We start from the raw sequence: 113557 nt of genomic DNA on the forward strand, positions 1-113557 counted from the left end.
TTTCCATATATATTCTCATGAACATTTTCTTTCTATGGAGAAAAAAAATCATCTGTTGAATATGCTCCACACCGTTAACAAAGGATACCTCAGCAGAGTGAAGGAGGTAGATACAGGATCATTTCATTTTCCACATAAGCATGTCTTTTGCTCAGCTTCTATCAATTACAAACATATATTAGTTTTGTGATTTAAGAAAGTAATTGTGATAAATTTGTGAAAAAAATAAAAACGTTATAATAATCTAATCTCAGTAATTTATTTTGTGTAAGTCTACTGGACTGGAAAGCAATTTGCACTAAGTAATATAAATAATGTAGTATAAAAAACAAGGAGATCCTGCCATTTGCCACAACATGGATGGATCTGGAGATCATTATACTAAATGAAATAAGCCAGACACAGAAAGACAAATATTGCACATTCCCACTTATGTGTCAAATATTTTTAAAAGGTCAAATATATATAGAGAGACAAGACAATAGTGATTACAAGGGTTAGGGTGGGAGAAGGAAATGGGGAGATGTATACATCAAAGATACAAAGCGCAAACATGTAGGATGAACAAAACAAAAGATCTAACATACAATATGAGGACTATAGTAAATAATAGTATATTGTATTCGAAATTTTTACTAAATGTGTAGATTACAGCTGTTCTTGCCACAAGGAGGAAAATAGGAAACTCTGTGAGATGATGGATATGTTAATCTGTTCCACTATAGTAACCATTTTACTATATATATGTATGTATCTTATAACATCATGTTGTGCATCTTACAATTTACAATATAATTAATTTTTCAAAAGGAATTCATACTTAATTGTGAGATTTCTTTTAAAGAGGAAATTTCACATTGTATTTACAATATGATTGGTCCCCCTTATTGTTAATACTCCCGTGTGAATAAGTACATGTTATAAATCAAATGTGTTTAAAAGGATATAACCCAAAATACAAAATATCGACACACGCACACACATGCGCTGATATACCGTTTCTCAGAGACACACTGATGGCTTTCTCTTTATTTGAGACAGGGGTGGAACTTCCTGCCAGGATCTCAGAGAGCCAGGCAGCAATAGATTAAGCAGGAAGGGCTGCCTGTGCCATTCAAGCCTCCAGCATGCCCTGTTTGGTGGGTCAGGCCAGAGGCCCCTTGCTCTCCAAATCCTTAGAGAGCCTCCTCCCTGACATTCGGAGATGTAGTTCTGGCTTTGACCAGCAGGTGGCAATTATCTCAATATTCCACCTCTGCTGCAATGGAAAAGTAACAATTTTTGCAAAGAGAGAAAAAGACAATATAAAATGAATAGTACTAAATATATTAGAAAATTCATGTGCAGAGAAAAAAATTGAATGTGTATTGCTGTTTTATTTTTTGATAATGACTTCCAAAGCTGGGTCTCTCGCAATTATTCTTTCATTCTGTACATATTTTTGTGGGGGGGTGGGCACTGCCAACTCAAGTCCATTTGTCCATCCCACTCTTTTCTCTGAAGCCCAGACTCTCATTTTCAACTTACTGCAGGACATATTCATTTGGAGAAAGACGACTGCAATTTGTTTCTACATGTGTGGAGTGAGTGTGTGTTTCTCTAATGTTAAACTGAAGAGTAAATAGGCAGGATAACTCATTAAATAATAAAAAGAAATGGCACAAATATCTTTTCCTCTCCCAAACTCCAAAGGAGAGCATATGCTAAAAAAACACCAAAGCTCACAAGTTACATAAATATGTTTACATTGCATGTTTTGTGCGTATATTTTCAAATAATCCTTAATTTATTCATGCCATTCATTTTACATCAAAATCCCCCCATTGAAGGAATGAAGAACTCTGGAACTAACATTTCCAATATCAGTTAAGGGAGTGGCATGTTCCAGACCCTTTCTTTTTATTGTTTTTAACTTTTATTTTTGGTTCAGGGGTACACGTGTAGGTTTCTTATACAGGTAAATTGCATGTCACTGTGGTTTGGTGTACAGATTATTTCATCATCCAGATAATAAGCATAGTACCCTGTATTAGTCCATTTTCACACTGCTATAAAGAACTTCTCTGAGACTGTGTAATTTATAAAGGAAAGAGGTTTAATTGACTCACAGTTACACATGGCTGGTGAAGAGGGCCTCAGGAAACTTAAAATCATGGTGGAAGGTGAAGGAGAAGCAAGTACCTTCGTCACAAGGTGGCAGGAAAAGATAGAACGTGAAGAAGAAATTTCCAAACACTTATAAAACCATCAGATCTCGTGAGAACTCACTCACTATCATGAGAACAGCATGGGGGAAACCACCCCCATGATCCAATCACCTCCCACCAGGTTCCTCCCTCAACACATGGGGATTACAATTCAAGATGAGATTTGGGTGGGGACACAGAGCCAAACCATATCATACCCGATAGGTAGTATTTTGATCCTCACCCTCTCCACACCCTGTGACCTCAAGTAGGACCTGGTGTCTGTTGTTCCTTTCTTTCTATCCGTATGTACTCGATGTATAGATCCCATTTATAAGTGAGAACATGTGGTATTTGGTTTTCTGTTCCTGCATTAGTTTGCTTAGGATAATGAACTCCAGCCCCATCCATGTTGCTGCAAAATACATGATCTCATTCTTTATGGTTGTGTAGTATTCCATGGTGTATATGTACCACATTTTCTTTATCCAATCTACCATTGATGCGCATTTAAGTTGATTCCATGTCTTTGCTACTTTGAATAGTGCTTTGCGATTGTGCATATGTCTTTATGGTAAAACGATTTATAGTCCTTTGGGTGTATACCCAATAATGGAATTGCTGGGTCAGATGCTCATTCCATTTTAAGTTCTTTGAGAAATCGCCAAGATTTCTACAGTGGCTGAATTAATTTACATTTCCACTAGCAGTGTTCGAGCTCATTTTTCTCTACAACCCTGCCAGTACTTGTTATTTTTTGACTTTTTAATAATAGTCGTTCTGACTGGTGTGTTACGGTATCTCATTGTGGTTTTGACTTGCATTTCTCTAATGATCAATGATGTTGAACTTTTTTTCATATGCTTGTTGGCTGTGGGTATGTCTTCTTTGGAAAAGTGCTTGTTCATTTTACTATATGTCCTTTGCCAATTTTTGAATGGGGTTATTTGGTTTTTGCTTGCTGATTTAAGTTCTCTATAGATTCTGCATATTAGTTCTTTATGAGATGCATAGTTTACAACTATTTTCTCCCATTCTGTGAGTTGTCTGTTTACTCTGTTGATAGTTTATTTTGCTGTGCAGAAGCTCTTTAATCAGGTCCCATTTGTCAGTGTTTGTTTTTGTTGAAATTGCTTTTGGCATCTTCATCATGAAATATTTTCCAGGACCTATGTCCACATTGGTATTTCCTAGGCCACCTTCCAGGGCTTTTATAGTTTTAGGTTTTACATTTAAGCCTTTAATCTATTTTGAGTTGATTTTTCTATATGGGGTAAAAGGAGGGTCCAGTTTCAGTCTTCTGTGTATGGCTAGCCAGTTATCTCAGCATCATTTATTTAATAGGGAGTTCTTTCCCTATTATTTGTTTTTGTCAATTTTGTTGAAGATCAGATGGTTATTGGTGTGTGGCATTATTTCTAGGCTCTAGATTCTGTTCCGTTGGTCTATGTGTCTGTTCTTGTACTAGCACCATGCTGTTTCGGTTACTATAGTTTTGTAGTATAGTTTGAAGTCAGGTAATGTGATGTTTCCAGCTTTGTTATTTTTCCTGAGGATTGCCTTGGCTATTCAGGCTCTTTTATGGTTCTATTTGAATTTTAAAATAGTTTTTGTTTCTAATTCTGTGATGAACGGCATCAGTAGCTTGATAGGAATAGCATTGAACCTGCAAATTTCTTAGGGCAGTATGGACATTTTAACAATATTGATTCTTCCTCTCCATGAGCATGGAATGTTTTTCCACTTATTTGTGTCATCTCTGAATTATTTGAGGAGCATTTTGTAATTCTCATTATAAAGATGTTTCATCTACCTGGTTAGCTGTATTCTAGGTATTTTGTTCTTTTTTTGGCTATTCTGAATGGGATTGTGTTCTTGATTTGGCTCTCAGTTTGGATGTTATTAGTATATAGAAATGCTACTGAATGCTACTGATTCCTGCATGCCCTTAAGGAAACAACTGGCTGGAGCTGAGTAGCAGCTTCTTTATCCCCAGTCACTGTGGTTCCTGTCACTTCCTATCCCCACACATACACAGAATATTAGTTTTTATTGTACTATTATTGCTGTTGTTTTTCTTACAGTAAAAAGTAAAATATTTGTTGTTAAAAGAGTAGATTTTAAACATTCTGACTAAAAATAAACGATAAATAGGTGAGGTGATGGCTATGTTAATTCATTTGATTTCAACATTCCACAATCTGTGTGTATCTATCTATCTAGCTACCTATCTATCTATGTATCTCAAAGCATCACATTGTACCTAATAAATAATACAATTATTACTTCTCTATTCAAAATACAATTTTATTTATTTATTGTTTTAGAGACGGGGTCTCACTATGTTGCCCAGGGTAGTCTCAAACTCCTGGGATCAAGGAATTCTCCCACTTCAGCCTCCTGAAGTAAGATGGGACAATAGGCACATGCCATTGTGCCCGGCTAAAAAATAAAATTTGTGAAAAGTGGTGAAGAAAAGACTAAGACTACTGTTCATTTCCGTAAAACTGGAGAGAGGGTACTAACTTGTGTTAGCAAAAGTTCTTGTTATTTTTGTATAGCCCTGCTTATATTATCTACATTATCAACTTGACCCCATAGGCTTTTGAGTTTGGCTTTCCTGGAGTTAAAAGTTTTCTACGTCACATCCCTGATGTGCCACATAGACTTTCTGAGGTGAATATGATAATCAAGCACATTTTTCCATTTTTAAACTAATAAAGGAAATTCGTATTTGAAAAAACTTTTAAATACCACATTAGAAAAATGTTTGATGGGATAGAATGAACTTTTGTTTGCCATATTTAGTGCTGTCATATTTTCTTGTGTGACCTCCAGCTGGCAGGTCACAATGGGGTATTCAAAGATAATACATCTTGGATAAATTCAGTTCTGTGCCAAGTTATCTCTGGCCATGATATTTTCCTCTGACCCAGTGAGTGATGGTGGGGACAGCATTTCAATTGAATCGGCTCACATTAGACATAGATATTTGTCTGAACAGTCTTTGCCTGTTTACAGAATGGTATGCTTTATGCCTTTGTAAGAATTGTGTCACAAATACTCAACATAACCCTAAGTGCCTAAAAGCCTAGAGAATGAATTTAATGGATTTGGATTTCCAGTAACAGAAGCAACTCCTGCTGCCTTCTGCATTTTTAATATTTATGTGTAACCGTAGAAAACCATTACCTGGTAAATACCCTCTCTCAAAGGTTCAAGTATTTTATTTGTCCATATTCCCTGATGGTCTCTTTGCTCCCAGGCAGCCATTTGGTAATACCATAAAAACAGGTTTGTTTATTTATTTGTCTATTTGTTTTAATCAATTTTTCACAGGTAAAATCAGCTTTGTTTAAAAATGAACACACGGCCTGCAATTCCACTCCTAGGTCTTTACATAAGAGAATTGAAAACAGGTGTTCAAGCAAAAACTTGTACATGAATATTTACAGCAACATTATAAATAGTAGCCGAAAGATGGAAACAATCCAGTGCCCATCAATTGATAAATGTACAAGTGAATGGTGGTACATCTATACAATGGAATATTATTCAGCCATAAAAAATTACTGGCACATACCTTAAAAACATTATGCTAACTAAAATAAGTCAGATGCAAAAGGTCACATACTGTATGATTCCATTTGTATGACACATCCAGAATAAGCATAGCCATAGAGACAGAAAGGACATTAGCTGCTGTTTAGGGTTGATGACACCTACTGATAAACAAAGTTAAAATTTAGAAACATTTTCTTTCCTTGCGTGTGTGTGTATATATACACACACGCACACACACACACACACACACAAAATGTATATGTTGATTTATAATTTATATAACTGAATTAATACCATAATATAGATAGAGGAAAAGGAAAATACAAAACAATTACTTGTTTTGGGCAGAAAATTTACATTAATTTTATAACCAGGTAAAGTAAACACAATAATATTTTTGAAAACGCAGGATAAGCCTGTTTGTGAAGCAAACCAAAAAAATAACATGTTAGAAACGTGTTCCATTACTTGGAAAATATGCTGTTTTGTGAAAAAGGCATGTTGCAAAGAGATGTTATGATAAGATTACATTTTCCTTTGAAAATATATCTCTATATATTTATTATATGTTCATACCTGACACATACGTATGTGTGTATACACACACGTGCAAAGTTATTTCAGCTGAGAGTGTAGCTGAAGGGAACATGCTATGGTTTAAGACACTGTATGCTATGGAGGAAAGTCAATTCCAATAATTTGTTATAAGAGCCCACATATTTCGAATTAAGGCATTCTGGTAAGAACATGATTTATTTAAATTAATGTTTCACTTTTCTAAATATATAGATCTACACATGAAACCTTTTTTGCCTATGGTAACTAAGGAATTCATCCCTATTTGCATTCTCCATTTCGACTGAGGTAGACATCCCTCACTTTCACAATTAAATTGCATTCAACCTCTTCAGGCAAGAAAGTCAATGGCTCATTCTTTTCATAATTAAAGGCAGACTACATGTTTTACTTCCAGTAATGGCAAAGTAAGTCACATTGAACCAAACCTCCCATAGCTAGCAATTATAAACCCTGGGAAACAACTTAAATAACTATCTAAAAGCACTTGAGGACACTAGAACTTATTCCTTATATCTAACTGTGTGTTTGTACCCTTTAACCAATGGTATTCCATTGTGCATATATGCCACATTTTGTTTATCCATTCGTCAGCTGATGGGCACTTAAGTTGATTCCCTATCTTGGCTATTGTGAATAGTGCTGCAATAAACATAGGGGTGCAGGTGTCCCTTTGATATACCAATTTCCTTTCCTTTGGATAAATGCCCAGTAGTGTGATTGCTGGATCATATGGTAGTTCTATGTTTCGTTGTTTGAGAAACCTCCATACTCTTCTGATAGCACAGTAGGCTGACTATAGTTAACAATTTATTGTATATTTCAAAATAGCTAGAAGATTTGAAATACTCCCAACACAGAGAAATTATAAATGTTCAAGGCAATGGATATTTTAAATGCCCTAATTAGATCATTACACATTATACGTACGTACCAAAATATCACATGTACCCCATAAATGTGTGTAATCATTATGTGTCAATAAAGCTTTTTTTAAAAACAATTTCCCATTAGTACCTATTTGTCTCCTTACAATATTTATGAGATTATCATAGTACATGTTTTTATATCATGGTTTGCTTAGAGTACTGTATGATGTATACATTTTGATACCTTAATAATGACATTTGTGCGTTCTTGTTGCTTCATGCTAAGATTTAGTGGTGCTTATTTTCTGTAACTGTGTCACAGAATAATTAACATTTATTGTTCATTATTTTAAAGCACTTGAGAAAGATTGAAAGCAAGCAGAAGATTGGAGAGAAGTTGACATTTGGACGAGGAAATGTTTCTGGGCGCCTGCTTTTATGGCTTTTTGCCTGGTTACATGCGGAGTGGCTAAAACTCAGATAAATCTGTAGTCCCTGACCGGGGACCCATGCCTTCCTGCCCAGGAGCCTGTCTGCCTCCTGCTGCCGTTCATGTTGCCCAGGCTGTAGGTGCCAAGGGGCACCCTGCGGGCCAGCACTGAGCTGCCCTCAGCCACCCCTTGACTTCCCTCCTATGCTCGTCGGTGCCCAAAGTCTGGGCTGCCAGTCCCATGGACCAGAGCGGGACCAGACTTGGGCTGGGGTCGGGCTGCCAGTCCTTCGGACTGGAGTGGGAACTTGTGGTGCCCTTTCTGGGCCCGCCCATGGCCACCCATGGAGCAATTGGCATGCACTTCCTCCCCTCCGAGGCCCATAAAAGCCCTGGGATAAGCCAGAGCTGAGCAGACGTTGGGACGACCAGCTGCGGAGAGGAGCAACCCACTCTAGGGCCTCCTCTCTGCTGAGAGCTGCAGAGATGATGAAGAGACAATGGGGAGATGATGGGATGACCTGCCTGCAGAGAGGAGCCACCCACTCTCTAGGGCCTCCTCTCTGCTGAGAGCTGTGCAGATGATGGGATGACCAGCTGCAGAGAGGAGCTACCCTCTCTGCTGATAGCTGAACACTTGTCGGGTTGACTTGCCTAGCAGAGAGAAGCTACCCTCCATGCTAGCAGCTGAACAGTCATTGAGACACCCTGGGTGCAGAAAGGAGCTGCCCCCTTCGGGTATCCTCTGAGCTGTTCTATTGCTCAATAACGCTCCTCTTCGTCTTGCCCACCCTCCACTTGTCTGCATACCTTATTCTTCCTGGGCACAGGATAAGAACTCAGGACCCACTGAATGAGGCTAAAGGATCTGTAACACAAACAGGGCTGAGGCATGCCCCTTGCTCATCATGTTGCAGGCGAAGAGAAGGAAAGAAGAGCTGCGGCCGTTTGGGAGCCCAGACTGAGGAGCTCACTGAGCCAGGGCTGTGACTCTGTCTTTGAGGCACTGCAGTTCCTGGCGTCTCCAAGCTTCAAGGCACCACAGCGTTCCCTGGTGCCAACTGTGGAAGCCGTGGCGCACCTGGTCAAGTGGCAGCCCAGTGGAGAGCTGGCACCCATGCTGGCACCTGGAGCTCCCCACCCGCTGCAGCAGCCGGCATTTCTGACTGTGCAGTGGTTGGACAACACACTTGCTCACACACCCCTCGCTGCTCCGTGCAGTCTCCCATGGCAGGCGTGTGATCCAGGCCAGTAGCATGAGCTGAGCGCAGCCTGCCAGGTCGAGTGGGTGGAATGAGCCCAGTGGGCCCAAGAAAAACTCAAGCAAAGGTGCCACAGGCCACAGAGGTTTCCGGCCAGAAAAGTGACACCCCAAAGATCCCGTAAAAGTGTGAACATCATAGAGTGTACTTGCACAAAACTAGATGGTATAGCCTACTACACACCTAGGCTATATGCTATAGCCTATTCCTCCTAGGCTACAAACCTGTACAGCATGTTACTGTACTGAATACTTTAAGCAATGGTAACACAATGCTAAGTATTTGTGTATCTAAACATAGAAGAGGTTCAATAAAAATATGGTATAAAAGATACAAAATAGTCACCTGTATAGGGCAGCTCTATGATAATCTGATAGAACTACTGTCATATATGTGGTCCATCGTTAACTGAAACATTGTGGAGAGAGAGAGAGAGAGAGAGAGAGAGGAGAGAGAGAGGAGAGAGAGAGAGAGAGAGAGAAGCAGTAATGCTCATTGTTAACAAGAAACCCCAAACAACACACTTAGGTTCATTGATTGTCTTCGCAGATAACAGAGCAGAAAAATAATGGTACTCTGTGTAATTATAGGTTTTGAGTTCCTGGACATTAATTTACAAGTTTATTTCTCTAGGGAAAGTTGCTTAACTTCCCATAACCCCTGTACCCTGATCTGAATAATATCAACAATGAACAGTAACTTGAATAGCTGTAAGAATTCAATTAGATAAATTACCTGTGGATTAAAATCCTTGTGCAAACGTCAGTAATCTTTTTCAGGCCACCTTCCAGAGAGAGCAACAACTCCATTTTCATGTAAGCCTTGCTTAACACCTCAGGGACCAGCTCAACCATGTGGCTCCTACACCCAGGTTTCTGGCACAAGGTTTTTATTCCTATACTGAATATCATGTTGAGGGAGTACCCATGTGGATACAATTCTAGGACAGCTTAAAACAATCACTCCTTAAGCTTTGGAAGCCCATCATCTGAAAGGGAGGCTAACGGGGGTATTGTGAGGCGGGCAAGAGAGAGAAGCCCATTCCTGCTCATGACTTGATGTGTGACCCTGAAAAAGTATAGTGTTCTGTGGGTCTATCCTTGATCATCTGTAAAATGGGAATGTTACCTTCCTCAGAGAGCTCTGGTGGGGAAAAAAGGAGAAACCCTATAGAAATGCCTGGCACATTGTAAGACTTGGAAAAACATTAATACTGCCCATTTCACTTCCTCCCATAAGAGAGATGTCTTTCAAATAAACTATAGAGCGTATCTATCTTAGAGAACACCTGGAAATAATAGCCAGAAAAGAGAAATATACAGATATTTACCTAATGTATGAGTTTTGGGTGTCATTTCCGTGTCTTGGGAAAAGCAAGGAATTTTAAGAAGGAGAAGAAAATAATTTGCTTTTATTTCAGGTGATTTCCAATCTTCTTATTTCCTTTCTAGTTTGATACCAGAGGAGCATTTCCCACCAAGTCTTTAAAAAAGAGCATAAATGAGAATAAAGCAATATTGGCACCCATGGTGAACCAGAGGACCTTGGGTGAGTCCCTCGTCCTGTGCTGGCCTCAGCTCTAACGGAGAAGAAGACGCAATACAGAAACAGTGGTTGTGGGCGTGGAGTTTGTAGAGTGAGATACATGTGGATTTGTCCTTTAGCTGAGAGGCACTTAATCTCGAGGAAGCAATTTCTCTCTCCGGAGTTCACCTTTCTTCTTGGGCTATATGGGAATTGGGATGGTACTTGTCCCTTAAAGATGACATGAGGATTAAATGGATCACTGCATTGAAAGCAAGCAGAGCAATGATATATTAGTCCATTTTCACATTGCTATAAAGAACTACGCGAGACTGGGCAATTTATAAAGAAAAGAGGTTTAATCGACTCACAGTTCTGTAGGCTGTACAGGATGCACGGCTGGGGAGGCCTCAGAAAACTTACAATTATAGCAGAAGGCAAAGGGGCAGTAAGGCACAACTTACATAGTGGCAGGAGGGAGACAGAGAGAGAGAGAGAGAGAGAGAGAGAGGAAAGTGCCACACTTTTAAACCATCAGATCTTATGAGAACTCACTATCACAAGAACAGCAAGGGGGAAATCTGCTACCTTGATTCAATCACCTCCCACCAGGCCCCTTCCCTGAAACTTGGGGATTATAATTTAACATGAGATTTGTGTGGGGGGACACAGAGACAAACCATATCAAATGCCCAGCATCTTCTAGTGATGAATACGCATTTGCATCATTCATCGTATTTATTGTTACTCCTCCCAACCATCCAAAAGGAGAGTCGTGTGAATGGGGTTTGCATTGCCAGGCAATGTAATTGTTCTGTGGTGCTGCACCTTCATCTTTGTTGGGAACAAACTGGTTGACATACAGTTTAAAGGGGGACTGTAAAAAGCTCAGGAGCAGTCTCAGATATGTAACATTATTTAGTATAAGACAGATTTGGCATTTCCAATCCGTGCATTCAGATGCATGGTTCTAGAAATGAGACAGGTGCATGTATATACGGTTTGATAGAAATTGAAGTTCAATACTTTCCCCATAGCAAATTATTTAATATTAATTAAAACATCAACAAAACAATACAGCATAAAACTGCGTATATATCACAGTTCTATGAAATGTCAATGCAGTACATTTGCACGTGGGCAAGCAAACAAAAAATAAGGGAATGAAGTTCAGGAAAATGTTAACAGTTCTTTTTCCAGCGATGATGGGATCGTTGGTTATTGATATTTTCATCTCTATAATTAACTGTATTTTAATCATTTGGTAAAATGAGTATATGTTTATGGTAGAATAAACCTTCAGCTTCTAAAATTTTTGTTACTAATCCAACATATCAAATATGCAAAATGTTATAGAGAGCTATAAAATGAACACTTGTGTATCCACTAACCAGGTTAAGCAATAAACTTGACGAATGTTTGAGCCCATCCCCTCATTTCACTTGTCCTTCCTTTACTCCTCAGATGTAACTCATAACCAGAACGTGGTGTTTATATTCCCCATAAATTGTTTCATAATTTTATCGTGAGTAAAAGCATTCTTAAAGTATTATATATATGTTGTATGCATATATTTTCATACTGTAGGTGTCTTTATTCTCCTTATAATCATGATCTGAAATGACGTTTTTCATACGAATATATGGTCTGATTCTTATAGGTCTAGGGTATTTATTTTCATGGTTATAGAATATTCCAATATAAGAATGAGCCACAATGTATTTTTTTGGACTAATGGTAATGAACATTTTTGTTTTTCCTACAGCTTTGCTCTCACAGACAATGCTGAAGGTACCACGATTACAGATGAGGCCATGTACGGACATGCCAGATATTCTCTAGTTTCTTGCTACTCAAAGTGTGATCCATGAAATAGTAGCTTCAGCATTACCTGGTATATTAGGGATCTACCAAGAAACAGAACCAACAAGGGGTGTGTGTGTGTGTGTGTGTGTGTCTCGTTTGTGTGTGTGTGTGTGCACTTTTTTAGAAATTGGCTCCCATGAACGTGGAGCCTGGAAAGCATGCAGGGAAGGCTGGCAGGCTGGAGACCCAATGAAGAGCTGCAGTTCAAGTCTGAAGGCATTTTGCTGGCAGAATTCCCTCTTCCTCAAGGCAGGTAAATCTTTTTACTCCTGAAGGCCTTCAACTGATTGGATAAGGCCAACCCACATTGTGCAGGGTAATCTGCTTTACTCAAAGTCTACAGATCTAAATGGCAATCTCATCTAAAAATACCTTCACAGAAGGTATTTTTAGAATAATGGAAGGCATTTGGAATAATGTTGGACCAAATATCTAGGTTCGTGCTCTTGGATGTGGCCATTGAAGGGGAGAAGGGTTCATATCCAACCACTGGCTTTCTCCAGCACAGGGGTAACAGGAGGGTGGGATCATAAGGAGTGCTGCATGGAGGGGAATTCTGAGATCATTAATGGAATGATGCCATTAAGGCCTCATGGGCAGACAACTAGGATGAATGGAATCCATGTTTGCAAAGATCAGCAGCAGTTATGCAGTAGGGCTGAGGGCAGGAGCTATAGGCAGGAACCCCGGGGTAAGGGAATCAGTTGGAGGCAAGTTCTGGGACAAACTATTAGGAGTGCAGACTAATACACAGGAGCCAGAGGTATTCTGAGGGAAGGCACAAAATTTACTTGGAGATGAGGGATAGAAAAGGGCATCATCGAGGCCACTCACCCTGGTGTTCCTGCAGTTGCTTCTGGACTCCTTCCACATGGAGGTTCCTGTGCTCTGATGAAGACAGGGAGGGGTCCACCACCCGCCCACACCAGCAACCTTTGTAAGAAGTGCAACTTTGCTGGGTGACTGTAATCCCAGCTACTCTTGAGGCTGAGGCTGAAGGACTGCTTGAGCCCAGGAGTTTGCACCCAGGAGTTAAGAGTCCAGCCTGGGCAACATAATGAGACCCCAACTCTAAAAAAAAGTACACCCTGTTGGAGGTGTCTATAAACTTGATGCCATCATATGCAATGGGCAGGAAAACAAGTGACATATGGGAAATAATGCCTCTTCTCAGGGATGAGCCCTTATGAATTCCACAGCCCCAGCCTCCCTGCCACCCTATCCCTAAGGAGAGTGTGCCAAGGCCCAAGGAAAAGAACAGAGCAGTTGTGGATGGACTCTCCTGGCTGTGGCTGCCGTATGCTCCTTTCTGTCCTAATCAAAGTTTCCCCTCCACACTCCACACAATTAGCACATAAATGAACAATGTCAAGAATAAAAGAAAGTCATCACTGCAGATCTACATAAAATTATAGCATGATGACATGCATAGCTTTATGTTAATGACTTTGTTAACTAAAATGAAACGGATATTAAACTGCATCTGCATTATGATTTCTCTTATATAAAAAGTGTGCATATATATTTATGTGCACATATATATTTATTCAATTATTTATGACTGAATTGTTCTCAATGATTCTAAAAAATGGCTATGTCAATTTACATGCTCGGAAGCAATGTATGCGAGTACTCTTGTCTCCTCCCTCCAACTTCAGAAATAATCTTGGGAAGCATACACTTTGCCTCACCATTTAAACTTCCAAGATTGTCTCCTAATGGACCATTTGCAGATGATGATGATGATGATGTGTGTGTGTGTGTGTGTGTGTGTGTGTGTGTGTGTGTGTGTGTGTAGAGGTAGAGCGCACGAGAGATGAGAGAGTGAGTTCAGGTGTCAGAGTTACCATGTGCTGGGAGGATACGACCACAGGAAATCATGGGAATTGGCAGGAGGATGAGTGACTGGAAGACCAGGACGTCAGAGCTGGCTAGGGAAGGAGGTCCAGGCTGTGGAAGCCTGATGATGTAGAGAGAGGAAGCAGAGGGGCCATGTGATGGGTTCCATGGTTCCTGTCCACAAAGGAGCCCTGGTAGCTCTGAGAGCCTGAGCTGAATAGACACTGTGGTTGATGGGTAACATGTGAGGCCATCTCTAGTCCCCACGATGAGGCTGAGAAGCACACATTGTAGTCTCTGCTCCCTGGGTGAGAGGACCAAGGCTTAGAGAGGTACAGGAGCTTGTCTTCGACTATTGAGGCACTACAGGGAAGAACAAGGTTGGCATATTCTTTTTGTAATGGCAACTATCCCCTTAGTTCCTAGTTTTATGAAATCCACACTCCAACATATGGATCCCTAATGTACATGTACATAAAGAACTGAAAAGTGGCAAGTGGTAGGAAGGTGGCAAGTGGTAGGAAGTAACGTATGCCAAACACGAAAGTGGAGGCATAATTTGTAAACTGGTGGTACTTCTCCTATGTCACCATTTATAGGACTGTGACTTGAAAACGTCACACTGCTATTATTTTAATTTCAAAAAGTATGCCAGCTGATTGTCTAACGTGCAAGCATCACAGGAGTGTGGACAATAAATTGTGCAAACGTTTCGTTCAACTCTTGCCTGCAATTAGGAACTGCTAAATGCCAGTTGTTGAGAACTGACCGTAAGGTGAGATTCTGTGCTACCGCTGTTTGTTTAGAAGTGAAAATAAATGGCTGATCCCCTTCAAGAACATGGACATGGAGCACCCGGTGTCAGCTCTCTGAGGAGTGTGCCGGGTAGATGGGCTGAGTATCCCCCTCCCCCGCCACCCCCCACCGCAGGTGCTACCCTGAGACGACTCCTCGAAAAGTGCACCTTTGGGAAAGGGAGGGGTCGGGACGGTGGATGGAAGCCCCTGGTGTGCCAAGGTAACATGCCTGCTTCTGTGGGCCTCCAGGTCGAGCATCTGACAGAGTCCCACTGTCTCTCAAGGCCAGTCTCTGGAAGGAGCGTGTGTCCTTTCTCATGAGGATTTACTGACAAAATTACCTATGAAGGCAAGCCAGATTCATGTGTCTGCTAAGGCCAGCCAGGGATGAACAGGGATGCAGTGCTTTCAGTCCTGGTCCTGCTGGCTCACGGCTGGGGCAGGGGAAGAGCAATCCAGGGCACACAATGTACAACGTGTAACGTCACTCTTTATTATGAAAATAAAATGGTGATCATGAGTGGGGCGAATACACAGAGCAACTGGCTCTTTGGGTGGTTATGTCACGTGGCCTGCAAGTTAACGTTGGCTTCCTGGTCAGCCAGGCCTTAGGCTGGTGAAAAGAGGAAACAAAGAGGATGTGAACGAAGACAAAGAAGACATCGGAGGGCTCCTTTTAGGAGATTTGCTTGAAGGCCTCCGCGGGGATCTTGCCCTCGGTCTAGAGAAAGTAAAGAAAAGGAGTTGGGATGTTAGTAGAGCCAGGTGCACTGGGTTCCATCCCCACACTACCTGGCCTCCATCTTCTTGGCCCTCCTGACGACCCAGAGACAGCTGTCTTTTACCCACTTGATTCCCAGACCTCACCTGGAGCATAGTGAAGGCCTGGCCAGCTCTAGTGTAGTTCCACTCATTGTCCTGAAGGCACCTGGGGTGGGAGAAGAACAGGTGCTCTCCATTACTAGCCCAGGACAGACACGCTGACTATGCAATGCCACCCTTAATCTATGCTACCTTTTTGCTGGGTCACATGTACCAATATGAGCACTATCGTAACAATGAAAAAAGGCCTAGGGAAAACCAAAACGCCCATCCCTGACATTAATGCCCACTAGAATTCAAATCAGAAACATAGGGGTATTCAAATGAACAAGGGAGCCTAATACATATTGATAAAGAAAGATGTTCAAGAAATAACAAGTGGAAATTCAATAATATGTTTCTTTTCTATTGAGATATAATGCACATACTGTAGCAGTCACCATTTTAAGGTGTACAATTCAGTGCTTTTAAGTCTATTCACAAGATTGTGCAACCATCACACCTATCTAATTCCAAACTGTTTTTATCACCTCAAAAAGAAACTCCTTAACTGTTAGAGATCACTCCCTGTTCTCCCTCTTCCCCAGATCTTGGCAACCACTACTCTGCTTTCGGTCTCTACGGATCTGGCTATTCTGAACACTTCGTATGAATGGAATCATATAATTATGTGGCTTTTTGTGACTGGGTGCTCCCACTTAGCACATAATGTTTTCAGGGTTCATCCACGTCATAGCATATATCACAACTACATCCTTTTTTGTGGATGAATAATATTCTAATAATATTCCACCGTATGGATGTACCACATTATCCATTCATCAGCTGAAGGTCAATCCATGTGTTTCCATTTTTTGACTATTTGGAATAATGCCACTACGGAAATTCATGTGCAAGTTGTTGAATGGGCATATATTTTCATTTCTTTTGGTATACACTTAGGAGTGGGATTACTGGATCATGTGGTAACTCCATGTTTAAGATTTTGAGGAACTGCCAAAATCTTTTTGCCAGCAACTGCTCCACTTTATGTTCCCAGTAGTAATACATGAGATTTCCAATTTCTCTGCATTCTCACCGACATTTGTCATGTTTCCTTTTATGGACTAAAGCTATCGTAGTGGGTATGAAGTGGTAACTCACTGTGGTTTCGATATGCGTTTCCCTAATGACTAACGATGTTGAGAAGATTTTCACGTGCTTCTTGGTCATTTGCATATCTCCTTTGGAGAAACATCTATTCAAATCATTTCCCCATTTTTTAATTTGGTGGCTTGTCTGTTTGTTCTTGAGTTGTAAGGGTTCTTCTTGTCGGCGATGTGATTTGCAAATATTTTCCCTTGTTCCCATCAGTCGGTTTTCCGCTTTCTTGATAGTGTCTGCTGATGCACAAAAGCTTTTAATTTAGATGAAGTCCAATTTACCTATTTTTTCTTTGGTTGCTTGTGCTTTTGGTTTCATATGTAAGAAATGGTTGCCTAATTCAAGGTAATGAAGATGTACACTTACAGTGTTTTACAGTTCTGGCTCTTATTTTAGGTCATTGATCCATTTTCTGCCAGTGTTTGCACGTGATGTGAGTTAGGGGTCAAAATTAATTGTTTTGCAAGTGGATATCCACTTCTCCCAGCACCATTTGTTAAGAAGACTATTTTTTTTTCTCCATTGGATTTTTTCAGCACCCTGAATGATAATCAACTGGACATAAATACGTGAGATTATCTGTGGACTCTCAATTATATTCCATTGATTCCCATGTCTGTTCCTATGTCGGTACCATACAGTCTTGATTAATGTAGTTTCGTAGCAAGTTCTGAAATCGGGAAGTGTGAGTCTTCTAACGTTGTTCTTCTCTTTCAAGATGGTTTTGGCTGTTTGGGGTCCACTGCATTTCCACATGAATTTTGGGATTACCTTGTCAATTTCTGCAAAGAAGTCAGTTGGGATTCTGTCAGGGACTGCAATGAATCTGTAGATTGTTCTGGGTGGTACTGCCATCGTAATGATATTAAGTCTTCCAATCTATGAACGTGGGATGCCTTTCCACGTATTTAGGTCTTCTTTAATTTTTTTCAGCAATGTTTTGCAGATTTCAGAGTATAAGATTTGCGCTTCTTCTCTTAAATTTGTTCCTACATACTTTCTTCTTTTCGATGCTACTGTAGATGGACTTATTTTCTTAATTTCATTTTTTTGGATTGTCCATTGCAACTACATAGAAGTACAAATGATTTTTGTATATTGTATCTTTCAACCTTGCTGACCTGGTTTATCAGTAGTTTGTTGTGGTTGATTCTTTCAGATTTTACAAATGGAAGGTAATGTCATTTGGGCATTATGCCATTTAAAAAAATATTTACATATACCAGTATAAAAGTATGATACCTTTTTCATGGACCCACTTTTTTTGGAAGCAAAATACCCAGATAGTTATTTTTCCAAATTGCATGTGAGTTTCCATTACTCATTCCTCTGATGTCCCAACGGCCCCCATCCCCATGTACTCCCAGCACTCACTTCTGAGACCACTCCAGTTTCATCCCAGACTGGGCAGAGAAAGCCTGCACCATTTCCTGCTGCTCCTGGGAGAGGGAGGGCTCAGAGCTGGAGGAGAGTGTGGACACTGGGATGGAGAAGGCACTCTGAGTCTCTTGGGGGCTGGCATCCCTCACAAACAGCTCGTCATTCACGATGCACAGACTGGAGGAAAGAAAAATGCACCCTCAAACTGGACAAGTAGATAACTCCACACCCCCAACAACAGGATCCTTCTTAACCACTGCCACTCAGCAACCAAATTCCTTCCATATCCCTAACTGTGCCTGCCTCCCAGATTTTTTGGCTGGTACCCTCTAACCCTCCCACAGAGTCCACCTTTGGAGGGACTGTCTACCAGCTTCACTAGATTTTTAGATCCAACCCCAACGCATTTACCCTGTACAACAGCCCAAGGAAGTGGATAGTCTTATTCCAATTTTCAGAAAAAGGCACTGAATCACAGAGTGGTCGAATAAGTTGATCAAGGTCACACAGTTTGTGAGTGTTGGAGTGAGGAACAGAATCTGTATTCTGACTCCAGGGCCCACACTCTTAAACACTAGGCTAGACTGCTCCTTGGATCTTCCTGTCGGCCTTCCACAATATTGAGAACACCCGGAGGACTGCACCCACCACATTTCCACAACACTGGCCCCAAGCTTAGATGGGTGCTCCCACCCACAACACAGCACTAACCTGGAACTGCTGCCAGGGGTAGCAATGAAGGTCCGGGTGAAGGCGAGAACAGAACCCTGAGACTGTCCTTCCACTTCAAAGACAACAAACACCACCACCTTAGAGTTGCACAGGCTTTAACATGCTCACACGGTGATCCCCAGTCAGAGTATTGCTTGACACTCACACAGAAGCGGGGGAGGGGGCAGACCAGGACAATTGTTCACTTGGAGTCAGGCGGATGTGGCAGGAATGGGGAGGGCAGCAACAGGAACAATCCGCTCCCAGTGACAGGGCCCCTATCATGTGTGGGGCCTTGTGAAAACCACAAGTTCACTTAATTCCTATTTCACAGTAGCCCAAGAGATAGATTATTAGCCCCATTTTGCAAATGAGGAAACTGAAGGGTTAAGTAACCAGCACAAGTTCACAGAGTAAGGACCTGGGATGAGAGCTGTCAAACTCCACAGTCTGTGTCCTTAACGCACGCCTGAGCTGTGCAGGGCAGACGGGCATGGACCTAGGTCAGACCAGGGTGGTTTGAAGGCAGAGTGGGGGTGGGAAAACACGGAAGAAAGAAGAGGAAGGAAAGGAAAGGAACGAAAGCAGGGAAGCTGGGGGAGTTCTGAGAGGGAGCCCAGCCAGGGGGAGGGAGCAGTGGGGGATCTGGGGAGGGGACTATACAGACACTCACCTTCCTTGAAAACCCCATTGACAGAAAAGCAGAGCATCCTCTCCTGAAAAGGAAGCGCTCAGGTGCTCAGGATCCTCCTTAACCTCCTACCCACCTCTGGCTCTCTGGGCCTGCCCAAGGGAGGAAGCAGGTGCTCACCGTCTGGCACCACACGTCCACCAGGATGGAGCTGAGGTCATGCTGAGTTTTGGGCAACGCACTGAGGGAGTCCACAATGTCACGTTTTGTGCGCCTCAGCAGTTCCCCCTTCAGGTCTGTAGAGGAGAAGAGAAGCAAGGAATGGCAGGGTGGGCGGGGCAGGGCGGGGGCGCTACCACATCCTGGTCCTTGGCCCCTGTGATTGTTCCCATCACACCCCCTTACCTTGCCCACCCTTCCCCATCACACACTTACAGGGGTTCTTGAGTGTTTTCATATTCCTGCTATCCTTGAAGTACTTGCACAAGCTGTTCCTAGGAGAAAAAGAGGAGCAGGAGTGGGTGGTCCGGCCAGTGTGGGCATTTCCAGGAGTTGGCCTGTGTCTGCTGGGGAGACACACAGCCCCAGAGCAGGCTCTGAGCCGTGATACTCACGGGACTGAGTCCTTGGGGTCGAAGGGAACAGCCAAGGAGAAGCAGGCCTCATCGTGGTAAGCACCGAGGAGACCCTGTCGATCTCCAGAGTCATAGATTGAGTAATACCTGTGGGGAAGCAGTGAGGATAGGCTATCTCTGTGGCCTGGGCCCCAGATGAGACTTGAAAACTCCCAGGCTGCACGGGTGGCCCAGCCTGTCTCAGCCCTCCCCTTCCTCATGGTCCCAGGGATACTCACTGCTGCAGGAATTGCAGGACTAAATGCTTTAGGGTCTCAGACCCAGTAAAGTTTTCCTGAAATCAAAAGACAATTTGGATCTATGCGGTGGACAAAGCCTCCCTTACAGCAACCCAAATCTTGCTTGGTCCTTCTTCCTCACCTTGCAGGGTTTCATTGTCTCAGAGCTGTCAATGTCAACAATCACTGGTGCGGGTAACTCTCGGCCGTCCTGGAGAAGGAAAGAGGAAGTCAGCAGTGGAGACCAAGGAGGTGGAGCTGGATGATCGATAAGATGAACATGCCCAGGGAGACAAGCATCAGAGGCTAGGTGGGAAATGGCCCTGGAAATTCCAGTGGGTGGCTTTCTCATGGGGTGCTGGACATCTCTACTATCACATGCAAATGTGTGGGGGGGGGGGGTGGCGGCGGGGGGACACATTTTCCAGGGAGAATATTCTTGTCTTTTTCAGGAATCCATGCCTGTAAAATGGATGAGGGTCTGATACAAGCATGTAATCTAGGCAAGACCCAAAGGACTTGAGGGCAGGCATGGAGGTCCTTTTCTTGAGTAAGAGGAGACAATGATGACGGTATTATAGATACTTACCAGGCGTAACAACTTGGGGAAACAATCCCGGATGGCACTGTCCAAAACCAAAAATTGAATGAAGTGACTGACAGTTCAGGGTTGCACAGTCTCTCTCCCACTCCCTCTCACACTCCTCCCTCTCCTTCCTCCTGGTTAGCTTCCATCTAGACTGTCCTGACTCCCTTTTCTCCAGTGCCACAAGAAGCAGCATTGGGAGCCCAGGCTGCAGGGCTTTCTTCCTCTCCCTCCCTCCCCTTTGCCCAAGTCACCATGGAAGGCTCTGCAGGGAGCAGGAAATGGGGTGGGAGCCCAGGGCTCTGCCACCTCACTGGCTGTCCATCAACCTGCCTGACCAGGCCCTGGCCAAGACCAGGTCAGCCCTTAGGGATGGCCCAGGATGCTGGGACACGGAGGTGAGTGAGGCCGGACTCAGGAGGCAGGAAGCGGAAGGCAGAGGGGACGACAACAGAAATGGGGTGAAGGTAGGGGAGGGACGGATGGGTGAGACATAGGAGAGGAGAGACAAGGGAGAAACAGGATGCAATGCAAAGGGAAGGGAAAGACTCTCTACTGCGGAGGTGGAGTTCAGGGAGGAGAAGAGGAGAAAAGGGCTCCCCTGCTGCAGCCCTTTCCCTCACTGCTCCCTGGCTGGCCCTGGGGACCGAGGCAGGAAAGGAAAACATGCGCCTGTTGGGCTGGGGCCCACTGGATGCAGCTGGAGCCTTCCTCACCTGTGTGAGCTCAGTCTGAGCTGGGCATGGGAAACAGAGCAGCCACGGGGACAGGAGACCTTCTCCCGGGAGGAGTGAAGAGTCAGGCCCCAGCTCAGCATGGGGTTCAGAGTCTGGGGACCCCCTCTCCAGACCACTGTATTCTCTTCTGATGGTCCCTGACTCCTGTGCCCCTCTGTGCTGACGCCTTGACCGAGGAATGCTACCCATCTCGGGCTACCCAGGGCTCCTCTGAGGGCCCAGGCAGGACGATGTGAGGTGGAGAAGGAGGGAAGGTGGGGCAGTGCCCTGAGAGGCCTGTCCTTCTGTCTTCTCAACCTCCTCTGCCCTCTGCCTTCCACTCCTGCCTCAGGAACGTGGCCCGCTTCTGGCCCCTTGACGCAGGAAACCCAGGTTTCTCCCCAAGGAGGGCCCAGCTCCTGGCATTGGGCCAGAGGAAGAGATGGCATGACAGCAGCCACCCGGGGCCCCAGCCCTCAGTATGGGGCAGGGAAGCCCCCATGCCAGCCCAGGACAGGTGGGGGGACCTTTTTGGAGCAAGAGAAGGAGAACCCCTCTCGGGACAGGGGAGGGAAGCCCCATCTCAGCATGGAGGCAGGAAGGCCTGTCTCAGCATGAAGCCCCGGACTAAAGGACTCTTCTCGGTCCAGGGCACCAGCATCTGAATACTGCTGGTCCTGGGGAGGTGGGGGAGCCCCACTTCCTGGAGCACACTCACAGAGGGCACACTGGAGGAGGCTTGGTGGAGACAGGCGGGAAACACACCCCAGAGCAGGTGAAAAGGGGACCATGTCAGAGGAAGGAAAGGAGACCTCTAAGCACAGATGAGTGAGTGACAGAGAGAGAGGAGAGAGAGAGAGAGAGAGAGAGAGTAGGAAGGGAGGTCTGTGGTCCTCCCAGAGGACCAAGGCTGCTTCTTCCTGCAGAAGGGCACCTTCAGACACAGCTCAGTCACCCAGGGAGCAAAGGTGCCCAGGAAGGGTGCCAGGGGTTGCCACTGACCTTACATAGGCGGACTGGTCCGAGAAGGTGCTGCACAACGGGTTCCCTTCTAGCCATAGCTCTTCGAGCTTCAGCCCTTTCACCTTGCCCAACTCCCACGCCGACTCCAGCTAAGAAAGATGGGGAGGAAACTGGAGAAGGAGGGCCAGGGAAAGAGAGACACCCAGGACCCTGGGCCCTGAATTCCCCCGGCCCTCATAGTCACCCACAGGTGCCACTGCCTGGCTGTTGCCATTATCCTGATGTGTCCTGCCCTCCACCCAAAGTTGATCTGGCTCCCCCTTCTCACCTTATTTTTGGAGAGATTCAGGATCTTGACTTTGGGAGCCTTCTCTGTAATGTCAGAAAGGCCATCCAGCTGGTACAGTTTGTTGTTGCACAAGTTCAAAGACAACAGCTTTGGGTCAAGAAGAGTTAGAGTGGCGGCTACTATCTTGGGCCTCAGAGACAAATCTGCCCTCCACCTTATCCCTTCCACCCCTCTAACTAAATACCAGCACTGAGCCTAAGGCTTCACCTCAGGGAAATTTCTTTCAATGATCTTCAGGGTGGCAGCCATGCAGTTTCTTCGATTCAGGATTATATCAATGTCACGGCCCATCAAGTCTTGAAGAAGCCAAGAGAAGGGAATCAGAAGGCTGGGAGGGCCCTGGCTGGACCAGAGCCAGCCCCAACCCCTCTGTAAATTGCCATTCCTAAGTCTCCCTCCCAGGCAGACCTCTCTGCCCCCGCTTGTCTTAGAATTGCTGCTGTCAGCCTTACCTGGGTCAAAGCGGAGATTCTGGAGATCAAGAGCTTGCTGGGAGACATTGTACCGTTTGTTCATGGTCAGCTGCAGAGATAGAGATGAAGACAGAGGCTCTGGGGCTCTGGTGATGGTGGTGGTGGTGGTGATGGTGGTGGTGGTGGTGGTGGTGGTGGTGGTGGTGGTGGTGGTGGTGACAGGGAAAGAGGGGGCCAGGGGAAGAAGAGGTGGGTCCAGGAAGCAGGCATACAATGATCCTTGAGTCTGTATTACCTTTAGCATCTCCATTTGGCCTGGCTTCAACTTATTCTTCACAGAGTAGGGCGCAGTAGAATGATTGACAAATATACATATCTGCAGGAAGGCAGGGTGGTAAGTACCAGGACCTCTAATCCCAAAGAGGATGACCAGCCCCCTGGCCTGTCCTCCTGCCCAGAGACTAAGTACAGGGCATGCCCTCGGCACACACCTTTTGGTTCTCGTCATCACAAATCTTATAACTGACATCCTTCAATGCAGAGGCAGCGCTAGCATCCTGGACAAAGAAGCATGCCCGATTTTGGACGTAGTGGAACTACAGGGAGTGAAGGCAAGAGCAACAGCGTCAGAGGCCAATGGCCCCTGCTGAGCCAGGCCTCTCCCCGTCCCCCATGCCCACTCATCTGGCTTCACCATCCTCTCTTACATCAACCGGAGTGAAGGGGTCACCGCAATGGCTCTGGATTGAATTTATTAGCCATGCCTTGTCATACTTTATCCCGTAAGGAATCTAAGGGTAAAAAGAAGAAATAGGAGGGAAGGGAGAGACAACGTGGAACTAAGGATGGAGAACAGAACCAACCAGCTGGGTTTTTTTTTTCTTTCTTTCCAACCTTCTACTTAGCTTAGATTTCTAAAGAAAGGACCGCTGACATGATTTCTTATTTTTGTGCCAAATATAGATGCCCTAAACTCCCTTTCCCCCCATTCCGAAGCTCTCCTCCAAATAATCAACTTAGGGTGTTTTAAGTGGTCTTCCTTCTGTCAGGTTCCAGAATAGTCTACCTAATGCAGACCCCACCAAGATACTCACTGTGACCTTAAACCAGTTCCTTGTGTATCCATCCTGTGTGTTCTGACTCATTTTTCTCTCCGGAGGTTTTCTATTTCTCCACGTGGTAATACGGATTTCGTCTTCACTATGCCAGTTCGTTCTTCTTTGGCATCGGATGCTATAAGGAGTGCTGTGGGGAAGAGGAGAGAAGGCGGGTATCCATTAAATCTAAGAAAGTCTTCTATACATGCTCCACTCACTGACGCCAGGGCTACAATTAGGATTGCTCAGCCACTATTCCACTTCCAGCATTCGTCAGTTCTCTAATGAGAGAAGAAAAGGAAGGCCACAGAGAATGAAAGGGTTGCACAGTCCCGGGGGCTGCTACGTGCAAACCAGGCTGCCTGGTCACTTACTGTCTTAGTTGTTGGTCCTTGTGGACATCCCTCATCTCCACGCTTCCATCATTCTCCTGGCAGTGTGAAGGCGGGCGCTCATACCCACCATGTTCATAATGACAGTTCCTCTTGTCAAAATTATCCCGGAAAGAACTCCCACCTTTCTTTCTTCCTTGAAAAGTGCTACCATGGTCATGGCATTCTGCAACGGAGAACAAAAAGACAAGTTTGAGACACATCAATGGTCCACTTACCACGTACCACGTCGTGAGCTAACTCCATGGTAGGGCTAGCAAAGTGCCAACCCGCCACATAAGCCCCAGAAAACAAACTCCTCTGCCTGTCCAGATACAAGAGCCTTATCTCACAGGTGGCACAATCAGGGTAGGAATCTTGGGAGAGGAAGCAACTGTGTTGAACCTCCTAAGAAATGGAGCAGGAATTATAAAGAACAGAGGTGCGCGTGTCCATGGGTTAGACTAGACACCAGCCACACACCTGGAAGGGGTCCTAATCTTGCCTTCTCTCAGGCTTCTCTAATCTAACAACCACACCAACACCTGGGAGACAAGCTCTCTCGCACCTCCCAAATCCAATCCCCAAATGCATTCTGTGAACAATCAGCAAGCTATACTTCTTTGCCAGTGCAGTACAAGCTTTAATGACAGGTGGGTCCGATGTAACAGCTTCCCAAGCTGCCCTCCTGCCTCCAGCCTTGCCCTCAAAAATACTCAGTTTGAAATACCCAGAGCAAGCTTTCTTTTTGCCCAGCCCGAAATGCTTTCAGCCCAAGAGACAACTCTTCCTAAGCAAGTGACAGAATTACTGGAAAGAAAATCAGCAGATACTGAAAACCACTGCAGTAACAGGATCTAAATGACATAAATAAAACACCGTACCCAACACACTGTACCCAACAACAAAAACAGAGCATGTATGTTTTTCCCCCCTCTACTGTCTTGCAGCATTCACGAAGGTAGACCATCTCCTGGACCATCCAACAGACCTCGACCAATTTCAAAATGTACACCTTGTCTCAGGGCACTCTTATGAATAAAATTTCGGTCACTGCTGACCTCTCTGCAATATACTGATTATGGCCAGGCCTCAGATGAACTTCTGTAGGGGGCATCATTGCTTTCACTGTGTGTGACCCGCTGTCAGGACAGTCCTGCTCCTCTCGACTGCTGGGACTTTCCCTGTGTGCCATTAGAAGTGAAATTAAATGTGGGCAGAGCATCTGACCTAGACATTCCTGATGCTTGGTCCCTACAACTTGGAAGTGGGGCTGGAGTGCTCTCTTTCTCTCACACTCTACATCCAACCGATCAGGATGGATGTATCTTCTCTTGGCTCTACCTTTAAAATATATCCAGAGTCTGGCCACTTCTCACCCCCTCCATTGCTACCTACCCTGGCCAGGTCACCAACATCTGTCTCCTGGATTATGCTGCCTTCCAAGTTGTCCTTCTGCTTTTGCCCTTGACTCCCCTACCATCGATTTTCAACACAGGAGGCAGAGTGATTTTTTAAGGCATAAGTCAAATCTTGTCATTCCTTTACTCAAAATCGTTTAACCGCGGTTTGGAGCCCATCAGTATGTTAAAAAGTTATGAGTCCATAACAATACTCAACAACAGCAACAACAACAACAAAGACCCCTATTGGTGACATTTGGAGGATGTCCAGAAACCAACTCATTTTCATGAAAGTCCATAAATGAAAGGGAAAAAAATCAAAGATTAAAGTGAGGGTTAAGGGCACACGGTCAATATATGGAGCACAGGAAGAGTCAGAGTCATTTTTGAGAACACACATTACTTCAGAAATAACGTCACTGAGGGGAAGAAGGTGTAAAAGTGTAAGCTAGCCAACAGCTACAGCTACAGCCTCAGGCAAGGCCTTGTGTTGGAAGAGAGCACATGTGATAAAAAGCCACAGAGGGACCGGACAGAGAGAGATGCCGAAGACAAAACACACACAGGCGTACATCCACTTGCTGAACTCTGGCATCTCAGCACAATCCCTGTCTCGCAGTTGTGCTGCCAGAATTACGGGCGATCTCAAGAGTATTATAAAGCAGCTAGTACTTCTCACCCAGACCGCCTGGGTTTCCCCTCAAGTCCCACCATGTACTGGCTGATCCCCCCACACAGACATAGTGGTGAGTAACCTTTATGACATCACGTGTGTTCCTACTGGTACTTCCTGTGTTAGTTTGGAATTCTGCCTACATCACTGCCATGCCACTGAGTGCATGGCATCAGCATCCCTGCTACGGCAGGGAAAGAACGGGATAAGAAGAAAACCAACCCTTGCCCAGTGGCAACCAACATCTGCTCAGTGTTGGGCAGACTCACTAGGTTTCTCTTGACCTCCTCACAGAAATCCCATGAGAATTCTATCCACAGTCCCTTTTCAGATCATGAATATTGGGTTCACAGATGTCGGGTACATTTCCCAGCCAGGTAAGTGGCAGAACAGGAATTATGTCCTCACGTATATTGGTCTGCCTCTATACCCTGAGTGCTCCTCCAGAGACTGCACTGGTTCTCCCTTAAATGGCAAGCTTTCAGGTCTCATCGACAGATTTTTTTGTAAGCAGGCCGGGATGATGTTTTGTGCTAGTCACTCCTGTTGGGGTGGGAACCAGGTGTCTTGGATAAGGTGGAGATCTCTGTCTTGGACCAGATGGGTGTAATCTGTTTGGGCCATGGGTTTTCAGATTAGGAGTCACTTTGGGCTGGTAGTGTCTGGCATAGAATAAGGGCCTAATTAATATTTGTTAAATGAATGCATTGTTTGGGATCATCGACAAAACCACTTTTGAGAATACATCCATCTGAACCATTTCTACCGACCTCTATTTATATTTATTCCAGAGCTATTCGGGCTGCAGAACTATTTCATAACCTGACTGCAAAACTAGAACAAATTAATCTTTTCTTCTGCAACATTAATATTTTTCCATTAATGTATCCTTAGAAATAGAACTGAGTACCTCCCTGCAGACTGTGGCTAGAACTGCAGCTTTGAAGATCTCAGAGAAGGAGGCTTTTGCAAATAGTGCTGACAGAAATGAGGAGAGGCGTTCCCTGAATCCAGCAGATAGAGCTTTCTGGACATCTGGTCTCTGTAGGAAGAATGTTCTGGACCTACAGGCATGTTGTGTTCACTCAGCCTTGTGACAGACAGGAAGCATCATCCCTGTCTCAGAGAAAGGGAAGAATGTGTGGTCTGTGTGTCCGTGTTGCCCATGCGAGCAAGTATTAGTGTTTCGTATTACATGCTTCCACAATTAGGTTACAGATACATGTACTCCAAATCATGTTGGTAAACACATTGCCACACAACACTGGATCACACTGCACATTTCTTTTCATGTGTTATGTATTATATATGGCCAAATTTTGTTTCTTGTTCAGAATATGCTTTTTAGTGCTTTTTTTCTTTTCTACCTCTCGGTGTTTTAATATTTGAACTGATAGTTTTAAAATAAGAAAGTAAGAGAGTTCCCTGTACACAAAAGTAATGGAACAATATCCACAGGTTGACCAGGGTTACAGAGTACCCCCAGCAGGGGTGGCCAAAAAACCCAGTGGAACACAGCCAGGGCTTCGAAGTGGGCTTAAGATTTTGAGTCCCTGCTCTACAGTTTCCCAGGAGAAGCACATGAGTACTTTTAAGCATAAAGTGATATTTTCGTAAGGATTTTCAATGATATTTACACCAATATACACTTCCACTAACCGTGTGTGAGTCTAATTTTCTGCAATATGCCTAACCATTCAGAAGTCATTCTTACACTTTGATCCAGACATTTCACTTTTCGAATTTATTACATAAATCACTCTCTGTCTAAATATATACATATAATTATACGGCTGTGCTTTACAGGTTCTTTGGGACAGAAGGATGACGGGACCAGAGAGTGGCTGATATTGTCAAAGGGAGAAGTAGAAATGACTGCCCTTGCAATGAAGTCGACATGGCAAGGAAGGGGCACGAGTACCTGACATACAGGGTGAAAAGGCCAAGGGATGGATGTGTGGGTCAGAAAGAAGAGGGTGAGTACAGAGAAGACAAAGAAACACACATTGAAAACGCCTCCAGGGAACTGAATTCATCCTGGTGATATGCTCCCCTCTGAAAACCCTCCTTCCTTCCTGTCCATGTACATCTTGTCTGTCCCTGTTACTTCACTTCAAGTTGAACACCAGAGAAACAGTTCCCACACAGTCCGAAAAAAGGAGAGATGGTATAGGGCAACACTGTGCAATGATGAGTCTCTTGGACAGAAGGCTGGAGTCGGGACATTGGTTCCAGAAACCACACCCATCATTGCCCAGCAGACTTTGAGTGGGCCCTGTCGTACTGCTCATTTCAGCCTTGACACAGAGTCGCACATTATTGGTTATGGGCCTAGGATTTGTGGTCAGATCCATCAGGATTTCAATCCTGGTGCTAAATTCTATGATCCAAGGCAACTAAGTGACCTCGCTGTGACTCAAGTTCTTTTTGCTTGTTTTCCCCCTAACTCAAAGATAGTAACAGTTTCTACCTCATGGGCTACTGTAAAAATTAAGTGAGTTAACACATGGAAACACGTGAAAAGCACCTGGAGAAATGCCCGTGACCTAACAAGCACTATAAATAAGTTGTCTATTACTATGTCGAGAACGTAGTACAACATCTGGCGTTTATTGAGGGAGAAATACGTGTTAGTTGCATTCGTTGTTATTAGTCCTCCTGGAAATGACAAGGAAAAGAGATGAGTGAGTGGCATCTGGTTGCCATGTCAGCTATTAATGTATCTTACAAAGCGGCAGTAGTAAAACAGGGCAGCCCCGGCTCCAGTGGGGAATCATCTGACATATGGGTTCAGGGAACCAAAATAGAAAGCTCAGAGCATGAAACAGGTTATGCGGAAGGATTCAGTAGGGAGCTTAAGTTCCCGTTTCCGATCTTTCAGGAAAAAAAAAAATGTATTATTATGCAAGAAATGTTTCAGGTTTAAGTGGCAGACTATAAGCAACAAGGTAGAATACTCGTCACACCACGTGATACAAAGGGAAAGAAAAACAAAGTCAGGTTATAAAACTGTATATTACAGTATGATTCCTCAGAAGAAAATATTAATGAGAAGTTATGTTTTCATTTGTAAATATAAACACAAACAAGTCAGGGTAAAGGGACACGTGAGAATGTCAACCATGTGTAGAAGTAGGTGGCTGGAATGCAGAATGGTTATACTTTCACACCTACGCTTTATACTTGTATAAGAGGATGTTTATGGCCGGGTCAGGGTTTTGTCAAGTGCTTGGGGAGAAGCACTTTTCCTATCGACCCATATACAGCATAATGGAAACCGTTTATTACTGACAATCAAGTGTGAATATCTTCTCTCTGATTAATAAGCTAACCTCACTTCTGACGACTCATTCAACTTCTCCTGATCCCAGGTTCCTTACATGTAAAAATCAGAGATTAGGGCTAGCTACCACCTCAATCAAGATATAGAACATATAACACAACCCAAAAGGTTTCCAGTCGATCTCCTCTTCATCCCTTGGCTCCGTGCAAACATTGATATACTTTCCGTTACTATATATTCATCTTCCTGTTCTAGGATTTCACACAAATGGACTTGTACATGCTGCACCCCTTTGGGTCTGGCTTCTTTAACTCGGCATAATGTTTCTGAGACCCATCCATGTTCTTGACTTTTCCTTGCTGAGTAAAAGCCCCTTGATGGATATACCATAATTTGTTCACCTTTGATGTTGTTTTAATGAAGTTTCAGGAGGAAGTGAAAGGAGATCCTTGCCTTCAAAAAGCCATCTTTCTTGGGCAGTCTTCTATTCTTTCATAATAGACACAATTTCATCCTTTATCACTCCTTTGTCTCTCTGGGGAAATATTATCTTAATGTCTGTTTCAGCCTCTTCCATTCTTTCTGTTCCCTCAGTGCCAATTATTGGATTTGTTGAGTTTGTGCCATCCCTTCCTTGCTGATCCTGGGTTGTGGATGTCTTCTGCAGAGGAAGCTCCACTGCTGAATCAGCCCTGGGCTCACAGACACTTAGCTTTAATCCATACCTTGCTCTGGCCTTGCCGGCAGTTTAGCTTCAAGCTGGACACAACCTGTGGTGGCCCCGGCTTTACCACTGTGTTTTCCCATTTCCTTTCTCTTTGAAAAAGACAATCTTCTCGATGTCTTCCATGGGAATCTTTATTTCATATTTTCCAGCGTAACTATGTATTTATTATTACTGTAATATTATCATTCTGAAACCACAGTTATAAAATTTTAAAATTAAATATTGTAAAAGGCTTGCATTCTTATGATTTAAATTGTTCAAGCAGTTCTCAACCATGATTACACATTAGAGCCACTTGGGGACACTGAAACAATTCACTAGCACCAGGACACACCCAAAACAATCAAAGCAGAACCGTGGTTAGATCCAGGCAACCACATTTTTTAAACTCTCCATGTGAATTGCAGTGTGCAACCAAGGTTGAAAACAACTGTGTTAAAGCCTCAGTTTTTGGCTTATGCTTGCCAGAGGATCCTAGCAATAGCTGCCTCCTCATTTTGCTGACTTCCCACTCAGCACTGTTTTGGGGACCCAGTGAGTCTATTAGCTTAGAGGTCAGCAACTTATTAGCTTAGAGGTCAGCAACTATGCCCTGTGGGCCAAATCTACCCCAGATCCCCATTTCCTTCAAGGTCTTTTGCTTGCAACCAATTTTGCTGCCAAGTACTCTGTTAATCAAGGTCCCAACTTGCCTATGCCAGAATTCACTCTAGCTCTTTTATACAAACAAGATATCTCTAATAAAATATATTACATAGCTTACAAAAACTCTGTGAGGGCCAGAAAAGCAGGCCTGGATGCTGCACAGCCAGGAGAAGTCCACCCACGTGATGGAACTGCTACAGCTGAAATACCACTGCTGCCTGCCCGTTAATTGACATGCATGACAGAGACTGAATTCTAGAAACTCTGCAATGGCTGCCGCATGAAAACTGGAGACCTCCCTCATCACAGGTAGTCCACCCCACATATGGCTCCCATGTTATTCAGTTCCACCTCTGAGTCTCATGTTGGCACATACGTTTGATGCGATAAATATCCCATTTGGGACCCTAACTGCAAGGGACTCTGGTAAATTGTATGCGTGTGAGAGTGTATTTGTGTGTGTGTGTGTGTGTGAGAGAGAGAGAGAGAGAGCGAGAGAGAGAGAGAAAGAGAGTGTGTGCGCACATGCGTGGGGTCATGTGCATGTGTGTTTCCTTTCATGTTCCAACTTTCTAGTCTCTACAGTACAGGAAAGCATATAAGAATGTTTAAGAGTGCTGGAATAGTTGCCAAGTAAGCAGATTCATCGTATATTTCACAAGACATGTTTTCTGTTGTAAATGGTATATTTACAATAATGATGGTATTTTCTTTGTTACAATGGTTTGTGTATGTTCGTCTTATATCCAACAAACTTGTTAATCTCCATTATTATTTTTAATTTTCTGTAGCTTCTCTTGAGTTTCATATGAAGATAGTCACGTTGACAGCTTTTTCACTTTTATACACGTATTAATTTATGTATGTAGGCATGCATGTATCACAGCTTACCGCACTGCCTAGTATGACATATGGCTTACTGCACTAGACTCAGTATGACATTGAACAGAATTCGTCATACCAGTCATCTTTATCCCTTTTCTGATTGTAAGGAGAATACTTCTAATGTTTTACTATTAAGGGTGGTGTCTGATGGGGTCTGTTGTTTTGATACCCATTGTCAGTTTAAAGAGATAGCTTTCTATATTACCGATCTGCTGAGAATTATTGGTATTGTTGTTGTTCAATCCCGGTTGGTTAATTTATTGCATACTTTTTTTTTAACTGGATCTTTTGTGGTATTTGTCCTGTCCTCCTCCCTTTATTCAGCTAATGTGTTAGATTACATTATGGATCTCTTAAAATGTTAAACTCAGCTTGCATGCTTGGGATTAAACACAACCTCGTCATGCTGTATTATCTGCTTTACCCATTGTTGGGTTTAGTTTGCTATTAATTGATTTATATTATTTGCGTTTATGTAACTAATTCGGGTTGGCTAGTAATTTTGCCTTTGCATGTATTCCTTGTCAACAATACATTGAATAAACCAAGGTTTTCTATTCCTTCAGTTTGGAAAGTTATATATATTTTCCCCCTGGAATTCATCTATTTAATCTAAATTTTCAAATTTTCACATCCTTTTCATAATGTGATCTTTTTCAATCTTTTCTGTCACTGTAAGTGTGACACTATCTTCATTCCAAAAGTGGCTGACCCGCACCACCTCGCTAATTTTCTCTGCCCATGTGGCCAGAGATTTTATCATTATCCTGCGCTTCTGAAACACTGACATCTAGCAATTTTGTTCAACTCTCTCACATGGTGTTTTCACTTTCATCAAGGTAGGCTCTATTTTTTTTTATCATTTTTCCTCAACATAGTGGTAAGACATGGGGATTATTCCACATTAAGTAAATGATCAATGAAAAGTCCTTTCATCTACCACCTGGTTTTATTTTTATAATTGAATACAATGGATATTCAAATATCCAATACATTCCCTCATTTGGAAAAGTCCTCTGGCTTATCAGTGCTGGTCTTTTTAACCAGTGCCATCGTGTCTATTCAATTAAACTATCAGATGATTAAGGAAGAGGGCATTGCATCATTGATGTAAAATAATTTTTACTATAAGCTTCCTTTAAGAGAAGAGCAGGCAGCGTAGAAAGAAGCAGAAAGGACATCGACTTTGAAATCACGCCTGGGTGGATTCAAATCCTGATTCTGTCACTTACGGCCGATGTGATGTTAGGCAAGTACTTAATCCCTCCCAGCTTTGATTCCTTCATGCAGTAGTCAGTGCTGCCATTTACCAAGTGTTTACATTCTCCCCTGTACCAGGCACCTGGTAGGACTGCCCGACCCGACTGCCTTCCTTGGGGCAGGTCCGTGCATGTGACTAGCTCTGGCCAATGGGTTGTGAGTGACGAGTGACACGGGTTATTTCTGGGTCAGAACCTTTGGTTGTTGGTTTGAGACCCTCTACGGCTCTCTCCCACTCTGACGCAGTGAGTAACCCTTTTCTAGATGGTGGCTGCTCCATTAGTTTGGGTCTCTGAGTCATTCCAATAAGAATGGCTCAGAACCCAACATCCACCATCCCGTGAAGGATATGCACCTGGCATAAACATGCAGCAGGAGTGAGAAATAAGTCACTGAGGTTTGGGGGTTGCCTATAAGCACAGCGTTACACTCAGCCTCTCCTGACTCATATATCTCATCTGTCAATTAAGATAACACCCTCTCAGGACTTTCCTGAGGGTTAAATGCAGTAACTTGCATGACAGCCGAGGTTATCACAGTGCTTGACATATGACAGGGGCTCAAACTATGGCAGCTGTAATTATTAAGTAATAATAAAATGGTTCTGAAGAAGTGTGGTTTTTTATTGTGTAAAATGAGCGGTACTGCATCTGCTTGTCCTGACAGGTAAGTTGTATCTTGTTTTCAAGAGTGGGGGCACTTTATTTGCTGCCACAGGTAAGGCTTCCTAATGACTTGCATTTATGCACATATTGTCTGCCACCACCATGGTATCAGACGCATGCTTGGCGGTATCTCTGAAGAGTAAAAAAGTACAAAGATTCAAGCAGGAGAGACTGACTGATGACATGAGATAAAATGAATTAAAGAGCAACAATCAATGTCTCAATGAGCAGACTAGATTACAACTATTATAAACCCACATTCCATTGTTCTGAGTAAACAAAGGCACAAGGTTTTAAAGTGTTAGAAGATGTAGTCTGAACAGGGTTTCCCCAAATATTTTCTGAAGAACACTGGTACCTCAAATGCTCTGTGGAAAAAAATGTTCCATTCCCATACAAGTTGGGGAAAGTAGCCCCCCCTTTGAGACTCGTGTTGTTTATTAGCATATCATCTAAAAAATTCCTACAGTATTCGTTTACCTTCAGTTCTGTATGTCCCACACTTCTTTAGAGTAGAGCACATTTTGTTGTTGCTTTGTCCTGACGCTACAGTCTCACAGAACGAACTTGGAAATGCTGAAATGAGAGAAAAATAGATTATTCAACCTACATGTAATATCAAATATCACAAGTGACAATATTCTCTAACCATCTGACAAGCAATATTTGAAACCCCGTAAGTTTAAGCACAATCTTGCTATTTGCTCAACTTCATTCACCCAATACCGCTTTCATGATGTACCAAATGTTATCACCCATGATTGTACCTTAAATCCATTCACTATACTTTTTTCCACAGGAAGAAAAGGAGAGAGTTTTCAGAAAGGAATCTAAGAAGCAATCATTAGAAAATCAGGGGTTGATGGGGGGAGAATCAGAAACAAAAGAGTGTGAAGCTATACTACTATAAGCTACTGAGAGATCCTAAGCGCACACACACACACAAAAAAAATGTCACCCACTCCCAAATGTACTTTTTAAAGCCAATGGAGTTCAAATAAAGTATAACAAGTAAATTCTGAATCTTCACATCATGACGACTTGGACACTTTTATTGAAATATCAAATTCTCTTTTTAAAAAAATTCCCGATTCCCCTCTCTGCCTTTCGCCCACCCCCCTGAGCCCATGTTTAGAAGGTTTAGTAGAAAAATAAATCATGGAAACAAAGAGAATCTTTACATAATCAAATAAGAGACAGAAATTAAGATTGGGTCTGGAATCGTCTATACAAACTGGGATCTAGGCAGTCTCGAGTGTCCTTAATAACAACATGGTCTGAGGAGGGGCAGAGGACAGAATCACCTGGCACAGACGGTGAATCGGGCAGAGTGACAGGCAAGGGTAGGGCTTTTAGTGTGGGGGCGGGAAGGGGGGGGATCCCATCAGGCTTCCACAGCCCTGCCCCTGAGAAACGACTTACGAGTTCATGAATCCCTGCCGCCCCACTACCAACCCTACCCCTATCCCCCAGCCCCACATTCTGCCCCAGTGCCTTCTCCTCCTTCACTTCACTCTCTACCAACAACAGCTCCTGTGAGTCCAGGATCAAGGCGGATGGCAGACATAGATGCATGGGTGCGCACGCACACACACACACACGCACGCACACACAGTTTCTCTGCCAGGTGTTCACAAGTTCGGCCACATTAGGAAAGTCCTCCGCTACCTCCACCCAAACCCCCCATACACCCCGACCCTCCCGCACCACCCACCCTCCCGCACCCCCCACCCTCCCGCACCCTCCACCCTCCCGCACCTCCCGCACCCCCCACCCTCCCACACCCCCCACACCCCCCACCTCCCCCACCCCCCACCCCACATCCCCACCCCCCCACCCCACATCCCCACCCCCCACCCCACATCCCCACCCCCCCACCCCACCCCACCCCACCCCCTCAGAGCCTCTGCTATTTGGAGATTGCTCAGCCACGCCTTAAAGCCCAATTCTCAGTAAACTTCTAGTACCGGCTGGTTCCACTCGTACCAGACTTCCTTCCAGCGCGTCAGGATATGAAAGTTGCCGGAAGGCTTCAGATCTGAGCCGAAGTCCAATAAAACTTCCGCCTGAGTCAGGGTGTGGAGCCGGAAGCACCTCTCTGACAGGATTCGGAGCACTCAATCTTCACGTGAATGGGAGGGTGCGGAATCTCACGTGACCATAAGAGCCACATGTACAACAGCCATTGGTTAGCTGCGGTGCTCACAGGACCGCAAAGGCTTTGCCTGCCACGAGATGACAGGAGCCACTTGGCTGCCCACACACGCATCTGCAGAGTTTGGCAGCTCACAATCTTCACGTGACAGAGAGGAATGAGCCTGACACTGTGGCCATGGGGAGGGGTGAGTGGGAGCAGTGGACATGACCATAGCATCCACATGACCCTAAACAGTAGGTCATCTATATGACTTCGAGAGCTGAGACTTCCACATGCTGGTAGCCAGTAATGGCCAGGTGAGGGAAGAATCCATGTGAGCAACAGGGTTCAGGAGTCCACCATACTGTAGTGACTGGAAGAGCTGGGCCCATCACATGACCATAGGAGCAACATGACAAGAGAGGCCACATGACCTCAAAGTTTTAGAGCCCTTGGTGCTGATATGACCAGTAGGGCCCTATCAGTAGGGCTCATAATTGTAGTGTTCACATGATGGTGGCATCCACGTGGCTTGCAGCCTTAGGATCCTGCAAGGCTCAAGTACCCAGGATAGGTGGGTGAGCTTGGGTCAACTTCCTGACAGTAGAATCCAACCACTGCAGAGTTCTCCTGATCTGCATGTTTCAGGAGACCGTTCTGTTCATGAGACCTGGAGCTCTGAGATTGCCCATATTACTGAGATGGTGGTACCTCCAGATAACCTCCCACAGCACACAGACTTGAGCTTTTGCTACCCTCACCTCACTTTTTTTTTTTTTTTTGAGACGGAGTTTTGCTCTTGTTGCCCAGGCTGGAGTACAATGGCATGATTTCGGCTCACTGCAACCTCCGCCTCCCGGTTCAAGCGATTCTCCTGCCTCAGCCTCCCAAGTAGCTGGGATTGCAGGCGCCCACCACCACGCCCAGCTAATTTTTGTATTTTTTTAGTAGAGACGGGGTTTCACCACGTTGGCCAGGCTGGTCTCGAACTCCTGACCTCAGGTGATCTGCCCGCCTTGGCCTCCCAAAGTGCTGGGATTACAGCATGAGCCACCGCTCCCGGCCCCCCATCCCTCTTTAATATATTTTATGTGTTTCATTTCTAACAACACGTGAAATTTAATACTTCACAATGAAGAAGGTCCTCACTAAAACCATAATCATAGACACTACTGCAAGAGCCTAAGCAGTCCGTACAGGTAAGCACTGTTTACTTAATTTCATACAGGGCCAAAGGAAATCAGGGCAAACCTAATGAATTTTAGTTGTTCATTTGAAAAAGAAAATGTGTATAGTGATTAGTATGTGCCACACACTCCAAAAGGTTACCGCATTTAAGAGTGCTAACTCTATGGAGTACCTACTCCATAGAGTATAACAGAATTTTACAGACGAGGAAATTGAAGCAGAGGCGTTAAATCACTTGCCTAAGAGGTCACAGACATTGCAGGTGGCAAACCGGCTGTCTCCCCCAGGCAGTATGGTGCTAGACTGTTCTGACCACCCCCGGGTTTTCCAAAGGAAATTAATTTTAGTTCAGCCTTATTAATTCACACAAACTGGAAGCCAGACCCAGTTACTGAAGAGTTGAGGTCTTGGATGTTCTCTTTGAAATACCAACTAAGAAATTTCAAGTACTATCAGTAATTAGCACCAGTCAATGCTGAATCTAATTAAGGACCTCAGGAGATTCATTTAAATGTATACATATAAACCTACCATTAATATATAAAATATGTATATATGAAAGTCAGTATAAAATGTTTGAGGTTAGCTGAAAACATTTCCTTCTTTAAAACAATTACTGAAAAGAGAAAGATTAGCACTTTTAAAACATCATACCTGGCTCTGGCCTGAACTGCAACAATTTTGTATGAGTGGAATCTGAATTATAATTAGATTTCACTGTATTTTTATTCTGCCTGTGTCTCCCCAGAAAGGATAGAGAAAAGAGAAGGAGAGTACACATTGCAGTTGTTGTTAATCGCAATTTCACGACCACCTGTTTTGCTGGTTTGTGTGGGAAACTGCAGCTTCACCTGCATGTCCAAAATAAATTTGGTGGAGTGGAGTCTTTCTGATTTGCTTGCAGAGGCAAACAATGCTATACAAGCATTGGGATTACTTTGCTAGGTTCCCGCACTGTGGCCTGGCTACATAAATAAGCAGAAGAAAACTCAACAGACCAAATTTTCCACCACAGTTAAAGTTGAATATACTAGTGAGGACAACAGGCTGTGTTAGTGGCTCTAAGGTTATCAAAGGAAGTCATGATATTTGGACGATATTGGGCGCGTTCACGGTGGTATGGCCGTAGACTGAAGTCATGATAATTGGAATGAAAGACTAGGAAGTGCCAATCAGTGGGTCTCGGATAATTCTGGAGAATTATTTATGGGACACATGTAAATAGAGGATATAAAATGGGGCTACATATTTATGAAAGAGCCTATTATGAAATTTCAAGTTGGATTTAGGAAGTATCTATACAAAGTCACAGGACGGAAGCCTACTTCAAGACCTGGTATCTGCCCTGGCCTCCGTTTCTATCATTACATACAGATGAACAGATCACCAGTAAAAGGCACAGCACAATTTTATCTAGCCCACCTATGCTCAACTGGAACTTACACGGTATTGATGATGGTCAAATTCTTTCACCAAAAGACAAATCCTAATTATAACTCTTACTTTAATTCACAGTTTGCTCCTGTCAGACCTGATACTCATATCATTCACTCTTTCTCTGAGATGATTATCAGGACTTTGTTAGGATTTTTTTTTTTTTTTAAGTTACACCAATGGAAGTCTGTCGGTGCTCTAATATGCACAAACAGTGGGGGAAGGTAACTCTGTGGACAAAGATTCATATGTCCGGGGTCCAGTTTAGGCACTGAATTTATTAGGCGCTGTGTTTACTGGGGTGAGGCAGGTTGATAAGCCATTTCTCTTGCGTGTGATACGGCAGGATTTAACGGGAACAACTTCTCCTTCTTTTACCTTTTCGTTCTGTGGTGGACATTTTGGGGATCCATGCTAGTGGCTTTAGGAGGAGTGGCTTTACCTAACACAGAAAAGAGAGAAAGGGGAGTACTGGAACTCCCCTTTCTAGAACTTACTTACTCAGAACTCCCCTAAGTATCAGAACGGTTGCGACGTTGTTAAATTAAACATAAATACTCTAACGCTTTTGGTTTGAACAGATACATACACCTGAACTAGGTATCCTATGTAAATTAACTTTCAGAAAGTAAAAATGACTGACCTAGCAACAGCATACAAGGGAAAGCATAAGATGGGACTCTATCATTACGGGCATTACATTCAAGACCTGTTTTTCTGTGTTCCTTCGTGAAATTCATTAACGTAGCTAGAAGTAACTTTATGTCAGTGCCGAGCAAGAGGAAAAAAAGAGAAGCAGTTGCAGATAGTGCTCCCTGGCAAATTGCTCAATATGCCAACCCCTCAATGCAAGGTAAAATTCAACAGCTCTAGGTAATAGGCTCACTCTTTGAGGACTACCACAACATACAAATACAAAATTATGTCTACAGGGAAAACTTCCTTCAGGCAAAGGATGGAGAGGAGTGAAAAGGTAGGGATTCCATAGAGGGTGTTTACTGAAGAGCAGTGCCATTTGTGAAGATGCAGCTCTCTGGTCCAAACCCCCTCCACTGTGAAGACCATTTAAAACAATGAGCAATTATGATTCAAAGATTTCTAATGTATTAAAAGTAGAGAATTTTAAATTTCCCAGATTGCTTCCTGTTATCTGCTCAAGGCCACTATATTTTGCAATTCAAGAAATAGTTCTAAATACTCTGTTGGAAAATACTGTCAGATAATTTTTAAAACATAGTCAGCCACATTGTTTTCTTTTTAGTGTATGCAGCATTTATACCTTGTTTCTTGTGATCAGCTTATCACTGATAAATTATTATCAGTGATTAGATCCTGTGAAAAAAGGCAAGATATATAATGTTTGTGTTTTCTTTTAATCCTTGGATTTAAAACATCACGTAGTTTATCAACAGTTATAGAATGACTCACTGGCTGGATTGCTCAACTGGCTAAGTCAATCAAGGAGTTAGCAAATAATGAACCAGTGAACACAATTAAGCTCATTTGACAGTGTAGATGCAGACTAAGGCAAAACATGAGCAATAACACATTACATATCTTGTCTATGTGATACTACAATGTCTTTATTAAGAGCTTCCATTTATATATTGATAATAATTTTCAAATCTGCATATTCGCAGATTGGGTGATTATCTTATTTTTAATTTTCTTTTCATATGCATATTTGGTATTGTTATGGAAACATATTCTTTTCAAAGCGTGAATAAATGTGTGCATTAGAGGAAAAGGTTGTTCTTTAATTTTGGTACATTATAGGAGTCTGACTCTCTTCTTTTTTCTCTCCTTGAGACGGACTCTCGCTCTGTTGCCCAGGCTGGAGTGCAGTGGTGCGATCTTGGCTCACTGCAGCCTCTGCCTCCCGGGTTCAAGTGATTCTCCTGCCTCAGCCTCCTGAGTAGCTGGGATTACAAGTGCGTGCCACCAAGCCCTAATTTTTTTGTATTTTTAGTAGAGATAGGGTTTCACCACGTTAGCCAGGATGGTCTCGATCTCCTGACCTCGTGATCAGCCCGCCTTGGCCTCCCAAAGTGTTGGGATTACAGGCGTGAGCCACCGCGCCTGGCTGAGTCTGACTTTCTTCTAAAGACCCAGGGCTTTTAAGGTTGTTCCATACTGAAATCTGAGGATCTTTGATATCTTTGTGAAGTCTGTGTCGCGTGTTTACAGAAAGACAAAACTTGACAGTAAATACGAAGAATTCAGTTACCTCTGGTCAAATAATCCTGACACAACATCATCTCAGGACAAGAGCGAATAGAAAACTTTGCCGACGAATCGAAAAAGAATGAAAATGGGATTTAAGCATCCCACAGTGGATGCCTGTTGAGGTTCTTCCAAAACATATACTGCACAGGGGAGAGCTCTCATGCTTTGTAACCGCCTATTCATGAATTCAGTATAGGTAGCTCCTGAATAAAATATCCGTCTTTGTTACCCGAAGAGTCACTCTATTAGGACACAAGAAGGACTTGAATATTGTGGTTACTATGCTCATAGCGGTATATATAATTTGAGTCTGTACCTGCAGGTGACATTTTTGTTTACCTACACAATATACATTCCTCACCTTCCTGGCTGGGCTCAGGCCTCCATCAGTGTATCTCCTCCCAGTAGAGTCATGTGCTTGAGGATATATGGCCACTTTCTTAGCTCCAAGAGTGGGCCCAGAATTAGTCTAATCTAATCCAATAATCCAATGCCCAATTCAGCAGTGGTTGGGTCAAGATTTAGCCTGGATGTTTACATCTTTCAGTTACTGGCTCAGTTAACCATGAAACTCACTCTGCCTCTGAACTCTCAGTTATATAAGCAAGTGTCTTTACCTATTGGATAAGCCAGCGAGACTTGCACTTTCTGTTAGTTGTAGTTTAAATATCCCTGACCAATACACATTCAATTTTATGGCCATCCTGGGCATCTTACAAAGATGGCTTTCTAAAATAAAACCAACGTATTGGTCTTTTGGTCAAAGATTTTTATGTCTCATTCAGAGTTTCTACACCTAATCTTGTCACAGTCCTGGGTGATTTCAATGTCCATGTAGAAAACCAGTCTGATTCCAAGCCTCATGGTCGCAAGACCTCTTATTTGACTGCCATGCTCAGGGGCACTCCCTGGATCTTGCTACTTCTTGGAACTGCCCCAACTCTAAAATAGTGCACTTTTATATTTTATTGTGGCAACCTTCTTGTAACTCTGAACATCGTGCTTTATATATTTCTTGGCTATGTTTTTGAGTGCATGTTAAGTTCAGACTTTTTAGCTCTTTGATAAATGTTCTATCATGACTACATGGTGGCCTTCTTTATTCCAAATAATTATTGTTGTCTTAACGTCTATTTTGTCTGATACTAATACAAAAGTAACAGTTTTAAATGGTTTTGACTTGTGACTGGTATTGTGGGTTTTTTTAATGGTTTTTTTTCCATCAGTTTATTTGCTTCATTTCTGTGACAGGCCGGAAGAGTTATGTTCATGATGCCCGATATTGAGATGACATTGCTATGAGAGACAAGAGAGCCAAGGTGAGAGAAGGAGCAATGAGCAGGCAAGTGTATGACATGCTGGGCTTTCATAATCCTGCAGCTTCTCAAGTTCAGAAGACTCTCTACAGGCAAAGAGGTTCTGGTGGATGGCAGGAAAGATCTGGGACAACTAAGCCCCAGGTAAGACTACACTAAGACTACTTTATTAATCAAGAGTGGTTTCACTGAGGAGAGACAGCGGCATTTTACTGCTGAGGATTTGGGACTGGAGCACAGTTAGACAGGAGGAATATGTTTTGGTGATCAATTGCACAGCATAGTGAGCAGAGTTAATAACAACGTATCATATATTTCAATATTGCTTTAAAAGTAGATTTTAGATATTCTTACCACAAAATGTGATAAGTAGGTGAGATGATGGATATATTAATTAGCTTGAGTTAGTCTTTCTAAATGTATACACTTATCAAAATACCACATTGTACCCCGTAAATACATACAATTTTGTCTAATTAAAAAATAAATAAAATTTAAAAACAAATGAAAGGAACACAGTGCTTGAAGTCCAAGTTTTTGCTATTACTAATAGAACCTCTCTTTTGCTTCATGATACTTGACCTTTCTTAGTTTCAGCTTTCTATTTAGCTATAGACAAAATTTTCCATCATGACCCTCAATTTGGCGTGAGAATTAAATGAAACTTAGATATAGCTCTGCATAGAATAAGGGCTAAGTGGTTTAGCACTGTGGGAGCAGCTGAGTGCCAAACGCTCCTCCTCCACCACCCTCTTTATTTAATCATCAGTCCCTGGGACACCGGCTGCCATGGCTATGCACATGAATACGCTTGAGGGTAAGGAGAATGCATGCTACGGCAGCAACTGTGGTACCCATGCCTGAAAAACAATGACTGTTAGGCAACTTGGTGCCATGCTTAAGTCTCCCTGGGGTGCTGGGGTCCTTCCTTCTTTTTTTTTTTTTTTGCATAACTCACAAGGACTCATCCCCAGGCCCATCTCAGGGATGCACAATCACAAATAATGTCCATATGGCTGCCCCAAGCAGCCACTGATGTTCACCAGGCTAGACACAGTGACCAAAGAGCTCTAGCTTGATCCTTGCTAAACAGGACTCAAGTGCTGTATTCGTTTCTTCAGGCTGCTATAACAAATTTCCATAAACGGGTGGCTTGAAACAACAGAATTTTAAACTCTCACATTTCTATTGGCCAAACGTTTGAAATCAAGGTGTCAGCAAGATTGGTACCTTGTGGTGAGGGTGGCAGTTAAAGAGAGAATCTGTACCACACATCTCTCTTAGCTTCTGGTGGTTGCTGGCAATCCTTGGCATTCCTTGGCTTGTGGCAGCTTAACCCTAATCTCTGCCTCGGTTGTCACATGGCATTCTCCCTGTGTGTCTGTCTCTTTGTCCCAATTTTCCTCTTCTTATAAAGATACCAGTCATTGGATTAGGGCACACCCTAGTCCAGTGTGACTTTATCGTCACTTGATTACATCTACAGAGACCTTACTTCCAATTAAAATCACCTTCACAGATTCCAGGTAGACATAAATTTGGGGTGGGGGGTGCACGCACTATTCAACCCAATAGAGTCTGCCCTCTGGCTCCCCAATATTTACATTCTTACCGTGAGTAAATTATATTCACCCCATCTCCAAATCCTCCAGATCTTCACCTGTTCCAGCATTAACCCTAAATCCAAAATCTCATCTAAAATTGTCAGGATCTTACCGAGTAGACTTTGGGCAAGGTCCACCCTGGGGCAATGCTCCTCTCTGTCTGCAGACCTATGAAGCTAGAAAACAAGTTATCTACTTCCAGAATACTACAGTGGGACGGACGTAGGTTAGACGTCCCCTTCACAAAAGGGAGAAGGTGGAAAGATTAAAGGGGTTGTCGCTCTGGGGCAGGTTCACAACCCAGCAGGAAAAAAGTCCATTAAGTTTCAGGCCGAGAGTAAACTTCCATGGCTCGATCTTCTGTCCCAAGGGCCCTTCAGGGAGGCAGCCCCAAACTTTAGGACCCTCCAGGGAGGCAGCCCCATCTTCCTGGCTTTCTGGGTCAGGGACTCAGTCCATCCAGCCCTCCAGGGTAATGACAATGCCATTTCTGGTCTGGTCTTCCATGTTTCTGCCTTCAGAGACATTCTTCTTTCATTTTTGTCCCATCTCTGGCCATTTCAGTCCAGGCTGGCAGCATTTCTGCTAGTATAAAACTCTCAAAATCCTTGCCATGTTTTTGCGGATGCCAAGGGGATCCACACAACTAGATATGTAGGCTCCGTGTGGGTCCTTCCTGGATTAACCTATCTGGTTTCCTGGCTTAGGGCCAAGGTGGTTGGTTGGGTCCACATGCCTAGCTAGTCTCATTAGCAAATGGCTGTTCAGCCACACCTTTGGCCCTGTTTCCATAGTGCACTATCTGGGTAGACTGTGAATTTTCCAAATCATCAAGCGTGCTTCCTTTTGGCTTAACAGTTCCTTCCTCAACTTATCTCTTTACTCTCACGTTTTACTATAAAGAGACAAGGCCACACCTTCCAGAGTTTGCATGGAAATCTCCTAGCTAAATATCCAAGTTCGTCGCTTACAAGACCTGCTTTCTACACAATTCATTCAAGTTTTCTGACACTCTATCACAAGGGTCACCTTTCCTCCAGTGCTCATTAACATGTGTCTAATTTCCATCTCAGACGGCATCATAAGCAGCTTGAATATTCATATTTCTAGCATCATTCTGTTCATAATGCTACACGTGTTCTCTAAGATGATAAGCACTTCCTCTACAACTCTTCTCACTTCCTTCTGGAGCTCTCACAAGAATCACCTTTAGCATTCATATTTCTACCAACGGTCTCTTCAAGGCAATCTAGGGTTTTCATATCATGTGCCTCAAGTCTTCCAGCCTCTAGTCATTACCCAATTACAAAGCCACTTCCATATTTTTAGGCATTTGTGACAGGAACAACCCACGTCTTAGCACTAAAATCTGCATTAGTTTCTTAGGGCTGCCATAACAAAATACCCAAACTGGGTGGCTAAAAGCAAGATAAATTTATTCTCACACAGTTCTGGGGGCTAGAAGTACAAAATCAAGATGTCAGGAGGGCCATGCTCCATCTGACGGAAGAAGCCTTTCTTAGCTCTCCTAGTTCCTGGTGGATGCTGGTACTCCTTGTCACTCCTTGGTTTGTAATGCCTTACTCCAGTCTCTGTCTCTGTCTCCACGCGACTCCCCTATGTGTCTGTGTCTCCTTGTCCAAATCTACCTCTATTTATAGGGACAGCAGTCATATTGGAGTTAGGGCCTACCCTGCCTGGTTCAATATGATCTCATCTTAATGTGACTGCGTCTGAAAAAAACACTATTTCCAAATACGGCCACATTTACAGGTTCAGGGTGGACAGGAATTTGGCGGGGGCCACTATATGACTCAGTAAATGCCTCAATTTTTAAAAACCATAGAAGAGTATCCTACTTTCCATTCATTTCAGTGCATTTCATTAACTAATTTTTTCAGGTTCTAGATCCATTATATTTCAGACATAATAAGACATTTGTCAGTAAAGTCAATGAGATTATTTTTAAAGTCTCTATCGTGAGGCTGGTAAAATTAGACACTGAAAGTTCAGAAAGGACAGTACGAGCAGTAAAAATTACAGTATATATAATTACAGATGCAAAACTTCTAAATTAATTATTACTAAACTTAACTAGTATATGTCTATTAAAAAAGCATTCGTTCCAGGAATGAAAGGGTAGTGGAACATTAGAGAATCTATCAATTTACTTCTGATTACTTCAGGAATACTGAGTGCAAATGCTTTTTATGCTCCCACCAGAAAACCCCTAATAATGAAGTGGAGGGGGGGCGGGGGGGTGCAAAGCGGGACAAAAAATCAGAAGGTACCAGACAACGACACCACACCAAGAAAAATATGTTAGCAAAATTTTATAAGCTAGAAAACAGACGTATAGGTCATAAGTCCTTAGAAGACCACAGAAACTAATCCAGCAAGAAACAAACTTCAGAACTCTGGTATTAGAGGTGATAAATATGGTCGAAGTCAGAGACTAGAAGATGTGGATACTTACCGGAGGATTCAAGGAAGGCATCATAGGAATGGCAATCAGCCCTACACTTTCCACCACCCTGAACAGCCAGGATTTCCACCCCAGGCTCAATGTGAACCCCAGTTTTCTTCACATCCTCATTCTTCTCTAGTAGACCCTGTAAGAGCCACTGTACCACATCCTACAACAGTTTATTTTTACGTTCTGTGGGTGTCGAGGTGGGAGTATATTGGTGAATGTTCCTTTTAACAATTAAACTGCCAAATAAGAACATAATGATCTAGACCTCCTCTCATATTCCCTTCTCAATGACTGAGAAGTGATCCATGTTGGGAGAATCTCAGGACTGGTGGGCAGCTGATCAAAGAAGCAGGACAGAGGTGCATAAACAGGGTAAGAGTGGAAAACACTAGGCACGTGCCAGAACCCACCCAATGTTTTTAAACAGCTAAACCACTCTAAAGAGGACTGGAGAACCTGCTGCATGTGCCTGTGGCAAGTTTGGATCTTCTCTCTTTTCTTCTTTTTCAGAATTGTTCCGTTTCTCTGAAGGTAAAGCCCATGTTTAACCACTCAACTTCTGCTGACATAATTTGCAATGACCACAGCTAACTTATTGAAGCAGAGTACTATTAGGGTGCCAAGAGCTACCTTTGCTCTTGCCCCGCTTGACAGTAGATGCTGAAATTCACCCCCCACCCCCAAACCAATGATAAATCTGATTACCAAAACATTCAATGCGCATTTGTAGACGTCTTCATGGGGACAAACGGGGGAGATTCAATGGCACGTGTCCCAGTGAAATGTCACCAAACAGTCTGCGTTAGACTATCTTGCCTCTCTTCCTCATACCCTCATGAGATGGATGGGCATCAGCTCCTGTTCTTCCTGAACAGTCTCATTCCCTTCAAATCTCTTTTCTCTGTGGAGCCATTTATCTCTGTGAGATTCTGATGACTGAATCCTCAGACTCATCACCCTGATCAGCACATCAAGGATCTTTATTCTTAACCCCCTTCTTTAGAATATAAAAGAGTTGTACATAATAATTGTTTTTCACTGTAACATTGATTTTTCTCACATCCTACTCAGAGCTTCCTACCGCAGGTCTTTGAGCCCAAGGTCCATAGTGTATCTTTTCAACAGACTTCTTTTTTTTTTTTTTAATCCTTTAAGTTTTAGGGTACATGTGCACAACGTGCAGGTTTGCTACATATGTATACATGTGCCATGTTGGTGTGCTGCACCCATTAACTCGTCATTTAACATTAGGTATATCTCCTAATGCTATCCCTCCCCCGTCCCCCCACCCCACACAACAGGGAGATACTTTTCTCTGCACTGTCTTTAAAGGTCACCCCTGGGTGCAGCTGTGTAGAGTCATATCCATGCTTGAAAGAAGAGCAAAAGAAAAGCAAAAAAATAAAAAGAAAAAATAATATGAGGCGAGAAAGCAATGAGGTATAAAAGAAAAGTACAATAGAGGCCGGGCATGGTAATCTCAGCACTTTGGGAGGCTGAGGCGGGCGGATCACGGGGTCAGGAGTTCGAGACCAGCCTGACCAATGTGGTGAAACTCCGTCTCTACTAAAAATACAAAAATTAGCCAGGCGTGGTGTCACGCGCAGGTAATCCCAGCTACTCAGGAAGCTGAGGCAGGAGAATCGCTTGAACCAGGGAGGCGGAGGTTGTAGTGAGCCAAGATGGCGCCACTGCACTCTAGCCTGGGCGACAGAGTGAGACTCTGTCTCAAAAAAAAAAAAAAACCAAACAAAACTAAATATATATATATATATGGAAAGAAAGAGAGAAAGAAAAGTACAATAGAGAGAATCAACAAAATCAACCAAACCAAAAGTTGGTTTCTGAAAAGACTGACGAAACAGCCAACGTTGGCAATACTGGTGAAGGGAGAAAGATGAAGAGCAGTGGACAGGAGGAGAGAGAGAGAGAACACAAAGGAACAATATTAAAAATTAACAAGCAGAATATGATTAGACATAAACAATAAACAAGATAATACCAAAAACAATTTCATACTGATATAAATTAATGCCTAGACAATGTAGAAATTTTGAAAGAGAAACATATCCTGCCTAAACTAACTATAGAAGAAATAGAAAACTTGACTAGACTTAACAACGATTAAAGAAATTACTGTGGACTACTCGAGGGGGCAGGGAGGGGATATGGGTTGAAAACCTATTTATTGGATACTATGCTCAAAACCTGGGTGATGGGATCCGCACCCCAAACCTCAGCATCACACAATATTCCCATGTAACAAACCTGTATGTGTAACCATTCTATCTAAAAATAAAAGTTGACATTAAAAAAAATAGATCTTTAGTTCAAAAAAAAAAAAAAAAACAACGTCAAGAAAACTACCAGGAACACGGGGAAAATTCCACTAAACATTCAAGGAGTAGATAATTCCAAGTTCATACAAACTTCACCAAAGACCAAGATAAAAGCTTACACTCCCAAGTATATTTTATGAGGATAATCTTGACTCTAAAATGAGATAAGTATAATAGGAGAAAGGAAATTTATAATTCAAGCTAAATGCTAAATTAAATACTGCAGACTTAAGTGACGCACAGAAATTATAATAAACCAGAACAAGTTTGGTGTATCACAGCAGTGTAAAAATGCCTTAACGTTAGAAAGGAATGTTAATGTAAATCATCCCATTAATGGAAAGAAACAAGATTGGGCTATCATTTTAATGGACAGGGTAAAATCATTTGATAAAATCCAGTGCCTGTTCACGGAACACACAAAAACAAACCAAAACACAATTCTTGCCAAACTGGGAAAAAACAGATGGAAAACACATATCTACAAAATAATCTGCACCAACAGCTGTGCACACTGGTGAAGATTTACATGGATTGTCCTTAAAAATCAAGAACAGGACAAGGTTGCTCAATATTGTCATTTCTGCTCAACAGTGGCGGTTCTAGCCAGTGCAATAAATAAAAGATATAATGATTGGAATTAAAAACACCCAAACGATCATATCTATATAGACAATATATTATTTACCTGTATGGAAAAACCTGAGATAATCTACAAACTCTCAGCATTAATTACAGCTAAGAAGAAAATCAACTGTATTCCTACAAACCAGCAACAACCACTTAGAGGAAAAACAACTCTTCAATGAACACCAATTATAACTGCCACAAAATAGTAAGGTACACGGAAATAAGTCTAACAAAGATGCTTCAGACTTTAAATGAGAAAATTATCAAATGTTATCGAGAGCTATTAGTTCCAAATTAGGCAGATATAAAGCATGCTCATGGAAGAATCCCTATGATAAAGATGACGGTTTTCTCCACTTAACCTGTATATTTGACGTGATTCCAATAAAAAATCCAACACAGCTTTCTACGGAACAATAGACTCTATGACTCTAGAATGCATACTGAAGGACCAAGGGCGCATAATATCCAAGATTATTAAAACAAAGTAGAGGGGATCAGAAGGGACATGGCTTACAAGATATCAAGTTTTAATAATTAAGATAGTTGAGATAGTTCACTTATATGACATCTAGGCCAATACAATTGATAGGATAGAGAGCCCATTAAATATAGGAAAACTTGGCATGAGAGGTTTGCCATTGAAGGTTAGCTGAAGAAAAGACAGGCTATTCAATATATAGTGCTGGATCCATTGGTTATACCCATTTTTTAGAGAGGAGATTGCTATCTCACTCCATACACAAATATAAATTCCAGAAATTAAAAAAAAAAGAAACCTTAGTGGAAAAAGAAGGAGGTGAAAGGTCTCTAAATGAAAAACAACAAAACACTGCTGAAAGAAATCATCAATGACAAAAACAAATGGAAACACATCCCATGCTCATGGATGGGTGGAATCAATATGGTGAAAATGACCATACTGCCCAAAGCGATCTACAAATTCAATGCAATTCCATTCAAAGTACCATGATCATTCTTCACAGAACTAGAAAAAATATATATCCTCAAATTCACGTGGAACCAAAAGAGAGCCCGCATAATCAACACAATACTAAGCAAAAAGAACAAATCAGGAGGCATCACATTACCCGGCTTCAAATTATACCACAAGGCTATAGTTACCAAAGCAGCATGGTACTGGCATAAAAACAGGTATGTAGACCAATGGAGCAGAATAAAGAACTCAGAAATGAAGCCAAATACTGACAGCCAACCGATCTTTGACAAAGCATACAAAAACATAAAGCGAGGAAAGGGCACCCTATTCAATAAACGGTGCTGGTAAAACTGGCAAGCCACATGCAGAAGAATGAAACTGGATCCTCATCTCTCACCTTATTACAAAAATCAACTCTCAAGATAGATCAAAGACTTAAATCTAAGACCTGAAACCACAAAAATTCTAGAAGATACCATCGAAAAACTCTTGCAGACATTGGCTTAGGTAATGAATTCATTCCTTTTTTTTTTTATACTTTAAGTTTCAGGGTACATGTGCACAACGTTCAGGTTCGTTACATATGTATACATGTGCCATGTTGGTGTGATGCACCCGTTAACTCGTCATTTAACATTAGGTATATCTCCTAATGCTATCCCTCCCCCGTCCCCCCACCCCACAACAGGCCCCGGTGTGTGATGTTCCCCTTCCTGTGTCCATGTGTTCTCATTGTTCAATTCCCACCTATGAGCGAGAACATGCGGTGTCTGGTTTTTTGTCCTTGCGATAGTTTGCTGAGAATGATGGTTTCCAGCTTCATCCATGTCCCTACAAAGGACATGAACTCATCCTTTTTTATGGCTGCATAGTATTCCATGGTGTATATGTGCCACATTTTCTTAATCCAGTCTATCATTGTTGGACGTTTGGGTTGGTTCCACGTCTTTGCTATTGTGAATAGTGCCGCAATAAACATACATGTGCATGTGTCTTTATAGCAGCATGATTTATAGTCCTTTGGGTATATACCCAGTAATGGGATGGCTGGGTCAAATGGTATTTCTAGTTCTAGATCCCTGAGGAATCGCCACACTGATTTCCACCATGGTTGAACTAGTTTACAGTCCCACCAACAGTGTAAAAGTGTTCCTATTTCTTCACATCCTCTCCAGCACCTGTTATTCCTGGCTTTTTAATGATTGCCATTCTAACTGGTGTGAGATGGTATCTCATTGTGGTTTTGATTTGCATTTCTCTGATGGCCAGTGATGATGAGCATTTTTTCATGTGTCTTTTGGCTGCATAAATGTCTTCTTTTGAGAAGTGTCTGTTCATATCTTTCGCCCACTTGTTGATGGGGTTGTTTTGGCCATACTGCCCAAGGTAATTTATAGATTCAACGCCATCCCCATCGAGCTACCAATGACTTTCTTCACAGAATTGGAAAAAACTACTTTAAAGTTCATATGGAACCACAAAAGAGCCCGCATTGCCAAGTCAATCCTAAGCCAAAAGAACAAAGCTGGAGGCATCAGGATACCTGACTTCAAACTATACTACAAGGCTACAGTAACCAAAACAGCATGGTACTGGTACCAAAACAGAGATATAGACCAACGGAACACAACAGAGCCCTCAGAAATAATGCCACATATCTACAACTATCTGATCTCTGACAGACCTGACAAAAACAAGAAATGGGGAAAGGATTCCCTATTTTGGAAATGGTGCTGGGAAAACTGGCTAGCCATATGTAGAAAGCTGAAACTGGATTCCTTCCTTACACCTTATACAAAAATTAATTCAAGATGGATTGAAGACTTAAATGTTAGACCTAAAACTATAAAAACCCTAGAAGAAAACCTAGGCAATACCATTCAGGACATAGGCATGGGCAAGGACTTCATGTCTAAAACACCAAAAGCAATGGCAACAAAAGCCAAAATTGACAAATGGGATCTAATTAAACTAAAGAGCTTCTGCACAGCAAAAGAAACTACCATCAGAGTGAACAGGCAACCTACAGAATGGGAGGAAATTTTTGCAATCTACTCATCTGACAAAGGGCTAATATCCAGAATCTACAATGAACTCAAACAAGTTTACAAGAACTCATTCCTACGAACTCAAAAGCAAATGCACCAAAAACAAAAATAAGCAAGTGGGACCTAATTAAACTAAAAAGCTTCTGCACGGCAAAGGAAATACTCAGAAGAGTAAACAGACAACCCACAGAGTGGGAGAAAACATTCACAAACCCTGCATCCAACAAAGGACTAATATCCAGAATCTACAAGAAACTCAATAAAAATCGGCAAGAAAAGAGAAAAATCCCATCCAAAAGTGGGCAAAGGACATGAATAGACAATTCTCAAAAAAAAAAAAAAAGAAAGAAAAAAAAGATATACAACCAGCCAACAAACATATGAAAAAAAATGCTCACCGTCACTAATTATCAGGGACATGCTCATTAAAACCACAATGAGATACCACCTTACTCCGGCAAGAATGGCCATAATTAAAAAGTCAAAAAATAATAGATGTTGGAGTGGATGTGGTGAAAAGGGAACACTTTTACACTGCTGGTGGGAATGCAAACTAGTACAACCATTCTGGAAAACGGTATGGAGATTCCTTAGAGAACTAAAAGTAAAACTACCATTCGATCCAGCAATCCCCCTACCGGGTATCTACCCAAAAGAAGACAAGTCATTATATCAAAAAGACTCAAGCACATGCATGTTTATAGCAGCATATTTCACAATTGCAAAAATATGGAAGCAACCTTATTGCCCATCAATCAACGAGTGGATAAAGAAGATGTGGCATATATACACCACAGAATACTACTCAGCCATAAAGTGGAACGAAATAATGGCCTCTGCAGCAACTTGGATGGAGCTGAAAGCCATTACTGTAAGTGAAGTAACTCAGGAATGGAAATCCTAATATCGTATGCGCTCACTTATAAGTGGGAGCTAACCTATGAGGGTGCAAAGGCATAGGAATGACATGATGGACTTAGGGGACTCGGAGGGAAAGGTGGAAAGAGGGTGAGGGATAAAAGAAGACTATCTATTGGGTACAGTGTACACTGCTCAGGTTACGGGTGCACCAAAATCTCAGGAATCACCACTGAAGAACTTATCCACGTAATCAAAATCCACCTGTATGCCCCCAAACTATTGAAATTTTAACAAATGTTAGAACAATTACGAGAGTGACTAAGTTTATGTCCTCAGAGCAGGAAAGACTTTTTCGCAAAATTAACCACAACCCATGAACACAGGACATCTTTCCACTTATTTATGTCTTCTTTAATTTCTTCAAGCAAAGTGTTGTAGTTCTCAAGGTAAATGTCTTGATTACGTCTACTCCTGAGTATTCTTTTCGTGCTATTGTAAATGTAATTATTTTCTTAATTATTCTTGGACTGTTGATTGTCAGTGTACACAAATGCAACTGGTTATGGTGTGTTGATTTTCTATCTTGCAACTTTGACAAATTCATTTATTAGCCCTAACAGCTTTTTTTGTGGAATCTCTAGGGTTTTCTACATAGAAGATCATGTCGTCTGTGACAGGGGATAACTTCTTCTTTTCCATCTTAGATGCCTTTTATTTCTTACTCTTGCCTAATTACTCTGTCTAGAGCTTTCAATAGTATGTTGAGTTAGAAGTGACAAAAGCAGGCATCCTTGTCCTGTTCCCGATCTTAGGGGAAAACCTTTCAGTCTTTTCCATTGAGTATGACGTTAGCTATAGGTATTTCCATATATGGTTTATGTCACGCTAAGGAAGTATCCTTCTCTTCCTAATCTGTTGAGGGTTTTTATTATAAAACCATGTTGGATTTTGTTAGGTGCTTTTTCTGCATCAGTTGACATGGTGATGCGGTCTTTTATCATCAGTCTGTTAATATAGTGCATGGATTTATTTTCATGTGTTGAATCATCTTTGCATTTCAGCAATTATTCCCATTCAGTCATGGGTGTGTAATCCTTTCAATATACTGCAAGGTTCTGCCTGCTAGCGTTTCATCTAGGATTCTGAACATTGGTATTCATAAGGGATATTGCTTTGTAGCTTTCTTGTTGTGGCTTTGGCAGACTTTGGTATCATGGTAACTAACATTGGCCTTATGGAATGAGTTAGGAAGTGTTCCCTCTTCTTCAATTTTTTGGAAGAGATTTAGAAGGAATGGTGGTAATTCTTCTTTAAATGTTTGGTAGAATTCACCAATGAAGTCATCTGGCCCGAGACTTGACTTTGTTGGAAGGTTTTGATTACTGATAATTCCTATTACTGATAACTCCTTACTATAACTAGTAAGGAGACTGTATCTCATAAGAGATATGTAGTCCTCAAGCAGTAGGCGATATATTCAAAGTTCTAAAAAAGGAGAAACCTGTCAAGCAGGAATTACATATCCAGCAAAACCATCCTTCAAAAATGAAGGGGAAAATTAACACATTCTCAGATTTAAAAATTACTGAAGGCTTTGGGGCAAAGATGGCTGACCAGATGCAGACAGGAAGAACTCCTCCCAATAAGAGACCCGATCATCAAGAAGACCGGCACATTCCAAACAGATCTTTGGAAAGAAGGCATTGAAAATGGATGGAGGAAGGACACAGACCCTGAGCTGAAAGGGGAGGAAGCTGGGAACCCTGCATCAGGTTGCTGAGGACCAGGACTCATTTTGGGGCCTGAGTGACTCCTGGGGAAGGGGCGAGTAAAACAAGCATAGAGTGGCTCATTCTCGCCATGGACCTCTGGAATCCAAGCTGCAGGAGACCCCATGACCCCCACAGACATTTGAGATTGCAGGGAGAATTGCCGGGAGAGCTGGCAGAGATAGAAATCTTGCCTGCATGGAGTCCAGAGGGTTTAGCATGGGAAAAGCTGCACTGAAGCATGGCCATGGGCACCCAACCCCAAGCCTCACCATACTCCTCTCTGTGGCTTTAGTGTTTGCTGGCTGCTGGACCTGGACGCAGCAGGGCAATCTTGGCCATGGGATAGGGTCAGTCTGATCTGAGTGTCCCGCTGTCTGCTGGCCTATCCCAGCGTCCCTGCCTGGCCACACCCACTTGCAGCGCAGCCTCAGCTTCCCAGATGAGGCATTTGCCAGCAGCCACCACCATAGCTCTTTCACTGGCAGACGCTGCCTAGCAGTTGGGGATCTTCTGCAGGTGGTCCCCTGCAGACAAGTGCACCCTCCCGCAGCCCTCCTCCACCGATGCACTCTCACCCATAGCCTTCCTGCACTGCTTCACTGGTGAGCCCATGCATTTGGGGGCCCTTGCTGCCCTACCGCTGCCCCACGGAAGTACTTTGGCCGGAACATCCCATCAGAGTGCTGTTGCCAGCGGAATGGGAACACCTCAGCCCCTCCAGAAGAGCAGGCAGTAAACCTTGAGAGTCCAGAAAAAAAAAACAAAAACAAACAAACAAAAAAAAACCGTGGACACGTCCCAGCCCCCAGGGGTAGAGCATGCAGCCCAGGAGCGCTGAGCTGTGTCTTGGTTCCCCAAAATCATCCAGAAATGAAGCCAATTGACTAAATTGACTTATACCACATCAAAACCTCAAGTTCATCAAAGAATGTAAAAGCAAAAAGGCCCATCCACAGGACAGCAACCTCAAACATTAAAGGAACGTCAGCCCACACAGATGAGGAAGAACCAGCCCAAGAACTCTGTTAATGCTAAAAGCCAGAGTGTCTTCTTGTCTCCAAATGGCCACACTAGCTCTGCAGTAATGGTTCTTAACCAGACCTATGTGGCTGAAATGATAGACATAAAATTTAGAATCTGGATGGCAACAAAGATCATTGAGATTCACGAGAAAGTTGACATGGCAGCCAAGGAATATAAGGAATCCAATAAAACAATACAAGAGGTGAAAGATTAAATGGCCATTTTAAGAAAGAACCAAACTGACCTGCTTGAGCTAAAAAACTCACTACAAGAATTTCATAATACAATCAGAAGTATTAACAGCAGGCTAGAACAACCTGAGGAAATAATCTCAGATCCTGATGTCCAGTTGTTTGAATCAGATCAATCAGACAAAAACAAGGAAAAAAAGGATTAACAAAAATGAACAAAACCTCCGAGAAATATGAGATTTTGTGAAGAGACCAAACCTATGACTCATTGGTGTCCCACAAAGAGAGGGAGAGAGCAAGCAACTTGGAAAACATATTTGAGGATATTGCCCACAGACATTTCCCCAACCTCGCTAGACAGGTAGAGAGGCAAATTCAGGAGAGTCAGATAACCCCAGTGAGATGCTACAGAAGATGACCATCCCCAAGATGCATAGTCATAAGATTCTCCAAGGTCAAGGTGAAAGGAAAACCACTAAAAGCAGCCAGAGAGAAGGGGCAGGTCACACACAAAGGGAACCCCATCAGGCTAACAGCAAACCTTTCAGCAGAACTCTTACAAGTCAGAAGAGATTGGGAGCCAATAGTCAGCATCCTTAAAGAAAAGAAATTCCAACTGGGAATTTCATATCTAACCAAACTAGGCTTCATAAGAAAAGCAGAAATAAAATCCTTTTCAGACAAGCAAATGCTAAGGGAACTCATTGCCCCCAGATCTGCATTACCAGAGGTCCTTAAGGGAGCGCTAAACATGGAAACAAAAGATCGTTGCCTGTCACCACAGAAACACACTTAAGTACACAGCCCACTGACACTACCAAGCAACTATATAATCACGTCTACATAACAACCAGCTAACGGCGCAGTGACAGGATCAAATCCTCACATATCAATATTAACCTTGAATGTAAATGGGCTAAACGCCCCACTTAAAAGGCAGAGAGTGGCAAGTTGGATAAAGAAGCAAGACCCAACTGCATGCTGTCTTTAAGAGACCCATCTCACATGCAATGACACCCATCATAGGCTCAAAGTAAAGGGATGGAGAAAGATCTATCAAGCAAATGGAAAACAGAAAAGAGCAGAGGTTGCTGTTCTTATTTCAGACGAAACAGACTTTAAACCCACAATGATCAGAAAGGACAAAGAAGGGCACTGCATAATGATAAAGGGTTCAATTCAACAAGAAGACTTAACTATCCTTAATATATATGCACCCAACACTGGAGCACGCAGATTCACAAAACAATCACTTAGAGACCTACAAAGAAACTTAAATAACCACACAATCATAGTGGGAGGCTTCAACACCCCACTGACAGTGCTAGATCACTGGGGCAGAAAACTAACAAAGATATTCGGGACATAAACTCAACACTTGACAGAATTGACCTAACAGATATCCACAGAACATCGCACGAAACAACAACACAATATACATTCTTCTCATCTGCACAGGGCACATACTCTAAGGACGACCACATGCTCAGCCATAAAGCAATTCTCAAAACATTCAGAAACAAACCCGGAATCATACCAGCCACACTCTCAGACCGCAGTGCAATAAAAATAGTCATCCGTAGCAGGAAGATCTCTCAGAGGCAAACAATTATATATAGATCTTTCAAAACCAATCAATTATATTATAAGGTCGACTACATGTTTGGCCGTAAAGCAATTCTCAAAAAATTCAAAAACAAACCTGAAATCATTACCAGCCACACTCTTGGACCACAGTGCAATGAAAATAGAGATTAATACCAAGAAGATGTCTCAAAACCAAACAATTGTATGGAAATTAAACAACCTGCTCCTGAATGACTTTTGAGTAAAGAGCAAAATTTGGGCAGAATTCAAAAAAATTCTTTGAAGCTATTGAAAACAAAGGTACAACATACCAGAATCTCTGGGGGCACAGCTAAAACAGTGTTAAGAGGAAAGTTTATGGTGCTAAGTGCCTACATGGAAAAAGTCAGACAGATCTCACATTAGCAATCCAACATCGCACCTAGAGGAACTAGAGAAACAAGAGCAAAGTGACCCCAGAGCTAGCAGAAGAAAAGAAATAACCAATATTAGAGCTGAACTGAAAGAAGTTGAGATGTGAACCACCCTACAAAAGGTCAAAGAAACCAAAGGAACCAAAGGTCCTTTGAAAAAATAAATAAGCTCGACAAACTGCTAGCTAGACAAACAAGGAAAAGAAAGAAAGAGAGAGAAGGCCCAAATAAACACCATCAGAAATGACAAAGGTGACATTACTGCGGACCCCACAGAAATGCAGCAACAACAACAAAAATCCTCAGCGACTATTATGAACACCTGTATGCACATAATCTAGAAAACCTAGAGGAAATCGATAAATTCCTGGGAGCATACAACCTCCCAAGATTGAACCAGGATGAAACTGAATCCCTGGACAGACCAATAACGAGTTTCAAACTTGAATCACTAATAAAAAAGACCTACCAACCAAAGGCCTGGACCAGACGGATTCACAGTCCAATTCTACCAGACACAGAAAGAAGAGCTGTAACCAGTCCCTAATGAAACTATTCCAAAAATTTGAGGAACTGGGACTCCTCTCTAACTCATTGTACGAGGCCAGCATCATTCTGATTCCCAAACCTGACGGAGACACAGTGAAAATACAACACTTCAGGCCAATATTCCTGATGAACCTAGATGCAAAAATCCTCACCAAAATACCAGCAAATTGATTCCAGCAGTACATCAAAAAACTAATCCATCGCGATCAAGTAGGCCCTACTCCTGGGATGCAAGGTCGGTTCAACATGTGCAAATCAATAAATGTGATTCATCACATAAACGCAACTAAAAACGAAAACCACATATCATCTCAATAGATGCAGAAGAGGTTTTCAACGAAATTCAACATCCCTTCATGTCAAAAACCCTCAACAAACTGGGCATCAGAGAAGCATACCTCAAAATAATAAGAGTCATCTAGGACAAACCCACAGCCAACATCCTACTCAAAGGCCAAAACCTGGAAGCATTCTCCCTGAGAACCAAAACATAGTCCTGAATTACCGACGCCACCCCTCCCCCACCCCTGGCCACAGCAGCGTGGTGTGGAGAGCATCTCTGGGTGCAGGGAGAGGGAGACCACAGCATTTGTGAAGCAATGACCTCAGTGCTATCCTGTTAGAGCAGAAAGGAAAACCGGACCAAACTCAGCTCATGCCCCCCCACAGAGGGAGCATTTAAAGCAGCCCTAGCCAGAGGGGAATCACTGATCCCAGTGATCAGAACTTGAGTTCCCACAAACCTCACCATGGCAGGCTACAGCACTCTGTGTCTCCAAGTAAATTTGAAAGGCAGACTAGGCCATAAGAACTGCAACTCTGGCCGGGCGTGGTGGCTCACAGCTGTAATCCCAGCACTCTGGGAGGCTGAGGCGGGCGGATCACGAGGTCAGGAGATCGAGACCATCCTGGCTAACACGGTGGAACCCCGTCTCTACTAAAAATACAAAAAAAAAAAAAAAAATTAGCCGGGCGTGGTGGCGGGCACCTGTAGTCCCAGCTACTCAGGAGGCTGAGGCAGGAGAATGGCGTGAACCCGGGAGGCGGAGCTTACAGTGAGCTGAGATTGCGCCACTGCACTCCAGCCTGGGCAACAGAGCGAGACTCCGTCTCAAAAAACAAACAAAAAAAAGAACTGCAACTCTTAGGTGAGTCCTGGTGTTGAATTAGGCCCAGAGACAGTGGACCAGGGGTCGGGGGAGGGGGGGTCACACAACATACTGAGATACCAGCTGGGGCAGCCAAGGGAGTGCTGGCATCACCCGTCCCCTAACCCCAGGCTGCACACCTTGTGGCTCCAAAGGAGACCCCTTCCTTCCACTTGAGGAGGGGAGAAAGAAAACAGTGGTGAAGACTGTGTCTTGCATCTGGGATACCAGCCCAGCCATAGCAAGATAGGGCACCAGTCAGAGTCACGTGGCCCCTGTTCCAGGACCTAGCTACTAGAGGACATTCCTAGACACGTCCTGGGCCAGAAGGGAACCCACTGCCTTGAAGGAAAGGACCTAGTCCTGGCAGCACTCACCACCTGCAAACTGAAGAGCCCCTGGGCCCTGAATAACCAGCAGTGATGCCCAGGCACTACATCGAGGGCCTTGGGTGAACCTCTGAGACTTGTTGGCTTCAGGTGAGACTTGGTACATAACCAGCAAGTGGTGGCTATGGGGCAAAACTCCTTCAGTTTGAGAAAAGCAGAGGGAAAATAAAGGGGACTTTGTTTTGCATCTTAGGTACCAGTATGGCCATAGTGGGGTAGAGCATCAAGCAGACCCTTGGAGTCCCCAGTTCCAGGACTGGACTCTTGGACTGCATTTCTGGACCTGCCCTGAGCCACAGGGGAGCCCACTGCCCCGAAGGGTGAGTCCCAGGCCAGGCAGCATTCACGACAGCTGACTTACGAGACCTTGAGCCTTAAGGGAACATTGGCAGTAGTCTGCCAGTACTGCTCGGGGCCTAGGGTGGCGGTGGCTACAGAGTGAGGCTCTTGTACCTTTGGGAAGGGGAGGGAAGAGTGGGAAAGACTGCGTCCTGTGGTTTGAGTGACAGCTCAGCCACAATACTTAGAACCACAGGTAGCCTTCTAAGGTTTTTGATGCTAGTCCCTGATTCCCAGATGGCACTTCTGGACCCACCTGGGGCTTGGGGGACCTCTCTCCAATGAAGGGAAAAACAGTCCTAGCTGGCTTTGCCACTTGCTTATTGTAGAGCCCCAGGGCCTTGAGCAAACAAAGGCAGTAGCCAAGGAGTAATTACAGCAGGCCTTGGGGGAGACCCAGTGCTGTGCTGGCTTCAGGTCTGACCCAGTGCAGTCATACTAGTGGTGGCCGCATAGTGGTGGCTGCAGGGGTGCTTGTGTCATTCCACCCTCAGCTTTAGGTGGCTCAGAACAGAGACAGAGAGAGAGAGAGAGAGAGAGAGAGAGAGAGAGAGAGAGACTCTGTATGTTTGGGAGAAAGTGAGGAAAGGGAACAAGAGTCTCTGCCTGGTAATCCAGAGAATTCTCCCGGACCTCGTCCAAGACCATCAAGGTGGTGCCCTCTATGAGTCTACAAGAACCACAGCGTTACTGAGCTTGGGGTGCCCCCTGAAGCAGGCTCAGCTTAGATCCAAACACCCAGGTCCTTTGAAATATTTGAAAAGCCTTCTGACGAAGGACGGCTACAAATAAGCCCAGACAGTGAAGACTACAATTAATACCTAACAGTTCACATACTCAGAAACTGAAGAAAAAAATATTCGCATCAGCACCATCCAGGAAAACACGACCTCACCAAATAAGCTAAATAAGGTACCAGGAACCAATCTTAGAGACAGAGAGGTATGTGACCTTTCAGACAGTGAATTCAAAACAACTGTGTTGAGGAAACTCAAAGAAATTCAGGATAACGCAGAGTAGGAATTCAGAATTCTATCAGATGCATTTAACAAAGAGACTGAAATAATCTGAAAGAATCAAGCAGAAATTCTGGAGCTGAAAAATGCAACTGGCATACTGAAGAATGTATCAGAGTCCTTCGATAGCAGAACTGATCAAGCAGAAAGAAAGAATTAGTGAGCCTGCAGACAGGCTATTTGAAAATACACAGTCAGAGGAGACAAAAGAAAAAATACACAAAAATGAAGCATGCCTACAGGACCTAGAAAACAGCCTCGAAGGGGGAAATCTAAGAGTTATTAGGCTTAAAGAGGAGGGAGATGAAGAGATAGGAGTATAAAGTTTATTCAAAGAGATAATTACAGAGAACTTCCCAAACTTAGAGAAAGATATCAATATCCAAGTATAAGAAGGTTACAGAACACCAAGCAGATTTAATCCAAAGAAGACTACTTCAAGGCATTTAATATTCAAACTCCCAAAGATCAAGGATAAAGAAAGGATGCTGAAAGCAGCAAGAGAAAAGAAACAAGTAATTTACAATGGCGCTCCAAATGTCTGGCAGCAGACTTTTCAGTGGAAACCTTACAGGCCAGGAGAGGGTGGTATGACATATTTAAAATGCTGAAGGAAAACAAACAAACAAACAAACAAAAAACGCTTTTACCCTAAAATAGTATATACCCTAGAAGATATCCTTCAAACATGAAGGAGAAATAAAGACCTTCCCAGACAAATAAAAGCTGAGAGATTTCATCAACACCAGACCTATCCTACAAGAAATGCTGAGGGGAGTACTTCAATCAGAAAGAAAAGGACGTTAATGAGCAATAAATTATCACCCGAAGGTACAAAAGTCACTGGTAATAGTAAGGACACAGAAGAACACAGAATACAATGACACTGTAACTGTGGTGTACAAACTCGTGTTACCCTAAGTAGAAAGACTAAACGATGAACCAATAAAAAATAATAACTAGAACAACTTTTTGAGACATAGTCAATGCAATGATATAGAAATAGAAACAACAAAATATTAAAACGTGGGGGGATGAAGTTAAGGCACAGAGTTTTCATTAGTTTTCTTTTTGCTTGCTTGCTTTATGTTTGTTTGTTTGTGCAAATAGTGTTCAGTTGCTATCAGGTTAAAATAATGGGTTATAAGATAGTATTATTGAGCCTCATGGTAACCTCAAACCAAAAAAAAAAAAAATACAATGGATACACAAAAAATAAAAAGCAAGAAACTAAATCTTATCACCAGAGAAAACCACTTTCACTAGAGGAAGACAAGAAGGAAAGAAAGAATGAAGAGAAGATCACAAAACAACCAGAAAACAAATAACAAAATGGCAGGACTACGTCCTTACATGTCAACCGTAACATTGGATGCAAATTGGAAAAACTCTCCCATCAAAAGTCACAGACTGGCTGAATGGGTGAAGAAACAAGGCTCATTGATCTCTTGCCTAGAAGAAACACACTTCACCTATAAAGCACACACAGACTAAAAATAAGGGGATGGAAAAAGATACCCCATGCCAATGGAAACCAAAAAAGAGCAGGAGCCGCTATACTTATATCACACAAAATAGATTTCAAGACAAAAAGTATAAGAAAAGAAAAAGAACGTTACTATGTAATGATAAACGGGTCGATTCACCAAGAGGATGTAACAATTTTAAATATATATGCACTCAACACTGGAGCACCCAGATACATGAAGGAAATATTATTAGAGCTAAAGAGAGAGATGGGCCCTGACACAGTAACAGCTGGAGACTTCAACACCCCACTTTCAGCACTGGACAGATCTTCCAGACAGAAAATCAACAAAGAAACCTCAGACTGACTCTTCACTGTAGACCAAATGGATCTAACAGATATGTACAGAACGATTCATCCAGCAGATGCAGATAACACATTCTTTTCCCCAGAACATGGATCATTCTCAAGGACAGACCATACATTAGGTCACAAAACAAGTCGTAAAACATTCCAAAAACCTGAAATAATATCATGCATCTTCTCTGACCACGATAGAATAGAATAAGACTAGAAATCAATAGCAAGAGGAATTTCGGAAACTGTACAAATACATGGAAATTAAACAATATACTCCTGAATGGCCAGTGGGTCAATGCAGAAATTAAGAAGGAAATTGAAACGAATGGCAATGGAAACACAACATACCAAAACCTCTGGGATACGGCAGAAGCAGTACTCAGAGGGAAGTTCATAGCTATAAGTGCCTACATCAAAAAAGAGGAAAATTTTCAAATAAACAATCTAACGATGCCTCTTAAAGAACTAGAAAAGAAAGAGCAAACCAAACCCAATATTAGTAGAAGAAAAATAATAAAGAGGAGAGCAGAAATAAATGAAATTGAACTGAAGAAAACAATACACTGAACAATCACTGAAACAGAAAGTTGATTTTGTGAAAAGTTAAACAAATGAGACAAACCTTTAGCCAGACTAACTAAGAAAAAGTGAAAGAAGATACACGCAAATAAAATCAGAAATGAAAAAGGAGACATTACAACTGATACTGCAGAAATTCAAAGGATCATTAGTGGCTACTACTATGAGCAACTATATGTCAATAAATTGGAAAACCTAGAAGAGATGGACAAATTCCTAGATACAAACATCCTACCAAGATTGAATCCAAAACCCGAACAGACCAATAACAAGTAACGAGATCAAAGCCATATGAAAAAATCTCCCAGTAAAGAGAAGCCTGGGACCCAATGGCTTCACTGCTGAATGCTACCAAACACTTAAAGAAGAACTGATACCAATCCTACTCAAACTATTCCAAAAAGGAGAGGAGGACAGAGTACTTCCAAACTCATTTTACCAGGCCAGTATTACCCTGATACCAAAACCAGACAAAGAAACATCAGAAAACAAAAAGAATGAAAGAAAAAGAAAACTTCAGGCCATTGTCTCTGATGCACATTGATGCAAAAATCCTCCACCAAATACTAGCAAGCCCAATTCAACAATATATTAGAACAATCATTCATCTTGACCAAGCGGGATTTATCCCTGGGTTGCGAGGATGGTGCTACATACACACATCAATCAAGGTGTTACATCAGATCAACAGAATGAAGGATAAAAGCCACATGATCATTGCAATTGATGCTGAAAAAGCATTTGATAAAAAATTTAACATCCCTTCCTGATAAAAACCCTCAACAACCTGGGTATAGAAGGAACATACCTCAACATAATAAAAGCCATATACAACAGACTGACAGCTAGTATCATACCGAATGTGGAAAAACTGAAAGCCTTTCCTTGAAGAACTGGAATACGACAAGGATGCCCACTGTCACCACTGTTGTTCAACATAGTACTAGGAGTCCTAGCTAGAGCAATCAGACAAGACAAAGACATAAAGGGCATTCAAATTGGAAATGAAGAAGTCAAATTATCCTTGTTTGCTGATGATATGGTCTTATATTTGGGAAAAAAAAAAGACTCCACAAGAAAACTACTAATAACTGATCAACTAATTCAGTAAAGTTGCATGGTACAAAATCAACATACAAAAATCAGTAGCATTTCTATCTGGCAACAGTGAACTACCTGAAAAACAAATTTAAAAAGTAATCCCATTTAAAATAGCCACACATAAAATTAAGCACCTAGGAATTAACTAGGCCAAAGAAGTGAAGGATCTCTATAATGAAGACTATAAAACACTGATGAAGAAAATTGAAGAGGACACCAAAAAATGGAAAAATATTCCACGCTCATGGATTGAAAGAATCAATATTGTTAAAATGTCCATAATACCCAAAGCAATCTACAGGTTCAATGCAATCCCTATCAAAATACCTATTTTGATACTATTTCTATTCACAGAAATAGAAAAAAAATTCCTAAAATTTATATGGAACCACAAAAGACCCAGAATAGCTAAAGCTATCCTAAGCAAGAACAAACCTGAAGGAATCTCATTACCTGACTTCAAATAATACTACAGAGCCATAGTAACCAAGACAGCATGGTACTGGCATAAAAACAGATGCATGGAACAATGGAACAGAATCGGGAGTCCAGAAAGAAATCCATACACCTACAGTGATCTCATTTTTGACAAAGGTGCCAAGAACATATACTGGAGAAAGGACAGTCTCTTCGATAAATCGTGCTGGAAAACCTGGACCACCCATATGCAGAAAAATGCAACTAGACCCCTATCTCTCCCCACATACGAAAATCAAATCAAAATAGATTAAAGACTTAAATGTAAGACCTCAAACTCTGAAACTACTACAAGAAAACATTGGGAAAAATCTCCAGGACATAGGTCTGGGCAAAGACTTCTTGAGCAACACCCCACAAGCACAGACGACCAAAGCAAACATGGACAAACGGGATCACGTCAAGTTAAAAAGCTTCTTCACAGCAAAGGATACAATCAACAAAGTGAAGTGACAACCCACAGAATGGGAGAAAATATTTTCAAACCACCCCTCTGTCAAGAGATTAATAACTAGTATATACAAGGATTTCAAACAACTCTATAGGAAAAAATCTAATAATCTGATCGAAAGATGGGCAAAAGATTTGAATGGACGTTTCTCAAAAGAAGACATACAAATGGCAAACAGGCATATGAAATGGTGTTCAACATCATTGATCATCCGAGAAACACAAGTCAAAAATTCGATATCATCTCACCCCAGTTAAGATGGCTTATATCCAAAAGACAGGGAGTAACAAATGCTGGCATGGATGTGGAGAAAAGGGAAAGTTCCCACACTTTTGGTAGGAATGTAAATTAGTACAACCATTTGGAGAACCGTGTGGAGGTTCCTCCAAAAACTAAAAATTGAGCTACCATATGATCCAGCAATCCCATTGCTGAGTATATACCCAAAGGAAAGGAAATCAGTATGTCAAAGAGATATCTACACTCCTATGTTTGCTGCAGAACTGTTTACAACAGCTAAGATTTGGAAGCAACCCAAGTGTCCATTGACAGATGAATGGATAAAGAAAATGTGGTGCACATACCCAATGGAGTACTCTTCAGCCATGAAGAAGAATGAGATCCTGTCATTTCCAACAGCATGGAGGGAACTGGAGATGGTCATGTCAAGGCAAATAAGCCAGGCACAGAAAGACAAACATCTGATGTTCTCACTTATTTGTGGGATCTAAAAATCAAATCAGTTGAACTCATGGACACAGAAAGTAGAAGGATGGCTTCCAGAGGCTGGGATTGGTAGTGGGGAGTTCGGGAAGTGGTGGAGATGGTTAATGGTTAACCAGAAACAATGAATAAGACCTATTACTTGATAGCACAACACAGTGACTATAGTCAATAATAACTTAACCGTATATTTTAAAATAACTTAAGGAATGCAATTGTATTGTTTGCAACTCAAAGAATAAATGCTTGAAGGGATAGAAGAAGAAAGAAGAAGAAGAAGAAGAAGAAGAAGAAGAAGAAGAAGAAGAAGAAGAAGAAGAAGAAGAAGAAGAAGAAGAAGGAGGAAGAGGAAGAGGAAGAGAAAGAAGAAGAAGAAGAAGAAGAAGAAGAAGAAGAAGAAGAAGAAGAAGAAGAAGAAGAAAAAGAAGTCATCATCGTCGTCGTTGTCATCATCTTCACTGGCCCCTTCCAATTATGATGGATCTTAGACCACAGGCAACTGACCAGTGTGGGTGGTCCACAAATATGTCCCTATATGTATATCCGAGTTACACATTTGCAAGCCAGTAAATGAATTCCAATGAGGTCTGCAGAAACTGCGAACTCACTAGTAGATCTTGGTCAGAACTCTATTTACTACCTGGCCCGCACATGCCCCCTTTCTAACAGGGTGCCACAATGACTTTTGGGGTATCAGTGTCATCTCCTACTCTATGCTTGACATTTCTCAAGATACCTGGGCATTTTCCTTTCCACAGTTCATGGTGACGTGAATCAACGGATGGATGCCTCTTGAGGGGAGGTCTGGGTGAATCATTACTGTGTCCACAGGCTGTGGTGCTGCACAGACCTTCTCTGCCTGGGTACCCAACCTCCTTTTCAGTCAAAAAGTTCCAGATGTAAAAAATTGATTCAGGTCCAGGAATTGAACAAAGGATCCCGAGTTTCCCGTGGCAGGGGTTGGAAGAGCTGCGAAACTCTTCAGTCTACTTGTCATCAGTCTTGATTTCTTCTGATGGCACATGTTGAGAAGTACTCTGTTTTACTCAGGAGTAAGGTGGCAACACATTCTGTTAACGATTTCCATAGCTCTCTGTTGTCAGGTTTCCTTGGGGCTCATTACAGTAATTCAATCCACCTGGCTGCTGACAGTCAAATGCTGACACCTGCCTTCTATAGTTTCAGGGTCTTGTCATCTCCATTTCTATCTGTGCGCCTACTTCTGTACTTTCTTCTCTTACTGTGATTTAACCCTAGTTATGGCCTATGGCAAGGGGATGTTTGGGAGGTACATCCTGAGGGGATGATATGTTGACTTGAGAGAGAAACCTGTGCATTTTCTTCAAGCAAGAAGAAATGCTAGCTCATGATAAGAAGGAGTAGCTCACTTCTGCAGTTCAAGAGATTCCTCAGATTTGCGGAAATTCAGGTTTCTAGAGGTCTCATTCCAAACTACATTATGGGTCTCAATTTTGCCCAGTGCGAGCCATGAACCTGGAGAAACGGTCCTACTTTGGGTGGAAATTTAACCTTCTTTGGAGGTTTACTTCTATGATTATTAAATCACAAGCTTTCTCTGCCATCCTGTGCCAGGAGATGAAAGTCTCCGTATAATCCCAAGGAAGCCCTGTGGCTTTCGCAGTCGGCTTTCAAGTGCATAATAATTTCTCTCTGATTTCTTTGTCTTCTTCTAGAGTGTCAGTTGAGCTTAGTAGTAGCCATAGAATCTTATTTATCCATTACAATCTCCACCATATTTTTCAAATGCTTGAAGCACTGCAACAGATAGTCTGTGTGACTGATTTTGTTGTGCAGGATGTTTATGTGAGAGTACATATGGGATGAGTACCTGTGGAGAGCACAGTCAGAACACAGAATTTGGAAAAGGAAGGAAATGAGCTACTATGAGGTCTCATTACCCTCAGCCAGCTCCATGGGGTACTCTGAAGCTAAAAATGACCCTTGGGGTTTTCTTACGTTGATTAAAAATGTCTGATTTTATACTCCTGCCTCCACCAGTCACTGAATGTGGGCCGCTGGAAAAACAAGGAGGCTCTCCGGAGCCAAGGTGCTCTCCAAGGAAGCTGGTAGCTGAAGGCTGTCTGTGGACAGCACTCCCAGCAGAGCGAGGAAAACATCCTAAAGGGGAATCTGAGAGTGTTTTAAAATAGAGTGGATTAGTAGAACATTTGAAACAGATCAGGAAATGACTGCCTTGGAGAGATAGATTGTTAGTCACAGTTCCGAAGAGAAGAAAGGATGCCCAGACATGGGAAATCTCATGGCGAAGCACCATGGTTGGTCCGGGCCAGAGGGAGACAGGAGAACTGCAAGCCAGAGCATTTGTTGTTGTCTCTGCCTCTGTGGGAAGGAACAGACAAGGCAGAGTAACCAGTTTAGGATTGGCTAGTCTGAATAATTTAAGCAGCCTTGGGGCATAGGGGCTGTCCCTAGTTGCCTGGTACCTGGCCTTGGGGTGATTAGGGCAGGTGGATAGTGACCCAGGGTGTGAGAGCCCTATATAGGACATGGTTGGGAGGTATTGTATCCGCGCTGATTTGTTTGCATTTGAAAAGCACGCTCCAGGGCAAGGTGTTTACTATTTCTAAGAATTGCCTTACCAGGCCTGGGAGGAGCAAGCCTTCCAGGGTCAGCAAGGCCCAGGATGTCAAAGCATCACGATACAGAAAATAAAAGACATGCTTAATAGATCTTTATGTCCACCACGGAGGGCATGTGACGCTAGAGATGACAAAGATGGTCTTTTCCAATTTATCTGTCTTTCTGGTGCCAGGCACAGGGCTTAGAACATCATATGTGCTCCAGAAGCGTTTGTTAACTGGACATCGTGAACATCTGGTTCTGAGTTAGGCAGTGGAGAATAAACAGGAAATGATGACAGAATCCACCGCATATGGAAAATATTCAACACGTATTTGGTGAAAGAATGAATCTATGGATGAAGCCCAGGGACTCCTAGTCAACACATCTCAGAAGAATCATGGAAAAGCCAGAAACTGACAACCACCTTCTGTGCAGCTGTGGATCCCTCCTTTGTATTGCACTGAGTGAGTTTCAGGAGGCTCTGAGTAAGGTTAATGAGTAAGAGTGGCAGAGGATCTGAGAAAGCATATCTTCCAAATCAGAGGCAAACCAGGTCAGAATCAGGAATACAGGGGTGACAGTCTGTCAGAGTTGGGGATTACAGCAGGAATCACGCCCTAGAACCGACAGAGTTTTTGCTGATTCAGGACACAGTGGGGAGAAAGGCAGGTTACAAAATAACAATCAAGGTGCCGAGTTTTGAGACATAGTGTAACATTCTCCCCTTTTCAGTCCACCATTCTGTGCATTTTGACAAAAGCATGCAACCAGGTGATCAACCCAAGAATGAAGATCTAGGACATGTCCAAACCTCCATAAAGTGCCCTCATGCCCTTTTAAAGTTGATCTTCTATAGCCCAAGAGAACCACTGATTGATTTGTTCTCTCTCTAGTTTTCCCTTTTCTATAAAGCCAAAGAAATGGCATTGTATGTAGTCTTTTGAGTATGTCTTCTTTCACTTAGCATAATGTATTTGAGAGTCATCCATTCTGTGGCACGCATATTATGTTATCAGTACTTAGAACTGTCTTGTTGTCGAGTAGTCTTCCAGTGTAGGTACATACCACAATTTGTTTATCCATTCCCCAGTTGATGGGCATTTGAGATGTTTCCAGTTTTTAGCAATTAAGAACGTTTTGCTGGAAGGTTTCCTGGGAAGAAGGATTTCACTTCTCTTGGGTAAATACCCTGGAGTGCGATTGCTGTATAAGTGTATCTTTAACTTCATGCAAACCTGCCAAATTGTTTTTCAAAGTGTCTGGGCCATTTTATACTTCCATCGACAATGAGAGACAGTTCCTTTTGTTCTTTTTCCAGCACTTGACAGTGAAACAGCAAGGTACCGGTACAAAAACAGACATATAGACCAATGGAACAGAATAGAGGTCTCATAAATAAGACTGCACATCTACAGCCATCTGACCCTTGACAAACCTAACAGAAAGAAGCAATGAGGTAAGGATTCCCTATTTAATAAATGGTGCTTGGAGAACTGGCTAGCCATATGTAGTAAACTGAAACCAGACCCCTTCCTTACACTTTATACCAAAATTAACTCAAGATGGATTAAAGACTTAAATGTAAAACCCAAAACTATAAAAATCCTAGAAGAAAATCTAGGCAATACCATTCAGGACACAGGCACGGGCAAAGACTTCATGACAAAAACATCAAAAGCAATTGCAACAAAAGCAAAAATTGACAAAGGGGATCTAATGAAACTAAAGAGCTTCTGCAGAGCAAAAGAAACTATCATCAGAGTGAACAGACAACCTACAGAGTGGGTGGAAATTTTTGCAGTCTATCCATCTGACAAAGGTCTAATATCCAGAATCTACAAGGAACTTAAACAAATTTACAAGAAAAAACAAACAACCCCATTAAAAAGTGGGCAAAGAACATGAACAGACACTTTTCAAAAGAAGATATTTATGCGGCCAACAAACATATATAAAAAAAAAGCTCAACATCACTGATCATTAGACAAATAAAAGTCAAAACCACTGTGAGGTACTATCTCACACCAGTCAGAATGGCGGTTTTTATAAAGTCACGAAACAAAAGATGCTGGCGAGGCTGTGGAGAAATAGGATTGCTTTTAAACTGTTGGTGGGAGTGTAAGTCAGCTCCACCATTGTGGAAGACAGTGTGGTGATTCCTCAAAGACCTAGAAACAGAAATATCATTTGAACCAGCAATCCCATTACTGGGTATATACCCAAAGGAATATAAATCATACCATTATAAATATATATGCATGCATATGTTCATTGCTGCCCTATTCACAATACCAAAGGCAATGAATCAACCCAAATGGCCATCAATAATAGAATGGATACAGAAAATGCGGTACATATACACCATGGAATACTATGTAGCCACAAAAAGGAACAAGATCATTTCCTTTGCAGGGACATGGATGGAGCTGGAAACCATTATCCTCAGCAAACTAATGCAGGAACAGAAAACCAAACACCACATGTTCTCACTTAAAAGGGGTAGCTGAACATCGAGAACACATGGACACAGGGAGGGGAACAACACACAGTGGGGCCTGGTCGGGGGCACCGGGGGAGGGAGAACATCAGAATAAATAGCTAATGCATGCGGGGCTTAATTCCTAGGTGATGGGCTGATAGGTGCAGCAAACCACGACACACGTTTGCCTATATAACAAACCTGCACGTCATGCACATGTATCCTGGAACTTAAAACAAAATGAAATAAAATTTAAAAACACCTGAAGATTTTTTTAAAAAAGAAAAAGTTTTAGGCCTAAAAACGACATTAACTTCATGAAAGTAGAAATCCAACAGGTCATTTTTTTTTATTATACTTTAAGTTTTAGGGTGCATGTGCACAACGTGCAGGTGTGTTACATATGTATACATGTGCCATGTTGGTGTCCTGCACCCATTAACTCGTCATTTAACATTAGGTATATCTCCTATTGCTATCCCTCCCCCGTCCCCCCACCACACAACAGGCCCCGGTGTGTGATGTTCCCCTTCCTGTGTCCATGTGTTATCATTGTTCAATCCCCACCTAAGAGTGAGAACATGCGGTGTTTGGTTTTTTGTCCTTGCGCTAGTTTGCTGAGAATGATGGTTTCCAGCTTCATCCATGTCCCTACAAAGGACATGAACTCATCCTTTTTTATGGCTGCATAGTATTCCATGGTGTATATGTGCCACATTTTCTTAATCCAGTCTATCATTGTTGGACGTTTGGGTTGGTTCCAAGTCTTTGCTATTGTGAATAGTGCCGCAATAAACATACGTGTGCATGTGTCTTTACATCAGCATGATTTATAATCCTTTGGGTATATACCCAGTAATGGGATGGCTGGGTCAAATGGTATTTCTAGTTCTAGATCCCTGAGGAATCGCCACACTGACTTCCACAATGGTTGAACTAGTTTACAGTCCCACCAACAGTGTAAAAGTGTTCCTATTTCTCCACATCCTCTCCAGCACCTGTTGTTTCCTGACTTTTGAATGATCGCCATTCTAACTGGTGTGAGATGGTATCTCACTGTGGTTTTGATTTGCATTTCTCTGATGGCCAGTGATGATGAGCATTTTCTCATGTGTCTTTTGGCTGCATAAATGTCTTCTTTTGAGAAGTGTCTGTTCATATCCTTCGCCTACTTGTTGAGGGGGTGATTTGTTTTTTTCTTGTAAATTTGTTGGAGTTCGTTGTAGATTCTGGATATTAGCCCTTTGTCAGATGAGTAGATTGCAAAATTTTCCTCCCATTCTGTAGGTTGCCTGTTCACTCCGACGGTAGTTTCTTTTGCTGTGCAGAAGCTCTTTAGTTTAATGAGATCCCATTTGTCAATTTTGGCTTTTGTTGCCATTGCTTTTGGTGTTTTGGACATGAAGTCCTTGCCCATGCCTATGTCCTGAATGGTATTGCCTAGGTTTTCTTCTAGGGTTTTTTACGGTTTTAGGTCTAACATTTAAGTCTTCAATCCATCTTGAATTAATTTTTGTATAAGGTGTAAGGAAGGGATCCAGTTTCAGCTTTCTACATACGGCTAGCCAGTTTTCCCAGCACCATTTCCAAAATAGGGAATCCTTTCCCCATTTCTTGTTTTTCTCACGTTTGTCAAAGATCAGATAGTTGTAGATATGTGGCATTATATCTGAGGGCTCTGTTGTGTTCCGTTGGTCTATATCTCTGTTTTGGTACCAGTATCATGCTGTTTTGGTTACTGTAGCCTTGTAGTATAGTTTGAAGTCAGGTAGCCTGATGCCTCCAGCTTTGTTCTTTTGGCTTAGGATTGACTTGGCAATGCGGGCTCTTTTTTGGTTCCATATGAACTTTACAGTAGTTTTTTCCAGTTCTGTGAAGAAAGTCATTGGTAGCTTGATGGGGATGGCATTGAATCTATAAATTACGTTGGGCAGTATGGCCATTTTCACGATATTGATTCTTCCTACCCATGAGCATGGAATGTTCTTCCATTTGTTTGTATCCTCTTTTATTTCATTGAGCAGTGGTTTGTAGTTCTCCTTGAAGAGGTCCTTCACGTTCCTTGTAAATTGGATTCCTAGGTATTTTATTCTCTTTGAAGCAACTGTGAGTGGGAGTTCACTCATGATTTGGCTCTCTGTTTGTCTGTTATTGGGGTATAGGAATGCTTGTGATTTTTGCACATTGATTTTGTATCCTGACACTTTGCTACGGTTGCTTATCAGCTTAAGGAGATTTGGGGCTGAGACAATGGGGTTTTCTAGATATACAATCATGTCATCTGCAAACAGGGACAATTTGACTTCCTCTTTTCCTAACTGAATACACGTTATTTCCTTCTCCTGCCTGATTGCCCTGGCCAGAACTTCCAACACTATGTTGAATAGGAGTGGTGAGAGAGGGTATCCCTGTCTTGTGCCAGTTTTCAAAGGGAATGCTTCTAGTTTTTGCCCATTCAGTATGATATTGGCTGTGGGTTTGTCATAGATAGCTCTTATTATTTTGAGATACGTCCCATCAATACCTAATTTATGGAGAGTTTTTAGCTTGAAGGGTTGTTGAATTTTGTCAAAGGCCTTTCCTGCATCTATTGAGAGGATCATATGCTTTTTGTCTTTGGTTCTGTTTATATGCTGGATTACGTTTATTGATTTGTATATGTTGAACCAGCCTTGCATCCCAGGGATGAAGCCCACTTGATCATGGTGGATAAGCTTTTTGATGTGCTGCTGGATTTGGTTTGCCAGTATTTTATTGAGGATTTTTGCATCGATGTTCATCAGGGATATTGGTCTAGAATTCTCTTTTTTTGTTGTGGCTCTGCCAGGCTTTGGTATCAGGATGATGCTGTCCGCATAAAATGAGTTAGGGAGGATTCCCTCTTTTTCTATTGATTGGAATAGTTTCAGAAGGAATGGTACCAGCTCCTCCTTGTACCTCTGGTAGAATTCGGGGGCGTGAATCCATCTGGTCCTGGACTTTTTTTGTTTGGTAAGCTATTAATTATTGCCTCACTTTCAGAGCCTGTTATTGGTCTATTCAGAGATTCAACTTCTTCCCGGTTTAGTCTTGGGCGAGTGTATGTGTCGAGGAATTTATCCATTTCTTCTAGATTTACAAGTTTATTTGCATAGAGGTGTTTATAGTATTCTCTGATGGTAGTTTGTATTTCTGTGGGATCAGTAGTGATAACCCCTTTATCATTTTTTATTGCATCTATTTGATTCTTCTCTCTTTTCTTCTTTATTAGTCTTGCTAGTGGTCTATCAATTTTGTTGATCTTTTCAAAAAACCAGCTCCTGGATTCATTGATTTTTTGAAGGGTTTTTTGTGTCTCTATCACCTTCAGTTCTGCTCTGATCTTAGTTATTTCTTGCCTTCTGCTAGCTTTTGAATGTGATTGCTCTTGCTTCTCTAGTTCTCTTAATTGTGATGTTAGGGTGTCAATTTTAGATCTTTCCTGCTTTCTCTTGTGGGCATTTAGTGCTATAAATTTCCCTCTACACACTGCTTTGAATGTGTCCCAGAGATTCTGGTATGTTGTGTCTTTGTTCTCGTTGGTTTCAAAGAACATCTTTATTTCTGCCTTCATTTCCTTATGTACCCAGTAGTCATTCAGGAGCAGGTTGTTCAGTTTCCATGTAGTTGAGCGGTTTTGAGTGAGTTTCTTAATCCTGAGTTCTAGTTTGATTGCACTGTGGTCTGAGAGACAGTTTGTTAGAATTTCTGTTCTTTTACATTTGCTGAGGAGTGCTTTACTTCCAACTATGTGGTCAATTTTGGAATAGGTATGGTGTGGTGCTGAAAAGAATGTATATTCTGTTGATTTTGGGTGGAGAGTTCTATACATGTCTATTAGGTCCACTTGGTGCAGAGCTGAGTTCAATTCCTGGATATCCTTGTGAACTTTCTGTCTCATTGATCTGTCCAATGTTGACAGTGGGGTGTTAAAGTCTCCCATTATTATTTTGTGGGAGTCTAAGTCTCTTTGTAGGTCTCTAAGGACTTGCTTTATGAATCTGGGTGCTCCTGCATTGGGTGCATATATATTTAGGATAGTTAGCTCTTCTTGTTGAATTGATCCCTTTACCATTATGTAATGGCCTTCTTTGTCTCTTTTGATCTTTGTTGGTTTAACGTCTGTTTTATCAGAGACTAGGATTGCAACCCCTGCCTTTTTTTGTTTTCCGTTTGCTTGGTAGATCTTCCTCCATCCCTTTATTTTGAGCCTATGTGTGTCTCTGCACGTGAGATGGGTTTCCTGAATACAGCACACTGATGGGTCTTGACTCTTTACCCAATTTGCCAGTCTGTGCCTTTTAATTGGAGCCTTTAGCCCATTTACATTTAAGGTTAATATTGTAATGTGTGAATCCGATCCTGTCATTATGATGTTAGCTGGTTATTTTGCTCGTTAGTTGATGCAGTTTCTTCCTAGCCTCGATGGTCTTTACACTTTGGCATGTTTTTGCAGTGGCTGGTACCGGTTGTTCCTTTCCATGTTCAGTGCTTCCTTCAGGAGCTCTGTTAGGGCAGGCCTGGTGGTGACAAAATCCCTCAGCATTTGCTTGTCTGTAAAGTATTTTATTTCTCCTTCACTTATGAAGCTTAGTTTGGCTGGATATGACATTCTGGGTTGAAAATTATTTTCCTTAAGAATGTTGAATATTGGCCCCCACTCTCTTCTGGCCTGTAGAGTTTCTGCCGAGAGATCCACTGTTAGTCTGATGGGCTTCCCTTTGTGGGTAACCCGACCTTTCTCTCTGGCTGCCCTTAACATTTTTTCCTTCATTTCAACGTTGGTGAATCTGACAATTATGTGTCCTGGAGTTGCTCTTCTCGAGGAGTATCTTTGTGGTGTTCTCTGTATTTCCTGAATCTGAATGTTGGCCTGCCTATTTTTAAAGCACTGTGAAGTGAAAGTAGAAATGTCAATGAAAGTGAAATTAACAATAAGTAGCCACATACAATTTTTTTTTCGAGACAGTCTCACTCTGTTGCCCAGGCTGGGGTGCAATGGCATGATCTCGGCTCACTGCAACCTCCGCCTACCGGGTTTCAAGCAATTGTCCTGCCGCAGCCTCCTGAGTAGCTGGGACTATAGGCGCCCGCCACCACAACTGACTAATTTTTTTTTTTTTTTTTTTTTTTTCGTAGAGACAGGGTTTCACCATGTTAGCCAGGCTGGTCTCGAACTCCTGATCTCAAGTGATCCGCCTGCCTCAGCTTTCCAAAGTGCTGGGATTACAGGCGTGAGCCACCGTGCCTGGCCGCCACATACAAATTTTACTTAAGATCAATGTAAATAACTATTGGATTAATAAAAAAAAATTCAAATTAAGAATATTTTACAAAGTCACAATAATTTAGAGAAAGTCTTGTGACTTTAGTCAAGGGACTTGAATTTATCTAACTGCTTCTACCATTACTAGCTGAATGTTACAGAAAAACATCAATTCTGGCCTTGTCCACTACTATGCACTAAAACAGAAGCTATTGTTTCAGAAAAGTGCTCAAAACATAAAAATGTCTTCAAATATTCATAAAGTAATCACATTCTAAAAATAATTATACCATATGTTATGCCAGAGAAGTTGGTGACATTCCAAATAAAATTAAATCCAGAATTTCTCATGGAAAAAAAAAAGAGTAGTATGAACAGTTCTTGCCTTCTTCTCATCTTATTAATTGTGATATGGAGTAGACATTTTTTCCCGTGACTTGGCAAATTTTGTTTCTCAGTTTTGAGTGTTGATCAGCTTCCACAACTTTATTCTTTGTTCTTTCTGTGTCATGAATATCTCCAAGGAATCCTGTAGTGTAAAGTTTTTTGCAAGTGTCACTTTCACTGGGATATCTTAATCCTTTCCATCAAAACCGTTTTGCAATTTCCACTTCCAGCATTATTTCTTGTCATTTGTTTGCACGTTTCTGTCTTTGTTGGCCAATTACCTTTTTAAACTATCCAGTTCTTTGGTAAAATGTCATATGAGTAGTTCACTGGGAGACAAGGAGGAAACTCAGCTTCATTCTTTGCTGTTGATGCATGAAATAAATAATAGATACTCAGTGACCAAACATGATTAGATTTTAAAAGAAAAGTGACATGACTGGTCACTGATCCTGATGCTCATCTTATTATTTAAATAGTGATTTGTGGAGCGACACAAACAGAATTTGAAAGAAGTGACATGACTGGCCACTGACCATGATTCTCATCTGTTATTTCAGTAGCGATTTGTGGACTGAAGAACCAGCAGCAATGTTTGGTCTTTATGTAGTTACTGACAGTTAGTTTACCATGGTAACTGAAATTTGACCCATACTGTGAAGGGACTAGTGTTATTTAACTAAATCACGGTAAATGACCTTAGTGCATATCAGAACTGTGCAAAGGGAGGACTGTATATAAAAATAGAGTTGACCTACTTTTAATATTGACCTGGTATACGGCAACCTAGGTACACTCACTCATTAGTTCTAGGAGGTTTTTCATAAATTCCTAGAAATTTTATACATAGCCATCATGTCAGTAAATAGGGACACTTTTTCATGACTTCATTTCCAATCTGTGTGCCTTTTAGTGCTTTCCTTTGCTTTATTGTACCGGTTGGGTCTTCCAAGGAGGTATTCAATAGGAATGCTGAGAGTGATTGTCTTTGCCGCAGTGCTATCATTTCAACATGTTGAACAATATAAACACATTAGTACTCTGTCTTCTTTTTTTACTGTCTTTGACCTGCAGTAACTTATCATTTCAACACGTAAACAATACAAATAAGTTATTAATTAGTTATTCTACATTTTTTGTTTCTCACTAACTCTTGAATATACCGTGTGCGTTTTACAGTTATCGTACATCACATTTTGGAGTAGCCAAATTTCTAGTGCTCAGTAGCCACATGTGGCTAGTGTTTACTATACTGAATAGTGCAACTCTAGGGGAGGAGCAGAGGGAGCAAATACATATGGAATGATGTGTACCATGAAGGAAATGTACATGGTACATTTAAAAACAGCATGGTGAAGTAAGGGAAGTAATGGGAGAGAAGTGGGGTAAGTAAGGAGAGGGAAGTAAGAGAAAAACCTCTCGGAGGACGTAACATCTAAGCTACGGCCTGAGTCCTGATGAGCTATCCAACAGCATAAAGAGGCCAATGTGGATTGAGCAGAGTATGCAAGGGGCAAAGCAAAAAAAAAAAAAAAAAAAAAAAATTCTGGGCCATAGATGGGCAAAATAACTTTCCCAAATCCCCTAAGAAAAGAGCGGGGAAACAGACAAAACATAGGAAGATCTGTACTGTGAGTGACTTGGTGTAGGGTCTTGTTTGCCTATTCATTCTTAGCACCAGGAACAATACCTAGCTAATAACAGATCTTTGGTGAATCTGTGTGAAATAAGGGCAAACTGAACCCCAGGCTTCTGAGACCTAGGAAAGGAGATAGCAATATACTGATAAAGACACCAGTAGGTAGTGGGGATAGTTTGTTTCTTGTTGTTGTTGTTTTTCATTTTAATTGCCAATGGTTTGTCATAAGCAACCTAAGGCAATCATGAATACAGGAAGATTAAAGGACCTCAGTGAGTAATATTATTGGCTTCAGTAACCAGCACCTACTCCAGAAAAACATCCAGGAAAGGTTTCAACTGTCCTGACTTGCGTCAAGTACCCATAAGTGAACCGATCAGTGTGGACAGGGAAATGGTGTGCCACGACTGGGTCAGCCCATGTCACGTACCCAACACTGTGGTCAGTAACAAGAAGGAGGACGTAGAGGACAATGGGCAAGAGACCCACAGGACTTCGTAAAGTCTGCTGTTTCCTTCTTAGAGTTTTTCTTTTATGGAGGTCAGTTACATATCCAATCTTCCTAACACCAGTTTCCTGGAATAGCAGAATGGCACATTACGTGTCTTTACAAATTGGGCTTCAGGCAAGAACACTCAGTGTTTTAGTGGCCACACATCAGTGATGAAACAACTCCTTGTCCTGTGAAGATCACTGAGAATGGGTGGTCTAGTTCATGTCGTTCTGTGGTACTGCCTGCAGCATCACCTTCAATGAGGCCTGCACTTTAGCAAGCTTGTATGTCCAAACTGCCATGTGATTGCCATTGTTCATAGCAATGGACAGGGACAGGATAAATCACATGCTTCAGCTCCATCAACGCTGTTAAGTGCTGCAGAAGACTCGTGAGCACAGGCATTGTAATGGGGTTGAAGACAAAGCTAGGGACACAGAGGTGGGAAAAGTGGCTCAGGGCTGGGATGACAACAGAGAAAGTAGAATCAGTTATCAGGCAGTTGTCTATCTCCAGATGCTGCAGGGTCCCTGAGACCGTCTCCAGCAGAGCCTGGAATGGCTCAGAAACTTCCCAGGATATCTGATTGTTACTCAGACTCAACAGTCTTAGGTGGGTAACCTCAGAGCTCTGGGATAGGACAGTGATGTCTCTCTGGTAGAAAGTCCACAGAAAGACACATACAGTGTGTACAAATGAGATGGCAGGGCTCTGTAGAGAGAAAAAAGGAAGGCATTTCTGAAGAATGAGGGTTGGATTAGAGCAAGCAGCCCTGAATTATAGATACTTATGACTCTAGAATAAAGTAATCTGTATATCCATTCCAACAGCAGTTAACACTGTGGACTTTACAGTCAGACTTAATAGATTTGTGACCCTAAGAAAGTTACTTTTCCACGCTGAGATACAGTTTTTTAATCTTTCAAATGTGCACAATATCAATTATTATAGAGGGTTGTGGGACAGATTAAGGGAAAAAGAATTTAACTTAGTGCCTACAGTATAATTAGCAGTGTATCTAGTTCAGTTATTTGATGGGGATGGGGATGGGTCTGGGAAAGCAGCCGACTGAGAATTCCCTTTGACGAATTTCCAAATGACATGTTCTCCATTCAGGTCCTAAGCCTCGGGAAAACTACAGGAACAAAACGATCTGGCGGTATTACCTATTGTGACCAGCCCATGGGGATGTGCATCAGTGCTACAGCGTCAGTTATTTCTCCGACTGAATGCCTCCCCTTCCTCTCTAGAAGGCTACACACTCCAATAAAAGCAGGACTGTTGTCTTTTTCGCCAATATGTCGACAGACTTATCTTAGTGTCTGCACATGGTTGATTGACTGACTGACTGACTGACTGACTGACTGGGCACAGCTGACTTTTCTAATCCTGTCTTTCTCCTCAGCATGAGGGACCACACTCTCTAGCTTGGCCAGTTTAAAACACCCAGCAGTGCCCGTGCTGATGTGGAAGGAGAAATAGGTTACAAAGTGTTTAAGAATATCTAAGAATAGTCGCACTCTTTTGTTCGTAATGGGGCATTCAGGGAACCCAGGTCCCTCCCCAACCTCTCACCCGGAAATTTTGTCCAGCTGATCTGTGAGGCAGAAGCAAGACAAGCTGAGTTCCTGGAGGTTGTTCATCTGCTCATGATGAGTGAAAAAAGTTGAGAAGTTTCTCCCCTTACAGGATTTTAAAAGGATTTTAGATAGACTAAGTCTGTCCTGGTGGATCATCTGTGCCAAAAGGGTGCTGACTTCACTCAAACAAGCCTGACCTACTTCCAGGTGATCAGTGCATCCCAGATCCAGAAACTACAGGACGCTTTTGTGGGCAGACACTTGATGAATTTGCAAATCTCTGCAGCAGAGATGCAAGGACCCAAGGCTCTGCTCAACTTTACTCGAAAGGAAAGAAAAGAGTTGCCTTGTTCTCAAGGTACCATCAAGGGAAATGTCCACTAACAATCCCATGCGTTCCCTGGATGGGCCGAGACTCAGACTCTAAATGTACAATTTCCAGGCACCTAACACTTTGCTTGGCTTCTTCTATTTTCAGGATAGAGTGCTGAGAGTAAACGCAAGACTGAAAACAAAATGGGAATGTGCTCCTGATCTCAGAGCATGTGGTTCTGCTGTCTGGGTCCTGCTTTAAATCCAGGACCCTCCGTTTTGGCCGTCTGCAGGAAGAGGAAGAGACAGAATATGAAAGGTGGCTGATTTTAATATAACCCAGCAACATCAATGAGGGGAAGGAGGGGCAAACCCTTTATCTTTGCTCTTCACTCTGTAAACAATCTACCAACAAATATTTTTTCGTACAAACTCAACATCTTTTATTGTTTTTCCCATCCTTCCTTCTCCTCCGATCCTCCCCAGTCTGGTGTCCATGTTGTTCTTCTATGTAATCATACCCAGTAGGTGAATCCATCAATAGTACTCTCAATCACCTCTATTCCATAATCACCTCTGTAAGACATTAGAGTCCTTAAGGTGACCCCAAGTGTTGGACCAACAACCTCACAGAGATCCTCAGCATTCACCGTCAACCACCTTTGGGAGACTGTTAGGCCACCCCCTGCCTCAGGCTGCAGCATACCCTCCTGATGACTCACTATGTCTCTAGTGTACATAGGGTTACCGAGGGGAAGAGCTCTGGGCAGGGAGGATCTGCAGGACCATCAATCGTGGCTCCCAAGATTTCATAGTGTGACTCCCTTACACTCAACGGTCCAACATGGAGAAAACGGGAGGGCCAAATCCTCACCATGGCCTTTAGTTTCATCTTCTGCCCACCCAAGAAGGCAGTGATGAACAATGGAACAAAAAGGTCTCATGGGAGCTCCTCAAGAGCATGGATAGCTGTAGGCTCATCACTCAGCAGACTCCATGCAGCGAGCTCTAGCAGTGTGGCTGGCACCTTTTGGTCCATTGACATGAACCTGCTTTAGGGTGAGGAACATTAACAAATCCTGAGAAGATTTTCACAGTCTCCTGCCTGCCACCAAAGATAGCAATAAATGAAATATGTATTGAACAAATATATGGTAAATCAAACGACCACTTCAAGAGACCTCTACTATAGACATGGAATAGAAATAGACTTGTATGTGTGTATAAATGTCTGTGTTGGTGTGTGTGTGGTGTCTGTCTGTCTGTGTGTGTATACACACACATATGTATTTAGATAAGATAAAATGCCATTTGAAATCAGCTGTAAGTCAGCATAAGGCAATGTCGACCACCCAGGCACCTGCCTCCCAATGTTTCATGTCAAAAGGATATAAACCAATCAGAAAGGAAGATGTAAATCTATACAGAAGCCACATCCTCATCGTTACTTAGAAACAGATAATGCCAAATCTTTAGTAGTGAGTAAAAGGAGAAAAGGCATGAAATCCCAGCACAAGATCTGTCATGCTCTCATCACTAGTCTTTGTGGCAAGCAAAGACAGACCAAGAAAAGCTGCAAGAGACACAGAGAAAGGAAGAGGCAAGGGACTTAAAGTTGGTCTGAAACTACAGTTAAAATGACTGAGCCCAGACTAAGTCTAAAAAAATACCAAAAAGGTGTCCCAGATAATAAGAGCAGGGACTATAGGGAAGGACCTCTAAAATACGTGTAATTTAAAGGGGTAGAGATGATCTTAGAATGTAGTCTTTGGGTTGGGTGCAGTGGCTCATGCCTGTAATCCCATCACTTTGGGAGGCCCGAGGCAGGAGGACCACTGAGCCCAGGAGTTTCAGACCAGCCTAGGCAATATAGTGAGACCTCGTCTCTACGAAAACTTAAAACAGTGGCCAAGTGTGGTGGTGTGCGCCTGTGGTCCCAGCTACTCGGGAGGCTGAGGTGGGAGGATCGCTGGAGCCCAGGAGGCAAAAGTTGCAGTGAGCCGAGATCACACCCCTGCACTCCAGCCTGGGAGACAGAGCGAGACTCTATCTCAAATTAAAATAAAATAAAATAAAAGTAGCCTTTGAAATCCACAGCTTCTGGGTAAGAGTAAGGGCAAACAGAAAGGGAGAAGCATGCTTCGCCACTTTGGTAATGATGGGGAAAAGAAACAAAAGGGGAAAATGAAGAATCTTGCAAGACATAAGAGAACCACAGAATCAGAGCACTCATAACTTCTTTGTCCGCTACCAAAACAAGCAAACGAAATCAGTAAATTTCAGGCCTGAATTTTTCTACACTGACAGAAAATAGCACCTTTAAAATAGGAATCTGGTAAAACAATCCAATATCATAAAAATGAACAAAAGGAAGGATAATTCCTTACAAAAACATTCCAGAAAGAGAAAAAGAGCAGAAGACAAAATTTCACACATATTAAACAACCATGAAACAGAAGGAAACTGTACGTCAACCCTGCAAACAGAATTAATTCCATTCAAACAAGCATTTGAGGATATAAAACCTGCCTTGAATTAGAATATTACTTAAAACTCTAAACTCAGAAATGGGCTGAGAAAAACGTCTGAAGTACTGATTTGATATCCAGCTCAGCCGATCCTTCACTAATATCACAGCTTATAGAAAAACAGACAGGAACTTAGGAAATTATGTACCCATCAGCCCTTCCTGAGGACTCCACTAGAGCAAGGGTCTGCAAACTATGGCCCACTGGTTGGAATATTTACCATATGGCTCTTTACAGAAAACGTTTGCTAACTTATATTCTAAAGGGTAAACTGGGATTGTGATTCCACAGGTAATGACAGGAAAATCTTCCCTACAACATCTGATGGCAAGCATTTGGTATCTAATACTAAAATGAAGGTGAAGCAAGGAAAATGACTAACGTGCATTTATTTTATATTGTGGAAAAAAAGAAATAGTGCAAGCAAAATAAGAGAAGTGAGAGAGATAGAAAGAAAAAGAGAATAAACTTTTTTTTTTCATAAGGCAGTAGATGAGTGTTAAAAGGAGACTGGGGGTTAAAAACAAACTAGTGGACCAGATAGTAAAATGTTCAATAAGAAAGCAGGTGCTAAAAGTAATTTTTTTAATGACAAAGTTTACATGCTAACATTAAAATTGAAAATTCACAGTGAATATATAATACTTAGGAATACTTATGCACCAAATAACATAGGAACCACCTTTGTAATGCCAAAAGGTATGGAGACATCGAAGCACAGTAATAATAGGAGATTTAATACATGGCAAGTCTCAGTACAAGGCAAATCCAGTGGTACAATAAAGAGACCTATACCGAAAATGTAAACAACACAATTAATAAGATACATTGTGTGTGTGTATACACACACAGGCATACATACACACACATAAATCTACACCTTGGAGATAAAGAATATACCACCTTGTCAAAAGCTGATGGCACATTAACAAAACGTGATCATAATTACCTCACAGTGAAGGCCTCGCTAATTTCCATAAAGTAGAAATATTACAACCAACCCTCTGCAATCACGATGCAACAAAAGTAGAACTTACTAACACAAACTGAAAGCACAAAGGCTCTTCTACCTGGAAAAAATGTTAAGTCTTCTATTAAGCAAATGTCGAGATAAAGACGAGATACCAACTGAAGTTACAGAAATATTTAAGAAGAGTGATAATAAGAGCTTACATATGAGACTCTGTAGAAGATAGTTAAAGCAGTGATTGGAAGCAGATTCAGAGCGCTAAATACTCTCATCAATGAAAATGAATGAATAAAATTAGACAAATTAAAGCACTGTCTCAAAAATCTAATAAAAGAACAACCCGGGAAACCAAAAGAAACACAAATAAAGAAATAACATAAAAGCAGAAATTGCCGGGCTTGGTGGCTCACACCTGTAATCCAACCACTTTGAGAGGCTGAGGCGGGAGGATCACTTGAGGCCAGGAGTTTGAGACCAGCCTGGGCAACATAAGGAGACCCTGCCTCTACAGTAATAATAATAATAATAATGATTCTTTAGCAGGGCGTGATGGAACATGCCTGTAGTCCTACTTACTGAGGAGGCGGAGGTGGGAAGATTGCTTGAGCCCAGGAGCTCAAGGCTGCAGTGAGCTGTGATCACAACGCTGCACTCCAGACTGAGTGATCCAGGGAGATTCGGTCATTAAAATGAATGAATGAATGAATGAATACATAAGCAGATGTTAATAAGATACATAGTAGAAAAACAATGTGTGTATATTTATTAAATCAAAATCCTGGTTTTTTTTTTAATGGACAAACTCACTAGGCAGATTAATGAAGGAAGAAAGGGAGAGAGCACAAATATACAAAATAATAAATGACAAATGATAATCATTTAAACAGAAAAAATTAGGTTGCTTTTCAAACCTGTGTATAAAGAAATTGAAAATACACATGAAATAAATAATTTCCTAGGAAAATACAGATTATCAAGATTTTTACTCTAATGCTGGAAGGCTTAACTTGGCCAATTTTCACAGAAAAAAATGGAAAAAGTTATTAAGGAATAACTCCCAAGAAGCACCTGGCTCAGATGCTATTACAGGTCAATTCTACTAAACCTTCAAAGATCAGATAGTACCAGAGTGCCAATGCTCTATAAATTATTCAACAGCATTATAAGGGAAATTTTCATAACTTCCTTTATGAAGCAAGTGTGACATGGATAGATAAGTGTAGATGCAAAAATGCTAGATAAAATATTAGCAAACAACATATTTAAAAAATCATAATATACTTTGGCAAAGTGGGATTTATCCCATCAATACAGATTGGCTCAATATTAGAAAGTACCTTGATATCATCCACCATATTAATATACTTAAAGACAAATATCATATGGTTATCACCACAGATGTTGAAAAAGCCTTTGGAAAAATTCAACACCTCTTTATGTTAAAAAATAGAAAAGCCTTAAGAAAATAGGCACCACAGGATGCTTTCTTAACATGATAAAACATATATACCTAAGTCCTAATGCTAGTAACTTATTTAATGGGGTGGGCGGGGGGGGGGGGCACTCGAAGCTTTCCCTTGGGATCAGGCACAAGGAAAGCATGCCTACTACCTCACACCTGTTCAATCTTGCATTACAAGCATTAGTCAACTGAGCAGAGAAATAGATCATTTTCCTAGGAATGAATAAGAAGAACTAAAAAGCACAGCAAAGGGAACAATCAACAAAATGAAATGGCAACTTACACATTGGGAGCAAATACTTGCAAAACATATATATGAATAAGGGGTTAGCATCCAAATTTTGTAAGGAAATCATAAAACTCCATAGCAGAAAAACAATCAAATTTAAACAACGGGCAAAGGACCTGAATAGACATTTCTCCAAAGAAGACATACACACTGACTAACAGGTGTATGAAAAAGTGCTCAACATCATTAATCATCAGGAAAATGCAGATAAAAGCTACTATGAGGCAACACCATACAACCATTAGGATAGCTATTATCAAAAGGCCAAGAGATGGCAAACATTGCCGAGTGTGTGGAGAAAAGGGAACCCTTGTACACTGTTGATGGGAATGTAGATAGGGACAACCATTATGGAAAACAGTATGGAGGTACCTAAAGAAATAGATTTTTTTTTCTGTTTTAGTAATAAAATGGTAGTTCTACATTTTTCTATTTTAGAAAAAAATATGGTAGTGAAAAACAGAACTATCATATGACCCAGCAACTGCTTTTCTGGGTATCTACTTAAAGGAAATAAAATAACCACCTTTTAAAAGCAGCTGATCTTTGAAAAGTATCTGAACTCCCCATGTTCACTGCAGCATTAATCACAATAGCCAAGATATGGAAACAACCTAGGTGTCCATCAAGGGACAGATGGATACAGAAAATGTGTTGTATGTATGCACTTTAAAAAGGAGATCTTGCCATTTGCCAAAACATGGATGAATCTGGAGGACATTATGCTATAACAATGAAATAATAGTGAAATAATCCAGATACAGAAAGAGAAATATTGCATGATCTCACTTACATGTGGAATCTTAAAAAAATAAAAGTAAAACAAAACTCAAATATACAGAGATACAGAATAAAGCAGTGGTTATCAGGGTCGGGGTGGGGAGGAGGGGATGGGAGGAGGAAAGCGGGAGATGTAGGTCAGAGGATGCAAAGTAGCAGATATGTAGGATGAAAGAGACTAGAGATCTAGTGCACAACATGCTGGAATACAGTTTGTACAATTGTACTATTAAATATGATGTGGGATTTCTGCTAAATGAATAGATTTTAGATACGATGTGGGATTTCTGCTAAATGAATAGATTTTAGCGCCTACTGCTACCAAAACCAAAAATGGGTCACTATGTGACATAATGGGTTATGTTAATTTGTTCCACTATAGTAACTATTTTACTATCCATACGTGTCCCATAACACCGCGTTGTATACCTTAGATATACACAATAAAACTTACTTTTTACAAAGAGAAGTAAAGCCATCTCTATATGCAGATGATATTATAGTATACCTGAAAAACCCTATAGAAACGATGATAAATCAACTGAACCAGTAAAAGAAGTCATTAAGGTAGCAAAATATAAAATTAACATACAAAAAATCAGCAGTCTTTTAATACACACACAAAAAATAAGCAGCTGGAGGATACATTCACAGACAAAGCCCCATATACACTAGCAACAAGGATTAAAGTTTAGGAATAAACTTGATAACAACATTTATACAAGAAAAATTTTTAAATATGCCTGAATGACACCACAGAAGACTTGAACAAATGGAAACACATACGCTATCTGAGATGGTCTGAATGTTTGTGCACCCCCAAAATTACTATCTTGAAATTTTTTATTTTTATTTTTATTTTATTTTATTTTATTATTATTACACTTTAAGTTTTAGGGTACATGTGCACAATGTGCAGGTTAGGAAATTTTACCCGCAAGGTGATGCCATTAGGAGGTGGGGCCTTTTGAGAGGCGACTAGGTCATAAGGGTGGAGCCCTTATGAATGGGATTAGTTCTCTCATAAAAGAGGCTTCAGAGAGCTGCCTTGTCCCTTCCACCATGTTGAGGATACAATTAGAAAGTACCATCGATGAGGAAGAGGGCCCTCACCAGACACCAAATCAGCCAGAATCTTTATCTTGGACTTGTCAGTCTCCAGAGCTGCGAGAAATAAATTTCTGTTGTTTATAAACTACCTAGTCTATGGTATTTTGTAATAGCAGCCCAAACAGACTACGTCACTGTCCTAGATGGAATAATCCAGCATTAAAAAGATGTCGGTTCTTCCTAAATTGGTGTATAAATTTAATTCAGTCGCAAAAACGCCAGCACACATTTTTATGCATTTAGGCAAATTGATAGTAAAGTTAATATATTTGTGAAAACATGCAAGCATAGCCAGGAAACACGTGAAAAAGAAAATCTATGAGAGGGGACTTATGATATCAGCCAGAAAAGCACACTATAAGGCCTCTGTAATTACGACATTGTGGCACTGGTGCAAGAATAGACCAATAGCCCAGTGGACTAGAATAGAAAACTCAGAAATACAACCAAATCATATGACAGTTAGTACATGATAAAGATGGCACATAAACTCTTTAGGGCAAAGATGGACATTTAATAAATGGTCCTGGAACAACTGAGACGTCTGGAAAAATAAAGGTAGATCCATATAACACAGCATGCACAAGAATAAACTGCAAATGGGTTAGGGATCTAAACATAACAAATGAAACCATGTAAGTTCTTGAAGAAAACATGGCAGTGGCCGGGGGAGGGGGGTGGCTCACGCCTATAATCCCAGCACTTTGGGAGGCTGAAGCGGGTGGATCGCCTGAGGTCCGGAGTTTGAGACCAGCCTGGCCAAAATGGTGAAACCCCGTCTCTACTAAAAATACGAAAATGAGCCAGGCGAGGTGGCAGGCGGCTGTAATCCCAGCTACTCGAGAGGCTGAGACAGGAGAATTGCTTGAACCTGGGAGGCAGAGGTTGCAGTGAGCCGAGATCGCGCCACTGCACTCCAGCCTGGACGACAAAGCGAGACTCCATGTCAACCAAAGAAAAGAAAGAAAAACAAAACAAAACAAAACAAAACAAAACAAAACATGGCAGAACCCCACTGTAGGGAAAAGCTTTCTAACTAGGATTCAAATTCCGGAGGCAATGAAAGAAAAAAATAATCAATCGATTTGACCACATAAGGATAAACTAACGTGATGCAAATGCATCATAAATAAATCAAAAGGCAACTGACAAATTGATGTAAAGTACTTGCAGCATATATCGCAGACAACTGGATAATATTCCAAATATATAGAGAACTCTTAAATATTGAGGGATGAAGGACCACAACAGCAATAGAAATATGGGGGAAAGATATGAACAGATAATTCCAACAAAAAGTATAAAAACAGTCCTCAAATATATGATAAGTGTCAAAACTTGCTCATAGTTAGACAAAGGTATATTACAGAAACAGCGAGACACCATTTCTCACCTAACCCGTAGAAAAAAGTTTCAAAAGTAAGGCAACATGTTCTGTTAGTGAGGCTGTGGGGAAATTGTCATTCTCATATATTGCTAATGGAAATGAAAACCAGTACAATCCTTCTGGAGAGAAACTTGGAAACACCTAAGAAAACTACATGTGCACTTAACTTTTGGCCCAATAATCCTACTAGTGGGAATATACCTTGAAGGTACATTTCTACCAATACAAAAAAAAAAAAAAAAATCATGTCCAGGGTTATTCGCGGGAGTAATGTCTGTAACTGCAAAATCTTGGAAGGAATTTAAAAGCCCATACAGGCCAGGCACCATGGCTCATGCCTGTAATCTCAGCACTTTGGAGACCAAGGCGGGAGGATCACTGGAGGCCAGGAGATCCAGACCAGTCTGGGCAACATAGCGAGGCCCCATATCGACAAAAAATAAAATAAAAAATAAAAAGTCTTTAATTAGCCAGGCATGGTGGCACACACCTGTAGTCCTAGCCACTTGGGAGGCTGAGGCAGTTGTGAATTGCTTGAGCCCAGGAGTTTGAGGTTACCATGAGCTATGATTGTGCCACTGCACTTCAGTCAGCCTGGGTTATAGAGCGAGACCTGGTTTCTGTATTAAAAACAAAATGCCCAAACATAGGCGAGTGGTTGAATAAACTATGTGTGGCACAGCCACACAATGGAGTACAATGCAGCTGTAAAAACGAACGATGAAGATCTCTGTGAAACAATATGGAGTGATTTCCAAGAATGCTGTTAAGTAGGAAAGGCAAAGTGCAAAGGAACATGTATAGTATGCTATCCTTCGTGTAAGAAGGGAATATGAGAAGACATGTATGTATCTGCTCATTTGGGCAAAATAAATACAGGAAAGGTTAAACCAGAAACCAAAGGGGCTGATTACCCTACAGGGAGGGCCAGGGAAAGAAGTGGAAAGAAATGGGGAATGGGAACAGGGTAGAAGGGATGACGAAGGAGTGACATTTCTCCGAGTATAGGTTTTTGTATAACCCTGACTCTTTGGATCATAGTAATGATGCACATACCCAAAATATAAATAAAAAATTAAAATCAACCGGGATATTGGGGTGAGGGTACCCCAAATCAAACAGAAACAGGTTCAACTAACAATATTACAAATGAGTGTCTTAACCACGCTGAAGGAGAGAGGAAGAAAAGATCTAAGATACATAACTTTGGAGAGCAGTATTTTGACTATATCCTCTAAGGCCAAAGACAAAAACAACTGTACAAAAATATAAGTTATTAATATGTTTGCAACAGGGGCATTTGTTAGCAATTCAGACGCTACTTTATGTATCTACTGACCAGAAATAAACAGGTATGTAAACTATTTGATAATGAAAGCCAGGTCGGAGAACGAATCTACAAATAAGTCTAGAATGATTGGAATTGAAAGTATCAATACAAGCTCCTGGCTTTTAATAGCTATGCATACAGATAGATACCAAAATAAATGTGGATGTGTCTATAGGCATGGGTGTATACATACATTATTTCCTAACCCTCTCCATAGAGAGAGCCTTAGCAGCAATGAAACGCCATTAATAATGAACACACACTGAGATACTGGTTGGTAAATAGCATTCCCCAAGAAAGGGAACCGGGGCTCCTCGTAGAAGTTGTTTTAATCCAGGGCTATAAGGGGTGTGTGTGTGTGAGGGGAGGGGGGCACACACATGCTGAATCTGAACATCTTATTGTGCCAGAAAAAGGTACCAAAAAAGGATAGGGTCATATCAAAAGACCACAGAACCAACCAAAATGACTTCCCAATGGCCAAGGCTAGAACAGTTCAAAGAACAAAATAATGATATAATTAGATTAAATTTTTATTTTATTTTATTGCAAGTTCCAGGATACATGTGCAGGATGTGCAGGTTCATTACATAGGTAAACCTGCGCCCTGGTGGTTTGCTGCACCCATCAACCCATCACCTAGGTATTAAGCCTGGCATGTATAACATAATTATTCAAGAGCCCATACTGAGATAAATAAATTGAAGAAATAAATGAATGAGGGAGTAAAGATAGCTCTTCCTTACAGAGGAATTCCAATTAATAAATGTAGCAGAAATTAGGAAAACAGAAAATCACCATTAGGTAATATTTGCTGTAGGCAAGATCCCTAGACAGATTTTAACAGTAGTGGGTCAAAGTCTGTGAAGAAACAGGAATATAAGAGGATCTATTGTGTTTCTTCTTAAAGAACTTTTCACACTATATTTATTACTAACAAAGAGGAAAATAGTAGCATTACACTGGGGCAGCATAACTCCCACCACTTTAACCAAGTGATCAAGGTGAGCACCACCAGTAATACAACTTATGGATGTCATGTACCCCTGACATGATCCACATAGAAGGGAACGAAATCACGTTTGCGGTAATGTCGCATAAGACCTAAAATTAGAGGTCCGATTATATGGATGCCTTGACATCTGGGGTAGAACAGGAGGACCCTGAATGGCCTCACCACAAGTTATCTTCCCTATTGGGTTCCCAGGGAGAAAGGCCCCCTGGCCAAAGTACCCTCCTTATTATCATGTGGAACAGACACAGTGCCTGCTTATCTCTGGGTAGCATGTTTCAGGTCCCCACCAGCCTGCAGAATTATTCAAACAAGCCAATTGTCCTACCCTGAACCAACGGTCACGTCATCCTCTGGTTACTACAAAGACTTCCCCCTGAAAGCCCCTGCTTGTTCACTCTCTTCCAGAGTGTGACACTGTGTGGCTCTGCCTGGCGTGAGTTGCCCTCCTCTCTCCAGTTGTGAGTAAATGTTACTAATAAATTGCTGTGGATTCCATCTGTCCAGTATAGGGTACCATGTGTTCAGCCGCCCCCACAACACTAGGGTGGGAATCCCTCCCTCACCACTGGGAAAGGGAGGAGAATAAAACAGGTGTGCTTGCTACAAATGCACAACTTCAATCTAATCATAAGAAAACATGAGACAAACACAAATTGAGAGACATTCCACAAAATACCTGACTGGTATCTCCAAAAGTGTCAGGGCTGTGGAAGACCAATAAAGATTGAGGAAATGTCAGCCTGGAGGAGACTAAGGAGAAATGAAGACCAAATGCAGTGAAGCGTCCTGGATAAGATCCTAGAATAGAAAAAGGACATCAGTGAGATATCTGGTGAAATTCACATAAAATCTGTAGATTAGTTAATAGTACTACATCAATGTTAACTGTTGGTAATTAACATCGATGTAGTAATGTTAATTAGTGCATCAATGTAATGTAGTAGTTAGTTTTGGTAATTTTTCTATGGTTATATAAGATGTTAACATTAAGGAAATCCAGGCGAGGGCTCTCTGTATAATCATTTTTGTAACTTTTCTGTAAGTCTAAAATTATTTCAGAGTAAAGAATTTTAAAACACAAAATCAGTGGCTAAAGGGCTGGCAACCTATAAACCACACTGCTTAACAATAACCAATTGAAACATAGTTAGAAGGATGCATACAAAGAGGGATACATGCTCATACCACATGATTCGTTAAAAAGATTATAAGAGATGAAAGCCCAGTCATCTTCAACACACAGGTGAATATGTATTTACTCTTCAGATGAGGAAAGCATTTTTAAGCATAAAAGGAATGAAATACAATAGAAAGAAAAATATCTATACAATCCAATATTTACAATTTAAAGCCCGCCATATCAAAATTAACCATAAACAAAACTAAGATGCAAAAGAGAAATATAACTTTCTGAAGAAGAAGAGAAAACCTGCCTGAGAAATTGCAAAGAGAGAACATGAAGTGATTAGCCATACAATTGAACCTAATCACACGTGAAGATAAGGGATACATAGAGAGTGGACTGGAGAGTGGACCACTGAGCAATCCAGCCGGATTTGCCTTTCCTATGAATCCCTAAACCTTGACCCTAGGTAATGTAGGCCAAAAAAGGCCTAGTTTATATAAAATTTATAGAAGGGCCGGGCACGGACGCTCACGCCTGTAATCCCAGCACTTTGGAAGGCCGAGGCGGTGGATCCCCTGAGGTCGGGAGCTGGAGACCAGCCTAACCAATATGGAGAAACCCCCTCTCTACTAAAAATACAAAAATTAGCCTGGCATGATGGCGCATGCCTGTAATCCCAGGTACTTGGGAGTGAGGCAGGAGAATCGCTTGAACCCGGGAGGTGGGGGTTGTGGTGAGCCGAGATCGCGACATTACGCCCCAGCCTGGGCAACAAGAGCCAAACTCCGTCTCAAAAAAAAAAAAAAAAAAAAAGGCAAAAAGGAAAAGAAAGGAAATTTATGGAAAAGATATTTTTGTAATTTACCTAATTGGAAGAAGACTTGGAACCAACCTGGGAGCTACACTTCCCCTCAGAATCTTGCCACAAACAAGACGCAATCTTGTGGGTGGGGCCCAGCGTCTTAACGGTTCCTTCTCAGAGCAGTGGGAAGAGGACTTCAATTGGCTCAGCTTGGTCAGGTGACCTCCTTTGACCAATCATCTCCATACTGGGAGGTGGAGCCAGATTCCTGCCCCTCCCCCCCGGGGCTGGGGGGACGGGGGGCAGGGAAGGAGAAGGGGTTTCGAGAAACCAAGGGTGGGAGAGCGGGAGGGGCAGGAAGGATCGTGGGACAGGTGGGTGGGAGTGTGTGAGGTGGAAAGGGAGGGGTGTTCTGATTATAAGCCTGCCCCACCCGCTGATTTCGTCTTAGGTGAAAAGTGAGGCACAATGCCATTGTGTATGGCCTGGGCACTGGCCAGCCAGGGTTTCTTTGCTTTCTTTCTTTCTTTTTTTTTCTTTTCTTTCTTTTTTTTTTTTTTTTGAGACGGCGTCTCGCTCTGTTGCCCAGGCTGGAGTGCACTGGCGGGATCCCATCTCATGCAACCTCTGCCTCCCGGGTTCAAGCGATTCTCCTATCTCAGCCTCCCGAGTAGCTGGCATTACAGGCACCTGCCACCACGCCCGGCTGGTTTTTCTATTTTCAGTGGAGACGGGGTTTTACCATGTTAGCCAGGATGGTCTCCCTCTCTTGACCTCGTAATCCGCCCGACTCGGCCTCACAAAGTGCTGGGATTACAGGCGTGAGCCACTGCGCCTGGCCCCAGCGAGGGTTTCTACCAGGCCACGTCTCAACACAGACAGTTAAAAGCTCAAATTTAGTGGACGTGTAGCAGGGGATGCTTACTTAAAAAACGCATGGCCACTTGATGGCAAAAGGCTGTCAGATATTAGTGTCTCTGGTTCTCTGATATATTAAAGAAGGAACTGAGTCCTGACCAAAGATAGGAAAAATGTGTTGTCCTCTGCAGTGAAGCCAATAGAGCATTTACACTGATGCCTGGCAAAGGCGGCACAAAGGAGAAGACTTCCACCCATCTAATAATACTATCAATTGCAAAGCAGCCAATATTTGTTTGAATGTCCAACCCTCAGCCCACACTCCTGATTCCACTTCTTCCCTATTTGATTTTTCCCCCCACAGTCATCTTCTGGAATACAATATATTTTACTCATATGCTGTTTTTGTTTTTTATTGTCTGTCTCCCATGGTGGAAAAATACAAATTCCAGAAGGGCAAATATCTTTGTCTATTGCTCATTAATGTACCCTAAGTGCCTATAACAATGCCTGCTTCAGTGGATACTTTGAATGAATAAATGGATTTTTCTCCAGCCACACTAGCCTCCTTTTTGTTGCTCTAACACTAGCTCAGCAAGCATACTCCCATACCGTTGAGTGTTTTTCTGTAACAGCCTGGCCTTAGATATCCCTATAGCTACCTTCCTTACTTAGTGTACATCTCTGATCACCTTATCAGACATGTGGTACTTTTCTTCATGACAGTTAGCATGTCACTGTGTTGTTTTTGTTTTGTTTTGTTGTTTTCTTTTACTCTAATTACAGGTAAAGAAGCAGATCAGCTATGTCTGTTTTAATTTTTGCAGTACAGTGTCATCTTTCAGTAGATGGGGTAATGGGCATCAGGTATCTTAGGACTGAATCCGTGGCATTACCACTTTGTAGCTAAATAACCTTGGCCAGGTAAACTCTTCCAAGCTTTTATTATCCATCTTTAAACTGGGAATAGTAATAAATTTAACCTCATAAGGCTGTGATGACATTTCATTAAGATAGTCCATATTCAGTCATGCACCACATAATGACTTTTTGTTCAATGATAGACCACATATATGATGGTGGTCCCATCATATCATAAGGTGATATGTGCAGATTCCTGTTCTGATACCATCCTAGCAAACTAGATTGCTGGTTCACCTTGCCTCTTCACAGATGGCTGGGGGTGGGAGCTGAACTTCTACCCTAGCCCCCCTGAGAACATTTCCAATAAAAAAGGGGGCACCAATTCACCACACTTTGTTACCTCAGAGGTGGGGTCGGGGAGTATAGGCACAGTTCTTTGCTAGGCTTTAGGGAAAGGGGAACTGGATGGCTGACTCAAAGTTTTGTTGCTGCAGTGTGGTGGGGCAGAAGCCTAGGTCCCCACTGGTCTCTGAGAACATCAGGGGAAGGAGGGGGAAAGGAGACTGCCAACAAACCCTGCCTCCCACCACCTGATTCCATCTTGATGATGGGTGGACGAGGAGGCACAGCTCTCCATAGGGCCTAGCTTGCACAGAATGCCTGAGCAGGAAAGCAGAGTGTCGATTAGCCCCGCCTCACACCACTTCATTGAGTTTGGGTGAGTGTAAAGGTTCAACTTTCCACTGGGCATCACTGACACCAGAGATGGGGATAAATGGAATGCTTACTAGTCCCAACTTGGACTGCCTTGTTCAGTGTTATTGATGTCAGGTGAAGGTGAAGGCTCATCTTGCTGCTGGACACCACTGACACTACCCTGACAGGTGAATTGGATCATCACCATCTGCCTCAGAGAGGCAGGATAGAAGACAAGTTTCCTTCTTGTTCCCTGAAACCTTGGGGGTTGGGGGAGATAAGGTTTTTCCATTGTTGTTTGTCTAGTGTAGGGGAGGGGAATTTGTCACAAAGGTTTTTCAGTTTTTAGATCACGTTTTTTCTGGTCTTTTGGCAGAGGAAATAGGCTTTTCTTGGAGCTTTGTGTCTGCCATTGTTGGTGGTTCTGGACTGGGGGCTTCTGCGGTGCCCTGTCTGGGATATTGGGTGGAAATAGAAAAACCAAGGGAATGCGCTGCCTGTGTTCTTGCTCGAGTCCTGAGAGCACGAGTCGGTCTGCTTTCCCCTTTCCACGTTTCAGAGCTTTCTTTGCTGGTTTGCTGTTATATTCAGGGTGTTCTGATGTAGAGGGACCATCTGGGAGGAAAGGGCAAACTCCAGCTTGGCCAGAACTGGAGGTCTCTAGGATGTTTATTTTTGAGAATTTTATTTTGACATCTCTTGTGGGCCTACCAAGATCTGACCATCTCGTGATCATCTACTGGTTGCAGAGCAAGCAGTTCCTCGATTAGTAGATGTAATCATAAACTTGCCTTTGTGATCTTTTTCTTCTTCCTGAACTTCCTGATTTCTGAACTCCTATGACTCATGATGCATTCTCAATAAAATCTGCCATATTAAATTCATTTTCTAAGCTTTCGTGTTTCCAAGTATGCCTATTTAACTCTCTGAGACATATTTATTTATTTCTTAATATTTGTTTCTCTCAGCAGTGACCAAACACTAGTTGCAAACTGGTAAGTTTTCCTTACACAAGACTTTTTTACAAGTCAGAGTCTGAAAGGTCTGGCCTGACTTGCCGATGGAATCTATATGAATGAAAAGGCCATCTCTATGGAAGATACTGGTAAACTTTTTTGTCAGCTTAGAGCCTGTTGCCCTGGCTTTGCTCACAAGGTTTGACACTGAAAGACTGTGAAACCTTCTGAATGTGAAATAGTGTATTGGAAATGTTTCTTGTTTAATTAATTCCATAGGTTGGGGGTCATGACATTCTAAAGTAAATAAGAAAGGAGACTATTTTCTGAAGAATAGAAAAGGCGCATATTAAAATCATTACACTGACCAAGTATCCACTCTCAGGCATCTTCTTACAGTGACTTCTTAATACAGGCCAATATCTCTGATGAATATCGATGCAAAAATCCTCAACTAAATACTAGCAAACCCAACTCAACAATACATCAGAAAGATCGTTCATCATGACCAAGTGGGATTTATCCCTGGGATGCGAGGATGGTTCAACATATGCAACTCAATCAATGTGACACATCACATCAACAGAATGAAAGATAAAAACCATATGATTATTTCAACTGATGCTGAAAAAGCATTTGATAAAAATCCAACATTCCTTCCTGATAAAATTCCTCAACAAACTGGGTATGGAAGGAACATACCTCAACATAATAAAAGTCATATACAACAGACTGACAGCTAGTATCATACTGAATGGGGAAAAAGTGAAAGCCTTTCCTCTAAGATCTGGAACATGAAAAGGATGCCCACATTCACCACTGTTATTCAACATAGTACGGGAAGTCTTTGCTCAAGCAATCAGGTAAGAGAAAGAAGTAAAGAGCATCCACACTGGAAAGGAAGAAGCCAAATTACCTTTGTTTGCTGATGATATGATCTGATATTTAGAAAAACCTTAAGACTCCACCAGAAAACTATTAGAACTGATCAACCAATTTAGTAAAGTTGCAGGATACAAAATCAACCTACAAAAATCACTAGCATTTATATATGCCAATAGTGAACACCCTGAAAAAGAAATCAAAATTAATCTCACTTACAGTAGACACAAATAAAATTAAATACCTCGGAATTGACCAAAGAAGTGAAAGATCTCCACAATGAAAACTGTAAGACATTCATGAAATAAATCGAAGAGGACACAATAATGGAAAGTTATTCCATGTTCATGCGTTGGAAGAATCAATATTGTTTAAATGTCCATCATACCCAAAGCAATCCACAGATTTGATGCAATCCCTACAAAAACACCAGTGACATTCTTTACAGAAATAGGAAAAGCAATCCTAAAATGCATATAGTACCACAAAAGGCCCAGAATAGCCAAAGCTATCCTGAGCAAAAACGAACAACACTGGAGGAATCACATTACCTGACTTCAAATTATACTACAGAGCTATAGTAACCAAATCAGCAAGGTACTGACATTAAAACAGACCCATAGACCAATGGGACAGAATAGGCAACCCAGGAACAAATCCACACACCTACAGTGAACTCATTTTTCACAAAGGTGCCAAGAACATACACTGGAAAAAGGACAGTCTCTTCAATAAATGGCGCTGGTGCTGGGAAAACTGGGTATCCCTATGGAGAAGAATGAAACTTGACCCTTATCTCTCATCTTATATAAAAATCAAATCAGAATGGATTAAAGACGTAAATCTGAGATGTCAGCCTATGAAACTTCTACAAGAAAACACCGGGGAAACGCTCCAGCATACTGTTCTGGGCAACAATTTCTCGAGTAATACCCGAGAAGCACTGGCATCCAAAGCAAAAATGGACAAATGGGATCATGCACAACTAGTTAAAAAGCTTCTGCACAGCAAAGGAAACAACCACTAAAGTGAAGACACAACCCACAAAATGGGAAAAAAATATTTGCAAACTACCCATCTGAGAAGGGATTAATAACCAGTATAATATACAAGGAGCTCAAACAACTCTATTGGAGAAAATCTAATAATCCGGTTAGAGAATGGGCAAAAGATTTGAATACACATTTCTCAAAAGAAGACGTACAAATGGCAAACAGGCAGATGAAGAGGTGCTCAATATCACTGATCTTTAGAGCCGCAATGAGATATCTTCTCACCCCAGTTAAAATGGCTTATATCCAAAAGACAGGCAATAACAAATGCTGATGAGGGTGTGGAGAAAAGGGAACCCTCGTACACTGTTGGTGGGAATGAAATTAGTACAACGATTATGGAGAACACTCTGCAGGTTCCTCAGAAAACTAAAATTTGAGCTACCACATGATCCACCAATCCAACTGCCGAGTATATACCCAAAAGAAAGGAAATCAGTATATGGAAGAGATATCTGCACTCCTGTTTGTTGCAGCACTGTTTACAATAGCAACATGTGGAAGCAACCTAAGTGTCCATCAACAGATGAGTGGATAAAGAAAATGTGCTACATATACCCAATGGAGTACTATTCAGTCGTAAAAAGAATGAGATCCAGTCATCTGCAACAACGTGGATAGAAATGGAGATCTTTATGTTGAGTGAAATAAGCCAGGCACAGATAGACAAACATCGCATGTTCTCACTGATTTGTAGGACCTGAGAATCAAAACGATTGATCTCATGGACATAGAGAGTAGAAGGATGGCTACCAGAGGCTGGGAAGGGTAGTGTGGAGGCAGGGGGTAGGTGGGGATGGTTAATGGATGCAAAAAAAATACAGAAAGAATGAATAAGGTGGGATATCACAGCATGTTGCCTAAAGTCAGTAATAGTTGAATTGTACATTTTAAAGTACCTAAGAGGATACAGATTGTTTGTAACACACATGAGAAATGCTTGAGGGGATGTGATGTGATTAGTACACACCGCATGCCTGTTCCAACATATCTCATATACCCCATAAATATATACACCTACTATGTACCCACAAAAATGGAAAAATGAAAAAAATTAAAAGAACTTCAGGGTAATGAACTAGGATATCTGGCAGTAAAAATAACTAAACAGCAAAACATTCAAGGTACTGCGTGACTTTGTTCGGCCACTTAGACAAAAATGAGAGAAGAGAGAAATGCTTTAAAGATGGAATTTGTCAATTAAAAGATAGGAAGAAGGTAAATATGTTGAAAAATTTCACCCTAGCCATGTAAAGAATGAAAAAGCGTGTTTAGGAGTGCAAACTACAGACATGGCCAAGTGACCACTTTGCTAATGAGATTACCATGGCTAGAAGGGAAACAGGTGCTATTCAGTAAGACAAAGACCACTGGAGAAAGGCCCTGACGGCATTTCAGAGTTTTCCAGGCTGCTCCTCCAGTCACATGCCCAGTGCACAATGCGAAGGCAAAGTTTCCAGAGAGACGCCCATGGGACCTCAACATCTGCTGCCCCGTGATGCTTTTAAGTGTCTGCTGCCCGCACCTTCGTGCAGCACTCCTCGGCTGTCCCAGCCATAGTTCAAGGGGGGCCGGGTGCTGAACAGGCTGCCGGTCTGGAAGGCTCAAGCGGTGGACCTTGGCGGCATCCAAATGGTGCTGATTCTGCAGGTGCACAGCATTCACGAGCTATGGGTCTGTGACGGCCTCCACCTAGATTTCGCAGAATGTTGCAGACAGCCTGAGGACCCATGTAGAGACCTGCCACAGGGGCAGAGCTGCCAGAGAGAGTCCCCATCAGGCCAGTACCTGATGGGGCTGTGGGAACAAGTCAGTTGCAGAGAGTCCCAATTCGGGTAATGTCTAGTAGAGGTGTGGGAGCTGGACTGCTACTAAGATTCCAGAATTTCAGAGCTACTGGCATTTAATGATACCCTGGGAGAGCTGGAGGAACAAGACTCCAACCTGTGAGAGCTGCTGGGTGGACTGAGCCTAGCAAAGCCATAGAGGCATGGCTGCCTGAGAATCTGGGGGCCCAATCCCTGCCTCAGAAGGCAGAACTTGAACATTATTCTCAAGCCTCAGAATTTAATGTTGTTTGCTCTGATGGGTTTTGGACTTTCTTAGGATCAGTTATGCCTTTTCTGTTGCCTGTCTCTCCCTCTTGGAATGAGAATGTCTATCCTACACCTGTCCCGCCACTGTATTTTGGGAATAGACAACTTGTTTTGATTTCACAGACTCAGAGCTAGAGGAAATTTTCCTCAGTCTGGATCCTGCCTTGAGTCTCACCCATCTCTAATTTAGATGAGACTCTGGACTTTGGGTGCTGGAGTGAGTTAAGACTTTGGGGCTACTGGGATGGAATTAATGTATTTTGCATGTGAGAAGGACATGAATTTGGGGGGCCAGGGGCAGGATGCAATGGTTGGTTTGAATGTGTCCCCAAAAAAGCATGTGTTGGAAACTTAATCCCCAGTGCAACCCTCCCTCCTAATGGGAGGTGTTTAGGTCATATGAGGGTTGCACCTTGAGGAATGGATTAATACCAATTATAAAAGGGCTTGAGTCTATGAGTTTGATCTCTTGCTTTCTCTCTCTTGTGCACTCTAGCCCTCCCACCTTCTGCCATTGGATGACACAGCAAGAAGGCTCTCATCAGATGCAAGCCCCCCCACCTTGCACTTCCCAGCCTCCAGAACTGTAAGATACAAATTGCTGTTCTTTATAAACCACCCAGTGATACAGTTTGGCTCTGTGTCCCCACCCAAGTCTCATGTTGAATTGTAATCCTCACGTGTGGAGGGAGGGACCTGGTGGGAGGTGACTGGATCATGGGGGCGTTTTTCCCCGTGCTGTTCTCACGATAGAGATGGAGTTCCCGCGAGAGCTGATGGTTTTAAAGTGTGGCGCTTCCTTGCTCTCTCTCTTGCCTGCCATCATGTAAGACAAGCCTTGCTTCCCCTTCGCCTTCTCCCATGATTGTAAGTTTCCTGAGCCCTCCCCAGCCATGTGGAACTGTGAGTCAATTGAACCTTTTCTGTTTATAAATTACCGAGTCTCAGGCAGTATTTTTACAGCAGTGTGAGAACAGACTAACACACCCAGTGTTGAGTGTTCTCTTATAACAGCACAAAATGGACTAAGACAGGTATCTCAGGGTTCACTTTGCCCTCATCCTCAGGACAATGGAAAACACTCAGCCTGGGCCCTTGCCACCTACCAGCTCTAACTGAAAGTGAGTCTGCTGGGTGTCCTGTGGGTTGGAGTGGGAGAGGGGGCCCAGAACCCTTCATGCCCTGTGAGATCCTGAGGCCAAGGATTGGCACTGACCAGTTCACCGATGGTGTGGCATGTGGGTAGTGACCTGTCACCACTGTCTTCACATGGTGTTTGTGAGGAGAATCTGTGAGATCTGGAGCTGGGGTTCAGAGAAAATTGAGGGGATCTGTCAAACGAGGCAAGAGTAGGCCTCAGACCATTTTGTCGGGCTCACGTGAGCAAGGTGGAGTTTTCAAAATAAGTCCTTTCCCGAAGGGCATAGTGAGGAGAGCCCTGGGAGCCAGAAGAGACTCTACTTCCCGCTCTTAGTGCCCCCTGAGTTTGCCACCAACACCCGGGAAGCTGTTTCCAATTGAGTCACCCCTGCAGAGCAAGCTAACTATAGTCGGGAGACCCGGAACCCAGGTACTTGTAGCTACGGACATGGGGGAACTCTGAGGGCCTGCTGCATGCCATGCTCTGTGCTTGCTGCATTACATTACATTTTCTTCCTCCATGTGTTCCTCATAACGGGATTCTGGTAGGCAGAATTACCAGCTTCTTGGCCTGTCTTAGGTTGCTGAGACTTAATGAGTTGTAGAAGCTTGTCAGGGTTCATTCAGATGCTACATGAAATTGCCAGCATTAGAACTGAGCTCTATTGGATGGGCATGATTTCACCACACATAGTTTTAATAAACTCTTGCGCATCACATATTCTTAAGGAAGGACAAAGTTATAAAAAATATCTGAAAATAACTGAATGACAGAAAAAAAGTTCAGTCCATCTCAGAGAGGGCATATTAGAGACAGACATGGAAAGTATAAAGGAAATAGGAAAGATAATTTAGTGGCCACTGGAATGAGCGTAGAAAAAAAGAATCACACCTTTTCCTTTTAAAGTATTGAATGTACAAAGATGCTATTTGTTTGTCAGAGTCAGACTTATAACCCCAAAAGTCTCAGGACAGATCAGTTTGCAAGGGGAAGGGAGTGATAAAAGGGACTGATATGCAGTGCATCAACCAGAAATTTCTGTAATTGTCCATCCCTTAACAGCAATCCCTTATTGTGTCTCTATGCCCTGAGAGAGGACATCCAACCCCTGAGAGAGCAGAAGATAAGTCTGCACATTGAGAGTTTGAACATTCTAAATGATGGAACTGTAATATACAAATCACACACCTACACAGATAGGGGTAACTCTCAAGTCAAGAGTTATTATAATCTTTCTTTAAAAAAAAAACAGCATAGCATGAACACTTCTTAAAATAAAAATATTTATGTGTTTTCTTGTTAATTTGCTGTTACATATTTTCAAGTGTTTCTCTCAAGAAATTTTCCTAATTAAAAAATACTAAACATTATAAATGTATATTTAGATGATGAAATCATTCTACATCTTCCATCTATATGATCCCATCACTGTGATGCATACATATTCAATGTAAAAAGATTGGTGTATATTTTTCAGATGTGTTTCTCTTTGGGTAATATGTCTACCTACCTGCCATAGTCTGTTTTCTACTGCTATAACAGAATGCACAGGCTAGGCAATTTATAAAGAAGACAATTTTATTTGGCTCACTGTTCTGGCGGCTGGGAAGTCTCAAGAGCATGGCACCAGTATCTGGCAGGGGACATTGAAGGTGTCACATGGTGATAGAGTGTGTGAGACAAAGAGAAAATGGGGTTTGGACTTAGCCTTTTATCAGGAGCCCACTGCCATGATAACTAACACAGTCTCACAATAACAGCATTAATCCATTCATGAGGGCAGAGCCCTCATGACCTAATCTGTTCTGAAAGGTCCTAACTCTCAACATTGTTACAACAGCAATTAAGTATCCAACACATGAACTTTGAAGGACATATTCAAAGCACAGCACTACCTTAAATATTTTTTTAAGTATTCGTTCATAGGTTCTTTTTAAAATTTGCAATCACATAAATAACTTTATTCAAATTAGCTTCATTACTTACTTGGACATCAGATTTTCATTTCTTCAATTAGGGTGGTTTTGTGGCAAGCCAAAGTCTCACTAACACAGGCCTCCGTACCAACTGTTTCAGTTCTGACTCAGTGGTGAAGTTAAATATTAAAACCTGGGTGGAGCCAAGATGGCCGAATAGGAACAGCTCCAGTCTACACCTCCCAGCGTGAGCGACGCAGAAGACGGGTGATTTCTGCATTTCCAACTGAGGTACCGGGTTCATCTCACAGGGGAGTGTCGGACAGTGGGTGCAGGACAGTGGGTGCAGTGCACCGTGCATGAGCCAAAGCAGGGAGAAGCATCGCCTCACCCGGGAAGTGCAAGGGGTCAGGGAATTCCCTTTCCTAGTCAAAGAAAGGGGTGACAGAGGGCACCTGGAAAATAGGGTCACTCCCACCCTAATACTGCACTTTTCCAACAGGCTTCACAAACAGCACACCAGGAGATTATATCCCGCACCTGGCTCGGAGGGTCCTATGCCCACAGAGCCTCACTCATTGCTAGCACAGCAGTCTGAGATCAAACTGCAAGGCGGCAGCGAGGCTGGGGGAGGGGTGCCCGCCATTGCTCAGGCTTGAGTAGGTAAACAAAGCGGCCAGGAAGCTCGACTTGGGGGGAGCCCACCACAGCTCCAGGAGGCCTGCCTGCCTCTGTAGGCTCCACCCTGGGGGCAGGGCACAGAGAAACAAAAGACAGCAATAACTTCTGCAGTCTTAAATGTCCCCGTCTGACAGCTTTGAAGAGAGTAGTGGTTCTCCCAGCACGCAGCTGGAGATCTGAGAACAGGCAGACTGCCTCCTCAAGTGGGTCCCTGACCCCCGAGTAGCCTAACTGGGAGGCACCCCCCAGTCGGGGCAGACTGACACCTCACACGGCCAGGTACTCCTCTGACACAAAACTTCCAGAGGAACGATCAGGCAGCAGCATCTGCAATTCACCAATATCTGCTGTTCTGCAGCCACTGCTGCTGATACCCAGGCAAACAGGGTTTGGAGTGGACCTCCAGTAGACTCCAACACACCTGCAGCTGAGGGTCCTGGCTGTTAGAAGGAAAACTAACAAACAGAAAGGACATCCACACCAAAAACCCATCTGTACGTCACCATCATCAAAGACCAAAGGTAGATAAAACCACAAAGATGGGGAAAAAACAGAGCAGAAAAACTGGAAACTCGAAAAATCAGAGTGCCTCTCCTCCTCCAAAGGAATGCAGCTCCTCACCAGCAACAGAACAAAGCTGGACGGAGAATGACTTTGATGAGTTGAGAGAGGAAGGCTTCAGACGATCAAACTACTCCGAGCTGCAGGAGGAAGTTCAAACCACTGGCAAAGAAGTTAAAAACTTTGAAAAAAAATTAGACGAATGGATAACTAGAATAATCAATGCAGAGAAGTCCTTAAAGGACCTGATGGAGCTGAAAAGCACGGCACGAGAACTACGTAACGAATGCACAAGGCTCAGTAACCGATGCAATCAACTGGAAGAAAGGGTATCAGCAATGGAAGATGAAATGAATCATATGAAGCATGAAGAGAAGTTTAGAGAAAAAAGAAAAAAAAGAAACGAACAAAGCCTCCAAGAAACATGGGACTATGTGAAAAGACCAAATCTACATCTGATTGGTGCACCTGAAAGTGATGGGGAGAATGGAAACAAGTTGGAAAACACTCTGCAGGACTTATCCAGGAGAACTTCCCCGATCTAGCAAGGCAGACCAACATTCAAATTCAGGAAATACAGAGAATGCCACAAAGATATTCCTAGAGAAGAGCAACACCAAGACACATTAATTGTCAGATTCACCAACGTTGAAATGAAGGAAAAAATGTTAAGGGCAGCCAGAGAGAAAGGTCGGGTTACCCACAAAGGGAAGCCCATCAGACTAACAGCGGATCTCCCGGCAGAAACTCTACAAGCCAGAAGAGAGTGGGAGCCAATATTCAACATTCGTAAAGAAAAGAATTTTCAACCCAGAATGTCATATCCAGCCAAACTAAGCTTCATAAGTAAAGGAGAAATAAAATACTCTACAGACAACCAAATGCTGAGAGATTTTGTCAGCACCAGGCCTGCCCTAAAAGAGCTCCCGAAGGAAGCACTAAACATGGAAAGGAACAACCGGTACCAGCCACTGCAAAAACATGCCAAATTGTAAAGACCATCGAGGCTAGGAAGAAACTGCATCAACTGACGAGCAAAATAACCAGCTAACATCATAATGACAGGATCACATTCACACATAACAATACTAACCTTAAATGTAAATGGGCTAAATGCTCCAACTAAAAGGCACAGACTGGCAAATTGGATAAAGAGTCAAGACCCATCAGTGTGCTGTATTCAGGAAACCCATCTCACGTGCAGAGACACACATAGGCTCAAAATAAAAGGATGGAGGAAGATCTACCAAGCCAATGGAAAACAAAAAAAGGCAGGGGTTGCAATCCTAGTCTCTGATAAAACAGACTTTAAACCAACAAAGATCAAAAGAGACAAGGCCATTACATAATGGTAAAGGGATCAATTCAACAAGAAGAACTAACTATCCTAAATATATATGCACCCAATACAGGAGCACCCAGATTCATAAAGCAAGTCCTAAGTGACCTACGAAGAGACTTAGACTCCCACACAATAATAGTGGGAGACTTTAACACCCCACTGTCAATATTAGACAGATCAACAAGACAGAAAGTTCACAAGGATATCCAGGAACTGAATTCAGCTCTGCACCAAGTGGACCTAAGAGACATCTACAGAACTCTCCACCCCAAATCAACAGAATATACATTCTTCTCAGCACCACACCACACCTATTCCAAAACTGACCACACAGTTGGAAGTAAAGTGCTCCTCAGCAAATGCAAAAGAACGGAAATTGTAACAAACTGTCTCTCAGACCACAGTGCAATCAAACTAGACCTCAGGATTAAGAAACTCACTCAAAACCGCTCAACTACGTGGAAACTGAACAACCTGCTCCTGAATGACTACTGGGTACATAACGAAATGAAGGCAGAAATAGAGATGTTCTTTGAAACCAATGAGAACAAAGACACAACATACCAGAATCTCTGGGACACATTCAAAGCAGTGTGTAGAGGCGAATTTATAGCACTAAGTGCCCACAAGAGAAAGCAGGAAAGATCCAAAATTGACACCCTAACATCACAATTAAAAGAACTAGAAAAGCAAGAGCAAACACATTCAAAAGCTAGCAGAAGGCAAGAAATAACTAAGATCAGAGCAGAACAGAAGGAAATAGAGACACAAAAAAACCCTTCAAAAAATCAATGAATCCAGGAGCTGTTTTTCTGAAAGGATCAACAAAATTGATAGACCACTAGCAAGACTAATAAGGAAGAAAAGAGAGAAGAATCAAATAGACGCAATAAAAAATAACAAAGGGGATATCACCACCGATCCCACAGAAATACAAACTACCATCAGAGAATACTATAAACACCTCTATGCAAATAAACTAGAAAACCTGGAAGAAATGGATAAATTCCTCGACACATACACCCTCCCAAGACTAAACCGGGAAGAAGTTGACTCTCTGAATAGACCAATAACAGGCTCTGAAATTGTGGCAATAATCAATAGCTTACCAAACAAAAAGAGTCCAGGACCAGATGGATTCACAGCCGAATTCTACCAGAGGTACAAGGAGGAGCTGGTACCATTCCTTCTGAAACTATTCCAATCAATAGAAAAAGAGGGAATCCTCCCTAACTCATTTTATGAGGACAGCATCATCCTGATACCAAAGCCAGGCAGAGACACAACCAAAAAAGAGAATTTTAGACCAAAATCCTTGATGAACATTGATGCAAAAATCCTCAATAAAATACTGGCAAACCGAATCCAGCAGCACATCAAAAAGCTTATCCACCAAGATCAAGTGGGCTTCATCCCTGGGATGCAAGGCTGGTTCAATATACGCAAATTAATAAATGTAATCCAGCATATAAACAGAACCAAAGACAAAAACCACATGATTATCTCAATAGATGCAGAAAAGGCCTTTGACAAAATTCAACAACCCTTCAAGCTAAAAACTCTCCAAAAATTAGGTATTGATGGGACGTATTTCAAAATAATAAGAGCTATCTATGACAAACCCAGAGCCAATATCAAACTGAATGGGCAAAAACTGGAAGCATTCCCTTTGAAAACTGGCACAAGACAGGGATGCCCTCTCTCACCACTCCTATTCAACATAGTGTTGGAAGTTCTGGCCAGGGCAATTAGGCAGGAGAAAGAAATAAAGTGTATTCAGTTAGGAAAAGAGGAAGTCAAATTGTCCCTGTTTGCAGATGACATGATTGTATACCTAGAAAACCCCATCGTCTCAGCCCAAAATCTCCTTCAGCTGATAAGCAACTTTAGCAAAGTCTCAGGATACAAAATCAATGTACACAAATCACAAGCATTCTTATACACCAATAACAGACAAACAGAGACCCAAATCATGAGTGAACTCCCATTCACAATTGCTTCAAAGAAACAATTACAAGGAATCCAACTTACAAGGGACGTGAAGGACCTCTTCAAGGAGAACTACAAGCCACTGCTCAGTGAAATAAAAGAGGATACAAACAAATGGAAGAACATTCCATGCTCATGGGTAGGAAGAATCAATATCATGAAAATGGCCATACCGCCCAAGGTAATTTATAGATTCAATGCCATCCCCATCAAGCTACCAATGACTTTCTTCACAGAATTGGAAAAAACTACTTTAAAGTTCATATGGAACCAAAAAAGAGCCCGCATTGCCAAGTCCATCCTAAGCCAAAAGAACAAAGCTGGAGGCATCACGCTACCTGACTTCAAACTATACTACAAGGCTACAGTAACCAAAACAGCATGGTACTGGTACCAAAAAAGAGATATAGATCAATGGAACACAACAGAGCCCTCAGAAATAATGCCACATATCTACAACTATCTGATCTTTGACAAACCTGACAAAAACAAGAAATGGGGAAAGGATTCCCTATTTAATAAATGGTGCTGGGGAAACTGGCTAGCCCTATGCAGAAAGCTGAAACTGGATCCCTTCCTTACACCTCATACAAAAATTAATTCAAGATGGATTAAAGACTTAAATGTTAGACCTAAAATCATAAAAACCCTAGAAGAAAACCTAGGCAATACCATTCAGGACATAGGCATGGGCAAGGACTTCATGTCTAAAACACCAAAAGCAATGGCAACAAAAGCCAAAATTGACAAATGGGATCTAATCAAACTAAAGAGCTTCTGCACAGCAAAAGAAACCACCATCAGAGTGAACAGGCAACCTACAAAATGGGAGAAAATTTTCGCAACCTACTCATCTGACAAAGGGCTAATATCCAGAATCTACAATGAACTCAAACAAATTTACAAGAAAAAAACAAACGACCCCATCAAAAACTGGGCGAAGGACATGAACAGGCACTTCTCAAAGGAAGACATTTATGCAGCCAAAAAACACATGAAAAAATGCTCACCATCACTGGCCATCAGAGAAATGCAAATCAAAACCACAATGAGATACCATCTCACACCAGTTAGAATGGCGATCATTCAAAAGTCAGGAAACAACAGGTGCTGGAGAGGATGTGGAGAAATAGGAACACTTTTACACTGTTGGTGGGACTGTAAACTAGTTCAACCATTGTGGAAGTCAGTGTGGCGATTCCTCAGGGATCTAGAACTAGAAATACTATTTGACTCAGCCATCCCATTACTGGGTATATACCCAAAAGATTATAAATCATGCTGCTATAAAGACACATGCACACGTATGTTTATTGCGGCACTATTCACAATAGCAAAGACTTGGAACCAACCCAAACGTCCAACAATGATAGACTGGATTAAGAAAATGTGGCACATATACACCATAGAATACTATGCAGCCATAAAAAAGGACGAGTTCATGTCCTTTGTAGGGACATGGATGAAATCGGAAATCATCATTCTCAGTAAACTATCGCAAGAACAAAAAACCAAACACCGCATATTCTCGCTCATAGGTGGGAATTGAACAATGAGAACACATGGACACAGGAAGGGGAACATCACACTCTGGGGACTGTTGTGGGGTGGGGAAAGGGGGGAGGGATAGCTGTAGGAGATATACCTAATGCTAAATGACGAGTTAATGGGTGCAGCACACCAGCATGGCACATGTATGCATGTGTAACTAACCTGCACATTGTCCACATGTACCCTAAAACTTAAAGTATAATAATAATAATAATAAAAGTATTCTGCTGCAAACATGTATTACTCTTCAAAACAAAAACTAAAAAAAGATAACTCTGAGGACAGAGCCTGGCTCTGTTCACTTAAAGGGTGGAGCCTCGGGCATAGAGGGCAGAGCCTCTAGCCACGGAGGAATATTCCCAGGCCTTGAAACCTAAATGAGTTTACCTGATTGGATTTCAAGTTGGCTTGGAGCTGGTAACTTTTTGCTTGCTTTCATTTTTTCCCGTTGGGAGGGGGACTGTCTATAACCATTATCCTATGTCCATGTCACTACTGTAATAAAAAAGAGGTAACTTTATTTTCTAGTTCGCAGGGCCACTGATGAAAAGAAATTTTGCCTCAAGAAGGATCATACCCAGAGTCTGTCTCATACCTGGTTTAGATGATTTACAGATGAGATTTTCAACTCACGTTGGTGTTAAGACTTTTGGGGATATTGAGGTGAGGCAAATATATTTTGCATGTAGAATGAACATGAATTTTGGGGAGTTAGAGGGTAGGCTGTGGTAAGCTAAATAATGGCCTCCAAAGATATCCATGTTGTAGTCTCTGGAACCCCTGACTGCCACCTTATATGGCAAAAGGGACTTTACAAATGTGACTAAGGATCTTGAGGTGGGGAGATTATCCTGCCTGGCCCTAAATGTAAGAGCGTTTCCTTATTAAGAGGGAAGGAGAGGGACATTTCACATAGAAGGAGGCAATGTGATGACTGACACAAGAAGCTATGATGCTGGCTTCGATGATAAAGGAATGGGAGCTCTGGAAGCTCCAGGGAAGAATCCATTGCCTTGCCAAGGAATAAAGAATACAGCTTCAGAAGCTAAAAATGGCAAGGCAATGGATTCTCCCTTAGAGCTTCCAGAGGGAGCCTGGCCCTACTGACTCCCTGATTTTCACCCACTGAAACTGATTTTGGTCTTCGGACAATCAGGATGATAAGAGAATACATGCATGTTATTTTAAGCCACAAAGTTCAGGGGGTAATTTGTTACAACAGCCATAAGAAAAGAAGAAAATAATACAGGAACCTTTAGAGATCATCTAGTCCAGTGGTTTTGAAACAGTCCTCAAAACTCCTTCTTCCAGCTCTACTTCAACTCAAGCTGCCTAGCTTTGATCTCTCTTATTCGTGAACTTCTGGAAAGATTTCGTTTTGTGAAAAATGACTCTATAAAATTGAACAAGAAAATCAGTAATTTAGTCAAGTATAGAATTTTATAGATGAAGACAAAGCCCAAGAAAGTGAAATGATTTTCCCTTACTCACTCAAAGAAGACCAGATAAATAAATATATAAACAAACAAACAAACACCAGTTCTTACCCTCAGTTAGAGCTTTCTGTACAACATTGTTCTAGAATTGGAAAAGTAGACTGGAGATAAATTGTTAAGGAATAATTGAAATAATATATGTAGAGTGCTTAAAAGAGTGCCTGGTGCATACACACTCACAAATATTTGTTATAATTATAATATGTACTTGCATATGCACAGAATATCTTTAGAAGTATGCACAAAAACCTGGATATAGTTTCCTCTAAGTAGGATAAATGAGATACAGGGGTGGGGAAAAAACCGAATTTTCTCTGTACTGCATGTCATTTTTAACCATGTGCGTGTTCCACCTATCTATCTAACTGTGCATCCATCCATCCCTAAATGGTGAACAGAATTGAGTGAGCTATCTTTCCTTGTTTAGGATCAGGATTCCCATTTCCTCCATGTAGAAGCACAAGAGAATCAATAAACTCAAAATCTCCAAGAAATCAACACAAGTCAGATTTTAATTATAAAGTATAAAGCAAAGTTTCATTGCAGCCCAAAGTCAGTATCCGTCAACTACTCAGTCATCTTCACAGGGATCACTTCAGAACACACTTGTCTGTAAGATAATCTG

At 42.1% G+C, this 113557-nt stretch overlaps 1 protein-coding gene across 4 annotated transcripts; it reads right to left on the reverse strand.

The window, feature by feature from the left end:
* Nucleotides 1-15384: 15384 nt before the first annotated feature.
* LOC129395270 (nuclear RNA export factor 2) lies at nt 15385-96254 on the reverse strand. Of its 4 annotated transcripts, none has more exons than XM_055106314.2 (23): nt 94942-96254; nt 93600-93721; nt 34970-35065; nt 24952-25135; nt 24575-24725; nt 24188-24271; nt 23972-24076; nt 23776-23856; nt 23520-23589; nt 23275-23363; nt 23047-23154; nt 22758-22867; nt 21043-21079; nt 20596-20664; nt 20454-20509; nt 20215-20322; nt 20036-20094; nt 19781-19896; nt 19643-19685; nt 18970-19042; nt 18253-18435; nt 15781-15841; nt 15385-15634 (listed from the first exon to the last, which is right to left on the reverse strand). In XM_055106314.2, exons 3-23 carry the CDS (start codon nt 35010-35012, stop codon nt 15590-15592), a joined length of 1875 nt encoding a protein of 624 aa, XP_054962289.1. In that variant the 5' UTR covers nt 35013-35065; nt 93600-93721; nt 94942-96254; the 3' UTR covers nt 15385-15589. The 4 variants fall into 4 exon arrangements, with proteins under 4 accessions (XP_054962289.1, XP_054962288.1, XP_054962291.1 ...); XM_055106313.2 differs by having other exon boundaries at nt 94915-96254; XM_055106316.1 differs by lacking the exons at nt 93600-93721; nt 94942-96254 and adding an exon at nt 36476-36639.
* Nucleotides 96255-113557: the final 17303 nt, after the last annotated feature.

The sequence above is a fragment of the Pan paniscus genome, chromosome X, assembly GCF_029289425.2.
Source record: "Pan paniscus chromosome X, NHGRI_mPanPan1-v2.0_pri, whole genome shotgun sequence".
Classification (NCBI taxonomy): Eukaryota; Metazoa; Chordata; class Mammalia; order Primates; family Hominidae; genus Pan; species Pan paniscus.

Excerpts from the sequence above, each read along its gene's own strand:
- LOC129395270 (XM_055106314.2), bottom strand. The coding sequence starts at position 35,012 with ATGTGCTCTACTCTAAAGAAGTGTGGGACATACAGAACTGAAG. Across the intron at positions 25,136-34,969 it reads TGGGACATACAGAACTGAAG|AATGCCATGACCATGGTAGC; the intron begins GTAAACGAATAC and ends TCTCCGTTGCAG. Across the intron at positions 24,077-24,187 it reads ACCCCTTCACTCCGGTTGAT|TTCCACTACGTCCAAAATCG; the intron begins GTAAGAGAGGAT and ends CACTCCCTGTAG.